The following is a 144,179-nucleotide window of genomic DNA, read 5'->3' on the forward strand; positions in this document are numbered from 1 at the left end:
ACCTTAGCCATTGCTTCTAATCTTATGTTCATATAAGAACAAACCATATTGAGGTTAATTATCACTTAATGAGGGAAAAGGAAAGTTCATGTCTAGGCTCGATCTGTTAGCAGATCTCTTTATGAAGGCATGCATTCTCCTCGTTTTCAAGACCTGGCATCCAAACTCATGTCTGAATCCCCCATTTTTTTGAGGGCGTGCTAACCTCATCTCTAACCAGGGAAGAATCTTCAACACTAACTAAATATGAAGAGAGAACAAGAGCGGGGAAATGGCAAGAATATACCAGAAGATTTGATAGTCGTTGGTTCTAGAAAACCATTAAATCAAACTAACCATTAAAAGTATTTAGTACTCACCATGAGGTCAATACACGATAAGTTCAAACCATTCGACTTAGAGAATTTACGCAAAACATAGTTGTATTGCATATCCCCAGCTGCAGCCTACAATGGTGGACCACTTCATTGATGAGGACAGAGTCAACATACTTGGGAGCTTAAGTCATTTCAATCTCAAAGATACTTTCAACATAAACTTTAGTTGTCGGTTGCCCAAAGCAACGTTAAAACTTCAAAATGGCATTGAAGAGGTCCAATTTTACTGCTTTTATCAAATATATAGGCTCCTTACTTCTCTTTTCAATATTATATACGCTCTTTTTTCTTAAATAAATTTCTGCCATCTTTGAATAAAAAAAAAAAAAATACGGCTAGTAGTGGTTAAAGAATGGATAACCCATTAAATAAAAAATTGTGATTAAGGTTGAAAAATTGCCGAGTCTTTTATGCTTCGTTTGTTAAAAATCAATTGACCGGTTCACTGACTCCTATCTATAAATAGACATATCCCCATATGCTATGCTTCCCACCCCTCACCAAAGCAAGAATACACAGAGTACTCTACTAGAATCTCAAATATGAAGAAAGTTGTTTCTTACCTTGTAACTGTGGCCCTTTTGGCTTTGGCATCCTCCCTTGCTTCTGCCTATGACCCTAGTCCTTTGCAAGACTTTTGTGTTGCAATTAACAACACCAATTCTGCTGGTAGGTACATAATCTGGTTATCGTTAGCAGTAGTAGTATTGTTATCACTTTCTTTTGAAATCATTATAAGTTCTACACATTGACGAAATTATGCTCGCCGGTTATATCATCTCTATCACATTTTTTTCCCCTACATGACATGTTGTCAATTGCTACAGAATTATCTAATTTGTGACAATAACAAACTTTTCTTTGTGCAGTTTTTGTGAATGGGAAATTTTGCAAGGACCCAACACTTGTCACAGCCAATGATTTTTTCTTCTCTGGACTCAATATTCCTGGAAACACAGCTACAAATAAAGTCGGATCAAGTGTCAATCTTGTGAACGTTGATAAATAACCAGGTCTCAACACTCTAGGCATATCTTTGGCTCGCCTTGACTTTGCACCATATGGTTTGAATCCACCTCACACTCACCCCCGCGGAACTGAGCTTTTGGTTGTCATAGAGGGTACTCTCTTAGTTGGATTTGTCACATCCAATCCAAACAAACTCTTCACCAAAGTTCTAAACAAGGGAGACGTCTTTGTATTCCCTATTGGTCTCATTCACTTCCAATTCAACATAGGGCAGACCAATGCCGTTGCCTTTGCTGGTCTTAGCAGTCAGAATCCTGGGTTGATCACCATAGCAAACGCAGTCTTTGGATCTAATCCTCCAATCAATCCTGATGTTCTTGCCAAGGCCTTCCAGTTGGACAAGAATGTTGTTGAATATCTTCAGAAACAATTCTAGTCAAACCACAATTAGGAAAAATATTTGTAATAGTAATGATGAACCATTACATAGCAGAGTTTGATTAAAATTTGCCTTGTTTCCCAACCTGTATTGCCATTAAAATATTTATTATCAAATAAAATTGTCTTATGATTTTTTCCTCTGTGTCATGGTGTCATTGCAAATGCAGAGAAATTAGTGTACGACTAAATCTTGATTACACCTTTGATCCACAATGATTGAAATTACAAGAACTTATATATGTAGAAACACAGTCCTAAATGTAACATTTAAGCAACATTTTCGATGTTGAAATAGTAAGAGTATTGAATTTCTACAACACTTGGTCTATAAATTCATACTGAAGAAAAATGGAAAAAGTTATACTAGGGAAAGAAGTTAACAAATGAAATATTAAAACATTTAAATACGATTATTTTGGGAAATTACACAACAAGGCCAGAGTTTACGTCTTGTTTCGAATAAGGTCTCAAAGTTTTTAATTTTGTCAATTAAAGTCCTAAACTTATAAAACATTTTGTCAATTAATTTTCTATTTTACTTTAATCAATTTCGATTTTCTAACAATCATTAATTTTTTCACTTACAATGAAACTCTCTCTTTAAACAAAGAGTTTTCTCTCTACACACTCTGTTGAATGACAGCCATATTGATTTATAAGCAAGCCTTACATTAGGTGAACAGAGAGTTTAATCCATGGTTTTCTCTTTTTATTTTTTTTCATTGATATTGCCCAGAACAACATTAAAAATATAATGTAGGCTGAAATGGGCCTTAAATTGAAACAATTTCATAACTTTGGATCTTTAATCTGTCACATTAAAGACTTGAGACCTAATCTAAAACATGGTATACATTGTGGGCTTTTTATGTAATTTTCCCCCTTATTATTTTGTACTAGTTGTATGTGGGAATATAAAACTATTTTGTAACGTGGTATAATATATGATTTATTCTCCAAAACGTATTGAAGATATTATTTCTAAAATTATTTTTCATCTCTCCATCTCTACAAATATATCATTCTATTATTTTGAGTTTTTTTTTTTTTTTTGAAAAACTTAGGTGCATTTGATTGATATTATTCCATTATTATTTCAAGTAGTTTATATTATTTAAATTTTTGTATAGTGTGTTATAGTTAATTTTTTTCTACAACTAAAATTCTTAAGTTCCAAAATTAATTATTTGAATTTCTCATTCTCTTAAGAAAATTATCATGATAACTACACTTTATCACAAATTTATGATTGAAATTACTCAAATAATTTATAGACACATTCAAATACATAATCATGTAGATTTTATTTTGATATAAAACTCAAATTTTCACTTCTAAAAAATCTAAAAATTAACTCAAATCAAAACTATAAGAGGGATAGAGAGAGCATGCGATAAATAACTCAAAACACACCACCAAAGTGTATCATCCAAAAGTAGGGACCAAAAAAAAAACAAAACAAAAAAATTCATCAATCTAAAGTAGAGTTGCAAGAAATAATAAGAGAGAGAGAGAATAATCACCTATTTTTTGGAAGAGAGTGTGAGACAAATAACAAAATTATATATAAAAAAAATGAGTAGAAGAACAATCCAAAGAAAATGTATAGTTGTATACATCAAATTATCCAAGTCATGTTATGTAATAGAATGACATTAAATGATTTAATAATTTCATAGGATAACATATAACAAAAAAAGAAAAAAAAATAGAATATAAGCAAATCATTTCAACCTAAAGTAGAGTTAAACATAAAAATTCATCAATCTAAATTAAAAATCCACCAAAAGAAAGAATATATATATATATATATATATATAGAGAGAGAGAGAGAGAGAGAGAGAGAGAGAGAGAGAGAGAGAGAGTATTCACCTTTTTGTGTGAGCAAAATATGGATTGAATGGAAGAGAAAATAACAAACTTTTATAGTAAAAAAAAATGGGAGAAGAATAGTCAAAATAAAAGGAAGATGAAGGGGTGGAGAAATTGTAAGGTTAAAGTATAGAGTAGTAGGGGGATAAAAATGTAAAAGCAAGTAAATGTTGGAGAAGGTGTAATTGTTAAATAGGAAATTAATCAGGAGAAAAATTATTAAAAAGGTGGGAGAAAATATTGAAAATTGGTTAATAATGTGACACTGATAATGTCTATATTATTGAAACTTAAATTTTAAGATAATCTTTGCAATATTTACTATTTTTATTTCATTTTTAGAGCTCTTGTCTCTAATTTCTAATGCTTAATTTTTAGCCTAAAACTAAAGAGTTTGGCCCAAAAAAATTTGTCGAAAAAAAAAATCAACCCAAAACAAAAAAAGCAACCCACAAAAAGAATACATTTAAGGCACAATTAGTCCAAAATGGACCAAATAAGACCAAATTGGACCAAAGTGAATCAAATGCATAGATGTGGACTGAATTGGACGAAGTGGGCTGAATGGACCTAAGTGGACGAAATGTGACCGTATTGAACTGAAGTCTACCAAATGGACGGAAAGGACTGAAGTGGATTGAATTGGACAGAAGTGAACCACATAGACTGAACTAGACTGAAGTGGACAGAATAGGACCGAATAAACCCAAATAGACGGAATGGACCGATAAGATAGAATTGGATCGAATGGTTGGAATAAGACCGAATGGACCTAAGTAGATGGAATGGACCGAAGTGAACCGAATAAGACTGAATTGTACTGATAAGACCGAGTTGGATCGAATGGACCGAATAAGTTTGAATTGGACTAAATAGAGCGAAATGGACCAATTTACCAAATAAGATCAAATTGGACCAAGTGAATGGACCAAAGTTGAATAAAATGGACGAAATAAAACTGAATTGGACCGAATTGACTAAATTGACCAAAGTGGACCCAATTGACTGAATGAATCAAAGTAGAGTAGTAACAATAAATACTATGTTTTAACTTTTAGATATTATATATAAATATAGATTTGTAAGGCTTCTATGTAGTACAATTTGTATTATTGTTAATGTGAAACCAATCGATCATGTCACTTTGCAAAATTTTTAGTTAAAAAATGATATAATTTAAAACTTTAAACGTTCTTTTTACATTAAAAATTTTAAATGAAAACATTCATAAAATGCATTATTTAAAAGATATTATTATTTGATTAAAGAAGAATGTTCCTTGTGTCATGTATAAATTAACTCTAAACCATAATGTTTCTATATTGAATCTGCAGAAGCCACGATCATCTTGGGAATCGTAACATATTGAATGTTGTCATTAGCATCCATCATCCTTACAATGGTAACAGGCTACATTTCCTTCCACTAATGCTGCAAAAATTTCTCTATTATTTTTCTTCTTCTTCTTTTTTCCTCTCTCTCTCTGGACAGTACGCTGCATCATTTTGATAATCTCGTAAATTATTTATTATACACAAAGTTTTGATCTGTTTTAGACTCAATAGCCTAATCAGGCTCAATAACAAGAATCGAATCTGACAATACAAAACTGGTTTAACTTTGAGCTTGTATTTGAAATCTCAGCCAGAAATACAAAATTAGACGTAAAAAAAAGTGTATATAGCTTACCGCAGTATTGTCCCACACTGCCTCCAGAAGAGGAAAACCAAGACGAGTTGGGCATTAAATGATGCAATTATATTTATTTTTCTAATACCTGTAGACTAGGCAACTCTACAATTTATAACCTAACTAAACATGCAAGACATGTTAGTAGTTCTATTGTGTGGATGAAGTTTATTTCTTCACAACTTACAGATGTACTTTTAGCTGATTTTGGCTGATTTCTTTTTTATGAAATTTCATGATGTTTCTTCTAAAAAAAAATAAAATAAAATAACAATGCAATGGTCTGGAATTTTTTTGTCAATTTGACTTGTACCGTACTGGGTTTAACCCAAACATGACCAACCAATTTGTTTGCCAAGTCTACCTTTTAAGCCAAAATTGTAGGACCATTTCAAGTTCAATTTTGACAAAATGTCAATATGGATGATTTATATATGGATCAATCAGAAAAGGTTTGAAGACACGATTTAGCTCACTAATGGGAAAAGCCAAGGAATTTTCAAGTGGAAGGATCACATATTCACATTCATTGCATCTCCTTTCAAAAGGGCTTTTTTTTAAATATATCACATTAAGTGGAGATGATGTTATTAAAAAGGCTTTTTTTAAATATACCATAATTAGTTGACTAATTTGAATATATCAAAAATATTATATATATACCTTCATTCCATGGAAATAAATGTAACATGTTTCATTAAGTTTAAATTATTATATAAGTTTAGAATTATAGCTTTTTTTTTTCCAAGTATAAGTATAATAATAATATTATTGAAACTTGAATTTTAAGGTAATTCTTTGAATATTTATTATTTTTATTGCATTTTTAGGGCCCCTGTCTCTAATTTCTAATTCCTTTTTTTTTTTGTGGTATTTTTTAGGTCAAAACTAAAGAGTTTGGCCTAAAAAATTTTGTAAAAAAAAAAAATTTAGCCAAAAACTGAAAATGCAACCTAAAAAAAGAAAAAATTTAAGACTCAATTAATCCAAAATGGACTAAATGGACAGAGCGGACTGAATCAACCAAAGTGGATTGAAATAGATTGAAGGGGACCAAATAAGACTAAATTGGATTGAAGTGAACCAATTGGACAAAGGTGGACGGAATTGGATCAAGTGGACTGAATAGACCAAAGTGTACCGAATAAAAATGAAGTGGACGGAAATCAACCGAACCGACTGAGGTAGACTGTATTCGTCTGAATAAGACCAAAGTGAACTGAATTGGACCAATTCGACTGAGTGCAACAAATTGGACTGAATAAGACCAATTTGGACCGAAGTGAACTGAATGAACTGATGTGGACTGAATAAAAATGAAGTGGACCGAATTCAACTGAACGAACTAAGGTGGACCGAATTGGTCCGAATAAGGCTGAAATGAACCGAATTGGACCAATTGAGTGGAGCGAATAATACCAATTTGGATCGAAGTGAATTGAATGGATTGATGTGGATCGAATAGTCGGAATAAGAATGAATGGACTGAATAAGACCTTATTGGACTGAAGTGAACCGAATTGAACTGAAGTGGACTGAATAAGACCGAAGTAGACCGAATATACCAAAGTAAACTAAATGGACGGAATAAGATTGAATTGCATCAAATACACAGAATAAGACCGAATGGACAAGGTAAGACTGAAGTGGACCGAATAATCGCTAGTGGACCAAAGTAGATGGAATGGACTGAATTGGACCAAAAAGGGTTGCTTTGGCTTCAACTATAAGAGGATCCTAAATATCAAAAAAGTCAAGACTTCTCCCCTATGATTTTGCTTTGTCATCACTAACACTGATGGTTGCAATGAAATTAATTTTAACAAAAAGGAGTAGAGGTGGGTTCCAACAACTGTCTACAAAATCCCAAGATGTTAGATAATCATTATATATTTTGTTTATTTGTCTAAGTAAGAACAAAGGATGGACAACTGCCATTTCTGATTGTCTTATATAGAATGTTGTTCCTTTTCATTCATATTATACCACAACAATATGTAAAGTTTCTTGCGTCTTCTTTTGAGAAATTCAACTTTTCTTGTGATTCTATCACAAGGCTCATCCATCAATGATAGAATCAAAAATCTGGAAGGCCAAGGTGAATTGATCCAAGTAGTTTTTGTTACTGGTGATCGTCAAATCACTTAATAATATTGAACTTTCAATCTTTCACTTGTTAAAGAAGAATGTTCCTGTGTCGTGTATAAACTCTAAACCATGTTTTTATATTGAATCTGCAGAAGACACAATCATCTTGAAAATTGTAACACATTGAATGTTGTTTTTTTTTTTTTTTTTGATACAAGATAGAATTCTACTATAACCTAATCTAAGTGTATATGTGTATGAAGCTCTCTCTTGGAGACTTGAACCTCGGCCCTTGCCCCCCACACCCCACAAGCACTTATACTTGTGGAGTGACCATCGCACCAAGGGTGTGCGATGGTCACATTGAATGTTGTTATAAGCATCCATCATCCTTGCAATGATAGCAGGCTAAATTAATGCAGCAAAAAAACCATCTATTCTTTTTTCTTTTTTTTTTTCTGGACAACCACTTACGGTGCATCATTTTGATAAACTCGTAAATTGTATATAATACACAAAGTTTTGATCTGTTTAAGACTTGTTGAAATGGGTTGAATTTTAATGTCGGTGGATTAACATTACAAGTAAGCATTAAATGCTATCTTGTATGAATTGTCAAAGAAAACGGCATGGAACAACACCGACTTGAACTATATTCATGCATAGCCGAAATGTATGATTCTATAGGGAATAAATGGATGCATGCCTATGTTAGAAAGTATGGCTTGATCAACAAAGTCAAAGATATGCAATTCAGTATGTAAGCTTGTGTGAAGAAATACTACACTCATGCATTAAATGATGCAGGGATTGCTTGGCCACTATTGTTGACTTCCTTAACAATAGAAGTCTCTCGTGTGCTAAAACTGTTGGTATTTTGGCTGAACTTTGGCTATAAATAGAGGTGGAGCAAATGAGAGCAATACGGGTGTGTGAGCAAGAGATTGTTCCTACGTGAGATAGAGAGGTAGAAAAGAACTTCTTCTGTGTGTGTGAAGTTGACATGTTAAAAGCTTTGTTGCGCAGAGAGTTTGACATGGAAGACTTGGGTACTGCTAAGAAAATTTTGGGTATGGAGATTCACAGGGATAGGGAGTCAAGAAAGCTGTGGATATCTCAGAAGAACTTTATCAGAAAAGTTCTTCACACAAGCTTACACGCTGAATTGCATATCTTTGACTTTATTGATCAAGCCATACTTTCTAACATAGGCATGCATCCATTTATTGCCTATAGAGTCATACATTTCCGCTATGCATGAATATAGTTCAAGTTGGTGTTGTTTCTTGCTGTATCATTTGACAATTCATACAAGATAGCATTTAATGCTTACTTGCAATGTTAATCCACTGACATTAAAATTCAAGCCATTCCAACAAATCTCCACCTTGGCTTGAATTGTATCAAGCTTCACAAACTAAACTCTTCAATCGCCTCCACCTTAGCCCTTACGGGCTATCACAAGCCACAAACATTTATCAAGTCCAAGCAATGCTTGAACTTGCTTGTAGGTACCGGCTTCGTCAACATATCAGCTGCATTCTCTGAAGTGTCAATTTTCTTAAGAATAATTTCTCCTGTAGCAATCAACTCCCTTATCTTATGGAATCTCACATCAATATGCTTTGTCCTAGAATGATAAACCAGATGCTTTGCCAAGTAAATGGTACTTTGACTGTCACAATGCAATTGAACTCTTCCTTGGTTCAAACCAAGCTCTTTGACTAGCCCTTTCAACCACAGTGCTTCCTTTGTAGCTTCAGCTACCGTCATGTACTCAGCTTCTGTAGTAAACATGGCTAGTAGGGATTGTAGTGTAGATCTCCAACAAACAGGCCCTTTGGACAGTGTAAACACATAACCTGTTGTAGACCTTCTGTCATCTATACTGCCTGCATAGTCTGAAACCACATATCCTACCACTGAATTATCACCATGTTGCCTTGCAAACAGAATCCCATATCTTGCGGTTCCATTCAGGTATATGAATATCCACTTCACTGCATTCCAGTGCTCTCTACCTAGGTTTGCCATGTACTTATTGACAATACTTACTTCATGAGCCAAATCTAGGTTGGTGCAAACCATCGCGTACATTAAACATCCAACTGCACTTGCATATGGAACCTTTGACATGTCTTCAATTTCTTTTTCATTCTTCGGGCACTGACTACCAGATAATTTGAAGTGATTCGCCAATGGGGTGCTTATAGGATTAGCATCTTGCATGTTGAATTTTTCAAGAACTTTTCTGATATAGTTCTTCTGAGATCTCCATAGCTTTCTTGACTCCCTATCCCTGCGAATCTCCATACCCAAAATTTTCTTAGCAGTACCCAAGTCTTTCATGTCAAACTCTTTGCGCAACAAAGCTTTTAACTTGTCAACCTCACACGTGCTCTTTGCAGCAATTAACATGTCGTCAACATACAATAACAAGAAAACATAAGAACTGTCATCAAGCACCTTAACATATACGCAGCAATCATACTCACAATGGGTATAACCAATCTGAATCATATAGGAATCAAACCTCTTGTACCATTGTCTAGGAGATTGTTTAAGCCCATAGAGTGACTTTTTCAATCTTCTCCGTACCAGGTTTCTTGAACCCCTCTGGTTGTTCCATGAAGATTTCTTCCTCCAAATTCCCATGAAGGAATGCCGTCTTCACATCCAATTGTTCTAATTCCAGATCTTGATGTGCTACCAAGGCTAGCACTACCCTAATAAAAGTATGCATGACCACAGGTGAGAAAACCTCATCGTAGTCAATCCCATGTCTTTGTGAATATCCCTTTACTACCAATCTTGCTTCGAATCGTTCTCCTTCCTATTTAGATACTGCTTCCTTCTTTCTGAACACCCACTTGCAACCTATCGGTTTCTTTCCCTTTGGAAGTTCTGACAATTCCCAAGTCTTGTTCTTATTTAAGGACTCCATCTCCTCCACCATAGCTTCCATCCACTTGTCCCTTTCAGAGCTATCAATTGCTTCCTGAAAAGTGGAAGGATCCCCGCTACTGATTACTAAGCAATAAGAAGCAAGATCCTCGAAACCATACCTAACTGGTGGTCTTATGTTGCATTTAGGCCGTTCTAATATCATGTTGTGATCTTCTTGATCACTATTGTGAGGTTCCTTCTCTAGTTGAGATTCCATTTCATCTAGCTCTACCTACACCACTGATCTATTGCTGTCACTATTGCTTCCCTTTTCTTGAGAAAATTGACACTTCAGAGAATGCAGCTGATATGTTGACGAAGCTGGTACCTACAAGCAAGTTCAAGCACTGCTTGGACTTGATCAGTGTTTGTGGCTTGTGATAGCCCGAAAGGGCTAAGGTGGAGGCGATTGAAGATTTTAGTTTGTGAAGCTTGATACAATTCAAGCCAAGGTGGAGATTTGTTGAAATGGCTTGAATTTTAATGTCGGCGGATTTACATTACAAGTAAGCATTAAATGCTATCTTGTATGAATTGTCAAAGAAAATGGCATGGAACAACACCGACTTGCACTATATTCATGCATAGCCGAAATGTATGATTCTATAGGCAATAAATGGATGCATGCCTATGTTAGAAAGTATGGCTTGATCAACAAAGTCAAAGATATGCAATTCAGCATGTAAGCTTGTGTGAAGAAATACTACACTCATGCATTAAATGATGCAGGGATTGCTTGGCCACTATTGTTGACTTCCTTAACAATAGAAGTCTCTCGTGTGCTAAAATTGTTGGTATTTCGGCTGAACTTTGGCTATAAATAGAGGTGGAGCAAATGAGAGCAATACGGGGGTGTGAGCAAGAGATAGTTCCTGCGTGAGACAAAGAGATAGAAAATAACTTCTTCTGTGTGTGTGCACCAAAGTTAGGAAGTGAGGGTGTCTTGCAATTTGTCTAAATACAATAGGGTTTTCTCTATTTATTTGTGAGAGAACTAAGGGTATATTTGGGGTTTGGGTTTGTGTGAAAGTGTCTTCAAGCTATTGTTGTAATCTCCACGGTTATAGTGAAAATTTATTCTGTTGCCTCCCGTGGACGTAGGCATATTGCCGAACCACGTGAATTCCTTGTGTCATATTTTCTTTTCTCTCTTCTTTAACCTTGTTTTAACAGTTTATTTCACCCAATTCCCACAAAAAGACTTAATAGGCTTATCAGGTTCAATCGCAAGAATCGTATCTGTTAATACAAAACTGGTTTAACTTTGAGCTTTGCATTTGACATCTCAGCGAGAAAATACAAAATCAGATGTGAAAAAGAAGTGATACGTTACCGCAATATTTGTCCCACACTGCCTCCAGATGAAGAGAACCTTTACGAGTTGGACAATAAAAGATGGCATGTGTGATTGGAATACTCATACCTTTCTCGGCCTTTTGGCTAAGATCAAGTGTAGTATCTGTTCTTATCAGTTTAATATCTGATATGTGGGTCATCGGCCCACACGATATTAAATTTATTTCTTGAGGGGGAGAGCCCACCACAGTAGCTTGCTACTGGGGCTCTTAAGCGTCGCCCATGCGTTGCACTATAGCTCGGGCCTGGCGCACCCCACCAAATTCTAGTTCAAACATTGATCAACCATTACATTGGAAGTCCCAGAATCCCTACTCTTCTATTTACTTAAACAATTTCATTTTTAAAGACGATAATTGTTTTTTAACCCAACAATTATTGACTTATTTTGATGCTTGGAAATAAGTCATTGCTTATTCACTTGTGTTGAAATTTGCGTTATTGACTTACGGTTTCATAACCATTCTTATTCATACAAAGATGATGGCATGGTTAATATCATTGCCATCGCCCACTTTAGAATCTATATAGGTGAAGATCGGTATTAGAAGGAGAGAGTTGGCATGTTAAATGGCTGCTTTTTTTTTTTGTCAATACGTCTGAAAAAGTATCTAAAAATCTCAAATTTAGATATTTGTACTCTGTCAAAGTAAGAAAACATGACATACATGTTTGGATTAGATTCCTTTTTGAGAGAGTTGAAAAAACACTCTTGTTGAAATGTTCTATACATCTGCCCTATCTCAAGGCTTTTATTCTTTTTTCTCTTTTTGGAGGGTTAATATTTCTCAGAATAAAGAGTGCAAATCAAACCCATGTTCGAATTGAAATTGAGACACTACTGCAAATTCTGCCCCTCTAAATTTGATAAATTCATATCTGAAGGAGGTTTACAATAAGTTCTTTCAAAATTGTCTATTTATCCCTTTGTTAGAGGTGGTTCAAAAATGTGTGAGATCGAGTAAATAGCTTTATAAATATGCATAAGATGTATGTGTGTGTATATATTTGTCTCTCTTTTAATGGAATTATTGAATTAATGATTATTGAATTATAAACTTAAGGATTTACGTATAAAAGACAGAGTAAGAGTGTACAAATAACAATCCAATGGTCCAAATTTTTTTTGACACGTACTCAATTTGACTTGTACCATACTGGGTTAAACCAAAACATGACCAACCGATTTATTTGCCAAGTCTACTGTTTAAGCCAAAATTGTAAGACCTTTTCAAGTTCATTTTTGACAAAATTTCAATATATATGATTTATGGACCAATCAGAAAAGGTTTTAAGACACAATTTTGCTCTAGCAATAATGTGCGCAATAAACATATCGTTTCAAAGTTTGTGTATTTATATTCTTAAAGCCTCTGATATTTCTACAAAAATGAGTTTTGCTTTGGCTTCAGCTATAAGAGGATCCTAAACATCAATAAACTCAGTCTAAACAAAGATGAGTACTTCTCCTTTATTATTTTTGCCAACTGCTACTATAGGCTTTGTCCTCACTAATGGTTGCATTGAAGTCAACTATAAAAAAAATAATAATAATAAAAAAAAAAAAAAGGGTACGGGTGGGTTCCAATAACTACTTCTTTCGGCCTTTGAACCCACAAAATCTCAAGTAGGCCCGACAATTTCTCCCTTCCTTGCCTTGACCCATCCCACCCCGTGAGAGTTTTTTCCTGCCCTGCAAAGGTGGCAGAGCAGGAACAGAGCAAGATTTTTTTTTCCTACACATTCGGGCGGGGTGGGGATGGGTTTAGGCTTTTTAGCCCAGCCCCGCTCTATTAGTATTAAAAACTTAGTTTGTATTACTAAGTATTTAAATGCATGAATATTAAGATTTTATTTTTATTTTTTGTGATATTATCTTGTTAAACACTATGGATAATATTATTCAGCCCTTATTAAAAATTATTTTGATAATTTAATTGTAATTTAATATATATATTTATATTAATGAAACAAGTTTTTTAAAAAATTTAATAGCTATGTAGCAAGGTGTGACATATTAATACAAAGTAAAGTTTTGCAACGCGGGGCAGGGGTTTGTGAAGCCCCAAGGGGTGGGGATGGGGCAAGGAAATTTTCCCCGCTGTGTAGGACAGGGCGAGGATGGGGTAAGACAAAACCATGCAAGGCGGGGGTGGAGACCTCATCCTTCGGCCTCATCCCACCCCATTGTCATCCCTAATTTGAAGATGTTATATGATTTTATATATTTTGTTTATTTGTAGAAAAATAAAGGATCAACTATTTCCCTTTCTAAATGCTTTAAGAATGTTTTTCATTTTCATCCATGCTAGTTGCAAACCTACACAAACTATGAGAAAATGTAATATAATTATTTGATAAGAATATAATGTAAAATTTGTAGGTTAAATAGTGCATGTGTTATTTAAAAGTATATTCTATTTTTATAAGTTCTATGTAATGGAACATATAATGTATTTTGCGTTCAACAACAATACATAGTGGTATATATATAAATGAAGATGATGTTATTAAAAAGGCTTGTTAAATATTCCATAATCAGTTGACTAACTTGAATAAATCAAGAATATTAAAAAAAAATGTACACCCTCATTCCAACATGTAACATGTTACATTAAGTCTAAATTGTTATATAGTTTATAATTGTAGCATTTTTTTCCAAATAAAAGTATAATGCCTATATTATTGAAACTTGAATTTTAAGATAATCTTTGAAATATTTATTACTTTTATTTCGTTTTATGGACCCTATCTCTAATTTCTAATGCCTAATTTTTAGCCCAAAACTAAAGAGTTTGGCCCCAAAAAATTTGTGGAAAAAAATCAACCCAAAACTAAAAAATCAACCTACAAAAAGAATACATTTAAGACACAATTAGTCCAAAATGGACCGAATAAGACCAAATTGGACCAAAGTAAACTAAATGAACAGATGTGGACCGAATTAGACCAAGTAGACTGAATCGACCTAAGCGGACCAAACATGACCATATTGAACTGAATAATACCAAAGTGGACCGAAGTCTACCAAATGGACCAAAAAGACTGAAGTGGATCGAATGGGACTGAAGTGAACCAATAGACCGAATTGGACTGAAGTGGACAGAATGTGACCAAATACACCTAAGCAGACGGAATGGACTAAATGGACCAATAAGACAGAGTTGGATCGAATGGTCGGAATAAGACCGAATGGACCTAAGTAAATGGAACGGACCAAAGTGGACTGAATAAGACTGAATTGGACCAATAAGACCGAATTGGATTGAATGGACTGAGTAAGATCGAATTGGACTAAATGGACCGAAATAGACCAATTTACCAAATAAGATCAAAGTGGACCAAATGAATGGACCGAAATTGAATAAAATGGACTGAACAAAACTGAATTGGCCGGAGAAAAGTGAAACTAATAGACTGAATTGGACTGAATTGACTGAATTAACCAAAGTGGACCGAACGGACTAAAGTAGACCCAATTGACTGAATGAACCAAAGTAGAGTAGCAACAATATATACTATGCTTCAACTTTTAGATATTATATAAATATAGATTTGTAAGACTTATATGTAGTAAAATTGGTATTGTTGTTAATGTGAAACTAATCGATTATGTCACTCTATAAAAATTTTAGTTAAAAAATGATATAGTTTAAAACTTTAAATGGTCTTTTTACTTTAAAAATTTTAAATGAAAACATTCATAAAATGCTTTATTTAAAAGATATTATTATTTGATTAAAGAAGAGTGTACCTTGTGTCATGTATAAATTAACTCTAAACCATAATGTTTCTATATTAAGGGTCTGTTTGGTAATGTTATTCTAGTAACGTTTATATTTTTTGAAAATGTGTGTGAGTAAAAAAGTGTAAAAATACATGTAATGTTATTTAAAAACTGAAAACTATTGATTAAGTTGTGATACCAAATGCGTCCTGAACCTGCAGAAGCCACAGTCATCTTGGGAATCGTTGCATATTGAAAGTTGACATTAGCATCCATCATCCTTACAATGGTAACAGGCTACATTTCCTGCCACTAATTCTGCAAAAATTTCTCTATTATTATTATTTTTTTCCTCTCTCTCTCTCTGGACAGTACGCTGCATCATTTTGATGATCTCGTAAATTATTTATTATACACAAATTTTTGATCTGTTTTAGACTCAATAGCCTAATCAGGCTCAATGACAAGAATCGAATCTGTTAATACAAAACTGGTTTAACTTTGAGCTTGTATTTGAAATCTCAGCCAGAAATAAAAAAAATTAGATGTAAAAAAGAAGCGTATATAGGTTACCGCAGTATTGTCCCACACTGCCTCCAGAAGAAGAAAACCAAGATGAGTTGGGCATTAAAAGATGGTATGTGTGACAGAAACACTCATACCTTTCTCGGCCTTTTGGCTAAGATCAAGTGTAGTATCTGTTCTTATCAGTTTAATATCTGATATGTGGGTCATCGGCCCACACGATATTAAATTTATTTCTTGAGGGGAAGAGCCCACCACAGTAGCTTGCTACTGGGGCTCTTAAGCGTCGCCCAGGCGTTGCACTATAGCTCGGGCCTGGCGCACCCCACCCAATTCTAGTTCAAAAGCTTCACATGTTTGCTTTGTGTGGATGGCCAAAATTTTCTGTAGCCATTAATCTCTCTGCATGTTAATGACAGCCACATCAAAAGTTTAGAATGAAGGTAGAGCTGATTTTGATTCTAGAATGCTGATTGATAAGTGCTCAAGTATTTGAAACTTAATTTATTGTTGACCGTTTGATGTGTTTTGCGTCCAACTATGTCAAATGATCCATGTAGAGTGCATCTGCGTCCTTCGAGTCTTTATGAAAGTAAATGCAATTATTCCAATAGCATCCGAGTTGTCTGAAATGCTATACAAGTTATTGAACAGTTACCTGAAGTGTAAGCCAATAATTGTACTCACCATGTAAAGCCTGGTTGTATGCATTATTGTACAAGAAGAGTCATCAGAGCCTTTCCTAGTAATTAAGAAAGGGGAAGAGTGTGAAGTGAAAGAGCAAACGTTGACGGTCTCTTGCCTGGTTGCCTTTATCATGTTGAATCAATTAAAATTGTGTTTTCGCATGACTCCCTAGTTCCTGTTGCTTCATTTGACTTGAGGTACAACACTAGTCTCATAGTGCAGTAGTACACGAATAGGTGTCTCAATAATGCATGGATGTGTTCTGTTGGGTGCACTGCACCTTTAAGTCCAGCCCACTTGTAATAGACATGCTGATTTAATGAGCTTGTCTTTAATGTTTCTTATCTTTTCTTCATCATGTACAAAAGTCAGCATGAGTTATTGGAGTTTGTTGGCTTAGGCGTGTTGGACACGCTGAGCAGAGCTGAAGAAAAGAAATTGGTTGAAGCAAAGTCAAGATAAGTTGGCTTGCCTTTATTGTGAATCGATGTGAAGAATGTGAAAGGGAGAAAAGAGGGAAAAGATAAAGAAATAAAAGGAGAGGCCATTCGGCCATTTGAAGAGGTGAAGTCCCATAGTGTGAGGACTGGTGCAGTCTTGAAGGACTGCGTGAGTCATAGCAAGTAAAAGAGACAAGAAAAATAGAGAGTAAGAGAAAATTGTGAGAAATACACCATGAGGAAGAGAGCAGTGAGTGAAAAGAGAAAGAAATTTTTTTTTTTTTTTTTTTTTCAAGTTGTATCTCTAAGTGTTGTAATCTTTATTTAATATAGTGAAATTATTCGGAATTTGTCCCTTGGTTTTTCCCTTCAAGGAGAAAGGGTTTTCACGTAAATCTTTACGTTCTTGTATGGTTATGCTTCCGCTGTGTTTGCTGAAATTTATTCACAGTTATATGGAATTTTTCCCAACATGTTCAACTTTTTTAATTCAAGCATCTATATCTTTTTACGAAGTATGGTATGACTAGCACCTTACTGATTACAAGAATCCACCAAGCTTCAGGCGTGCATATCTCATCCTTCGATTTAGTTAATGAGGTTGTGATGTTCTTATTTATGTAATGATGGCAAAGAGATGTCATCTACTAGTAAAAAAAAAGTCATACAATACATCAAAATATTTTCTTATGGTCATGTTTTCTAGTAAATTTTTAGATTTTTTGACTTGATCTATAGTTGGCGTGTAGTTGATTGGTACTAGAGTAACCCAAACCGGAACTCGTCATTGTATGGGATGATCCGATCTAGCTCATTTCAGATCATGTAGTCGTGGACCGTCAAGAGCAGATCCATGGAGAGAGAGAGAGAGAGAGAGAGAGAGAGAGAGGTGAGATTAGTGAGTAGTATTGAAAATGGATGCAAGTATTAGAAGGAGAGAGATGTCATGTTAAACGACTGTCGTTTTTTAAAAATGGCTAAACTAAGTAGGTGTTTGGTTTTTTTTATGGTACTTGACTTCATAGAAATCAATTACCATGTAATTTTTTTAATTAATTTTTTGTTATATTTTTCAAATTTTTTAAGGAGTACTTCTGTGAATTTGGTTTGAAAAAGCATCTCATTTCTATCATTATTATGGAAGCACATCTCTTAATTTTCGGTGTTTTTTTTTAATTATTTTTTTCAGAAGATTAGTTTTAGGAATCCTATAGTCCTGTTATTTTGGAATCACATCACTTAGTCTTAAGAACACCATTATTTAAAAGTATTTTCTATGTTATAAGTTTTATGTAATGAAACATATAATGTCTTTTGCGTTAAACAGCAGTACATAGTAAAATATATATGAAAACATAGTTTAATTAAAATATTGAAATTACATAATTTAATCCCTTTGCTTACACTCCAACAACAACTCTCAATCCTTCGATGACCGCTCCATCGAGGTCACCATCACCGCTGTGAAATCGACGATATCATGTTCAAGTAATTGGGTGTTGTTTTATTCAAAGAAATTTGGGGGAAATGGCTCGGACACTATAATAGAGAAATTTAGGGGCAAATTGGGGAATTTTGGGGGGTTTAGGTTAACGACATCATTTAATTGTACCGAATTGGAGGAGGAGACTTTGCCGGTGAGATAATCAAGCAAGAGTTTCCGGTTGGGTAAAGTGACGCGATGATTCCCTGTGTGCGAGCCTTTTGTATGTACTCGATGTGCTTAAGGTGGTGGTTGTTGGTCCTTTGGCCTTTGGAGTCTTTTTTTTTTATTAACGTTTTTTTCTAAAATTAAGAAATATATATATAAATAAAATAAAAGTTAACGCCATAAACTATAAACACACTAACGGATGACTTAATAGGGAAGAAATAAAACTTATAGGACTGAAATGACAAAACTTAAACTTATAGGACTAAAATGAAAAATAATGAAACTTAAAGAGTGAGTTTTGCATTTTACTATTTTTTTTATGAACGTAATTTAATCGATACGTTTTTTTTAATGAACGTAATTTAATCTATACTCTTATTTTTATTAACGTAATTGAATCTATACTCATAATTAAGTCTAAGCTCTTTTGATTAAATGGTATCTCTAACTACTTAATTGAACTCTTTGTATACTCTCCCCTACAGCAGACAGCTAGACACCCTCTATCACGGTTGGTTCAAGCACAAACTCTATAACACTTCTTCTTCTTCTTCTTTTATAATAACTAGTAAATTACCCATGCGATGCACGGATAATGTTATAATGTTTTATGTAAGATGATTTTAAAAATGTTGTACATGTATTATAGCATAATTGTTATAGAACTTTATTAATAATGAGTTTATCATAAAAAGCAATAATTATAAATTGCATACATATATTTGTTATAATTATTGAATTGAAATAATGAGAAATAAAAAATAAATTTAAAATATAAAAAAAAACACTCCTATTTCAACGTCAATGTTTAATCAAATCCTATTAAAGTTCAAAATTAAAACTAAAATTCTAATGAGTGCAGTTAGTGCCAAATTTGCCAAGTTTAGATTTGAAAACACTGTTATTTTTTGTAAGTATCCCAAGCTAATATCAACATGGCCATTTGCAATATGCAGTAATTTGAAAGTCACAAACCACAATGGTTAAAAAGTAATTACAACATATAAATTTGGATGATCCCTTAAAACTTTCAAATCTTCAATCCTTCATCATGCATAGAAAACTTCATTAATTTTGCATGCCTTAAAATTATAAATTATTATTAATTAAAAAAGAAAAGTTCCGTCTAGTTGAAAACATTAAAAATAACATTCCAAAGGAAACGACGAGGTAAAATAAAACAAGGAATACTCCAATTCTGATGATACATTTATGATTTTGGCAAATGTGCAAACTGTGGAGAGAGAGCCATTGGATATGATTGGATCCTTTGCAGACCGGCGACAACGTGGCGTGGGTGACAATGGTGGAGATTTGGGCTATCTGGTGGCGGTGGTAGGTGGTTTAGGATTTCAATTTGGCTAAATGGTGGGTTTTGGGTTTTTAGTTTCTGCTGTGAAATTTTTTTAGTTTGGCTCAAGGGATGATGGTGAAGTTGTAGATTTGTTTGGCGATGGTAATGAAGATATGGTGGTGATGTTGCAGAGTGAAGAGGAGAGGCAAGAGAGATGAAAAAAATTATAGAAATTGTTGAGATTTTTGTTAAGACTCAGGGCTGGAAGTATGGTAAAGCCTAAAATGTAACTTGGATAATTGCAAGGGGTAGGCAAATGAAGGGTTAGATGCAGGGATGAATTAATGGTATATTGGAAAGTTTAAACGTTAGAGGAGTGAGCAGTAATAACAGATGAGGTGTAAAAACTTGAAACAAAAAAAAAAAAAAAAAACAAAAAAAAAAAAAAACCAACGGAGACAACATTAAAAACATTAAAAGAAAATATATAGAATGCCACGTAGCAGGACAGTAAAAAGAAGTTACAATGATTTTCATAAGGTTTTGTCTACTTTTAAAATGTAGTTTATTTTATAGTGAATTAATTTTGGTCTAATGGGTCTAATTGTCAAGAATAGCTCATATTTTATCTAATAGTAAAAAGAAGTTACTATGATCAATTGGGTAACAATAAAAAAAAAACTTAATAAAAAGAGATAAAAAATGCTAAATTTATATAACAGTAAAAATAAGTTACTATGATCTATTGGGTAATGGTTAAAAAACTTAATGAAAAAAGGTTAAATACAATATTAGAGTGCCACATAGCAGGACAGTAAAAAGAAGTTACTATGATCTATTGGGTAATAATGAAAAAAACGTAATAAAAAGAGGTAAAAAATGCTAAATTTATATAATAGTAAAAATAAGTTACTATGATTTATTAGGTAATGATTAAAAAAAACTTAATAAAAAAAGATTAAAAAAGTAAAGCGCCACTTGGCAGAACCTCATGCTCTCTTGCATGAGGTCTCTGCTTTTATATATATATTGATGATTCTACATCAATTTTAAACTATTTTTTTATTATAATAATTTTTAGGTCAATTTTAAAGTCATTTAAGATGCCAATTTGATTAAAGAATCAAAGTTTACCCAGCATCACAAATCAGAGTAAAATGCTCCTAATTTTAGATGTTTCCATCGCTATTTGCATGACATAAGAGAATACATCACAAATAGAAGAAAATGCCAATTTTTCTACGATTGTTAGGGAAGACTCGAAGACAAAATGGCTCATGACTTGGGGTTCACACAAACAAACAAGTTACCTTGTCCTTCTCTTGCCTAATCTTATTCTTTTATTATTTTCATATTATCTTTTTGGTTACTCTTTGATCCAATCTTTAACTTCATTATTCTTACTTTCTGGAAAAATTAAACCCCAGTATAAGCCTACCTATAAGTTCCAATTTTACTATAACTGGCCAGAATCAGAAATCGAAAGCCTACTTGTTGCTATAAGTGATCAGAATCTGTTAGTTTTGCTTCTTCTTCTTCTTCTTCTTCTTCCTCTTCTTCCTGTTCTTCATCACCATTATGGATAGTGAAAAGTGCCAGCTTCACTTGTTTTTCTTACCATTCCTGGCTTCAGGACACCTGATCCCAGCCATAGACATGGCCAAGCAATTTGCTTTGCGTGGTTTGAAAATAAGCATAATCACCACTCCTCTGAATGCCTCCTTGTACTCCAAAACCATTGAAAAAAGCAAAACCATGGGGTTAGATATGAATGTTCTAGTCATCGATTTCCCTTGTGTTGAGGTTGGATTGCCCATAGGATGTGAGAGCTACCAATTGGCTACTTCACTTGATCTTCGGACGAAATTCTATCAGGCTACTACCATGCTAGAGCAACCACTCGAGAAACTTATTCAAGAATATGCTCCTGATTGCCTTGTGGCCAGCACTTTGTTTGCTTGGACCACTGGTGTTGCTAAAAAGTTTGGCATACCAAGGCTTATTTTGCATTCAATGAGTTTTTTCTCTACGTGTACCTCTGAATGTCTGAGACTATACGAACCTCACAAAAAAGTTTCATCAGATACAGAACCATTTATCATCCCCAACTTCCCTGATGAGATCAAGTTGACAAGAAAGCAACTGCCAGATTTTTTTACACAAAATGTTCAAACATATGCAACGAAGATGTTTGAACAAATACTAGAAGCAGAGCTGACGAGTTTTGGGGCTGTTTTCAATAGCTTCTATGCGCTTGAACCAGCTTATGCAAACTTTTACAAGAAGGTGCTTGGACGGAAGGCTTGGCAGATAGGCCCGGTTTCACTATGCAACCAGGACACTGAAGATAAAGCACAAAGGGGAAAGGAAGCCTCCATTGATTTCCACGAATGTTTTGAATGGCTTAATTCGAAGAAACCTGATTCAGTTGTTTATGTATGTTTTGGAAGTATGGCAAACTTCAGTGATTCCCAGCTAAAGGAAATAGCAATAGGTCTTGAGGCTTCTGAGCAGCAATTCATTTGGGTGGTGAGGAAAGAAAAGAATGATGGAGGAAAAGAAGAATGGCTGCCTGATGGGTTTGAGCAAAGAGTGAAAGGGAAGGGTCTAATTATAAGAGGTTGGGCACCCCAGATGATGATTCTTGATCATGAAGCTGTTGGAGGATTTGTGACTCATTGTGGTTGGAATTCTACCTTGGAAGGAGTTTCTGCTGGGCTTCCAATGGTTACATGGCCAGTTTCCGCTGAGCAATTCTTCAATGAAAAGTTTGTAACCCAAATATTGAGAATTGGAGTTGCTGCGGGTGCTCAACAATGGGCCAGATTTGTGGGAGATAGCATCAAGAGCGAAGCCATAGAGAAGGCAGTGACTAGAATAATGGTTGGGGCAGAAGCAGAGGAAATAAGAAGCAGAGCTAGAGAGCTTGGGAAAAATGCAAAGAAGGCTGTTGAAGAAGGTGGATCATCTTACTCTGATTTGAATTCTTTAATCGAAGAACTGAGGTCACATGGAATTGCTGGTGCAGCAAGCAAAAACTAGTTGATTTTTTTTTTTTTTTTGGGGTGTATTTTTTCCGGTTTATGTCTTTGAACTTTGAAGCATCTATAGATGCAAGACATGTTAGAGGTTCTATTGTGTGGATGGAGTCTATTTCTTTACAGATGTACTTTTAGCCAATTTCAGCTGATTTCTTTTTTATGAAAGTTCATGATGTTTCTTCTCAAAAAAATAACAATCCAATTGTTTGGAATTTTTTTGACACATACTCAATTTAAAGTGTCGCCCATGCGTTGCACTATAGCTCGGGCCTGGCGCACCCCACCCATATCTAGTTCAAAGCTTCACATGTTTGTTTTATGTGGATAACCCAAATTTTCTGTATGTTTTCTTAGCCATTAAACTTTTTGTATGTTAATGACAGCCGCATCAATAGTGTAGAATGAAGGTAGAGCTGATTTTGACTCTGGATGCTGATTGATAAGTGCTCAGGTAATTGAAATTTAATGCTATGTCAAATGATCCATGGAGAGTGTATCTGCATCCATCGAGTCTTTATGAAAGTAAATGCATTCCAATAGCATCCGAGTTGTTTGAAATGTGAGACAAGTTATTGAACAGTTATCTTAAGTGTAAGCAAATTATTGTACTCACCATGTGAAGTCTGGTTGTAAGCATTGTTGTACAAGAAGACTCATCAGAGCCTTTCCTAGTAATTATGAAAGGGGAAGGGTGTGAAGTGAAAGAGCAAACGTTGACAATCTCTTGCCTAGTTGCCTTTATTATGTTGAATCAATAAAGTTTTGTGTTTTCGTATTAATACAAGTCTCATAGTGCAATAATAAATAAATAGGTGTCCCAATAATGCGTGGATATATACAACTTTTATAATTCGTGGGCGTTTATATCTTTTTACGAAGTATGGTATGGCTAGCACCTTGCTGATTACAAGAATCCACCAAGCTTTAGGCACATATTTCATCTGCTAGTAAAGAAAAGTCATACGATACATCAAAGATATTTTCTTATGGTCATGTCTTCTAGTAAATCTTTAGATTTTTTTACTTGATCTATAGTTGGCGTGTAGTTGATTGGTACTAGAGTAACCCGAGCTGGAACTCGTAGTTGTAGCGGACGATCCGATCCAGCTCGTTTCAGATCATGTAGTCGTGGACCGCCAAGAGTGGATCCATGGAGAGAGAGAGAGAGGGAGGTGAGGTTAGTGAGTAGTATTGAAAATGAATGCTAGTATTAGAAGGAGGGATGGCATGTTAAATGACTGTCGTTTTTTTAAAATGACTAAACAAAGTAGGGGGCTTTTTTTTTTTTTTTGAATGGTACTTGACTTATAAAAGTCAATTACCATGTAAATTTTTTTAATTAATTTTTGGTTATATTTTTCAAATTTTTTAAGGAGCACTTCTGTGAATTTGGTTTTAAAAAACATCTCATTCTTATCATTATTATGGAAACACATCTCTTAATTTTAGTTTTTTTATTAAGATTAGTTTTAGGAATCCTATAGTCCTATTATTTTGGAATCACATCACTTAGAATACGTTTGGATCCAGCGTTTTAGCTACGTCCACGTTTTTTTTTTTTTTTTTTTCAACGCGTGTTTGTTACTGTTCATTGGCCATGAACAGTGATTTTAGGCCAATGAACAATAACTTTTTGAATGAACAGTGTTTTTTACCCCTTTAAAAATTATTTTGCTACAGTGTTTTCAGTTTTCAGTTTTCAGCAATAAGTTCTATCCAAACGGACCCTTAGTATTAAGAATACCACTATGTACGATTTATGGACCAATAAGTGTTTTTTACCCCTTTAAAAATTATTTTGCTACAGTGTTTTCAGTTTTCAGCAATAAGTTCTATCCAAACAGACCCTTAGTATTAAGAATACCACTATGTACGATTTATGGACCAATAAGAAAAGGCTTTAAGACACAATTTAGCTCACCAATGGGGAAAGCCAAGGAAATTTCAAGTGGAAGGATCACATTCATAGCTTCTCCTTTCAAAGTATGGGTCCGTTTGGATAGAACTTATTGCTGAAAACTGAAAACTGAAAACTGAAAACACTGTAGCAAAATAATTTTAAAATGTGTGAATAGTACCGCGGGACCCATTTTTAATGAAAAAGTAGCTGAAAAGTGAAATTTGTGGGTCCGTGAACAGTGCACGGATGCACTGTTCACGGAAGATTGGTCAACATCTGCGGCTTGGAAAAAAAAAAAAAAAAAAAAAAAAAACTTGAAACGCAAAACGCAGCCTTGAATCCAAACACATTCTATGAGTACTTAAATTACTTAATTTATAATATTATTTTATATAAATAGGGATGATGTTAGGTAAAAGACTTTATAAATATACCATAATCAGTTGACTAATTTATACATAATACATATCAAGAATATTAAAAAAAAAAATTGCACCACCCATTTCATGGAACACATGTAAAATGTTATATTAAATTTAAATTATTATATAAACTCAGAATTGTAGCATTTTTTTTCTTTCCAAATATAAGTATGTCTATATCATTAAAACTTGAATTTGAAGGTAATCTTTGAAATATTTATTATTTTTATTGCATTTTTATGGTTTATATTTTTAATTTCTAATGACTTTTTTGTATTTTTTTATTTCTAAACTAAAGAGTTTGGCCCAAAAAAAAATATTCAGCCCAACACTAAAAATGAATTCTACAAAGAATAAATTTTCGGCCCAATTAGTCCAAAATGAATCGAATAAGACTGAATTTAACTGAAGCGAACCAAATGGACAGTTGTTGACAGAATTAGACCAAGTGGACTAAATTGATTGAGACCGAATAAGACTAAAGTGGACCAAGTGGACTGAATAGATCAAAAGAGATTGAAATTGACCAAAGTAAACGATATGGACCTAATTGGACTGAATAAGACTGAAGTGGACTGAAGTATAAGGAATGAACCTAAGTGGACCAAATGGACTGAATAAGACCGAATGGACCAAAGTATCTGAATGGACTGAATGAGCCAAAGTGGACCAAATAGACGAATAAGACCTAATTGTATAGAATAGACCGAATAAGACCAAGGTGGACCGAAGGGGGCCAAAATAGGCAGAATAAATCCGAATTCGATTGAATTGAACCAAAGTGGATCAAATAAAACCGAATATACTAAATGGACCGAATGGACTAAAGTGGACCCAATTGACTGAATGGATCAAAGTTTTACACTAATGTGGCTCAAAAGTAATATAACAACAATAAATGTTGCACTTCAACTTTTAAATATTATATAGATATATAGATATAGATTTGTAAGACTTATATGTAGTAAATTTTGTACTATTATTGATGCGAAACTAATCAATTATGCCACTTAGTAAAAATTTTAGTTAGAATTAAAAAATGAAATTGTTTAAATGTTCTTTTTACTTTTAAAATCTTAAATCAAAACATTCGCATTATCTAAACCATATTTCTATATTGTGAATCTGCAGTTGCCACAATCATCTTGGTAATTGTAACACATTGAATGTTGTCATTAGCATCCATCATCCTTGCAATGGTAACAAGCTACATTTCCTGCCACTTAATGCTGCAAAAAATCATCTATTATTCTTTTTCTTTTTCTTTTTTTCTCTGGACAGCCACTTACGGAGCATCATTTTGATAATCTCGTAAATTACTTATTATACCCAAAGTTTCGATCTGTTTTAGACTTAATAGCCTAATCAGGCTTAATCACAAGAATCGAATCTATTAATACAAAACTGGTTAAACTTTGAGCTTGTATTTGACATCTCAGCCAGAAATACAAAATGAGATAAAAAAGAAGTGTACCTAGGTTACCGCAGTATTGTCCCACACTGCCTCCAGAAAAGGAGAAGCAGGACGAGTTGGACAATAAAAGATGTCATGTGTGACAGAAACACTCATACCTTTCTCGGCCTTTTGGCTAAGATCAAGTGTAGTATCTGTTCTTATCAGTTTAATATCTGATATGTGGGTCAACGGCCCACACGATATTAAATTTATTTCTTGAGGGGAAGAGCCTACCACAGTAGCTTGCTACTGGGGCTCTCAAGCGTCGCCCACGCTTTGCACTACTGCAGGGGCCTGGCGCACCCCACCCAATTCTAGTACAAAGCTTCACATGTTTGCTTAATTTATTTGGATGATCCAAATCTTCGTATGTTTTTCTAAGCCATTAAGATTTCTCCATGTTTTCTAAGCCGTTAAGCTGCAGTCAGTTGCTTTTTGTATGTTAGTCACAGCTGAATTAAAAGTGTAGAATAAAGGTAGAGCTGATTTTGACTCTGGTATCTTTGTGTGTTAATGCTGATTGATTAGTGCTCAAGTATTTGAAATTTAATTTGTTGTTAACCGTCTGACATGTGCAGCATCCAACCATGTCAAATGATCCATGAACAGTTACGTGAAGTGTCAGCCAATTAATTCACTCACCATGTGAAGTCTGGTTGTAACGGGTAGCTTTATTGTACTAGTTTGTGCGTGCAAGAAGACTAATCAGAGCCTTTCCTAGTATTATAAAAGAGGCAGAGTGTTTGCTCAAAAAAAAAAAAGAAAAAAAAAAGAGGAAGAGTGTGGAGTGAAAGAGCAAACGTTGACAGTCTCTGGCCTAGTTGCCTTTATCATGTTGAATTAATAAAATTTGTGTTTTGGTATAACTCCCTAGTTCTTGTTGCTTCATTTAACTTGAGGTACAATACAGGTCTCATAGTACAATAGTACATGAATAGGTGTCCCCATAACGCATGGATATGTACTTTTTTAATCCGAGCGTCTATATCTTTTTACAAAGTATGGTATGGCTAGCACCTTACTGATTACAAGAATCCAGCAAGCTTCAAGCGTGCATGTCTCATCCTTCCATTTAGTTAATGAGGTTGTGATATTCTTTTTTCTGTAATGATGGCAAAGAGATGTCATCTGCTAGTAAAGAAAAGTTATACAATACATTAAGATATTTTCTTATGGTCACGTCTTCTAGTAAATCTGTAGATTTTTTACTTGATCTATAGTTAGCGTGTAGCTGGTTGGTACTAGAGTAACCCGAACCGTAACTCATCGTTGTATAGGACGATCCAATCCAGCTCATTTCGAATTGTGTAGTTCGTTAGTCGCAGACCGCCGAGAGTGGATCCATGTTGAGAGAGAGAGAGAAAGAGAGGTGAGATTAGTGAGTAGTATTGAAAGGGGATGCTAGTATTAGAAGAAGAGAGATGGCATGTTGAGAGAGAGAGAGAGAGGTGAGATTAGTGAGTAGTATTGAAAGTGGATGCTAGTATTAGAAGGAGAGAGATGGCAAGTTAAACAACTGTCTTTTTTTCAAAATGACTAAACCAAGTAGGTGTTTGTTTTTTTTTAATGGTACTCGACTTGACAGAAGTCAATTACCATGTAATTTTTTAAATTAATTTTTGGTTATATCTTTGCAAATTTTTAAGGAGCACTTCTTTGAATTTGGTTTGAAAAAACGTCTCATTCCTATCATTATTATAGAAGCACATCTCTTAATTTTAGTTGTTTTTTTTTTTTAGAAGATTAGTTTTTGGAATCCTATAGTCCTATTATTTTGGATTCACATCACTTAGGGTCTGTTTGGATACAGCTGAAAACTGAAAATACTGTAACAAAATAATTTTAAAATGTGTAAATAATGTCAAGAGTCCCATTTTTAATTTTTAAAAAAAAAAGCTGAAAAGTGCGTGTACTGTTCATAAACAGTGCATGAACAGTACCGCACAGTAATGAACAATGTCTCTTGTCCCTCTTTGAAATTTGCGCGCAGGGGAAAAAATAAGAAGAAGCTGGAAACGTTGAACACGAAACGCGTTTAGCTATCCAAACCGCACCTTAGTCTTAAGAACACCGTTATTAAAATGTATTTTCTATTTTATAAGTATTATGTAATGGAACATATAATGTATTTTGCATTCAACAACAATACATGGTAAAATATATATGAAAAATATAATTTAATTAAAATATTTAAATTTCATGATTATAATATTTTTTTGTATAAATGGAGATGGTGTTATTAAAAGGTTTTAAATATACCATAATCAGTTGACAAATTTTAGTATATCAAGAATTTTTTTTTTAAAAAAAATGTACACCCTCATTCCATGGAACACACGTAACATGTTACATTAAGTTTAAATTATTAAATAAGTTTAGAATTGTAGCATTATTTTTCTCTTTCCAAATATAAGCATAATACTTACATTATTGAAACTTGAATTTTAAGGGCTTCTATCTCGAATTTCTAAGGTCTATTTTATTCGTATTTTTTAGCCCAAAACTACAGAGTTTGGCCCCAAAAATTGTGAAAAAAGAAATTTCAGCCCAAAACTAAAAATGCAGCCTATAAAAAGAATAAATTTGAGGCCCAATTAGTCCAAAATGAACTAAATGGATAGAAGTGGACTAAATGAACCGAAGTGGATCAAAATAGACTAAAGGGAACTGACTAAGACCAAATTGGACTGAAGTGAACCAAATGGACATATGTGGATTGATGGACCGAATTGGACCGAATAAGAGCTAGTTGACCAAACATACTAAGAGTCTGTTTGGATACCGCCTATTTTGCTGAAAATTGAAAACTTATTACTGAAAGTACTGTAGCAAAATAATTTATAAGCTAGCTGATTTTTCGGGCTAAAAGTATTGTAGCTTCAGCTGGATAGTAACGTGAACAGTACAAAATAATTCATTTGCATTTTTCATCTTTTTTTGGGGTTTTTGAATAGTAACATGAGACCTAGGTAATTTTTAGCCAAACAAGCAAAACGTGGACGCAAAACGCTATCTAAACACTCATTGAAATGGACCAAATTGGGCCAAGTGAACTGAATGGACCGTAGGTGACTGAATTAAACCAAGTTGGACCGAAGTGAACTGAATGGACTGATGTGAATTGAATTGGACCAAGTAGAGTGAATGGATCACATTGGACTGAATAAGACTGGAGTGAACCGAGTTGGACCAAATATACCAAAGTAGACGGAATGGACAGAAGTGGACTAAATGGACGAATAAGACTGAATTGGATCGAAATGGATGGAATAAGACCGAACGGACTGAGTAAAACCGAATTGGACCGAAGTAGACTGAATTGGACCAAGAAGGGTTGCTTTGGATTCAGCTATAAGAGGATCCTAACATCAATAAAGTCAGGACTTCTCCCATAGTCCCTTATGATTTTGCTTTGTCATCATTGATGGTTGTATTGAAGTTCACTTTAACAAAAAGTAGTAGAGGTGGGTTCCAACAACTGCCTACAAAATCCCAAGATGTTAGATAATCATTATATATTTTGTTTATTTGTCTAAGTAAGAACAAAGGATGGACTACTTCCCTTTCTGATTGTCTTATATAGAATGGTGTTCCTTTCATTCATATTTATACCACATTCATATTTATACCACAACAAACTGATACGAATAATGTAAAGTTTCTTGCATCTCCTTTTGAGAACTTCAACTTTTCTTGTGATTCTATCATTAGGCTCATCCGTCAATGATGGAGTCAAACTGCATATCAAAAAAGGCCAAGGTGAATTGACCCAATTAGTTTTTGTTACTGGTGAACTTTAAATCCTTCACTTATTAAAGTAGAACGTTCCTGTTTCATGTCTAAACTCTAAAACAATGTTTCTACATTGAATCTGCAGAAGCCACAATCATCTTTGGGAATTGTAACACGTTGAATTTTGTCATTAGCAATCATCATCCTTGCAACGGTAACAGGCTACATTTCCTGCCACAAATACTGAAAAAAAAAAAAATCCTCTCTTCTTTTTCTTCTTCTTCTTCTTTTTTTCTCTGGACAGCCACTTACGCTGCATCATTTTGATAATCTCGTAAATTATTTATTATACACAGGGTTTCGATAAGGCTTTGAGTCAAAGCCTTATCAGGTTCAATCACAAGAATCGTTATCTGTTTATACAAAACTGTTTAAACTTTGAGCTTGTATTTAACATCTTATCCAGAAATACAAATTCAGAGGTAAAAAATAAGTGATAGATTACCACGGTACTTGTCCCACACTGCCTCCAGAAGAGGAGAACCTGTACGAGTTGGACAATAAAAGATGGCATGTGTGATTGAAAAGCTCATACCTTTCTCGGCCTTTTGGCTAAGATCAAGTGTAGTATCTGTTCTTATCAGTTTAATATCTGATATGTGGGTCATCGGCTCACACGATATTAAATTTATTTCTTGAGGGGAAGAGCCAACCACAGTAGCTTGCTACTGGGGCTCTTAAGCGTCGCCCATGCGTTGCACTATAGCTCGGGCCTGGCGCACCCCACCCAATTCTAGTCTAATAGTTTGAATTTGATCGAAGCAGCCCAAGTTTGTTGTACTAGGCTGAGCTGTCTCTTCGTGCGATATTACAATCGTAGAAACTATATTTTGATGCACTGAAAAAGGTCTCCAACATAACGTTTTGAACATCTGACCCTTCTAGTTTAGTGGCATATTCTACTATCTTTATTTTTATTAGGAGAACTAAAGTTTGAATCCTCTTGATAATAAAGGCCTTTGCTTTGATGTAAAAATACTTGCTGAAAGAACAAAACAAAGAACCTGGATTCCAAGGGACTGAGCTATTACATTTATTGCATTTGCATTGAACAAATATGCAAGTTGCTCTCAAAGTCTCATCCCACATTTGTGAAAGAGAAATAGGGCAAATGAAGCTTATTTATTAATGGAAAAATTGGATAGATACTAGATTTTTTTTTATTTAATTTATAATTTTTGAGGGATAGAGACAGAGTCCACCACACCACCGGCGCTCCCAAGTGTCGCCCTAGCTTTGCAGTACAGCAAGGCTGTAAGCCTGCAAGGGCCTGGCGCACCCCCACCAAATCGAGCCTAAGTTTTTCTAATGATGCAGTTGAAGAACTCAATTCGTTCATATTCTAATTATAATAATGAAATAATTTTAATATATTGCCTTTTGAGCAATAGTATATAACTAAATCTAAATCGAAGTGATTGTATGGACTTAGTCGATCAACCAGTTGTACTTGTTAACAGGCTCTTCATTGCTGGAGAAGGCAGTATTGAATAATTGAGGGTGGATGTACTTACCAGTGCCAGTATTTTTTGTACCAAAGATAATGCCACCATTATGAAAATTTTAACAAAAAAGTAGCCCCATTTGTTAGAAAGAGGAGAAAGAAAGTCGCAGTTGCAAGAATTGACCAAAGTCTAAGTCGTGAATAATGCAAGTCATTTGAGGGGAAAAAAATGTTACAAAGATGTTAGGTTGGTTGTCTCTCTTGGGCTAGATACCTCCTACTCACAGATGTTGTAGTTTGGTTGCTATATGTTTCATCTAACTCATGTAACAGTAAACAAGTCAATAAAATGTTAGCATCCTGCCTTTGCCACCAAATGCAATAGTTCTTCGCCTGCAAATAATAGCATAAGCTAAGACATCTTCCTGGTTCAATGCTATATAGGAAGTGCAATAATCCACTGGGGGATAGAAAAGATGATAGGTTACCACTTACCAGCAGTGTGTTATAGGTAGGACAGAACCATTTTACGAGTAAATAAATTGGATTCCAAGAAGGAACAAGATTATTAGCCAATTATGGCAACAAAATAACGCAAAGATGTGAGATACACAGATGTGCTTCCAATTTTGCTGGTTTCAAATGCTGAGTCCCACCTCGTGTAAAAGAGAGGAGGAATAAACAAAGCTGAGGTATAATAGGGAAAATCAGAAAATGTGCAAAGCATACCTTTCTCTGCCTTTTGGCTAAGATCAAGTGTAGGATCCGTTAATATCAGTTTAATATCTGATATATTGGCCATCAGTTCACACAATATTAAGGATTTGTTTGGATACCGCTTATTTTATTTATTGCTAAAAACGCACATTAATATTAAGGATTTGTTTGGATACCGCTTATTTTATTTATTGCTAAAAACGCACATTAAATTTATTTCTTGAGGGTGAGAGTCTACCACAGTAGCTTGCTACTGGAGCTCTCAAGCATCGCCCATGCGTTGCACTACTGCATGGGCTTGGCGCACCCCACCAAAACTAGCCCAAAGTTTCACAAGTTTGCTGCACGGGCCTAATCGTTATTAATAAGAAGCTCATAACCTCAAAGTAATCGCAAATAATCCATAATTTCAAGAGAAATTGTTCACGCTTATGCAATTAAACAAGGATCCGCCAAGCTTCAGATATTCCTATCGGTATATATTGTCCATGTCATTATCATTTTTCTTTTTAATTTTTCTATAATTTTTTTTAACACTTACTTATTTTTTTTAATATTTATACTTTCTCTATCCCTTACCTATTCATTTCCTCACTACCTTCTACCTTACCTTTTCATTTCGCCCCTACTCTCTGCCTTAATATCACTCTTCATATTTCCCTTCATCTTCCTTTTTTTGTCCTTTCTTATTTACACATCTTACTATAAATTTGTCACTCTCTCTTCCATTATTTACATTCTTTTCCCTCACAAAAAAGGTTTTTTTTTTTCTCTCTCTCTCTCTCTCAATTTTTTGGTGGATTTTTTTATTTTTCTTGCATCTTTGCTTTAGTTTGATAAATTGTTATGTTCTTTAGAACTTTAGATTAAGCTGATGTGATTTAAGTTTTTTTCTCTCTTTAATTGTTAATTTTATTACATGTGTTTTTCTTTAAATTCTTAGTTTGGGTTGCTTTGAATTCATTGATTTAGTTGTTCTATATATGTTATTTTTGTACAACATGACATTTGTTTTATGAAATTCCTTTTAGACTTGATACGTTATCTTTTCATTTGATTTTTTTTTTCTCTCCTCATGTGTAGTGATTGACTTCTAACAAAAACTATTCTATTTATATATTTAGAAATCTATTTCTTCTTAATTCCAATAGTTTAAATTTTGTATGGCGCATAAGGAACAAATGAGTCTATAATGCATTCATGTTCTCCTCATATTGTGATAAATCTAAGAAGTTGAATAGTATCATTGTTTAATTTACCACTACTACATATTTTTTCCTAAAAGCTACATTTCATCGATCGTAACACCAAATGGATATTTCAAAGTTCATTTGCATGATTACATTTTTGTGTAGTGAGTTGAAACATTGTCGGGTAATGATATACATTATATTGTATGTGTAGCCTCTTGACTTGCAAAGAGTAAGTATTGATTTATGCTAAGTTTTTGTTATTGGTATTCTTTAGAGCTATAATGATTGATAGGTCTAATGAGGCTCCATTAATTTATGTGAGGCTTCAATCTCACCCAAATGACAAGCAATAAAACAAGACGATTCATGTTCAATTTTAGGTTTATTCGTTAAAAAAAATGCTTAGCTTTCTGGTAACCACCAATTCGTTTTGTTAACTCAACATCATAAAGTAACTTTAATTTAGTTATATGAATAGGGTTTATTATTTTTCATGTTGCAATATATATATATATATATATATATATATATATATATATATATATATATTGTGGGGTTTTAAGCTTCGACCGAGAGCATGAGGCTTTGGCCGAGATCGTGAGTAGTCCGAGTCCGAGGAGCAATATCTCCTCGGATAAGCTAAACACAGATCAGATATAGATCCTAATGATCAAAGCGACCTTCCTAGAAGTTCCAATGATAGAGACGAGCATCATGAACATACAAGAGGGATAAGGACTCAAAAATGTCTAAGGGAAAGCTGCTACACCGCATTGAATGCCCTGCAGCTAACTTTCTGACCGCATTTATGTGGAAAAGACCCATGAACAATGCTACCTTGGCAACCACAACTCACAGAAGGCCAGAAATGGTGTCTGATGGGACAAACACTCAAGTGGTGGCTCAAAGGATCAACAAGTGTAGGATTAAGATCATCCAAAAGGAATTATATAATGGAAGAGACCCTTCATGAAAAGGGGAAGAAAAAAGGAGAAGAGAAAGCACTGTACCAATCTCAACAACTCATGTAACCATTGTCATCCAATATATATTATAACAGAGCTCCTCGGACTGTGCCGAGAACAAACTTTTTCGCACAAACCGAATTCAATTCTTGTTGGCTCATCATCCAAAACCATATTAACTGTTATCCATGCACTAAAGCCTAGCTCTTTGACCCACTCTCTACAAATTTATTGTACTAGATTCACTGGGCCAAGATCCCTTATATTTTGGGCTTGGTCTAAAAATCGTGTCCCTACATATACATATATATATATATATATATATATATATATATATATATATATATATATATTATGTTTTAATTAAATACTAATAAATAAAAACTTCCTTATAAAATCATACTCATTTTTTATAATATTTACACTTTCTTCAATATTTCTTATTCCTTTCACATTTTAGTCTCCCCACTACCCTCTACCTTAATATCTTTTTTGATAACCCCCTCTACCTTAATATCACTCTTCATCTTTCTCTTCATTTATTTTCTTTCTTCTTATTATTATCCTCTTATTATAAATTTTTCATTATCTTTTCTATTCTATATTTCTATGCATGATTTTCCCTCACAAAAAAGGTTATTTCTCTTTCTCAAATTTTTGGTGGATTTTTTATTTTTCTTGCATATCTGCTTTAGGTTATTAATTTTTTGTATTTTTAAGAACTCTACTTTGAGTTGATGCAATTTAGTTTTGTGTTTTAAGTTTTTTTTTTCTTTTTTTTTTTTCTCTGATTGTTAAATGTTATCCTATTGCATTATAAAGAATATAATATTATTCTATTATACAGCATGATTTGGATAATTTTATCATATAAGAATTTTGCATAAGTTACATAGACAATAGTGTGTGGGGCAAAATGATCCTGGTGGGAACGTGGGCCTTTTGGGCCTTGTTAAGGAAGGCCGACCTGACCCTGGGGTTAGAGATTGTTGGTGCTATGGGTCGGCCTATACGCCGAGGATCCGAGGAGCCAGCCGAGGATGGTTTTCCCCTCGGACTGATATCAAAGAACCTGAGACTTCATGGTAAAGGTTAAGGAATGACACGGTCAAGACCGATGGTTAAAGGGAGAGAACCCTTGAATGTCCTAGAAGCGCCGATGTTGGAAGAATATCAAAGGTAAAGGCTGCTACCTCCACATTAAAGACCCTGCACCTACCACCCTGGCCGCATTAATGAGGAAGTGACACTTAAACAATGGAAGGGAAACTTCTAGTTACTGTTCAAAGGCACTAAGAAAAGAAATATCTAGGCTAAGGGAGGAATTGGGGGCAACACGTGGATAAAGTATTAAAAAGAGGAGTATTTAAGGAGGGACCTAGGACAGAAACGGGACGGAACTTTTTGTAACCTAAAAAGAAAAAGAAAAAGAGAGAGAGATAATATAAGAATGCTCTCGGCTTACGTCCGAGGAGGCCTATTCACATTACTCCTTTTTTTGTTTCCAAGTACTTGCAATCTTTAGTTTGTCATTTCATCCTCATACACTTCTAACACAGGTTTCAAGCCCACACTCTACAAATTCATATTGTTTAAGGCTCATTGGGCTCCGAGCCCATAACTGCTTCGGGTCCGTGCTATTGTGCACTTACAATTGGCGCCATCTCGTGGGAATCTAGTCTAGAAGTAGTAGGGATATTATGGCGGTGCTTAGGCTCTCATCATGCGAGAGTCACAAGGATCACAACCGGAAGATCATTTCGAACGTCTTGAACAACGTAGGGATCGTGAGGGAAGCGTCCATACGGAATATCCGGGCTAGCCATACTCGTGGAGGGTAGCACTACCCACGATAAGGGTTCTAAATCCATGCGAGAAAGAAATCAATCGTTTAAAGAGGAAGTTACGCCGTGCTAAACGTAAGGTTTCCCCGTCCTCGTCTAGGATTCTTCCTCAAAGAAGGATAGGAGAGTTGGCCACGATTGAGGTCATATTCCCCCACCGAGCAACATCCTCTCGGGTGAGGAGAAATGACCAGCCAATCCGCGTACGTAAGAAGCTTCGTTCTAGGGGCTTAGGCAACGATACCATGAGTGGGGCGTTGCACCAACTCTCTAAGTCTCCGTTTTCACGGAGGATCGAAGGGGAGGCTTCGCGAGGTTCACCTGGCCCCACCTTTACCATCTATAATGGCCGGACGATCCGTGGAACACGTGAGTCACTTCAACCAAAGGATGGCGGTGCACTCTCATAACGAGACTTTGATGTGTAAAGTCTTCCCCTCCGGCTGGGACTGTGGCTATGAGATGGTTTAACGGTCTCAAATCGGGGTCCGTAGGCTCGTTTGGGGAACTAACTAGGGCATTTGCTTCGCGGTTCATTACTTGTAGCGAGCAGTCCCTCGGCCATTGGACTCGTTGCTATCCATGGTCATGAAGGAAGGGGAGACACTAAAAGCATACTCCGACGGATGCCGGGAGATGTTTAATGAAATAGACGGCGACTTTGATGAGGTGGCGCTTAATACCTTTAAGGTGGGCCTCCCTACCGATCACGACCTACGAAAGTCTTTGACGAAAAGCCCGTCCGCGGCGTACGCCGTCTTATGGATCGTATTGATGAATATAAAAGGGTAGAGGAAGATCGAGCGGGGAAAAGGAAAGGAGAAGGTTATCCCGCAGGGAGAGAAGGGATTTCGTCGGACGGATACCACAACAACAAGCCAAGGAGGGATTACTTCGGACAATCCGGCTTGCGGTACCCCAGCCGTAAATGCGTGTTCCGAGAACCGGTGCATCGCTTATTAGAAAAGTTCGTAAAGAGCCCTTCTTCGAGATGGCCCGGCAAAATGGCGGAGTGACCCCTGCGAGAAGAAATCAAAACCTTTTCTCGTCGGTACCATCGGGATGTGGGCCACACTACCGAGAAATGTCGGACTCGTGGAACCATTTAGAACAGCTCGTCGGTGAGGGAAAGTTAAAGCGAAACGCACTTGTGTCGGCCAGGCCGGAGTCGGTCAAGTTGGTTCAAACAACCAGAGGAATAGTTCATCTCGGCCAGCATTGGGGACAATTAATGTTATCTTCGCGTACACACAGGTAGGACCGGCTCAGGGTCCTACTAGGGTTATGGCGGTCTCCCATTCGCAGTCGAGGATGCGGGTAGCGGTGTCGAAGAGATTAAAGAGCACTTTACCTGTCTTGGGTTTCTCCGAGGAGGATAAAGTAGGGACTATCCAGCCCCATGACGATGCTCTTGTGGTTACCCTCAGGATAGGGAATTATGATGTGAGAAGGGTGATGATAGATCAAGGCAGCGGTGTAGATATTATGTACCCTGATCTATTCAAAGGGCTGAGGTTGGAGTTGGAAGATTTAACTCCTTATGACTCCCCACTTATAAGCTTTGAGGGAAGGGCCGTTGTGCCCAAGGGGCAGATCCGTTTACCCGTTCAATCCGGCTCAGAAACGGTTGACGTAGATTTCATTGTGGTTGACGCGTATTCTCCATATACAGCCATCCTCGCCAGGCCATGGCTGCACGCTTTGGGAGATGTCTCTTCTACCTTACATGTTAAAGTAAAATTCCCCTCGGGGGAGCATGTTGAGGAAATCCTCGGCAACCAGGTAGTTGCTAGGCAATGCATATCGGCTGCGGTGCTTCGTCAGCCAGAAATTGGGTCATCAACCTTGCCCATCCGGAGTCATAGCAATTAACGGCTCGGAGGCACCCGGAGCGATGATAGAAGATGAAGCCGTTTGTGAGGAGTTAGAGAAGTTTGTAATAGCCGATGATCCGGAGAGGTTCTTTCAAGTTGGCATACGATTGCCACACCAAGAGAAGATGGAGTTGTTGAAATTTCTGAAGGATAATCTAGATGTCTTTGCATGGGACCCCTATGAGGCTCCGTGTGTAGATCCGAACTTTATTTGTCATCATTTAAACGTCAATCCGGCCATTGTTCCGAGGAGGCAGCCACCTCGGCGATCTTCCCGAGAACATTCGGGGGTCAGAAGGAAGAGGTTCTTAAACTCAAAAGGGCGGGGGCTATCAAAGAAGTTTTCTACCCCGAATGGTTGGCTCATACTTGTTGTCGTTAAGAAGAAGAACGGCAAGTGGAGAGTATGTGTAGACTTTACCGATCCGAACAAGGCCTGTCCTAAAGATTCATTCCCAATGCCACGGATTGATCAATCGGTAGATGCTACTTGTCGGACATCCTCGGATGAGTTTTTTGGATGCCTTCCGGGGTTACCACCAAATTCCCTTGGCGTTAGAAGATCGGGGAGAAGATCGCTTTCATTACACCAACCGGGAACTATCATTATAAGGTCATGCCATTCGGGTTAAAAAATGCGGGGGCTACTTACCAAAGAATGATGACCTGAATGTTTGAGCAGCAACTGGGGAAAAACATAGAAGTATACGTGGATGATATGGTGTTGAAGAGTAAGACGGTACCTTCGCACATGACAGATTTGGCCGACACCTTCCGGATGCCGAGGAAGTATAAGTTGCCTTTAACGCCGCCAAGTGTTCTTTTGGCGTGGGATCCGGAAAGTTCCTAGGATATATGATCACTCATAGGGGCATAGAGGTGAACCCGGTGCGGAGTTAAGGCTATTCAGAATGTGCAGCCGCCTCGGAACCCAAAGGAGATTCAGAAATTGACCGGAATGATTGCAGCGTTGAATAGATTTATTTCTCGGGCAGCTGACCGGTGCCGTCCTTTCTTTCAGTTGTTGAACAAGTGGAAAGGATTTCAATGGATCGAGGATTGTGAGTCGGCTTTCCAACCGCCTTAAGCAATATCTTTCTCGACCACCCATTTTATCTCGCCCGAGGTGGACGAGGTTTTATTCGCTTATCTCGGCCGTGGCTATTCATGCGGTGAGTCTAGTTCTTATAAGGAATGAAAATGGAGTGCGAGAGGCCGATCTACTATGTTAGTAAGTCCTTGAATGAGGCCGAGGTGCGCTATACCGCCCTTGGAAAAGCGCTTTCGGCGGTAGTCCACGCCACGCGTAAACTCCCTCACTATTTCCGGTCTCATACCGTGGTTGTTTTGACCCGGATTGCCTGCGTCGTGTTGCGCGATGCGATTATTCTCGGCGAGTGGCAAAGTGGGGAACCATTTTGGGAGCCTTTGATGTTAAATACAAGCCTCGCACCTCGGTGAAAGGTCGTCCCCGCTGATTTGGTGGCGTAGTTTGTCGAACCATTGTTAGAAGAAACTTCAAAGGAAGCACACATGGGTGAAAAATCAGTTGGTGTGATCACAGCCGTATCGTCCTCGGCTTGGAAAGTTTATGTGGATGGGGCTGCTAATCATAAAGGGTCTGGCGTTGGACTTGTTCTAATGTCCCCTGAAGGAATTGTCTTTGAAAAATCTTTGAGATTGGCCTTCTCAGCTACTAATAATGAGGCCGAGTATGAAGCGGTCTTGGTAGGCATGCAAATGGTACGTAAGATGGGTGGCAAGGAAATCCATTTGTTCTCGGACTCTCAGTTAGTAGTCGGCCAAGTCATAGGTACCATGGAAGCTAGAGATTCCAGAATGCAGGAATATTTGGCCCAGGTCAAGCGTCAGCAGGCTGAATTCGACTCCTTTGCCTTAGCTCATGTCTCTAGGAGTGAAAATACTCATGCAGATTCCTTGGCTACGTTGGCAACATCCTCGGCACAAGGTCTACCAAGGGTTATTCTCGTTGAGGATTTGGTAGAACCTTCTCTTATAGCTGCTAACGCACTTCGCGTCCATCTAATAAGGCCTGGTCCTAGTTGGATGGATTCGATCATATCTTTTCTCAAAAATGACATCCTTCCCGAAGACAAAGTTGAAGCAGAAAAGGTACGTCGAAAGGCGCCGCGTTTCTGGTTGTCCGAGGACCAGAAGCTATACAAACGATCCTTTTCGGGACCGTATTTGTTGTGTGTACACACGAATCAACAGGAATCATTACCGGAGGAATTGCATGAAGGAATTTGTGGGAGTCACGGGGGAAGGTCCTTAGCTCTGCGAGCCCTTACTCGGGGTTATTGGTGGCCCAATATGCGGAGGGAGGCTCGGGACTATGCCGAAAGTGTGATCAATGTCGGAGGTTCGTCCCTAATATCCACCAACCTGGAGGTTCTTAACCTTCTGTCTAGCCCTTGGCCTTTCGCACAACGTGGGGCCTGGGACATTGTCGGGCCATTTCCGAGAGCTGTTGGCAACAAAAGATGGTTGCTCGTGGGAACAGACTATTTCACTAAATGGGTTGAAGCTGAGCCATTAGCCAATATCCGAGATGTTGATTCCAAGAAATTTATATGGAAAAATATTGTTACTAGATTTGGTATACCGCACACACTTGTCTCAGACAATGGCGTTCAATTTGACAGCAACGCCTTTAGGCAATATTGTGGTGACATGGGTATCACAAATAGATATTATAACCAAGATTATCCAAGAGGGAATGGGCAGTCCGAGGCCGTTAACAAGGTCATAGTCAATGGGCTCAAGAAGAGGTTGGATGATGCGAAAGGCAGATGGGTAGAAGAGCTCCCTCATGTTCTGTGGACATATCGGACCACACCGCGCAGGTCCACTGGAGAAACACCATTTTCTATGACTTATGGAGCCGAGACGGTGATACCACTAGAATCTGGTTTTCCTACTCTAAAGACAAATTCTTTTAGCCCCGAGAATAACTAGGGACTTTTGGAGAAAGATCTTGATTTACTTGAGGAACGGCGTGAGGCAGCTATGGTCCAATTGGCTTATTATCAGCAGAAGCTAAAACGAGGATATGATGCCCACGTGAAGCTAAGGCCACTTGCACCTGGTGATCTTGTATTAAGGAAAGTTGTAGGCACTTCTAAGAACCCAGCATGGGGTAAACTAGGGCCTAACTGGGAAGGCCCCTATCGCATTGTTTCAATAGCAGGCATAGGGTCGTATAGGCTAGCTGACCTAGATGAACGAGTTGTACCACGTCCATGGAATGTAAATAATCTTAGAAGGTATTATTATTAATCAAATAAGCTTTTGTCAATTAATATTTCAAAGTTATGGCTAGCTCTCATATTTGAAGTTACAATTATTAAGAATCAAACAGAAACTTGGTTAAGTAAGGTACCCTCGGACCACAAACCTTGTGGAAATTGATGTCTTGTCATTTGTTAAACGTAACCTTAGTTATGCCGGGTCTTCGGACCTCCTACTTCGGGAAAATTAACATTTGAAGTTACAATTTTTAAGAATCAAACGAAACTTGGTTAAGTGCGGTACCTCGGACCACAAACCTTGTGGAAATTGATGTCTTGTCATTTGTTAAACGTAACCTTAGTTATGGGTCTTCGGACCTCCTACTTTGGGAAAATTAACATTTGAAGTTACAATTTTTAAGAATCAAACAGAAACTTGGTTAAGTGCAGTCCTCGGACCACAAACCTTGTGGAAATTGATGTCTTGTAATTTGTTTTTACTAACGTTTGTTTTTCCGGGTATTAGGACCTCCTACTTTGGGAAAATTAACATTTGAAGTTACTATTCTTAAGAATCAAACGAAACTTGGTTAAGTGCAGTCCTCGGACCACAAACCTTGTGGAAATTGATGTCTTGTCATTTGTTAAACGGAACCTTAGTTATGCGGGTCTTCGGACCTCTACTTTGGGAAAATTAACATTTGAAGTTACAATTTTTAAGAATCAAACGAAACTTGGTTAAGTGCGGTCCTCGGACCACAAACCTTGTGGAAATTGATGTCTTGTCATTTGTTAAACGGAACCTTAGTTATGCCGGGTCTTCGGACCTCCTACTTTGGAAAAATTAACATTTGAAGTTACAATTTTTAAGAATCAAACAGAAACTTGGTTAAGTGCAGTCCTCGGACCACAAACCTTGTGGAAATTGATGTCTTGTCATTTGTTAAACAGAACCTTAGTTATGCCGGGTCTTCGGACCTCCTACTTTGGAAAAATTAACATTTGGAGTTACAATTTTTAAGAATCAAACAGAAACTTGGTTAAGTGCAGTCCTCGGACCACAAACCTTGAGGAAATTGATGTCTTTTCATTTGTTAAACAGAACCTTAGTTATGCCGGGTCTTCGGACCTCCTACTTTGGGAAAATTAACATTTGAAGTTACTGTTTTAAAGAATCAAACAGAAACTTGGTTAAGTGTAGTCCTCGGACCACAAACCTTGTGGAATTTGATGTCTTATCATTTACAGTTACAATTTTGAAGAATTAAACGAAAGATTGTTTAAGATTTATCTTCGGACTATGACTTTGATTAAACTTAACTTCTGATTGTGTTTGGATGTTAATACCTTACTGTTTATTAACTTGGATCTTAAGTTTTATATCTTTAAGTATTGAGTAAATTTGTGTAAGGAATGGTCCTCGGATCTTACATCCTACTAGAAACAGTATTGTGCACTATATGGGCTTAACCGTTATATGAAGTCCCCTTTCCTTTTTTAATCAAGGCATTGTTCAAACGTATTAACTATGTCACCTTGTATTAAATCTTTAGTAATATACGCATGATAATGTGGAAGTTATGATTGTGCAATCCTTGGAGTTAGATTTTTATACTCTGAGAAACTTTTGATATGACTTAATGGGAAACTTTTGTAATAAGTACAAAAAAGAGTAAAATAGAAACAGAGACAATCCAAGTGAAAGGTAAACGAAATCGTTCTTCATTAATCAATTGAGTATGCATTACATATAATTCCAAAAAAAAAAAAAAAGGAAAAAGAGAAGCCCTAAGCTAAGTCCTAAGCTGTTGGAGGAGGATCTTGCTGAGAGGTACTAGTGCCCTCGGTCTTTCTCAACTCCAGCTCAAAAGGAGTCATAATCTGCTTTCCTTTATCCACTGTCGTTGTTGAAAGGACGATGGGTTCCACTGTTTGGCTCAAGTCCTTCTCTGCATCCACTCCTCCTTCCTTCTCTTTATTGGAACCAGAAGGTTACGTAGGATCAGAGTTTGCGTGGGACCATCGGAGGTAGAGGCGGGGAAGAGTTGTCTCGTGGGTAGGAGTAGCGACGGGAGCCTCTTCAATCTCGTATTTCTAGGGAAGCCAACGTTCTCGGACTTCCTCAAATCCGAAGATTGAGGAACTCCCGCTACGTTTAAAGCTTCCCCCATACTTTTTGACGAGTATTCGCGGCATAAAGCCGCAAACTCCTCCGTCATTGCTCCTCAGAAGGGCTACCCCTTCATCAAAACTTGCACTGCTTGCGCTTGAAGAGAGAGAGTTGGAAGGAACCGGCTTCTTCCTTCATCGGCCGCCAAGCTCGCTTCTTGATCCGAGCACTCCTTTTGAGCTTGGGAGAGCTCTTCATCTCTTGCATGAAGGAGCTTGCGTTGTCCTTCTATCTGGGTCTTCATGGTCTTCAAGTTTGACTCAACCCCATTCTTCTCTCTCCTCAGCTCTGCTACCTCCGAGGTCAGCTTCTCGTTCTCGGCAAAGGCTGTACCCAAGGTTTTCTCAGTCTCCACCCTAATTTCGAGCTCAGTTCTGGCTATTTTCCGAGTGTCTTCAATAAACTTTTCAGCTGCAAAGACCTCCTGAATAGCCTGTAACAAAGTATGATGGAGTTAGGAGTACCAAAAACAAACTTACTTACGAATGTTGTTAAAAGGAGAAACACTTACCAGCGCTAAGTCTCTTTTTAGGGAGAGGAATAGTTGTGGCTGGCCCATTTTCTCCAAGGTCTCTATGTCCTTGGGCAGCAGAAGAGGACGTTCCAAGACCTCGGCCAGGTGGTGGGCATGGCCTTGTTGAACCGCCCTTATACTGGGTGGCCGGCAGAGATGGGAGCGCCGTCCCGCCTTAGATCGGGGGACCAGGTGGTCGGTGCTCGGCGCACCATGGCCTCATCCCTGATTTCCCCGAGTTCAACTGAACGGGCTCTACCCTTGCCCTTGTCCAGCTTCTGCTGCTGGGCCGGTGGGAGTTGTTGGCGTGGTTTCTTGGGGTCTTTAGTAATCGTCCCCTCATTATCCCCCTTTCTCTTCTTCTTGGGGTCCTCGGTGGCCGGCAATTTTGACTCAACTAGAGGAGGAGGAGGAGGTAAAGCCGGGGAACTTGGGACGTTCCCGCTTTCTTCTTCTCCGCAACCTTAGCAGCCTTACTAGTGAGAAGACCCTCCATTCGTCCCATGTCTTCTTCAAATTCGTTCTCGGGAAGGGCAACTACAAGCCCTGCAATTCCAGAAGCCTCGGTGGTTTCTTCTTCCTCGTCGGAAAGTACCACAAACCTGGTTCCCGCGAGGTCTCTCGGTGTCTTCGAGATGGAATTGATCTATCTCGTCGTCGAGTGTGTGTGAAGAAGACACTGCTCTTCCGAATGACGCTTGTTTGTGAGTGCACGGCAAGGGGGACTGCTATCGCCCGGTTGTACGGAATGGTGTTAGGAGCGTCGGTAGGTCACGGTCGTCCAAAAATGGGGCCGAGCTACGTTTATCCTCTTTCGTCTTCGGTCGCACGCAACAATGGCGTCCTCTATCTCCGGAAGTCTTTGGAAAGGGGGTGTACCCTAGAATAAGATGAGCGGCTCGGAGTTGCGAGGTCTTCACTAACGAACACCTCGGAGCGAAGTACCCGGTTTTAGATCCGCGACGTTACGGTTGACTTAGACGAGGACGCACGTGTTGCTTATCTCGCAAAAAAGACATCAAACAAACAAACTTGGTCGATTTATATAGAAGTTTAATAAATTTAAGCAAGTGTGAATACGCATTTCTGTGTGTATGTGTTAAGAGAAGTTGAGTTGTGGGGAGATTAATCCTACGGCGTCGCACCTGGATCCCCCCACTCAACTGGGCAGTGGAAGCCGTCGTGCCAGTTCCCGGACACGATCAAGTAGTCGTCCTTCATGCCTTTGTTTGATTTGGGCAGACAGGAGATTAGTCTAACGGTGCTAGACCGAGATTTAATGTAATAACCTACCTTAGAAAGTTTATGGGACTCATATAGGAACACGACATCGTGCCATGTGAGATTTAAACCCATCTGCTCGTTTAGAGCATCTACACTACCTAGAACTCTAAAAACGTTTGGGAGGCATTGATCGGGACACAACCGATGGTTGCGGAGGTACTCCCTAGTTACAGGTTTCATTGGTCTGGTCATCCCACCCTCTATAAAGGCTATCATAGGAATGACAACCTCTCCCTCTGTCCTAGAACAGGCCACGGCTGTTGCCGGGCAGTATTTTAACCCTACATCACTGGGAATACGGTATTTGGCTCTAAAGCCTTCCATCCCAGCGGCGGTATCAACTAGACACTTGAATTTTCCCATTACAGAAGGACGATAGACTAGACTTTAGAAGAGAGAGTGTTTGTAGTGATAGCCGAGGACAAATATCGAGGAGAAAAGGTTAAGAATAGGAGCAAGAACTTACAAGGTTGAAGGTGTGCAAATCTCCACGGTTTTCTGCAAAGTAAGGTATGATGGCTGATGTCTTGATGGGATTACCCCCTGAGGAATTAAATGAAGGCGCGGGTTCCCGAAGCGTCACGACGTGCGAAAAGGCGGCCTCGAAATTATGTCTGTCCCGCCTAAAATTTCGTGGAGTAAGGAGAACCGTTGGATGCCCATCTCACCGTTGAACGTGGCGAGAGAAAGAGTAACTTACGGTAATAAATGCGCGCGTTTTTGAAAATAAAACCGCCAAGTTGTCATTTTCCGGGACGCGAAACGATTTCCACACGTGCTATCACTTATAAAGTGTGTAGAAGGGATCCTCGTCGTATCAAAACCCTATTTTTCTCCTCGGATGTCGAAAATTAGAGTTTTCGAGGGGCTGTGGTGGGGCAAAAGGATCCCTGGTGGGAACGTGGGCCTTTTGGGCCTTGTTAAGGAAGGCCGACCCGACCTCAGGGTTAGAGATTGTTGGTGCTATGGGTCGGCCTATACGCCGAGGATCCGAGGAGCCGCCGAGGATGGTTTTCCTCTGATCGATATCAAAGAACTCCGAGACTTCATGGTAAAGGTTAGGGAATGACACGGTCAAGACCGATGGTTAAAGGAGAGAACCCTTGAATGTCCTAGAAGCGCCGATGTTGGAAGAATATCAAAGGTAAAGGCTGCTACCTCCACATTAAAGACTTCGCACCTACCACCACGGCCGCATTAATGAGGAAGTGACACTTAAACAGTGGAAGGGAAACTTCTAGTTACTGTTCAAAGGCACTAAGAAAAGAAATATCTAGGCTAAGGGAGGAATTGGGGGCAACACGTGGATAAAGTATTAAAAAGAGGAGTATTTAAGGAGGGACCTAGGACAGAAACGGGACGGAACTTTTTGTAACCTAAAAAGAAAAAGAAAAAGAGAGAGAGATATAATATAAGAACAGCTCTCGGCTTACGTCCGAGGAGGCCTATTCACATTACTCCTTTTTTTGTTTCCAAGTACTTGCAATCTTTAGTTTGTCATTTCATCCTCATACACTTCTAACCTGGGTTTCAAGCCCACACTCTACAAATTCATATTGTTTAAGGCTCATTGGGCCTGAGCCCATAACTGTTCTTGGGTCCAGGTGCTATTGTGCACTTACAAATAGTATAATAATAATAATAATAATAATAATAATAATAATAATAATAATATTTATGAGATAACTCTAAGAAAATTATCACACGCAATGCGTGGGTCTGCGACTAGTTCATCTAATGATAGAGAAGATTTCATTTCTCCATATGGTTAATGAGGTTATAATATTCTTATTGATCTAATGATGGAGAAGAGATAAGACTAGCTATCATCAATCTAACATAAGACTTTTATATCATCTACTAGCAAATCTTCAGCTTTTCTGACTTGATGTGCAATTGGCGTGTAGTTGATTGATATTTGAGTAACAAACAACCTTTTGCCACCTATTACAATAATTTTTTTTTGAAGGTTGATTCCTATATTTCTTTTGTTCTATCAAAAAAATAAATTAGATTTGTGCCCAATAATTTGTTATATCAACATAAGCTAATTCATATGAATTAACTATTCCATTTTCAGCAAATTCTTCTTCCTTTGTTGCCTTTAAGAACCAAATTTGACTTCTTCCTTTATGGCTGGAAGAATTTTCACCTCTTTTTCCCCCATCATGCTAAACTTGTGGCCATGTCTTCAATTGATTTGTTGGTAAAGCTTGAAAAATCAATTGGTTAATGATTCCCCATTTTTTATTTTCAATAGGGAAAAAGTTTTGTTGCATAAGGGGTAATGTGGTAGCAAAAAGAAAGCAATATGTGCCAAGGGTCATGTGCAATGCTTATGATCAAGTGAACCCTTAAACACTTGTCACTTTCTTTTTGCTATCACATAAACCATTTATGCAATAATTGCCGCATACAAGTATATAGCAAAACCTTTTCATTTTCAATATACCATTCTTCCTTATTAATAGTAGCTATTCATTTCAATAATCCTACATGAAGATTGATATATTTGTGCCTTCAAAGCAAGAGGGAATAAACATTTTTCTTTCTCAATAACACGATTCTATTGTGTTATTCAGAATCTAGATTTAAATTTTCATTTTCTATAAGATAAAAATATTGACAATTTTTTTTTTAGGATTATCTTTTTTGGGTACTCAAATACCAATCAACTACACGTCCAACTATAAAATCAAGTCAAAAAAGTTGAAGATTTGCTAGAAGACATGACCACAAGAAAAACTCTTGATGTGTCATATGGCTTATTTTTATTAGCAAAGGACATAGAAGTCCTACGTTAGATTGATGATGATAACCAAAGCCTTATCTCTTTGTGTTTGTGTTACTGATATCAGAGCCTACTACCCATCTAAATAATAAAAATATAAATCTACTATATTTGAGTATGCAAATAAGTGAGATGCAGTCTATCTACTATCTCTAAGACTCTAAGAGTTTGTATTACATTTTAAGTAAAATATATTTTATCACCAAATGCAATGGTTCTTCGCCTGCAAATAATAGCATATGCCAAGACATTTTCCTGGTTCAGTGCATAATAGTGATGCATTGATAAACGTGCTTCCTCTCTTACTGGATTCAAATGCCGAGTCCCACATCGTGTAAGAGAGAGGACAGATACACAGAGCTGAGAAATAAAAGTGAAAATCATATGCTGGGCAATGCATACCTTTCTCGGCCTTTTGGCTAAGATCAAGTGTAGTATCTGTTCTTATCAGTTTAATATCTGATATGTGGGTCATCGGCCCACACGATATTAAATTTATTTCTTGAGGGGAAGAGCCCACCACAGTAGCTTGCTACTGGGGCTCTTAAGCGTCGCCCATGCGTTGCACTATAGCTCGGGCCTGGCGCACCCCACCCAATTCTAGTCTAAAAGTTTGAATTTGATCGAAGCAGCACAAGTTTGTTGTACCAGGCTGAGCTGTCTCTTCGTGCGATATTCTGTGTGGGTTTGATATCCATTAATTTCTAGTTTGTTTGGTGTAATTAATGTGGTTTTGAAACGTGATCATAATAAATTTATTAATTATTTAATATATATATATATAAATATTAAATTAGAAAAAAATATAAAAATTAATTAAAATATTTCAATTAAAACTATAAATTCATATTTTAATTATGTTTAATATACCATCTCAATCCATATTTTAACTATGTCTAATATACCGTCTCAAGCCCAAATATAAAATATCTATCCAATAATAATAATAACTATTTTTTATAAAAAGAAAATTAAAAGCATCAATTTGTACGGGAGTAGACAAAAGGATGATATGATCATGTGGGGCAAGGCTTTGTAAGAAACAAAGTCTAGAATTGTCTTCCCGATTTCCATTTTCCAATGCCCGCGTGAGTAGCTCACAACTCTAAAAAAGCACTACAAACAAAGTGGATGAAATTAAAGGAAGAAAAAAAAAAAAAGCAGATGAAGGAAGAGAGAAGAAATTTTTGAGTTATTTTTTGCAGTATTTGAAATTTTTTGACAAATTTTTTGTAAGTCATTGCACGTTCAAGCAATGACTTTTTCATCAAATTATAACACAAATTGAAGTCATACAAGTGTAAATCATGTAATAGTATAGTTTCTTAATCAACTTAAAATTTTATAAAATTATTTTAGTCTACCTCACAAAAAGGTAAGTTTTCATGCATAGCTCAGGTTAGCGACTAGTTAATATGGTTTTAAAACTCGAATCATTTAATGATCATAATTAATTTATTAATTATTTTAAATATATATAAAAATATTAAATTAGTAAAAAATAGAAAAATTAACTAAAATAATCCAATTAAAACTATAAATTCATATTTTAACTATGTCTAATATATCCATCTCAAGCCTAAATACGAAATATCTATCCAATAATAATAATAACAATTTTTTTACAAAAAGAAAATTAAAAGCATCAATTTGTACAAGCACAAGTGGACAAAAGAGGATGATATGATGTATCATCATATCATGTGTGGCTCAAGGCTTTGTAAGAAACAAAGTCTCAGAATTCTCTTCCCAATTTCCATTTTCCAATGCCCATGTGACTAGCTCACAACCCTAAGAAAGCACTACAAACAAAAGTGAATGAAATTAAAGGAAGAGCTTTAAATAAACTTCCACGTCAAGTAGGGACCTTGAATTTCCAATCTTGATGTTCTTCTTCCCTTCAAGACAATGTTGTTTTAACGTTTTCCCCTTGGATGCACCATCATTCAGAATCACAAGATGGTTGTGTGAGATTTGTTTTTGGTCTCCCTTGCAATGATAGAGTTTGACAATGACGTCCCACATCATGAAGGTAGGAAAAGAGCTCAAAGCAGTCTTACTATAACAAAGAGCACATTTCAGGAGTAAACGCATGCCTTTCTCGGCCTTTTGGCTAAGATCAAGCGTAGTCTCTGTTCTTATCAGTTTAAGTCCATACAGACTCCAAAACAGTAACTTTTTTAATAAATGCTTTTACATATTATTTACTGAATTAATAATGGCGACCTCCATCATGTCTTACAAACGTGTTGATTGGATTCATATGCAGAAGTAGAACAAGCCATGGTCTAGGATCAAAGTATTGGGGCAAAGGCATTTACATCGGCAGTGAAAAATGAAAAAATGGTAATTTCTAGTGTGTTTGAAGAAATATATGGAGAGATTTGAAGGCATTAGAGCATCCACATTGAATGTGGGATATGCCAAATGCAAGGCTCATTTCCCATTTAGTCTCATTTAGGCCCAGCAGTGAGTGTGGTAAACTATAACAATTGTAAAAAAAAAAAACAATTGAGCTACAGTGCGGTTCTAAATGTAGAATCGCATTGTAGCTCAAATGGTATAAGTTTTAGTCTATTTTATTCATTCTTTTCTCTCTCCTTCTCTCTCCGTCTTCCAGCTCTTCTCTCCCTTGTGCTTGTGCTTGTACTTGGTCTGCCCTCTCTCGATCGGTGTGGTGGGTTCTAGATCGGCGGTGGTGGGTCTCCGCGTTTTTCCTTCTCCGGCAACTCTCTCTCTCTCTTTCATTTTTCCTTCTCCACATGGTGGGTTTCTATATCGGTGAGATCGGCGGTGGTGGGTCTCCACTTTTTCCTTCTCCAGCAACTCTCTCTCTCTCTCTCTATCTCTCTCTCTCTCTCTCTCTCATTTCTCCTTCTCCGCGTGGGTCAACAAAATCAACTTCCTTCAAGCTTCCCAACGGCGAATCCGCTTTGTTCAAGCTTCAACAAAATCGAGCTACCCAGCAGCGAATTGAGCAATCCAGTTTTCATAAATTTTTGTTGTGTTTGTGGGTGAAGATTGTGTGGCTTCGCAGTGGTTAGCGATGGAGATCGCGGTGGGTTAGTGTTGGGTCAGGTGGGTTGGGTAGGTCTAGTGGTGCAGCAGCGTGGGTTTGCTGGTAATGGCTCCAATGGGTTGCTGTGTTTGACCGTGGGTTGCTGTGTTTTTTTTTTTTTCTTGTGGTGTTGATGGTCGGAGAGGGTGGTGTTATGGTCTGGGTTTTTTTTTTTTTTTGGTGTTGACGGTAGATTATGGGTTGCCGGTGGTGGAGGTGGTGTCAGGTGTCTGTAGTGCAGTGGTGGTGGTGTTGTGTTTATTGTAAATGAGGGTTATTGTGTTATATATTATTTTATTGTGTAGAAATATTATTTTAATGAGTAGGACATGAAAATAAAAGTATGAGTATGATAGGAAAATAAAAGTATGAGTGTTGGAAGTAGTGTAGAATTGTATTGTATAATTGATAAAGTGGCTTTTTGGATGGTAAAATAGGATATGTGGACATTGGGACAAAAATTGGTACGGTAGACCCACTAATATGTGAGATGAGAGAGAACCATAATGGTTGCTTGCTACAAGGTCAGCCCTCACCAAATTAAAAAAGAAGCTACTATTTTGGAGACTTGGAGTAGGTATTTGGAATTAACTACTAGAGTCAAGATAACAAGTATGTACTAAATGTACCACAGTCACGCCTCAGCAGTCATACTAGTCTTGTTTGTTTATAATGAAAATTTGATTTTGGAATTTTGAAGGTTAGATAGGATAATGAAATTCAAACAAGAACCAGGAAGAACGTTAGATAGGATGGCTTTAAATTAACCATCAACAAATTTATTCATCTGTTTTTAAAACTTGATTTTCCTGTTGGTGTTGCTGATTGAAGCTCTGTGATTGATGCGACATGCTTTATTTTTAGCTTCAAAGAGGGGAGTGAAGGTAAAGCTGACTTTGACTCTGGTTAATATCTTTTGTGCGTTCATGCTGATTGATCAGTGCTCAAATAGTTGCAATTTAATTTATTGTGGGAATATACTTGACCATATGATGTGTGTAGCTCTAGCATCCCCACTCAACATATAGATGGAATCATCACCACATTGAAAATTTAAAGATGTCAAATGATCCAATATTTTCCATGTAGAGTGTGTCTGTGTCCTTTGGAGTCTTGTGAAAGTAAAAAGTCCTACAAATCAAACACTTGAAGTTAGTAGGACATCTATGTTATGTTTGGATTGTAATAATTATGATCCTTCTAATTTAAAAACTGACTTTTTAAGCATAATAAATAGCTTGGACGATGACTCATTAGACGAACTCTAACCAATTGTAAAGATATCCCTACTTTGTCACTAAAGGGCAAAGCTTGGGTCTAGTGCACTGGACCCAACACAATATGAACACGTGGTAAATTTTAATCATGTATCCGCATCATATTGGATTTAGTGCACTATCTGTGTCCGTCACTAAAAGCATCTGAGTTGTGTGAAGTGTCTGTCAATTATAGCACTAGCCATTATTGTAATGAGTAGAATTATTGTACTAGTTTGTATGCACAAGAAGATCTTCAGAGCCTTTGCTAGAATTATAAAAGGGTACAAGTATGAAGTGAACAAGCAGAACATATGCAGTTTGTTTCCTTTGTTATGTTAAACATGTTTGAATCAATAAATTTTGTGTGTTTTGGTTCCCTAGTTTTTCTTGCTCCTTTTAACTTGTAGTTCTATTGCTTGATCCTTTTAAGTTATAACCAGTTCTTTTCTATATATTTATTCTCTCTTTTTTTCCCCCTAAATATTTAGCAATCACTTTAGTGTTTGGTGTTAGCTACAGGCCCAAGATATTAGAGAGATTAATAAGATGGAAATCAAACTACGCCCCTACCAATTATCTGATGTGGATGACTTCATGGAATGGGCATGCGATGATCAAATCATTCGCACGAGCAAACTAAGGTACTACACTTCAAGAGAAGATGCACTTGATTATCTTAAGGAAGTTGCCATTCCTCACCCATGGTACCGGGCCATATGCTTGGAGGGCCGTCCAATTGGATTCATATGTGTCAAACCAGGGTCTAACTATGAGATATGTAGAGGGCAAATCAGCTATGCTCTTGGATCAAAGTATTGGAACAAAGGTATAACCACAGTCGCAGTGAAATTGGTTATTTCTAGTGTGTTTGAAGAATTTCCACATATGGAGAGATTGGAAGGCTTTGTTAATGTGGAAATTAAGGCCTCACAAAGGGTTTTGGAAAAGGTAGGGTTTCAAAAGGAAGGTGTACTTAGGAAATATGTTATTGTCCATGGGAAGACTATTGATGTTATTATGTATAGCTTTTTAAAAACTGATCAAACTAATTGAAGAATTGTGTGAAAATCCTTCACGACTCTTGGAGCGAAACTCGTGGCCTTAGGCCATGATTGAAGTTGCTATTTAGGCAAATTCCTTTGTTTAGGTCCTAAAATTTGTGTTTTTACCATTTTTAATTCTTTTTTTAATTTCCATTGTAACTTTTAAATTAAAGTTAGAATAATGTCTTGTCTATTTTGGGACATCTCCCAGAAATATTAGTATTTAGTTTTGCAATTATCTCATTTTGCCACCTAATTTTGTGTTTAATGCAAATTAGGATTTTTGGTTTGTTTTCTTAGCTACCCCAGGGTTTATTTTACTATTTAAACACATTGTAGTATACAAGGCAATTCAAACTTTTGTCTCTTTATTTTCTGGTAACCTTCAAACTAATCTCTTCTTGTGTATTCAAAGGACCCTGTGGATTCAAGTTTATTTTCTTGAAGTAAACATGCTCTACTTCTTGTGGCTTCTGTCCGAATTAATAGGTAACCTCATGCAGCTATAATAGCTGCCTTAGTTGATTACTTTACCATGGCAAGAAGTTTTGGTGACAACCAACGCGTAAAATGAGTAAATGACTCTACATGCTGATGTCTTTGGTGCAAGTTTTGAGACCATATTCACTAATCGTGGTTATTTTTAAGGGATTATGCATCCCTAAGAAAATAGTCTAAACCAGTATAGTCGATACCGTACTGATACTAGCCGATATGTACCGTATCGGTACATATATCGGTCTCGAAACACTAACGTTTCGTACCTGTTTAAATACCGGCCAATTTTGGGCAATACCGGCCAGTACCGAGCATACTGGCCGGTATAGAAAAAAACTTTTTTTTTATTTTTAAATTTTTGTAAAGGCAGAATGATAACTTACTTACATTAACTTATTAGTATTATTTGTTTTCTTGGTATGCAATGAACAATTAAGCTTTTTATTTTTTATATTGTGTTTTTTTTTTCTTCTTTTAATTGATACTAAAGTCTAAATCCGTGAATAATTTGTTCTGAATTGAGATAATGTTTTATGGTAAATTTTTATATTTATTATTATACACACACACACACACACACACACATATATATATATATAAAATTACGGTACACTGAGATCGACCGGTACCGAAATATATCGTTCCACTAGTCAAACCGGTACAGCCTCCGATACGAGATTAACTCCCTTGGTCTAAACCCTCCACATTAATGAAAAAAATGCTTCCCATTGTGTGCACAAGTATCAATCTATCAATGTGATTTGAAGAAAAAAAAACGTATTTGCTGTTATAGAAAAATGTGGAGGTTGAAAGTTGAAACAAAAGTAAAATAGGATTCTTCACATGAAACACATGAGATTCAGAGCAAGAAAAAAAAATGAGAGTGGAATAGATTGTTTTGGCAATAGAGTATTTTCACATCGAAACTTATGTGTGATAATTTATTCATTTTAGACAGCTTTGGGCTATTTGAAAACCCACATATTCTTAACATTTAATTTGTTTTAGTTCCTAAGGCTTAGAATTTAACCTTGTCACTTGAAATTAGTAGGACATCTATGTTATATTTGGAATGTACTAATTCTGATCCATAAAACTTAAAATTTGACTTTTGTATCATAATAAACAACTTTTTTTGTTGAGGAATATCATAATAAACAACTTCGAAGATGACTCAATAGATGAATTCTAACTAATGGTAGAGAGATTCATACTTTGTCACTGAAGGGCAAAACTTGGGTCCAGTGCACTGAATCTAAAACAATACGGACACATGCCAAATTTTAGATACATCATTTGTATCATATGGGTCTGATGCTCTAATGCACTAGATGCAAGTTGTGTCTATCACTAAAAAGAGTTGTGTGAAGTGTCAGCCAATTATAGTACAAGTCATGTGATGTGTGGTTGTAATGGGTAACATTATTGTACTAGTTTGTGCATACAAGAAGATCTTCAAAGCCTTTGAGTATCATAAAAGAATATGAGTATGAAGTGAAAGAGCAGAACATAGGCCCTCTTTTTCCTTAATTATGTTAAACATGTGAAGCTATAATTTTTGTGTTTTTGTTCCCAAATTCATGTGGCTCCTCTTAACTTGTAGTTCTAATTCTTGGTCTTCAAAAGTTATAACCTGTTCTTTTCTTTCTAAATATTTAGCAATCATTTTAGTGTTTCGATGTTAGCTACAAGAACAATGCATAAAGATTAATATAATCAGATGGAAATCAAACTACGCCCCTATCATTTTTCTGATGTGGATGAATTCATGGAATTGGCATGCAATGATCAAGTCATTCGCACGAGCAGACTAAGGTACTACATTTCAAGAGAAGATGCACTTGATTCTCTAAAGAAGTTGCAATTCCTCACTCATGGTACAGAGCCATATGGGTAGAGGAGGTATTATGGTCACTCCTAATATGGGTAGAAGGTATTGTTTACTTTTATTTATATTTTATAATTTCGTTGTAAAGGCCTTAGAGGGAGGAATAAATTAAACCTTGAATGTTTCGGTTGGAAATAACAGAAAGTATTAGTTAAATTACAAAACTTTTATAATTTTGTTTATACTACCTCCATTGGTTGGATATCTACAACTTTTATACGTACAATAATTCATGGGCATCTATATCATTTTACAGAGTATGATATGGTTGGCACCTCGCTATTAATTATTCCATTTTTAGCAAATTATTCTTCCTTTGTTGTCTTTAAGAACCAAATTTGATATGGCTGAAAGAATTTTTACCTCTTTTTCTCCATCATGCTAAACTTGTGGCCATGTCTTCAATTGATTTGTTGGTAAAGCTTGAAAAATCAATTGGTTAATAATTCCCCATTCTTAATCTTCAATGGCTATTGACTTCAATAAACCTTCGTGAAGATTGATATATTTGTGGCTTCAAAGCAAGAGGAATTTTGCTTTCTCAAATAATACGATTCTTTTGTGTTTTTCAAAATCTAGATTTAAAATTTCATTTTCTAGAAGATAAAAAATATTGACAAATTTTTTTATGGTACTCAAATACCAATCAACTACATGCATATATATATATATATATATATATATATATATATATATATATATATATTTAAAAACTGAAGCGTAGCATTTATTGTTGCTACACTCTTGTTGAGCCACATCAGCAGTCACACCATCTACCTATTTCTCATTTCTCTCCACTACTTCCAATCATAACTTCACTTTTACCTTTTCATCTCTCCATTACTCTCAACCTTATTGTCACTCTTTATCTATCTCTTCCTCTTCATTTTATTTTGACTCTTCTTATCCCCATTCTATTATTATAAATAAAACATTCTCTATCCCATTTTATACATATTTTCTCACATGAAAAATGTTATTACTCTCTCTCTCTCTCTCTCATGTTTTATTTTTGTGTGAATTTTTTATTTTTTGTATCTCTACTTTAGATTGATGTATTTATGTGTTCTTTAGAATTTTACTTTGGGTAGCAGTTTTGTGTTTTTAAGTTATTATCTTTTTTTTTTCTTTTTTATAATCGTTAAATGTTATTTTATTGCATACAAATATAGTTTACAAGAATATAATGTTATTCTATTATATATCATGGCTTAGATAATTTGGTATTTGACTTATGAATATATTTTTTATCTTATGTTTCTTTTCTCATTTTATTTTCTATTTTTCTCCAGAAAAGGTGATTACTCTCTCTCTCTCTCTCTCTCTCTCTCTCTCTCTCTCTCTCTCTCTCTCTATATATATATATATATATATTCTTTTTTGCAACTTTACTTTAGGTTGATAAATAATTGTATTTTTTATATAATACTATTTTGGGTTAATACGATTTGGTAGTGTGTTTGATTTTTTAAGTTTTTCGTCACAAGTCTTCTCTCTCCCTCTTTTAGCTTTTGTTTGTTTGTTTTTTTTTTTTTTTTTTGACATAATTCTTAGTTATTTTGGAAGTGAGATTTTGAATTTATATCAAAATATAATGTTGGCTATGCATTTGAATGTGTCTATGAACTATTAAAATTAAACCGTCCAAGATGAATATGTATAGACAATATTTTTATTTTTATTTTTCATTGATTTATTATTTAGTAATGACATCAAAATTAAAGTAAATGAATATATAAAATTAAAATTTCCTAAGATGAATTTGTAAAGTCAATATATTTATATATTTAATATTTTCAAAAAATTAAAAGTAAAAAAATAAATACTAAAAAGAATAATGATGTGGCCAATGATGTGACAAATGAGAAGGCTCAATAAGAGTGTTATAACAAAAATGCGATATGAAGATCCAATTAAAGACAATTAAATCTTAATAAAAGTAGATCATATTCTCTTTATGTTATACTGATTATTTTCTTTCATTTCTATATGTGAAGTATTCAATTTTAGACATTAAATTTTTCTACTTTTTCCCTACATATTATTTTAAATATTAAATTTATAATATGGTATAGTCACTTAGGAATGTCTAAGAAATATGCAATTCCAATTTCATGTATCTATATTAGTAAACAAAACTCAATCAATAGTTTGAAGTTACTCCTACGATAAGAAAAATTATAAATAAAAAAATATCTTTTTAAGAGAATGAAAATTTTGAATAATATATATTTGAAACTCAAAATATTTAGTTGTACATGGTAAAAAAAATTAGGAAAATATAACGCACGATAACATAATTTATCAAAACATGGACTGCCTAAAAATGAATAATATCAATCATATAAATCCAAATAATAAAATGATGATATTTTTTTGAGATAAATAAATGAAAAATAATTTTAGAAATTGTTTAAGTTTTTGGGAGAACAAATTATTTTCCACAAAATTTAGAAAACAAATTATATATTATACCATAACTAAAATATAATTATCTATTCCCACGCATCGCGTGAGTCTGCGACTAGTGTCTAACTAAAAATCGAGTAAAAAAAGTGAAGATTTGACATGACCACAGGAAAAACTCTTGATGTGTTGTATGACTTATTTTTAATGGCAAATGAAATAGAAGTTTTATCTCTTTGTCATCTTTTGACAAAAAAGAATATTACAACCTCATCAACCAAATGGAGGAATGAGATTTGCGCATGTGAAACTTGGTGGACCATTGTAACAGCAAGGTGCTAGCCAAATCATGCTATGTGAAAAAATACAAATGCCCATGAATTATTGGGACGCCTATATATATATATATTCTTTCGTTAAAAGGAGTGTAATTCTTTTGTAAGAAACCAATGAATGCAAGAAGCAGTCTTCTTCCATATTTCCATGTCTCTAACTGTGTTTTTTTTATTTTTTGGAGAAAGTTTCAACCTATGGCGTCCACTCCTGATAATAGCTCTTTATTATCAGACCAAGACACCAATCAGTTTTTGGTATAGGCGGGGATTGAACCTTAGATCTCTTATACAACTATCAGAGACTTTACCAACTGAGCTAACTAGTGCTCACTTTATCTTTGTGTTTGTGTTACTGATATCAGAGCCTACTACCCATCTAAATAATAAAAATCTAAATCTACTATATTTAAGTATGTAAATAAGTGAGATGCAGTCTATTATCTACTATCTCTAAGAGTTTGTAAGGTAGTTTGTATTACATTTTAAGTAAAATATATTTTATCACCAAAATGCAATGGCTCTTCGCCTGCAAATAATAGCATATATATGCTAAGACATTTTCCTGGTTAGGTGCATAAGAGAGATACATTGAATAGATGTGCTTCCACTCTTGCTGGTTTCAAATGCCGAGTCCCACATTGTGTAAGAGAGAGGAGGGATAAACAGAGCTGTAGTATCTGTTCTTATCAGTTTAATATCTGATATGTGGGTCATTGGCCCTAACGATATTAAATATATTTCTTGAGGGGGAGAGCCCACCACAGTAGCTTGCTGCTGCTGCTGGGGCTCTCAAGCGTCGCCCATGCGTTGCACTATTGCACGGGCCTGGCGCACACCACCCAATTCTAGTCTAAAAGTTTGAATTTGATTGAAGCGTCACAAGTTTGTTTTCTTCTGTGCGGGCTTGATGTCCTTTAAGTTCTAGTTTGTTTGGTCTAATTATAATTTATTTCTGATAGTCAATATAAAAAATGCAACCAAGTTTCACGCTCCAGATTTTTAATTACTACTTTGAAGGGTATGCTCACAATTCTAGAACGTCAAAGTATTGGTGTTTGATCTATTATTCACAATAAACTATACATATCTAGATAAAAGACTTATCTAAGACATGATGAACAATAAACTATATTAGATATAAGACTTATCTAAAACTTGATGTTCATGGCTTAAGTTAATTTAAAAGAGAGTTAAGAACTTATAACTCAACCAACTTTTTTTTTATTTTTTTTATTGGATACATCATGGGTTTTGATTATTCTTATATAGAAAGAAAAACAATTACTTAACTCAACTGACTTTTTTTTTTTTTTTAATGTTTTTATTGGAAGCATCTAGGGTTCAATCAATCAATCAATCAATATCATCAATCAATATATACATATATAAAAGCAAAGACCTCATGCGAGAGAGCATGAGGTTTTGCCATGTGGCGCACTCTATGAAAAGAATTGAGATACCCTTAAGCCATTTTAGAGATAAGAATGAATTTAAAAGTGGAAACTCTTTATTTCTTTTGGTTCAATGTTTCAAGACTAATTTTTGTTACATTTTGTATTCAATGTTTTAAGACTACTATTTATTTCATTTGGTTCAATGTTTCAAGACCTTCCATATCTCATACACACAAAAAAACTCTTTGCATTTCCATTCATCCTTTTCACTTTTGCTCTTTTATATATACATGTCCATAACCTTTCATATCATCCTATTTCAAATACACTTAGACAAAAAATGATGTCATTTAACTTCGACCTTTCAATGATACCTATATAACTCCAATGTTGCAGTATCATTTGATTGTAACCTATATGAGTAGGCTATGATCAAGAAATGGAGCTTGCGTTTTTTATTCAGTGACTGTAGCTTACAATTTTGATGTTGAGTCAGACATTGTAGATTTTGTGAAGGTTATGATTCACTTGAAGTCTTTGAGTGTTTGAGATTTTGGTTTGAGAAAGTTATAAATGTATTTTATTTTAGAACTAAAGAAAAAGAAAAAGAAACCTTCTAATTGATTATTTATGAAGTCAGCTTTTTTATTTTTTATTTTGTGTTAGAGTTCATAATTTGTAGGTTTCTTTGTATGTAGCCATAGTGGTAAAAACAAAAATCCATGGTAACTTAAAAGTATTTTTCACTTTTTTTTTAAAGGATACAGAAGCCCAACTAAAGTCAATTGAATTTTGATAAATGAATGTGTTTTTAGCAAATTTCTCTTTGTTTAATCACGTTCTCTTTATGTTGATACTTACAAATGATTTTCTTAATTCCATTAAGATTATTAATTGGGTGTTTATGGTCAAGGTCTCCATATTTGATTGTGAGAATAGAGTGATTGAGAAAGTGTTTGGTAGGTTGCTTAAATTTATGTAGTTTTAGGATATTAAAGTATTTTATATTTTAAATTCTTATATGTAGATTTCAAAATCATTTAATCAGTTTGAAAAACAAAATCTACTTTTAACAGTAAATATTATAATCTTACAATGTTATACAATTTTTTAAAATAAATTATGAATTAAAAAAATTATATTGTTAAAGTACTTAACAATATTGTGGGCAAATATAAATATTATACAACAAAATAAGTATTAATATTATATGTAGATTTTAATATACATAAAAATGATTTCAAATGAAATTGTAAAGTAGCCCGCGCATCGTGTGAGATATCATCTAGTTATTCTTAAATAGAAGAAAAAATGAAATTGTAAAGTAGTTCGCGTATCGTGCGGGATATCATCTAGTTATTCCTAAATAGAAGAAAAAAGTTACTTAACAAATGCTTGGTGGTCCTTATGGTCACAATTAGGTAGGGTAGTCACGGTTTTCACCACTCGTTTTCTTTTTTTAAGCTAGAAAACAAAGTAATACATATTTTTTATATGGTGATGCTTATGACTAAGAGCATCCACAGCAGTGGAGCTAAAATTTTAGCAATTTAGCTCCACAAAAAGTTACTTTATCTATTTTACCTACTCATTTTACAAAACATGCTGTAGCAGTGGATCTATTTTAGTTTTCAACACAATAAAATAATATAAACATCACAATAAAATAATATATCTACTACAATAAAATAATATATCCCACTACCAAAAAAAATATTCACAGCACCAACCACAACCACCTCTACCATCAGCCACAGCCACAGCCACAGCCACAACCACAACCACACCCACCACCATCACCACCACCACCACCAGTCCACAGCAGCAGAAGAAAGAAAGAAAAAAAAAAAACGAAATCTCTAATCTTTTTCTTCAACCCAGACCAAACAAAATCACCAATCACAAACAAAATAAAAAATCACCAATCACAGAGTTGGGCTTCGGTGAGGACAATGTCGGCGTGGGTCTGATCGGCGGAAGAGATGTGGGTCTGAGGCAGATGGGTCTGATCAGCGTCTGGTGAGCATTGAGATGGAGGACTGGGCGGAGGCAGCTTGGGGCTTAGGTCGGCTTGGGTCAGTGACGTTGAGGCCGGCGGCTTGGGGCTTGGGTCGGCTTTGGCCAGTGACGTTGAGGCCGGCGGAGGCGTGGGTCAGAGACTTTGAGACAGAGAGGTGGGAGGGACTGAGAGAGAGAGAGGCACGGAGTGACTGAGAGAGAGAGAGAGGGGCACCATTTTTATTATTTTAGTCAGGCCGGGAATAAAATATTATTTTTTTTGTTTAGCTCTTATGAACAGTGCACATCTATCTATAGATGTGCACTGTAGCAATCAGCTAAAAAAAATAGCTTTAGCTCCACTGCTGGAGCATACTTTTTGGGGTTGGAGGAGCAAAAAAATACCAATATACCAATATAGCACCATTGCTGTGAGTGCTCTAACTCAGTTGACTGCCTTTTCAAATCAAATAGCCTAGATTCCCATAATTTATTTTTCTGATAGAGCTTTTATAATTGTATAATTAATATTAAATAGAAATTCCACTTCAGGTAGGGACCTTGAATTTCCAATCTTGATGTTCTTCTTCTCTTCAAGACAACGTTGTTTTAACGTTTTCCCCTTGGATGCACCATCATTCAGAATCACAAGTTGGTTGTGTGAGATTTGTTTTTCGTTTTCCTTGCAATGATAGATAGATAGATATTTAGTGAAATATGATTCTTTTTTTCTTCTTCTGTACGTGTATCACAGATGAGCAGTGGATTGGGATCCATAATAAGAGGTACACTATTATGTCAAAGTATTCCATTAGTTCTTCTTTTCTTCTTCTTCTCTTTTTTTTTTTGTTTGGGGGGGGGGGGGGGTGTGGTTTGGTGTGATGGAGGAGGTCAGCAAAGCAATGAAAGTATAATCACTATATTTTAATTTTTGAGTTAACAAGAAGAACAATTGTCTAGTGTTGGTTTGATATGATTTATTTTTATTGGTTTATTTTACTTAAACTATAAGCTGAATAAAAATACAACTTTATCAAGAAGAGAAGAAATATAGCAATTTTAAAAGTAGAACATTCTAGAGTTTTGATTCTGACACATTAACTATTTTATATCTTTTTACACCACTTTTATGTGTTAAAATTTGAACATCTTAAATGTGGACATTCCTCTATCAATTGTAGATGCCTGTATGAAATAGTGGATGTAAACTAGTATGAGCATATTTTTCTTCTATTTCAGAGTTAAAAAAGAGTTCAATTAAACTACCAACTATAGCAGTTGCTAATTTCTAAAAAGCATTTTGTAACTTTTTCTACATCAGTTTTGTAGGTTGGGAACAGTCAGAGCTTTGATACATCTTTAAGAAAGCCAAGGTTAGCATATCCATTGAGCTATTAAACTAGTATTTCCTGTTTGTTGAATGAACAAACTAGGTTTTTTAATAATAAGGTCAAAAGTTATAAGAATCCTATGGTAGGTATTGCAAACTTTAGAAATCACATATTACTTCCATTTCTCAACAAACAGCACCACCTATTGTTCCCACCATTTGACATGTCAAAGGAGATGGAGACTAATCTTTCAAAGCTTCTCAGAGGGTCTTAGACAAAGCTGGCTTCCTCAAGGAATGTGTGTTGAGGAAGTATAGCCTTAATAAAGGTGAGACTAGGGATATGGTCATGTACAGTCTTTTATCTACTGATTTTATGCCTTGAACTGTCCCTTCTCCAACCCTCAGCTTGATTTTTAATGTGTTTATTTGATATGTTTGTTTGTTATTTTGTTTTGTTACCATATCTTATACCAACAAAGACAGAGTATGCCTTCATACAGAATGAAATGGTAAAAATGAATATATGTGGTCAACCTGACGAATTTGTTGAGGATTTATATACCCAACCCCTGTTCTTGTTGTTACCGATATCATATGTCATATTTACCAAAGGTAAATTAAGAATTGATCATAAGTACATTATGTATTTTTCCAGTCAATCTTTTTCAGCTGACCAAGAATTGCGAGTTACGTCTTGGAATGAATGTCCAACTATCTGCTACTAGGGCCAGATTCTCAATAATGAATACCATAATTGACCATGTCTAATAGTCCATGGCCATGGGGCCTGTGACGTTCTTGGCTTTTACAAAAGATCCACCGTATGCCACATATATATGCCTGATGAATCTAATTGAACCTAGAACTATTTCAAACTAGTTTCAATGGATTCCTCACGACTGTCCCTACGTCCATTCAAGCTCTCTGATGTTGATGACTTCCTGAAATGGGCTAGTGATGATAGAGTAACGCGGTATCTTAGATAGGACTCCATCACCTCTGGGGAAGAAGCATTGACATATCTTGAGAAGGTTGCCATACCCCATCCTTGGCGTCGATTCATATGTTTGGATGATCGTTCAATTGGCTACGTTTCAATTAGGCCAGAGTCCCACGATGACAGATGCAGAGCACACATTAGTTATGCTGTGGGCATGGATTACTGGGGGCAAGGGATAGTCACCACTGCATTGAAGATAGCCGTCTCTAAGGTGTTCAAAGAGTTCCCAGATTTGGTGAGAATTGAGGCAATGGTAGAGGTAGAAAATAAGGGGTCTCAAAAGGTGTTAGAAAAGGCTGGATTTCTTAAAGAAGGGTTGTTAAGAAAGTACGGATTTTGTAAAGGAGAGATCAGAGACATGTTTATCTATAGCTTCTTAGTAACAGATAGTTTGTTGTGAGTGATATTAATTATAAGCTGCGCCTATAGTCTTACAATCTTCTTCTTTCAATTCTTGTTTTCCCATGTCTTTGAGTTATGAACCATTAGAGCTAGATTTTAGAAGTATGGTAAGGTTAGACCTTTCATTTATACGGAACATGCAAATGCTAGAAGTTGATTACATTTCCCAGCTGGAAATTGATTATATATTTATATCTCCTACTTGTCACAACATCCATTATCTCTGCATTCGTTGTGAGCTACATCTGTGCCTCCAATGCTACTTATCACTTATATCAATTTTTTTTGGGTAAAATAAGTCACGTCATTTGAGCAATATAGTCAGGTCCCCACTATTTGTCTTTCAATTAGAGCTTTAATTCAACGGGTCAGAAGCCAGGAAATTCATCTCCAACACAAAATCAGTGTTCAAACTTCAGCTCAATACCAACATGAAATCCATGATAGTCTGATAGGCCTGTGAAGTTTACGATTGAAGCTAGATAAATTGTAATAGAAACATATAAAAAAAAAATTAGATTTAAACAAAACAAAAAATCCAATATGCGGAGAAGCTGTTCCAGATGTGCGCTCATTAAAGGCAGAAATTTTTGTATTGCAAACGTTATCATCTACATCACTATGGTGTTTGTTGGCATCTACTTTGTTTTCTGTGAACTGTTTAAAGCAGATATGTTTGTATTCCTATACCAACCACATATAATATAAGCATAATATGAGTTTGACATTCACGTCCCACATCATGAAAGCAGGAAAAGAGCTCAAAGCAGTCTTACTATAAAAAAAGAGCACATTTTAGGAGTAAACTCATACCTTTCTCGGCCTTTTGGCTAAGATCAAGTGTAGTATCTGTTCTTATCAGTTTAATATCTGATATGTGGGTCATCGGCCCACACGATATTAAATTTATTTCTTGAGGGGGAGAGTCCACCACAGTAGCTTGCTACTGGGGCTCTCGAGCGTCGCCCAAGCGTTGCACTATAGCTTGGGCCTGGCGCACCCCACCCAAATCTAGACCAAGTTTTGGAAGTCCATACAGTCTCCAAAACAATAGCTTTTTTAATAAATTCTTTTATATGTTATTTACTGAATTAATTATGGCGACTCCATATTGAAATTTCATGTTTTACAAACACGTGATTGGATTCATATGCATTGAACAAGCTATAGTCTAGTATCTAAGTATTGGGGCAAAGGCATACACCATTTCCAGTGTGTTTGAAAAGATAAATGGAGAGATTGGAAGGCATTATTAATGTGGACATTAATGCCTCAGAAAGGCTTATAGAAAAGGCTGGGCTTCAAAAGGAAGGTTTCTATAGGTAATATGAAGGAAGACTATTGATGTTACAATCTTCTTAAAAACTGACAAAATAATCATTTAAATGTTTTGTTTTGTTGTAAATTTATTTTTGTTATAGAATCTGTTGTTACTAAGGTTGTTATATCAGTTTCTGTTAATGCAGTGAAGACAAACAAGTTCAGCAGGCTTGACTAGGTCTATAATTCATTCTGTTCCAGTGTAATGTTGGATTTCCTACTAGAGCTTTGCTTTCATTTTTCATGGATAAAAATTTATTCACAGGTTGGGCTTCATCTTAGCCAAACAGAACATTCAAATACAATACATACACAGGTTGGGACAAAAATTGGTACAGTGAATATAAATAGTGAGACTCACTATTATGTGAGATGAGAGAGAACCATTACAGTTGCTTGCTACAAGGTCAGCCCTCACCAAATAAAAAAAGAAGCTACTCTTCTGGAGACTTGGAGTAGGTATTTGGAATTAACTACTAGAGTCTAGATACCAAGTATGCACCACAACCATGCCTCCTCAGTCATGCTAGTCATGTTTGTTTATAATGAAAATTTGATTTTGGAATTTTGAAGGTTAGATAGGATAATGAAATTCAAACAAGAACGAGGAAGAATGTCAGATAGGATGGCTTTAAACTAGTCATCAACAAGTTTATTTATTAGTCCTTAAAACTTGATTTTCCTGTTTGTAGGACATCTATGTTATGTTTGGATTGTACTAATTCTGATCCTTCTAATTTAAAAACTGACTTTTGAAGCATAATAAACAGCTTGGAAGATGACTCATTAGAATCAAACCAATTGTAAAGAAATTCCTACTTCATCACTAAAGGGCAAAGCTTGAGTCTGGTGCACTAAACCCAACACAATATGAACGCGTGGTAAATTTTAATCATGCATCCGCATCATATTGGATTTAGTGCACTATCTGTGTCCGTCACTAAAAGCATTTGTGTTGTGTGAAGTGTCTGCCAATTATTGCCCTAGCCATGTGAAGTGTCATTGTAATGAGTAGAATTATTGTACTAGTTTGTATGCACAAGAAAATCTTCAGAGCCTTTGCTAGAATTATAAAAGGGTACAAGTATGAAGTGAACAAGCAGAACATATGCAATCTGTTTCCTTTGTTATGTTAAACATGTTTGAATCAATAAATTTTGTGTGTTTTGGTTCCCTAGTTTTTCTTGCTCCTTTTAACTTGTAGTTCTATTGCTTGATCCTTTTAAGTTATAACCTGTTCTTTTCTATATATTTATTCTCTCTTTTTTTCCCCTAAATATTGAGCAATCACTTTAGTGTTTGGTGTTAGCTACAGGCCCAAGATATTAGAGAGATTGATAAGATGGAAATCAAACTACGCCCCTACCAATTATCTGATGTGGATGACTTCATGGAATGGGCATGCGATGATCAAGTCATTCGCACGAGCAGACTAAGGTACTACACTTCAAGAGAAGATGCACTTGATTATATTAAGGAAGTTGCCATTCCTCACCCATGGTACCGGGCCATATGCTTGGAGGACCGTCCAATTGGATTCATATGTGTCAAACCAGGGTCTGACTATGAGATATGTAGAGGGCAAATCAGCTATGCTCTTGGATCAAAGTATTGGAACAAAGGTATAACCACAGTCGCAGTGAAATTGGTTATTTCTAGTGTGTTTGAAGAATTTCCACATATGGAGAGATTGGAAGGCTTTGTTAACGTGGAAATTAAGGCCTCACAAAGGGTTTTGGAAAAGGTAGGGTTTCAAAAGGAAGGTGTACTTAGGAAATATGTTGTTGTCCATGGGAAGACTATTGATGTTATTATGTATAGCTTTTTAAAAACTGATCAAACTAGTTGAAGAATTGCATGAAAATCCTTCGCAACACTTGGAGCGAAACTCGTGGCCTTAGGCCATGATTGAAGCCGCTATTTAGTCAAATTCCTTTGTTTAGGTCCTAAAATTTGTGTTTTTACCATTTTTAATACTTTTTTTAATTTCCATTGTAACTTTTAAATTAATGCTAGAATAATTTCTTATCTATTTTGGGACATCTCCCAGAAATATTAGTATTTAGTTTTGCAATTATCTCATTTTGCCACCTAATTTTGTGTTTAATGCAAATTAGGATTTTTGGTTTGTTTTCTTAGCTACCCGAAGGTTTATTTTACTATTTAAACACATTGTAGCATACAAGGCAATTCAAACTTTTGTCTCTTTATTTTCTGGTAAACTTCAGACTAACCTCTTCTTATGTATTCAAAGAACCCCATGAATTCAAGTTTATTTTCTTGAAATAAACATGCTCTACTTCTTCTTGTGGCTTCCGTCTGAAATAATAGGTAACCTCATGCTGCTGTAATAGCTGCCTTAGTTGATTACTTTACCATGTCAAGAAGTTTTGGTGACAACCAACGCGTAAAATGAGTAAATGACTCTTCATGCTGATGTCTTTGGTGCAAGTTATGAGACCATATACACTAATTGTGGTTATTTTTAAGGGATTATACACCCCTAAGAAAATAGTCTAAACCCCCCACATTAACGGAAAAAAAAAATGCTTCCTGTTAAGGACATATTTTATGTAGTTGGCTAATCCTTTGACAAAACGCACTTTACTTGTATTTGGGTAGATCTAGGATGTGTCTAATACTCAAAGAACATGTCATTCAAGTTTAGTATTAAAGCCATGAAGATTGGACCAAGAAACAAGTGAAGAAAATGTGTTTACTAAAGTTGGACACCTGTTGGATACCTGCAGACAGCTGTTCGATAGCTGCTCGACAGATAGCTATCTATCGAGGTTTAATGAGGCTCGACAGATGCTATCTATCGAGGTATCTATCGAGGATACGGAAATCAGAATTTTCAGATCTGATTTTTGGGCCAAGCTTTTGTATTTGTGTAGGGTTTCTTTTCTCACAACCCTAGACATATATAAGGCTTATTGTAGAGGCCGTTACATAAGAGACTACAAGGAGAACATATGCAAAAGGTGACCGAAACCTTATTTTCTCTAAAAAAAGCTACTGCGTCTTTGCGCCTTAGGGTTTTGTAACCAAGTGCTTCTTGATCTTCATTGTTGATAAAGTGAAAACTTTGCAGCCAATATTCTTCTTTCTCAAGTTGGTGAGTGAGTCACGTATTGGGATTTGTGCAAAGGAATGAGTCACGTACTAAAATCCGTGCATCAAAGAGTGGCGTTCATATATTGAAGAGTTCAAAGGTGCTGAAGCGGTAGAAGGTTTCTGCTGTGAGTTCATCTACGGGGATTGTAGAGTCTAGGGACAAAGGTTTTGTACTAAATCTGAAACTTCTCTTTACTATAATGGATTGTTTTTCGAGAAGGTTTCCCCCCAAGTTTTTTACTATGAAACTGGTTGGTTTCATTGGTTTTCTTGGGTCATCATATCTTGTCTTATTTATTTTTCCACTGCACTTAGTTTTGACATGATATTGATGTTTATTTGTTTTAACAATGTTTTAACAAATTTTATGCATAATAAATCTAATTAACAACTTGCATTTAAAACTTGTTAATTCTATCAACCGGAGTCTAAATTTCCCAACACTTCCCATTGTGTGCACAAGTATCGATCTATCCATGTGATTTGAAGAAAGATAAACGTATTTGCTGTTATAGAAAAATGTCAAGGTTGAAAGTTGAAACAAAAATAAAATAGGAGTCTTCACATAAAACACATGAGATTCAGAGCAAGAAAAAAATGAGAGTGGAATAGATTGTTTTGGCAACAGAGGGTATTTTCACAACGAAACTTATGTGTGATAATTTATTCATTTTAGAAAGCTTTGGGCAATTTGAAAACCCACACATTCTTAACATTTAATTTGTTTTAGTTCCTAAGGCTTAGAATTTAACCTTATCACCTGAAATTAGTAGGACATCTATGTTATATTTGGAATGTATTAATTTTGTTCCATAAAACTTAAAATTTGATTTTTGTATCATAATAAACAACTTTTTTTTTGTTGAGGAATATCATAATAAAAAACTTCAAAGATGAGTCAATAGATGAATTCTAACTAATGGTAGAGAGATTCCTACTTTGTCACTAAAAGGCAAAGCTTGGGTCTAATGCACTAAATCTAAAACGATACGGACACATGCCAAATTTTAAACACAACATTTGTATCATATGGGTCTAATGCTCTAGTGCACTAGATGCAAGTTGTGTCTATCACTAAAAGGAGTTGTGTGAAGTGTCAGCCAATTATAGTACAAGTCATGTGATGTGTGGTTGTAATGGGTAATATTATTGTACTAGTTTGTGCATACAAGAAGATCTTCAAAGCCTTTGAGTATCATAAAAGAATATGAGTATGAAGTGAAAGAGCAAAACATAGGCCCTCTTTTTCCTTAATTATGTTAAACATGTTTGAAGCTATAATTTTTGTGTTTTTGTTCCCAAATTCATGTAGCTCCTCTTAACTTGTAGTTCTAATTCTTGGTCTTCAAAAGTTATAACCTGTTCTTTTCTTCCTAAATATTTAGCAATCATTTTAGTGTTTCGGTGTTAGCTACAAGAACAATGCATAAAGATTAAGGCTCCGTTTAGGAGTTCATAAGATAATGGAATGGAATGATCATAAGGGAATGGAAAGGAATGAAATGGAATAGTATGTATTTAAGTAAGAGAAAGGAATGGAATGGAATTAAGTAACCTTGATTGAACGTTTTAAAATAAAGGAATGGAAAGGAATGAAAATAAATGAAATGTAAGTAATCTTGTTTGGAAGCAACATGGAGGGAATGGAATGGAATCATTTTATGACAATATTACTATTAAATCCCTATTTGAAAATAAAGGGTTGAATATATAGGGGTATTTTGGGAATTTTAGTAAAAAATTCATTAAATTTAATTTCATTCCCTTCAATTCCCAATTTCGGGGGAAATGAAAATTTGAGGTTTTAAGGGAATAGAGAGGAATGAGTGTTCCTTCTTACTCATTCTATTCCCTCTCACTTAAACTCCCAAACAAGGGAATATGTTTTCCATTCCCTCTATTGAAACTCCCAAACAAGGGAAGGGAAGAATATTCTAAAATTATTCTTTTCATTCATTTCCATTCCATTCCATTCTCTCCTTCCAAACAAGGCCTAATATAATCAGATGGAAATTAAACTACGCCCCTATCATTTTTCTGATGTGGATGAATTCATGGAATTGGCATGCAATGATCAAGTCATTCGCACGAGCAAACTAAGGTACTACATTTCAAGAGAAGATGCACTTGATTCTCTTAAGGAAGTTGCAATTCCTCACTCATGGTACAAAGCCATATGGGTAGAGGAGGTATTATGGTCACTCCCAATATGAGTAGAGGAGGTATTGTTTACTTTTATTTATATTTTATAATTTCGTAGTAAAGGCCTTAGAGGGAGGAATAAATTAAACCTTAAATGTTTCGGTTGGAAATAACAGAAAGTATTAATTACAAAACTTTTATAATTTTGTTTATACTACCTCCATTGGTTGGATATCTACAACTTTTATACGTACGATAATTCATGGGCATCTATATCATTTTACAGAGTATGATATGGTTGGCAACTTGCTATTAATTATTCCATTTTTAGCAAATTATTCTTCCTTTTGTTGTCTTTAAGAACCAAATTTGATAGGGCTAGAAGAATTTTTACCTCTTTTTCTCCATCATGCTAAACTTGTGGCCATGTCTTCAATTGATTTGTTGGTAAAGCTTGAAAAATGAATTGGTTAATAATTCCCCATTCTTAATCTTCAATGGCTATTGACTTCAATAATCCTTCGTGAAGATTGATATATTTGTGGCTTCAAAGCAAAAGGGATTCTGCTTTCTCAAATAATACGATTCTTTTGTATTTTTCAAAATCTAGATTTAAAATTTCATTTTCTAGAAGATAAAAAATATTGACAAAATTTTTTTTTATGGTACTCAAATACCAATCAACTACATGCGTATATTATATATCTAAAAGCTGAAGTGTAGCATTTATTGTTATTACGCTCTTGTTGAGCCACATCATCTACCTATTTCTCATTTATCTCCACTACTTCCAACCATAACTTCTCTTTTACCTTTTCATCTCTCCACTATTCTCAACCTTAATGTCACTCTTTATCTATCTATTCCTCTTCCTTTTATTTTGACTCTTCTTATCCTCATTCTATTATTATAAATATGATATTCTCTATCCCATTTTATACATATTTTCTCACATGAAAAAGGTTATTACTCTCTCTCTCTCTCTCTCTCTCTCTCTCTCTCTCTCATGTTTTATTTTTGTGTGAATTTTTTTTTTTTGTATCTTTACTTTAGATTGATGTATTTATGTGTTTTTTAGAATTTTACTTTGGGTTGCAATTTAGTTTTGTGATTTTAAGTTATTATCTTTTTTTCTTTTCTATAATCGTTAAATGTTATTTTATTGCATATAAATATAGTTTACAAGAATATAATTTTATTCTATTTTATATCATGGCTTAGATAATTTGGTATTTGACTTATGAATATATTTTTTATCTGGTGTTTCTTTTCTCATTTTATTTTCTTTTTTTCTCCCGAAATGGTGATTACTCTCTCTCTCTCTCTCTCTCTCTCTCTCTCTCTCTCTCTCTCTCTCTCTCTCTCTCTATATATATATATATATATATATATAATCTTTTTTGAAACTTTACTTTAGGTTGATAAATAATTGTATTTTTTATATAATACTATTTTGGGTCAATACGATTTGGTAGTGTGTTTGATTTTTTAAGTTTTCCATCACAAGTCTTCTCTCTCCCTCTTTTAGCCTTTGTTTGTTTTTTTTTTTTGGGACATAATTCTTAGTTATTTTGGAAGTGAGATTTTGAATTTATATCAAAATATAGTGTTGGCTATGTATTTGAATGTGTCTATGAACTATTAAAATTAAACCGCCCAAGATGAATATGTATAAACAATATTTTTATTTTTCATTGATTTATTATTTAGTAATGACATCAAAATTAAAGTAAATGATATGTAAAATTAAAATTTCCTAAGATGAATTTGTAAAGTCAATATATTTATATATTTAATATTTTCAAAAAAATAAAAGTAAAAAAATAAATACTAAAACGAATAATGATGTGGCCAATGATGTGACAAATGAGAAGGCTCAATAGGAGTGTTGTAACAAAAATGCAATATGAAGATCCAGTTAAAGACAATTAAATCTTTATAAATAAAAGAGTATAAAATAAAAAAATAAAAAAAATTAGATCACGTTCTTTTTATGTTATACTGATTATTTTCTTTCATTTCGATATGTGAAGTATTCAATTTTAGACATAAAGTCTACTTTTTCCCTAAATATTATTTTAAATATTAAATTTATAATATCGTATAGTCACTTAGGAATGTCAAAAAAAATATGCAGTTCCAATTTCATGTATCTATATTAGTAAACAAAACTCTATCAATAGTTTGAAGTTACTCCTACGATAAGAAAAATTATAAATAAAAAAATATATCTTTTTAAGAGAATGAAAATTTTGAATAATATATATTTGAAACTCAAAATATTTAGTTTTACATGGAAAACAAATTAGGAAAATTTAATGCACGATAACATAATTTATCAAAATATGGACTGCCTAAAAATGAATAATATCAATTGTAAGTGCACAATTGCACCTGGACCCAAGAATAGTTATGGGCTCAGACCCAATGAGCCTTAAACAATAAGAATTTGTAGAGTGTGGGCTTGAAACCCAGGTTAGAAGTGTATGAGGATGAAATGACAAACTAAAGATTCCAAGTACTTAGAGACAAAAAGGAGTAATGTAAATAGACCTCCTCGGACGTAAGCCGAAAGCTGTTCTTATATTATATCTCTCTCTTTTTCCTTCTTCTTTTTAGGTTACAAAAAGTTCCGTCCGAAGTTCTTCCCGGTCCCTCCTTAAATACTCCTCTTTTTAATACTTTATCCACGTGTTGCCCCCCAATTCCTCCCTTAGCCTAGATATTTCTTTTCTTAGTGCCTTTGAACAAGTAACTAGAAGTTTCCCTTCCTTGTTTAAGTGTCACTTCCTCATTAATGCGGCCGGGGTGGTAGGTGCAGGGTCTTTAATGTGGAGGTAGCACCTTTACCTTTGATATTCTTCCAACATCGGCGCTTCTAGGACATTCAAGGGTTCTCTCCCTTTAACCGTTGGTCTTGACCGTATCATTCCCTAATCTTTACCATGAAGTCTGGTTCTTTGATGTCAGGTCAGGGAAAACCATCCTCCCGGATCCTAGGATCCTCGGCGTATAGGCCGACCCATAGCACCAACAATCTCTAACCCAGGGTCGAGGTCGGCCTTCTTTAACAAGGCCCAAAAGGCCCACATTCCCACCGGATCCTTTTGCCCCACACAATAGCCCTCGAAAACTCTAATTTTCGACATCCGAGGAGAAAAATAGGGTTTTGATCCGACGAGAACCTCGCTCTACACACTTTATAAGTGACGACACGTGTGGAAATCGTTTCGCGTCCCAGAAGATGACACTTGGCGGTTTCATTTTCGAAAACGCGCGCATTTATTCCGTGTAAGTTACTCTTTGTCTCCCACGCTCAACGGTGAGATGGGCATCCAACGGTTCTCCTCACTCCACGAAATTTTAGGCGGGACGGACATAATTTCGAGGCCGCCTTTTCACACGTCGTGACGCTTCGGGAACTGCGCCTTCATTTAAGTCATCGTGGATCAATCCCATCAAAACAACAACAATCATTCTTCACCAACGAAAAACGTGGAAACCCGTACCTTCAACCTTGTAAGTTCTTGCTCTCTAGTCTTGACCTTTTCTCCTCGGACACAGTCCTCGGCTACCAATACAATCACTCTCCCTTTTAAAGTTTAGTCTATCGTCTCTCTGTAATGGGAAGATTCAAGTGTCTAGTTGATACCGCCAAGCTGGGATGGAAGGCTTTGAGCCAAATACCATATTCCCGGCGACGTAGGGTTAGAATGCGCCGGCCGCGCCGTGGGCCGGTTCTAGGAAAGAGGGAGAGGTTATCATTCCTATGATAGCCTTCATAGAGGGTGGGGATGACCCTACCAATGAAACCCGTAATGAGGGAGTATCTTCGCAACCACCGGATTGTTGTGCCCCGACCAATGCCTTCCAAATGTTTTTAGAGTTTTAGGTAGTGTAGATGCTCTAAACGAGCAGTGAGTTTAAACCTCACATGACACGATGTCGTGTTCCTATACGAGTCCCACAAACTCTCTAAGGTAGGCTATTATATGAAATCTCGGTCTAGCACCGTTAGGCTAATCTCCCGTGCCCAAATCAAACAAAGGCATGAAGGACGACTACGATCGTGTCCGGGAACCGGCACGACGGCCTCCACTTTGCCCGGTTCGGTGGGGGGATCAGGGTGCGACACCATAGGATTAATCTCCCCACAACACAACTTCTCCTAACACACACACGTAAATGCGTATTTGTATTTACTTAAATTCGTTAAATATTTGTGTGAATACGACCGAGTTTGTTTGTTTGATGTCTTTTTTGCAGATAAGCAACATGTGCGTCCTCGTCTAAGTCACCGTAACGTTGCCGATCTAAACCGAGTACTTCGCTCCGAGGTATTCGTTAGTACCTACAACTCCGGTGCTGCTCATCTCATTCTAGGATACACCCCCCTTTCCAAAGACTTTCAGGAGATAGAGGACGCCATTATTGCCGGCGACCGAAGACGGAAGAGGATAAACGTAGCTCGGCCCCATTTTTTGGACGACCGTGACCTCCCCGGGACGCTCCCGACACTATTTTGTACAACCGGCCGATAGCACGGTCCCCTCGCCATACACTCACAAACAACCGTCGTTCCGAGGAGGTGTCTTCTTCACACACTCTTGACGACGAGATAGACCAATTCCATCTTGAAGACAGAGAGACCTCGCGGAAACCGGTTCGTGGTACTTTCCGACGAGGAGGAAGAAGCCACCGAGGCCTCCGGAATCGCAGTGGTTTGTAGTTGCCCTTCCCGAGGACGAATCCGTAGAAGGCATGGGACGAATGGAGGGTCTTCTCACTAACAGGGCTGCCAAAGTTACAGAGAAGAAGAAAACGGGGACGTCCCAAGTTCCCCCAGCCTTACCTCCTCCTCCTCCTCTAGCTGAGCCAAAACTGCCAGCCGAGGATCCCAAGAAGAAGAGGAAGGGGGATGATGAGGGGACGATTACTAAGACCCCAAGAAACCACGCCAACAACTCCCACCGGCCCAGCGGCGAAGCGGGCCGGACAAAGGCAAGGGTAGAGCCCGTTCATGAACTGGGGAAATCAGTGATGAGGCCGTAGTGCACGGAGCACCGGCCACTTGGTCCCCCGATCTAGGGCCGGACGGCGCTCCTATCTCTCCTGTCAGTCCGGTATAAGGGCGATTCAACAAGGCCACGCCCACCACGGCCGAGGTCCTAGAACGCCCTCTTCGCTGCCCAAGGACATGGAGACCTTGGAAAAGATGGGCCGACCACAACTATTCCTCTCTCTAAAAGAGACTTAGCATCGGTAAGTGTTTCTCCTTTAACAATATTTATAAGTAAATTAGTTTTTTGTTATTCCTAACTCCATCATGCTTTTTTACGAGTGCTATTCAGAGGTCTTTGTAGCTGAAAAGTTTATTGAAGACGCTCGGAAAGTAGCCGAGGGAAACTCGAAATTAGGGTGGAGACCGAGAAGTCCTTGGGTACAGGCCCTTGCGAGAACGAAAAGCCTCTGAGGTAGTAGCTGAGGAGAGAGAAAAATGGGGTCGAGTCAAACTTGAAGACAATGAAGACCCGGATAGAAGGACAGCGCAAGCTCCTTCATGCAAGAGATGAAGAGCTCTCCCAAGCTCAAAAGGAGTGCTCGGATACGAAGAAGCGATTGGCGCCCGATGAAAGAAGAAGCCAGCTTCCTTCCAACTCTCTCTTCAAGCTGCGAAGCGAGCAAGTTTTGATGAAGGGGTAGCCACCCGAGGAGCAGCTGACAGAGGAGTTCGCGGCATTATTCCGCGAATACAGTAAAAAAGTATGGGGGGAACCTTTAAACGTTGCAGGAGTTCCCCGGTCCTTCGGATTCGAGGAAGTCCGAGAACGTTTGGCTTCCCCTAGAAATACGGAGACGAAGAGGGCTCCTGCGCTACTCCTACCCACGAGACAACTCTTCCTGTCCTACCTCCGATGGTCCCACGGCAAATTCGATCCTACGAGCAACCTTCGGTTCCAATAAAGAAAAGGAAGGAGGGGTGGATGCGAGAGAGGACTTGAACCGGATAGTGGAACCCAACGTCCTTCCACCAAAGACGGCGGATAAAGGAAAGCAGGGTTATGACTCCTTTTGAGCTGGAGTTGAGAAAGACCGAGGGCACTAGTACCTCTGGCAAGATCCTCCTCCAACAGCACTAGGACTTAGCTTAGGGCTTCTTTTTTTTCATTTTTTTTTTTGTTTTTGAATTATATATTGTAATGTATATTCACATTGATAAAATAAGAACAATTTCGTTTGCTTTTCACTTGGATTGTGTCCGCTTTTTTCTTTATTCTTTATGTACTTATTACAAAAGTTTTCCCATTAAGTCATATCAGAAGTTTCTCAGAGCATAAAAATCTAACTCCAAGGATTGCATAGTCATAACTTTCACATAATCATGCGTATATTATTAAAGATTTAATACAAGGTGACATGGTTAATTCATTTGAATAATACCTCGATTAAAAAAAAAGAGGACTTCATATAACAATTAAGCCCTTATAATGCATAACACTCGTTTTTAGTAGGTTGTAAGATCCGAGTTAATAAACAAGAAGGTATTAACATCCAGGCATAATCGAAGTTAAGTTTAATCAAAGTCATAGGCCGAAGATTAATCTTAAGCAATCTTTCGTTTAATTCTTCAAAATTGTAAGCGTAAATGGTAAGACATTAATTTCCTCAAGGTTTGTGGTCCGAGGACTACACTTAACCAAGTTTCGTTTGGTTCTTAAAAATTGTAATTTCAAATGTTAATTTTCCCAAAGTAGGAGGTCCGAAGACCGGCATAACTAAGGTTCTGTTTAACAAATGACAAGACATCAATTTCCACAAGGTTTGTGGTCCGAGGACTACACTTAACCAAGCTTCTGTTTGATTCTTAAAAATTGTAATTTCAAATGTTAATTTTCCCAAAGTAGGAGGTCCGAAGACCGGCATAACTAAGGTTAAGGTTCTGTTTAACAAATGACAAGACATCAATTTCCACAAGGTTTGTGTTCCGAGGACCACACTTAACAACTAAACTCTGTGATTCTAAAAAATTGTAACTTCAAATGTTAATTTTCCCAAAGTAGGTGGTCCGAAGACCCGCATAACTAAGGTTCGTTTTAACAAATGACAAGACATCAATTTCCACAAGGTTTGTGGTCAGAGGACTACAATTAACCAAGTTTCGTTTGATTCTCAAAAATTGTAACTTCAAATGTTAATTTTCCCCCAGTTGGAGGTCCGCATACCCGGCATAACTAAGGTTAATTTTAACAAATGTAAACACAACAATTTCCACAAGGTTTGTGGTCCGAGGACTACACTTAACCAAGTTTGTTTGATTCTCAAAAATTGTAACTTCAAATGTTAATTTTCCCAAAGTAGGAGGTCCGAAGACCCGGCATAACTAAGGTTCTGTTTAACAAATTACAAGACATCAATTTCCACAAGGTTTGTGGTCTGAGGACTACACTTAACCAAGTTTCGTTTTGATTCTCAAAAATTGTAACTTCAAATGTTAATTTTCCCAAAGTAGGAGGTCAGAAGACCCGCATAACTAAGGTTACGTTTAACAAATGACAAGACGTCAATTTCCACAAGGTTTGTGGTCCGAGGACTACACTTAACCAAGTTTCTGTTTGATTCTTAAAATTGTAACTTCAAATGTTAATTTTCCCAAAGTAGGAGGTCCGAGGACCCGGCATAACTTAGGTTCTGTTTTAACAAATGACAAAACATCAATTTCCACAAGGTTTGTGGTCCGAGGACTGCACTTAACCAAGTTTCTGTTTGATTCTTAAAAATTGTAACTTCAAATGTTAATTTTCCCAAAGTAGGAGGTCCGTAGACCCGGCATAACTAAGGTTTGTTTAACAAATGACAAGACATCAATTTCCACAAGGTTTGTGGTCCGAGGACTACACTTAACCAAGTTTCTGTTTGATTCTTAATAATTGTAACTCCAAATATAAGAGCTAGCCATAACTTTAAAATATTAATTGACAAAAGCTTATTTGATTAATAATAATACCTTCTAAGGTTATTTACATTCCATGGACGTGGTACAACTCGTTCATCTAGGTCAGCTAGCCTATACGACCCTATGCCTGCTATTGAAACAATGCGATAGGGGGCCTTCCAGTTAGGTCCTAGTTTACCCCATGCTGGGTTCTTAGAAGTGCCTACAACTTTCCTTAATACAAGATCACCGAAGTGTGCAAGTGGCCTTAGCTTCACGTGGGCATCATATCCTCGTTTTAGCTTTTGCTGATAATAAGCCAATTGGACCATAGCTGCCTCACGCCGTTCCTCAAGTAAATCAAGATCTTTCTCCAAAAGTCCCTGGTTATTCTCGGGGCTAAAAGAACTTGTCTTTAGAGTAGGAAAACCAGATTCTAGTGGTATCACCGCCTCGGCTCCATAAGTCATAGAAAATGGTGTCTCTCCCGGTGGACTGCGTGGTGTGGTCCGATATGTCCACAGAACATGAGGGAGCTCTTCTACCCATCCGCCTTTCGCATCATCCAACCTCTTCTTGAGCCCATTGACTATGACTTTGTTAACGGCCTCGGCCTTCACATTCCCTCGAGGATAAGCTGGGGTAGAATATCTATTTATGATACCCATGTCACCACAATATTGCCTAAAGGCGTTGCTGTCAAATTGAACGCCGTTGTCTGAGACAAGAGTGTGCGGTATACCAAATCTAGTAACAATGTTTTTCCATATAAATTTCTTGGAATCAACATCTCGGATATTGGCTAATGGCTCAGCTTCAACCCATTTAGTGAAATAGTCTGTTCCCACGAGCAACCATCTTTTGTTGCCAGCAGCTCTCGGAAATGGCCCGACAATGTCCAGGCCCCATTGTGCGAAAGGCCAAGGGCTAGACAGAGGGTTAAGAACCCCTCAGGGTTGGTGGATATTAGGAGCGAACCTCGACATTGATCACACTTTCTCGGCATAGTCACGAGCCTCCCTCCGCATATTGGGCCACCAATAACCCTGAGTAAGGGCTCTATGAGCTAAGGACCTTCCCCCAGTGTGACTCCCACAAACTCCTTCATGCAATTCCTCCAAGAATGATTCTGATTCGAGGGCGTACACACGACAAATACGGTCACGAAAAGGATCGTTTGTATAGCTTCGGTCCTGACAACCGAAACGCGGCGCCTTTCGACGTACCTTTTCTGCTTCAACTTTGTCTTCGGGAAGGATGTCATTTTTGAGAAAAGATATGATCGAATCCATCCAACTAGGACCAGGCCTTATTAGATGGACGCGAGGTGCGTTAGCGGCTATATAAGAGAAGGTTCTACCAAATCCTCAACGAGAATAACCCTTGGTAGACCTTGAGCCGAGGATGTTGCCAACGTAGCCAAAGAATCTGCATGAGTATTTCCACTCCTAGAGACATGAACTACGGCAAAGGAGTCGAATTCGGCCTGCCGACGCTTGACCTGGGCCAAATATTCTGCATTACGGAATCTCTAGCCTCCATGGTCCCCATGACTTGGCCGACCACTAATTGAGAGTCCGAGAACACATGGATTTCCTTGCCACCCATCTTATGTACCATTCGCATGCCTACCAAGGCGCTTTCATACTCGGCCTCATTATTAGTAGCCGAGAAAGCCAATCTCAAAGATTTTTCAAAGACAATTCCTTCGGGGACATTAGAACAAGTCCAACGCCGGACCCTTTATGATTAGCAGCCCATCCACATAAACTTTCCAAGCCGAGGGCGATACGGCCGTGATCACACCACGATTTTTCACCCATGTGCGCTACCTTTGAAGTTTCTTCTAACAATGGCTCGGCACAAACTCGCCACCAAATCGAGCGAGGACCCGACCTTTCACCGAGGTGCGAGGCTTGTACTTAACATCAAAGGCTCCCAAAATGGTTCCCCATTTTGCCCACTGCCGTAATAATCGGCACTACGCAACACGGCCAAATTTAAGCGGCAACTGGGTCAAAACAACCACGGGTATGAGATTGGAAATAATGAGGAAGTTTGCGCGTGGCGTGGACTACGGCGAAGTGCTTTCCAAGGGCAAATAGCGCACCTCGGCTTCATTCAAGGACTTACTAACATAGTAGATCGGCCTCTCGCACTCCATCTTCATTCCTTATAAGGACTAGACTCACCGCATGAATAGCCACGGCAAGATAAGCGAATAAAACCTCGTCCACCTCGGGCGAGATAAAATGGGTGGCCGAGATAGATATTGCTTAAGCCGTTGGAAAGCCGACTCACAATCCTCGGTCCACCGAAACCCTTTCCACTTGTTCAACAACCGAAAGAAAGGACGCACGGTCGGTCACCGACCGAGAAATAAATACTGTTCAACGCAGCAATCATTCCGTCCAATTTCTAATCTCCTTTGGGTTCCGAGGCGGCTGCAAATTTTGAATAGCCCTAACCTGCCTGGGTTCACCTCTATGCCCCTATGAGTGATCATATATCCTAAGAACTTTCCGAGATCCCACTCCAAAAGAACACTTGGAGGCGTTAAGGCGCAACTTATACTTCCTCGGCATTTGGAAGGTGTCGGCCAAATCTGATGTGCGAAGGTACCGTCTTACTCTTTACCACCATGTCATCCACGTATACTTCTATGGTTTTCCCCAATTCTTGTTCAAACATTCGGGTCATCATTCTTTGATAAGTAGCCCCAAAGCATTTTTAACCCAAATGGCATGACTTTATAATGATAGTTCCCCGTTGGAGTAATGAAAGCGGTCTTTTCCCGATCCTCTAATGCCAAGGGGATTTGGTGGTAACCACGAAAGGCGTCCAGGGAAACTCATCCGAGGATGTCCGACAACTAGCATCTACCCGGTTGATCAATCCGTGGCATTGGGAATGAATCTTTAGGACAGGCCTTGTTCGGATCGAAGAAGTCTACACATACTCTCCACTTGCCGTTCTTCTTCTTAACGACAACGGTATGAGCCAACCATTCGGGGTAGAAAACTTCTTTGATAGCCCCCGCCCTTTCGAGTTTAAGAACCTCTTCCTTCACAGCCTCAGAGAATGTTCTCGGGAAGATCGCCGAGGTGGCTGCCTCCTCGGAACAATGGCCGGATTGACGTTTAGATGATGACAAATAAAGTTCGGATCCACACCTGGAGCCTCATAGGGTCCCATGCAAAGACATCTAGATTATCCTTCGAAATTTCAACAACTCCATCTTTTCTTGGTGTGGCAATCGTATGCCAACTTGAAAGAACCTCTCTGGATCGTCGGTTATTACAAACTTCTCTAACTCCTCGCAAACAGGCCTCGTCTTCTGTCATCGCTCCAGGTGCCTCCGGAGCGTTAATTGCTATGACTCCCGGATGGGCAAGGTTGATAACTCGACTTCGACGGCGACGAAGTACTGCAGCGAGAGATTGCTCGGCCACTACCCTCGATTGCCGAGGATTTCCTCAACATGTTCCCCCGAGGGGAATTTAACCTTAACGTGCAAGGTAGAGGAAACGGCTCCCGTGGCGTGCGGCCATGGCACAGCGAGGATGGCTGTATATGGAGAGTACGCGTCAACCACAATGAAATCTACTTCAACCGTTGCTGTCCGATTGAACGGGTAAACGGACCGTCCTTTTGGCACAACGGCTCTCCCTTCAAAGCTAATAAGAGGTGAGTCATAAGGAGTTAAATCTTCCAACTCCAACCTTAACCCCTTAAATAGATCGGGGTACATGATATCGCACCGCGCACGATCTATCATTACCCTCTTCACGTCATAATTACCTATTCTGAGGGTAACCACAAGAGCATCGTCATGGGGCTGGATAGTCCCTACTTTATCCTCCTCGGAGAAACCCAAGACAGGTAAAGTGCTCTTTAATCTCTTCGGCCTGCTACCCACATCCTCGGCTCCGAATGGGAAACCGCCATAACCCTAGTAGGACCCGAGCCTGTCCTACCGGAGTGGGCCGAAGATAACATTAATCGTCCCCAATGCTTGGCCGAGATGAACTATTCCGCTGGTTGTTTGAACCAACTTGTGACTTGCCCGGTGGCCGACACAAGTCTGCTTGCTTTCCCTCACCGACGAGCGCTCTAGATGGTTCCACGGTTCGACAGTTCTCGGTAGTGTGGCCCACATCCCGATGGTGCGACGGAAAAGGTTTTGATTTCTTCTTAGGGTCACCGCCATTTTGCCGGCCACCCTCAAGAAGAAGGGCTCTTTACGAACTTTTTCTAATAGCGATGCACTTGGTTCTCGGAACACAGTATTACAGCCGCTGGTCCGCCGAGCCGGATTGTCCGAAGTAATCCCTCCTCGGCTTGTTGTTGTGATATCTGTCCGACCCGAAATCCCTTCTCCCGCGGGATAACCTTCTCCTTTCCTTTCCCCGTTGTCGGTCTTCCTCTACCCTTTTATATTCATCAATACGATCCATAAGACGACGTACGCCGCGGACGGGCTTTTTCGTCAAAGACTTTCTTAGGTCGTGATCAGTAGGGAGGCCTACCTTAAAGGTATTTAGCGCCACCTCATCAAAGTCGCCGTCTATTTCATTAAACATCTCCCAATATCTGTCGGAGTATGCTTTCAGTGTCTCCCCTTCCTTCATGACCATGGATAGCAATGAGTCCAGTGGCCGAGGGACTCTGCTCCAAGTAATGAACCGAGAAGCAAACGCCCTAGTTAGTTCCCCAAACGAGCCTACGGAACCCACGCCGAGACCGTTGAACCATCTCATAGCCACAGGGTCCCAGGCTGGGAGGGAAGACTTTACACATCAAAGTCTCGTTATGAGAGTGCACTGCCATCCTTTGGTTGAAGTGACTCACGTGCTCCACGGATCGTGTCCGGCCATTATAGATGGTAAACGTGGGCAGGTGAACCTCCCGGGGAGCCGCCCCCTCTCAAGCCCCCGGGACAACGGAGATTTAGCGAGTGGGGGCCACGCCCTCCTCATGGGCTCGGTGCCGAAACCCCGAGGACGAAGCTTCTGACGTCCGCGGATTGGTCGGTCGTTCTCCTCACCGCAGGATGTTGCACGCAGTGGGGGAATATGACCTCAACCGTAGCCATGTCCCCCATCCTTCTCCGAGGAAGAACTAGATGAGGACGGGGAAACCTTACGTTTAGCACGGCGTAACTTCCTCTTCAAACGATTGATTTCCTTCGCATGGATTTAGAGCCCTCATCGTGGTAGTGCTACCTCCACTGAGTAGTATGGCTAGCCCCCGGATATTCTCGTATGGACGCTTCCCTCACGATCCCTACGTTGTTCAAGACGTTCGAAATGATCTTCAGTTGTGACCCTTGTGACTCCGCATGATGAGAGCCTAAGCTCGCCATAATATCCCTACTACTTCTAGACTAGATTCCCACGGCGTCAATTGTAAGTGCACAATTGCACCTGGACCCAAGAATAGTTATGGGCTCACCCAAATGAGCCTTAAACAATAAGAATTTGTAGAGTGTGGGCTTGAAAACCCAGGTTAGAAGTGTATGAGGATGAAATGACAAACTAAAGATTCCAAGTACTTAGAGACAAAAAGGAGTAATGTAAATAGACCTCCTCGGACGTAAGCCGAAAAGTTTGTTCTTATATTATATCTCTCTCTTTTTCCTTCTTCTTTTTAGGTTACAAAAGTTCCGTCCGAGTTTATTCCCGGTCCCTCCTTAAATACTCCTCTTTTTAATACTTTATCCACGTGTTGCCCCCCAATTCCTCCCTTAGCCTAGATATTTCTTTTCTTAGTGCCTTTGAACAAGAATGAAGTTTCCCTTCCACTTTGTTTAAGTGTCACTTCCTCATTAATGCGGCAGGTGGTAGAGTGCAGGGTCTTTAATGTGGAGGTAGCAGCCTTTACCTTTGATATTCTTCCAACATCGGCGCTTCTAGGACATTCAAGGGTTCTCTCCCTTTAACCGTTGGTCTTGACCGTATCATTCCCTAATCTTTACCATGAAGTCTCAGGTTCTTTGATGTCAGTCCGAGGGGAAAACCATCCTCGGCTGGATCCTAGGATCCTCGGCGTATAGGCCGACCCATAGCACCAACAATCTCTAACCCCAGGGTCAGGTCGGCCTTCTTTAACAAGGCCCAAAAGGCCCACATTCCCACCAGGATCCTTTTGCCCCACACATCAATCATATAAATCCAAATAATAAAATGACGAAATTTTTTTGAGATATATAAATGAAAAATAATTTTAGAAATTGTTTAAGTTTTTGGGAGAACAAATTATTTTCCACAAAATTTAGAAAACAAATTATATATTATACCATAAGTAAAATATAATTATTTATTTCCACGCATCGCGTGAGTCTGCGACTAGTGTCTAACTAAAAATCGAGTAAAAAAAGTGAAGATTTGACATGACCACAGGAAAAACTGGATGTGTCGTATGACTTATTTTTAATGGCAAATGAAATAGAAGTTTTATCTCTTTGTCATCTTTAGACAAAAAAGAATATTACAACCTCATCAACCAAATGGAGGAATGAGATTTGCACATGTGAAACTTGGTGGACCATTGTAACAGTAAGGTGTTACCCAAATCATACCATGTGAAAAAATACAGATGCCAATGAATTATTGGGACACCTATATATATATATATATATATATATATATATATATATATACTTTTGTAAGTGCACAATTTGTACCCGGACCCAAAAACAAGTGATGGACTCAGGCCCAAAGAGCTTTATACAATGAAATTTGTAGAGTATGGGTTTGAAACATAAATTTCGGATGTTGGAAAGTTAATCAACAGGCTAGAATGTCACTGTTCATGCAAGTAATAGATGGACAATTTATACAGTATTTCCTTTTCTAAGTAAAGATTACAATTCTTAGTTTTTTTAGCCAAGAAGAAGATCCCCCTCCTCTTTCCTTTCTCGTCTTCTTATATACTTCTTCTTCTTCCCTATTTCATCCACATGTCACACAAATCTTCCTCTTAGATACTTGTCCCATCTACCACATTCTTAAAGTTTTCAAATAATAGCAGGAAGGCTAAATTCTACTGTTCAGAGGTCATTTCTCCATTAATGCGGCCAGGGAGGTAGATGCAGGGCCTTTAATGTGGTGGTAGCAGCTTTTTCCTCAGATATTTCTCACACGTTCCTACTTCTAAAGGGTGCTTGGATCATACTTTTACCCACCAGTTCTTCTAGAATTCTACCTCTAAGTCGTTTAGCAAGTCCCAAGGCCCTTGCTGGGCCTGTTCGAGGAGATACTTCTCCTCAAACAACTTCTCGGACCACTATAGTGCGGACTGACCTATGGGCCTAGAGACCCTGATCAAACAGACTTGTACCAACCAATCAGGCCCAAAACCCAAACGTTTATTCAAACACTTTTACCCCCCACAACTTTCGTTCCATTTCTCCTCCTATAAAAGGAGTGTAATTCTTTTGTAAGATACCAATGAATGCAAGAAGCAGTCTTCTTCCATATTTCCATGTCTTTATCTTTGTGTTTGTGTTACTGATATCTAAACCTACTACCCATCTAAATAATAAAAATCTAAATCTACTATTTTTGAGTATGTAAATAAGTGAGATGCAATCTATCTACTATCTCTAAGAGTTTGTAAGGTAGTTTGTATTACATTTTAAGTAAAATATATTTTATCACCAAATGCAATGGTTCTTCGACTGCAAATAATAGCAAAAGCTAAGACATTTTCCTGGTTCAGTGCATAATAGAGATGCATTGATAGACGTGCTTCCTCTCTTGCTGGTTTCAAATGCTGAGTCCCACATCGTGTAAGAGAGAGGACAGATACACAGAGCTGAGTAATAAAAGGGAAAATCAGAAGATGAGCAAAGCATACCTTTCTCGGCCTTTTGGCTAAGATCAAGTGTAGTATCTGTTCTTATCAGTTTAATATCTGATATGTGGGTCATCGGCCCACACGATATTAAATTTATTTCTTGAGGGGAAGAGCCCACCACAGTAGCTTGCTACTGGGGCTCTTAAGCGTTGCCCATGCGTTGCACTATAGCTCGGGCCTGGCGCACCCCACCCAATTCTAGTCTTAAAGTTTGAATTTGATCGAAGCAGCACAAGTTTGTTTTCTTCTGTGTGTGAGTTTGGTGTAATTATAATTTATTTCTGATAGTCAATATAAAATGCAGCAAGTTTCACTCCCTAGATTTTTAGTTACTATTTTGAAGGGTATGCTCACAATTCTAGAACGTCAAGTATTGGTGTTGATCTATGAGCCACAATAAACTATACATAAGACTAGTCTGCGACATGATGAAAAAAGTTACTTAACAAATGCTCGGTGGTCCTTACGGTCACAATTAGGTAGGGTAGTCACGGTTTTCACCACTCGTTTTCTTTTTATAAGCTAGAAAACAAAGTAATACATAAGTTCTTTTATGGTGATGTTTATGACTAACTCAGTTGACTGCTTTTTCAAATCAAATAGCCTAGATTCCCATAATTTATTTTTCTGATAAGAGCTTTTATAATTGTATAATTAATATTAAATAGAACTTCCACGTCAGGTAGGGACCATGAATTTCCAATCTTGATGTTCTTCTTCCCTTCAAGACAAAGTTGTTTTAACGTTTTCCCCTTGGGTGCACCATCATTCAGAATCACAAGTTGGTTGTGTGAGATTTGTTTTTCGTTTTCCTTGCAATGATAGATAGATATTTAGTGAAATATGGTTCTTTTTTTTCTTCTTTACGTGTATCACAGATGAGCAGTGGATTGGGATCCATAACAAGAGGTACACTATTATGTCAAGGTATTCCATTAGTTCTTTTCTTCTTTTTTTTTGGGGGGGGGGGGGGGAGAATGTGGGAAGGTGTGATGGAGAAGGTCAGCAAAGCAAGAAGAACAATTATCTAGTGTTGGTTTGATATGATTTATTTTTATCGGTTTATTTTACTCAAACTATAAGCTGAATAAAAATACAACTATATCAAAAAGAGAAAGAAAGATAGCGATTTTAAAAGCCGTACATTTTAGAGTTTTGATTCTCACACATCAACTATTTTATATATGTTTTTTTACACCACTTTTATGTGTTAAAATGTGAACATTTTAAATGTGGAGATTCCAACATCAATTGTAGATGCCTATATGAAATAGTGGATGTAAACTAGTGTGAGAATATTTTTCTTTCTATTTCAGAGTTAAAAAAGAGTTAAATTAAACCACCAACTATAGCAGTTGCTAATTTTTAAAAAGCATTCTGTAACTTTTTCTACATTAATTGTGTAGGTTGAGACAGTCAGAGCTTTGATACATCTTTAAGAAAGCCAAGGTCAGCATATCCATTGAGCTATTAAACTAGTTTTTCCGGTTTGTTGCATGAATAAACTAGGTTTTTTCATAATAAGGTCAAAAGTTATAAGAATCCTGTGGTTTGTATTGCAAACTTTAGAAATCACATATTACTTCCATTTCTCAACAAACAGCACCACCTATTGTTCCCACCATTTGACATGTCAAAGGAGATGGAGATTAATCTTTCAAAGATCACACTTCGTCCATACAAAATTTCAGATGTTGATGACTTCTTAATGTATGGTGGCAATGAAAAAGTGACGCGCTTCACAAGGTGGAACACCTTCACCTCCAAGCAAGACGTAGTTTCTTACATCAATGACTATTGCATTCCACACCCTTATTGCAGATCCATATGCATAGACAACCGTTCAGTTGGTTTTGTTATCATAATGCCACGTTCCGGTGATGACCGGTGTAGGGCAGATGTTGGATATGCCTTAGCTGCTGAGTACTGGGGGCATGGTATAACAACTAGAGCAGTGAAGATGGCTATTAGTGAAGGGCTAAAAGAATTCCCAGATGTGGTTAGGTTTCAAGGTTTGGTTGAGTTAGAGAACAAGGCTTCTCAGAAGGTCTTAGACAAAGCTGGCTTCCTCAAGGAATGTGTGTTGAGGAAGTATAGCTTTAATAAAGGTGAGACTAGGGACATGGTAATGTACAGTCTTTTATCTTCTGATTTTATGCCTTGAACTGTACCTTCTCCAACCCTCAGCTTGATTTTTAATGTGTTTATTAGATATGTTTGTTTGTTATTTTGTTATGTTACCATATCTTATACTTATACCAACAAAGACAGAGTATGCCTTCATACAGAATTAAATGGTAAATATGAATGTATATGGTCAACCTGACGAATATGTTGAGGATTTATATACCCAACCCTTGTTCTTCTTATTACCAATATCTTATGTCATATTTTCCAAAGGTAAATTAAGAATTGATCATAAGTACATGATGTATTTTTCCAGTCAATCTTTTTCAGCTTATCAAGAATTGCAAGTTGCGTCTTGGAATGAATGTCCAACTGTCTGCTACTAGGGCCAGATTCTCAATAATGAATACCATAATTGACCATGTCTAATAGTCCATGGCCATGAGGCCAGTGACGTTCTTGGCTTTTACAAAAAATCCACCGTATGCCACATATATATGCCTGATGAATCTAATTGAACCTAGAACTATTTCAAACTAGTTTCAATGGATTCCTCGCGACTTTCCCTACGTCCATTCAAGCTCTCTGATGTTGATGACTTCCTGAAATGGGCTAGTGATGATAGAGTAACACGGTATCTTAGATGGGACTCCATCACCTCTAGGGAAGAAGCATTGACATATCTTGAGAAGGTTGCCATACCCCATCCCTGGCGTCGGTCCATATGTTTGGATGATCGTTCAATTGGCTACGTTTCAATTAGGCCAGAATCCCACGATGACAGATGCAGAGCATACATTAGTTATGCTGTGGGCACAGATTACTGGGGGCAAGGGATAGTCACCACTGCATTGAAGATAGCCGTCTCTAAGGTGTTCAAAGAGTTCCCAGATTTGGTGAGGATAGAGGCAATGGTAGAGGTAGAAAATAAGGGGTCTCAAAAGGTGTTAGAAAAGGTTGGATTTCTTAAAGAAGGGTTATTAAGAAAGTACGGATTTTGTAAAGGAGAGATCAGAGACATGTTTATCTATAGCTTCTTAGTAACAGATAGTTTGTTGTGATATTAATTACAAGCTGTGCCTTTAGTCTTACAATCTTCTTCTTTCAATTCTTGTTTTCCCATTTCTTTGAGTTATGAACTATTGGAGCTAGATTTTAAAAGTTTGTCAAGGTTAGGCCCTTGATCTCCACTGAAACTGCAAAAGCTAGAAGTTGATTACATTTCCCAGCTGGAAATTGATTATATCTCCTACTTGTCACAACATCCATTATCTCTGCATTCATTGTGTGCTACATCTGTGCCTCTAATGCTACTTATCACTTATATCATTTCATCAATATAAGTCAGGTCCCCACTCTGTTGTCTTTCAATTAGAGCTTGAATTTGAAGGCAGAAATTTTTGTATTTCAAACAGTATCATCTACATCACTATGGTGTTTGTTGGCATCTACTTTGTTTTGTGTGAACTGTTTAAAGCAGATATGTTTGTATTTCTATGCCAGCCATGTATAATATAAGCATAATTAAGAGTTTGAAAATCACGTCCCACATCATGAAAGCAGGAAAGAGCTCAAAGCTGTCTTACTATAAAAAAGAGCACATTTTAGGAGTATACTCATACCTTTCTCGGCCTTTTGGCTAAGATCAAGTGTAGTATCTGTTCTTATCAGTTTAATATCTGATATGTGGGTCATCAGCCCACACGATATTAAATTTATTTCTTGAGGGGAAGAGTCCGCCACAGTAGCTTGCTACTGGGGCTCTTAAGCGTTGCCCATGCGTTGCACTAGAGCTCAGGCCTGGCGCACCCCACCCAAATCTATACCAAGTTTTATAACTCCATAGTCTCCACATCAATTAATAATTAATATTTTTATATATTATTTACTGAATTAATAATGGTGACCACCATATAGATTGTGTGGATTGAATAAAGAAAGGTTTCTATAGGAAATATGAGGGAAGAACTATTGATATTTCAACGTACAGCTTCTTAAAAACTGACAAAATAATCATTTAAACGTTTTGTTTTGTTGAAAATTTGTTTTTGTTATAAAATCTGTTGTTACTAAGGTTGTTATATCAGTTTCTGTTAATGAGTGAAAACAAACAAGCTCAGCAGGCTTGACTAGTTATATGGTTCATTCTGTTCCAATGTGATGTTGGATTTCATACCAGAGCTTTGCTTTCCTTTTCCAGGATAAAAATTTAATCACAAGTTGGGACACAAATTGGTACAGTGAATTTAATTAGTGAGGCTCTCTATTATGAAAGGAGAGAGGGCAGCCATCACCAATAAAAAAAGAAGCTACTCTTTTGGAGTAGGTATTTGGAATAAACTACTAGAGTCTAGATACCAAGTACGCACCACAATCATGCCTCTGCAGTCATACTAGTCATGTTTGTTTATAATAAAATTTTGATTTTGGAATTTTGAAGGTTAGATAGGATAATGAAATTCAAACAAGAACCAGGAAGAACGTCAGATAGGATGGCTTTAAATTAGTCATCAATAAGTTTATTTATCAGTCCTTGATTTTCCTGTTGGTGTTGCTGACTGAAGCTCTGTGATTGATGCGACATGCTTTATTTTTAGCCTCAAAGAGTGTTGAATGCAGGAAAAGCTGATTTTGACTCTGGTTAATATCTTGTGTGTGTTCATGCTGATTGATCAGTGCACAAATAATTGCAATTTAATTTATTGTCGGAATTTACTTGACCATATGATGTGTGTTGCTCTAGCATCCCCACTCAACATATAGATGGAATCATCACCACATCGAAAATTTAAAGATGTCAAATGATTCAATATTTTCCATGAAGTGTATCTGTGTCCTTTGGAGTCTTGTAAAAGTAAAGTCCTACAAATCAAACACCTGAAATTAGTAGGACATCTATGTTATGTTTGGATTGTACTAATTCTGTTCCTTCTAATTTAAAAACTGACTTTTTAAGCATAATAAACAGCTTGGAAGATGACTCATTAGACAAACTCTAACCAATTGTAAAGATATTCCTACTTTGTCATTAAAGGGCAAAGCTTGGGTCTAGTACACTGGACCCAACTCAATATGAAAACGTGGTAAAATTTAATCATGTATCTGCATCATATTGGACTTAATGCACTATCCGTGTCCGTAACTAAAAGCATTTGAGTTGTGTGAAGTGTCTGCCAGTTATTGCACTAGCCATGTGAAGTGCCATTGTAATGAGTAGAATTATTGTACTAGTTTGTGCGCACAGGAAGATCTTCAGAGCGTTTGCTAGAATTATAAAAGGGTACGAGTATGAAGTGAATGAGCAGAACCTATGCAGTCTTTTTCCTTTGTTATGTTAAACATGTTTGAATCAATGAATTTTGTGTGTTTTGGCTCCCTAGTTCTTGTTGCTCCTTTTAACTTGTAGTTCTATTGCTTGATCCTTGTAACTTAAAAACTGTTCTTTTCTATATATTTATTCTCTCTCTTTTCCCCCCTAAATATTTAGCAATCATTTTAGTGTTTGGCGTTAGCTACAAGCCCAAGATTTTAGAGAGATTAACAAGATGGAAATCAAACTATACCCCTATCAATTATCTGATGTGGATGACTTCATGGAATGGGCATGTGATGATCAAGCCATTTACACGAGCAGACTAAGGAACTACACTTCAAGAGAAGATGCACTTGATTATCTTAAGGAAGTTGCAATTCCTCACACATGGTACAGGGCCATATGTTTGGAGGACCGTCCAATTGGATTCATGTGTCAAACCAGGGTCGGACTATCATATATGTAGAGGGCAAATCAGCTATGCTCTTGGATCAAAGTATTGGAACAAAGGTATAACCACAGTGGCAGTGAAATTGGTTATTTCTAGTGTGTTTGAAGAGTTTCCGGATATGGAGGGATTGGAAGGCTTTGTTAATGTGGAAATTAAGGCCTCACAAAGGGTTTTTGAAAAGGCTGGGTTTCAAAAGGAAGGAGTACTTTGGAAATATGTCATTGTCCATGGGAAGACTATTGATGTTATTATGTATAGCTTTTTAAAAACTGATCAAACTAATTGAAGGGATTCTTTTCTTTTTATTCTCATCTCACTCTCTCTTTCTTATGGGTTGCCGATTTGTATTTTGCTTTTCATCTATTGTTAAGGTTGGCCTATCAGTTTCTGTTAATGAGTTGAACGTGGACAAGTTTAACAGGCTTGAAAAGTTCTACAACACAGTTCTGTTCTAGTGTGATGTTGGATTTCCTATTCCATACCATTGTGGAGTTCACTCACTTGAAAGAAATCATGCGTATATTGAATGTATGAACTAGTTATACAGCGACAAAAATTGGTATTATGTCACCATCTGTTTAGCAAATCAGCAATTTTTGTCTGTAAACAGTGCCATTCTTGCCAATTTCCTTTCCCCCTTTTTAGAGTTCTGTGCCTTATTAGCCAAGAAATATAATAGATATAATGATTTGGTTAGGTTAAAATGATGTAGAAGGTTGCTAGTGTGATTAGGAGACATAAGGCAAAGACCAAGCACAACAGTACTGAAAATAAATTCAATAGAAACTCAATACCTTGCAACTCCATAATAACCTTTGATCTTAAATCAAGTGCTTGGTATATGTTCTTTGTCATCGCCTCCTAATGAAGTAAAAAGATATGTATTTATCTTTAGGATAGAAGGTTTACATGATATATTGTTAATTTATTGAGTGGATCCGGATCCTTTGCAATTGCTTGCATATGATGTGTATTTTATATGGTCTATTGCATGGCATTGAATTCTATGGTAGGGAATAACATTTTCTATACAGAGAATCATGCATTTTCTAATAAATCAATTGTTGTGGATATAAATTTTGTAATCTCAAGAATATTCTACATGACAAGATTCACAGCATGCATTTGAATTAGATGCTTTAAGATTCATAAGATCACATACAAATTATAACAACAGCAACTCTGAACAAATACTCAGCTCTGGGGATCAGTAGAAAGAAGACTAAACATCACCAGGTCTATAGTTTTCCCCTTCACAGTCATATACTTCCTTAGAACACCTTCCCTCTGGAACCCAGCCTTTTCTAACACCCTCTGGGATGACACATTTTCAACAAGAACTAGAGCTTGAAGTCTCTCTAAGTTTGGCCACTCACTAAATATAGTATTAGCCACCAGCTTAACTGCTTTAGTTGCAATTCCTTTGCCCCAGTACTTGTAGCCCAAAGCATAGCCAAGTTCACCTCTGCACTCATCATTGCCTATATTTCTGGTCACTGAAATGGCACCAATGGGCTGGCCATTAAGGCAAATTGCCCTGAACCATGGGTGAGGAATAACCTTATTTTTGATAAAGTCTAGTGCATCTGCTTTGCTAGTGTAAGCATCCCATGTGCAAAAACGAGCCACTTTATCATCTGTAGCCCACACCATGAAAGCATCTATGTCAGAAAGATCCAATGGCCGAAGAGTGATCTCAGTGAATTCATTTCCACCTACTTCCATTGTTACTACTTGATAATGATTGTGTTTTAGCAATGGTTTGTATGAATTTGAGCCTTGTTGAAAGAAATGAGGTACAAAGGAAGGACTCACTTGGAAAGTGGAAAAGGGTATTGGCCTTTTATGTACTTAGAGAATGAGTGAATGAGGCACACGCAGTTCTCTGGAAACAAAGGATATGCAAATCAAGACCTTAATTCCCTAAGGGTCAATTCTACATTATTACTTGCACTGGTGAGCAAATAGTGGTTTGTACTACAAGATAGGTGATGTAGAACCGACAACATAATCTTTCATTGAGTAAAGAGAGCATCAGAATAATGTATTGTCTATTTTTAATACTTTTTTAAATGCTTTTTTTATTTCCATTATGACTTTTAAATTAAAGTTTAGAATAATGTATTGTCTATTTTGGGACGTCTCCTAGAAATATTAGTATTTAGCATGTTTTTTAGCTGCCCTAGGGTTTCCTTTACTACTTAAACACATTGTAGCCTACAAGACAATTCAGACTTTTGTTCCTTTATTTTCTGGTAGACTCTAGACTATCTCTCTTTGTGGATTGGAAGAGCAGTTATTTTCTTGAAGTAAACACGTTTGGCTTCTTGTGGCTTTTGCTCAATTCAATAGATAACCTCATGCTGCAATTATAGCCGCCTTAGTTGATTACTTTACCATGTCAAGAAGTTTTGGTGACAACCAAAGCATAATATGAGTAACTGACCCTAGATGCTGATCTGTCTTTGGTACAAGGTATGAGACCAGATACACTAGTCGTGGTTATTTTTAAGGGATTATACACACCCAAAGAAAATAGTCTAAACCACTCACATTAACCAGAACAATGCTTCCCATTTTGTGCGCAAGTATGGATATATCCTTGTGATGTGAAGAAAAATAAACGTCTTTGCTGTTATAAAAAAAAAATGTCGTGGTTGAAAGCTGAAACAAAAATAAAATAGGATTCTTCACATAGAACACATAAGATTCAAAGCAAGAAAAAATGAGAGACGGAATAGATTGTTTTGGCAACAGAGACCATTTTCACAATGAAATTTATGAGTGGTAATTTATGCAATTTGAAAACCCACACATTCTTAACATTTAATTTTTTTTAGTTCCTGAAGTTTAGAATTTAACCTTATCACCCGAAATCAATAGGGCATCTATGTCATATTTTGTGACGCTCCAAAAATCATAAGCAATAAAGTTCTATTTAATTTGAAAAATCCATAAAAATATTAAATAAAAGAATCCAACAACCTAAAAATTTCATCTCAAATGTCAGAGCTCTAATCCACCAAAAATTAAAATATCCTCAAAAAATTCTACAATACAATGTTTAATATCATAAAAATAAAAATAAAATCTTCAGTCCCACAAAATAATTTGTAACTGCTGACTTCCAGGAATCTCTACTCCAATAATCTATCTAATGTATCTGTAAGGGGAAATAAAGGGGAGTGAGATAATTCAATAAGTGGAATTCACTAACATTGGGGTGTGGGAACAACCTTTAAAAAATAATTCTTACAAACAATTCATTACTCATACCTCATCAATATTTTATCATTAAACATTTCATATAAAAGAAATAATAATCTTTATATAGTGAGCCATTATAGTGTGTATATATATATATATATATATCGATACCATCACAAACACAATTTTCTAGGTTTTACTCGTGGTCAACGTTTACACCCCATTGACAGGGTTGTGCTATCCCATTTTCTAGGACTGGAACCTCCTTTTCATTCCCTTTCTTAAGGATGGTTCCTTTGGAACCTAAAAGTGCACTCCCTTGCTAAGGAGTTTCATTTTTGGATCCTCAATAGTATACTACCTTGCTAAGGAGCTACCAAATGTGCACCGTCTCCTTTTCTGGGACCGTCCCTTGCTAAAGACTAGCTGCAGTATAATTGTTCATTGCTAAAGACTAACACAATACTAAGCTTTTTAATCACTACTTGCCATAGGTTTTCAAAACATATTCAAGACGCTCACATATATAATCTATTCATAATTCTCAAAATATAAATATATATTCACACATACAAGTTGAAATAAATTTAGGTTGTCCCACATGTTTTTCATAAAATGAATATTCAACGTGCATATCAAGCATTTATAAAGTATCAATTTATATATAATATCAACATATTTATTTGATATAGAATAGTTTAATAATCAAACACTGTTTTGGGAAAACTCCCAAAATTAGCAAATACCACTTACCTCTTAGTTGCAAAAATAAAGGAAATCAACTTCCCTTGAATCACAACAAATCTATAGAATTAGAACCTACCAACACCAAAAATAAGTTCATCAATACACAATTTCCCACTTAAAAATCTATTTTCACACTTAAACGGTTTTATCCTAGACAAAATTGTTATATCCAAAATCATCTATTTATTCACTTAACTATCCAATTTAATATTGGAAGCCACATATAGCCTTAATTTATCCATCTAGTTGCTTAGCATTTCCACTTGATGCTGCTAGTTATTGGCTCTAATATTATATATATACATCAAGTGGGATATCTATTGACCCTAACATTATATATATATATATATATATTCAATCTAACATGGCTCCCACGTACAAGCCTTAATTCATTCATCTAGTTGCCTATTCCCCCATTAAAACTGCTGGACAAATTTTAGAAAACAATAAAAGGGTGATAGTTGATTTGGTTAACCATGGAGGCTATGTGTAAAAACATATTAACACAAGCACCCTTATCCCTTTAACATAGTCACAAAGTCCAAGCCTATTACTCCATTTGTTCAATTTCAAAGTCTATGGTGACCATACGGCTATATATATACAATTCCTACTACAATAATCATCATGGTCTGCTAGAGAAGCCAAAACTCCATTTTAAAAGCTTTAAATCTTCATAGTAAAAAATTATTATACATATATCTATTCAATCAAATATAGGAAGCCATATAGAAGCCTTAACTATCAGTCTAGTAGCCTATAATTCCCATGATGCCGTTGGACTTGTTTTAGCTTATAACAAAAAGGTGATGGTTGATTCAGTCAACAATGGAGGCTGCACCCTTTTCTATTAGTATAGAGATAGTCTAGATTCATAACAATTTCTACCTATGACTATTCCAACTTCTTAAATCTAGAGCATTAGAAAATCATACCTGTAGACTCCAACTCAACACCACAGTGAAGAAAGCAGAGTTCAATAGTCGGCTAAAGAAAAAGGAAATAAACGTGTGACCAAAGAGGAAGAAAGCTAGGGTTTTATTTATTTAATTTGTTTTTAAAGCTTAACAAGGCCCATATATATATATAATTATGTCACCTCACTTGAGCTTCATATTCCAAAGTATATGTCTCACTTTTAATATCTTAGGCCCAAATCAATTTAATTGTAAGCCTCTTTTATAATTTAAGTATAATAATTAAATTGGTATAAAAAAATACGGGGTGTTACATATTTGGCTATTTGAAAACCCACAAATTCTTAACATTTAATTCTTGACTTTTGTATCATAATAAACAATTTGGAAGATGACTCAATAGCTGAATTCTAATTAATAGTAGAGAGATTCCTAGTTTGTCACTAAAGGGCAAAGCTTGGGTCAAGTGCATTGAATTCAAAACAATACGGACACGTGCCAAATTTTAGACATGGTGCTTGCATCATATGGGTCTAGTGCTCTAGTGCACTTGACGCAAGTTGTGTCTATCACTAAAAAGAGTTGTGTGAAGTGTTGGCCAATTATAGTACAAGCCATGTGACGTGTGGTTGTAACGGATAACATTATTGTACTAGTTTGTGCATACAAGAAGATCTTCAGAGCCTTTGCTAATTGCTAGTATCATAAAAGGATACAGGTATGAAGTGAAAGAGCAGAACATGGGCTCTCTCTTTCCTTAATTATGTTAAACTTGTTTGAATTAAAGCTATAATTTTTGTGTTTTGGTTCCCTAATTCATGTAGCTCCTTTTAACTTGTAGTTCTAATTCTTGGTCTTCATAAGTTATAACCTGTTTTTTTCTTCCTAAATATTTAGCAATCATTTTAGTGGTTCGGAGTTAGCTACAAGAACAATGCATATAGATTAATATAATCAGATAGAAATCAACCAATGCCCCTATCAATTTTCTGATGTGGATGAATTTATGGAATTGGCATGCGATGATCAAGTCATTTGCACTAGCAGACTAAGGTACTACACTTCAAGAAAAGATGCACTTGATTATTTAAGGAAATTTCAATTCCTCACTCATGCTACAGAGCCATATGTTTGGAGGACCATCCAATTGGATTCATGTGTCAAACCAGGGTCTGACTATGAGATTGTAGAGGGCAAATCAGCTATGGTCTTGGAGCAAAGTATTGGAACAAAGGTATAACCACAGTGGCAGTGAAATTGGTTATTTCTAGTGTGTTTGAAGAGTTTCCGGATATGGAAAGATTGGAAGGCTTTGTTAATGTGGATATTAAGGCCTCACAAAGGGTTTTGGAAAAGGCTGGGTTTGAAAAGGAATGTCTACTTAGGTAATATGTCATTGTCCATGGGAAGACGATTGATGTCATTATGTATAGCTTTTTAAAAAACTGACCAAGTAATTAATTGAAGGGGTTCTTTTCTTTTAATTCTCATCTCTCTCTCTCTCTCTCTCTCTTGGGTGTTGCCAATTGGTTTATTGATATTTGATCTATTGTTAATAAGGTTGGCCTATCAGTTTCTGTCAATGAGTTGAAGTCACTCACTGGAACGAGATCATGCGTATATTCAATGTATGAACTAATTATGCAGCAACAAAAAGTGGTATTATGTCACCATCTGTTTAGCAAATCAGTATTTTTTTCTTTTCCCCGTAAACTATGCCATTCTTGTCGATTTCCTTTCCCCCTTTTTAGAGTTCAGTGCCTTATTAACTAATATAAATAGATATAATAGGTATAATGATTTGGTTAGGTAAAAATGATGCAGAAAGTTGCGAGTGTGATTAGGAGCCATTAGGCAAAGACCAAGCACAACAGTACTGAAAGTTGCAGTTGCTTGTATATGATATGTGTATATTATATGGTCTATTGCATGGCACTGAATTCTGTGGTAGGGAATAACATTTTCTATACAAAATCGTGCATTTTCTTACAAATTAATTGTTGTGGATATAAAATTTGTAATCCCAAGAATATTCTACATGACAAGAAACAACATTCATAGCATGCATTTGAATTAGATTTTTTAATAATGTCTTCTGCTACTGGGTGCCTTAAGATTCATAAAATCACATACAAATTAAAACAACAGTAACTGTGAACACATACTCAGCCCTGGGGATCAGCAAAAATAAGACTAGACATCACCATGTCTCTAGTCTTCCCCTTCAAAACCATATACTTCCTTAGAATACCTTCCCTCTGGAACCCAGCCTTTTCTAACACCCTCTGGGACCCCACATTTTCAACAAGAACTAGAGCTTGAAGTCTCTCCAAGTGTGGCTACTCACTAAATATAGTATTAGCCACTAGCTTAACTGCTTTAGGTGCAATTCCTTTGCCCCAGTACTTGTAGCCCAAAGCATAGCCAAGTTCACCTCTGCACTCATCATTGGGGCAGAGGTATAACCCTCAATGGTTGTGAAAATGGTTATTTCTAGTGTGTTTGAAGAGTTTCTAGGTATGGAAAGATTGGAAAGCTTTGTTAATGTGGATATTAGGGCCTCACAAAGGGTTTTGGAGAAAGTTGGGTTTCAAAAGGAAGGTGAACTTAGGAAATATGTCATTGTAATTGGGAAGACTATTGATGTTATTTTGTGTTGCAAATTTGGGTTGCAAATTTGTTTTTCAATTTAGTTCTTTTATTTGATCTATTGAAAAAGAGGATACATATATTCAACATATGAAATAATTATTGTACATGCGACGACAATAACTACTGGTATCATGACATGAGCAAATCTGTTTTTCTTTTTCTTTTTCTTTTTTGTCAGTAAATCAGCAAACTTAAATTAAGCCATTCTTGTCAATTTCTGTTTCCCTTTTTAGAGTTATGTGCCCCATGTATATAGATATATAATTGGTATAATGATTTAGTTAGGTACAAATGAGGCAGAAAGTTAATTGTGTGATTAGGATTCTATCCCACCTTGGAAAAGCTGGCCATAAGGAGCCAAAGACAAGGCCCAATACAAGATAAACTCAGTTCCTTTGCACTCCATAATATAAGTAATTACCCTTCTTAGTCTTTTTGATCTGACTTCAAGTGTGTGGTATATGTTCTTTCTCATCATGGATATTTGGCACCTAATAATAGTAAAATAATATGTATGTTAGTTAAGAAGATTTACATGATGTTAAATTTTTAAGGGGAGGGTCCATTGCAGTTGCTTTGCACTACTGGAAAGACTTGCAGCAGGGACCGAATCTTTGAGACCCCATTACCATTACATATTGTCATTTTGTGGGTTTCAAGTTTCAACTGTCATTCATGCCTGAGAGGCATATTATATGTGCATTTTATATGGTATATGTATTCTGTACTTCAACCAGTACAAATTTTATATTCTAGATGGCCTGGCACTGAACAAATTTCCTGTGTTCGATTAATCTGCTGCTATCTTATGGAAAGATTGCAGTAGGAATAACATTTTTTAAGAAAACAAATATTATATGTTATGGATATAAAGTTTTATAATCTCAAGAATGTTCTATATGACAAGAGAGAACATTCAAAGCATTTGAATAGAATATTAATCAATGTTTCCTGCTAGTGGGTGGCTTAAGATTCACAAATCACATCCAAATTAAAACAAAAACAAAAACTTTGAACAAATAGTCAGCTCTTGGGATCAGAAGAAAGAAGACTAAACATCACCAGGTCTCTAGTTCTCCCCTTCAAAAGCATATACTTCCTTAGAACACCTTCCCTCTGGAACCCAGCCTTCTCTAGCACCCTTTGGGAGCCCGGATTTTCCACATCAACTATAGCTTCAAGCCTTTCCAAGTGTGGCCATTCAGCAAATATAGTATTAGCCACCTGCTTAACTGCTTTAGTTGCAATCCCTCTGCCCCAGTACTTGGAGCCCAAAACATAGCCAAGTTCACCTCTACACCTATCATTGCCTGAATTTTTGGTCACTGAAATGGCACCAATGGGCTGGCCATTAAGGCAAATTGCCCTGAACCATGGGTGAGGAATAACTTTGGCATTGATAAAGTTGATTGCATCTTCTTTGTTAGTGTAAGGTTCCCATGAGCAAAAGCGAGTCACTTTTTCATCTGTAGCCCACACCATGAAATCATCTATGTCAGAAAGCTCCAATGGCCGAAGAGTGATCTCACCTGTGAATTCATTTCCACCTCCTTCCATTGGTGCTTCTTGATGATAATGATTATGTAGCAGGGGTTTGTATGAATTTTGAGCCTAGCTGACAGGACTATGTAAAAAAGCAGGTACAAAGGAAAGAGTAAAGACTCACTTGGAAAGTGTCAAGGGTGTTGGCCTTTTATACAAGAGAATCCACAAGAAGTTGCCTGGAAGCAGAGGTTATTCAAGTCAATCCACTAAACCAATTCTGCATTACTTGGAGTGACGACCAAGTTGTGGTTTGTATTCACTAGAAAGTTAACCTGATGCTGCTTGCTATAATAGCCGTCTTTGTTGACTACTTTCCATAACAAGAAGTTCAGGTGACAACAACGCATATTAATGCATTTCAGAGAAATTACAAATGGTATGTTGTCTATATCCCACTAGTGTGAATCCTCATCGATTAGGTCTAACCCAATTGACAATGAGAGGATTCGCACTTGACCATCTTATGAGACCATTGTCTCGTTGCATCTAGTCTCACATACATGTGATTCACACTCTAGGGGGTTTGCACTTGGAGTGGTGAGCAAGTTGTAGTTTATTTAATTGCAAATACATATATAATGCTTCTCATGGCGACCTTATTGACTACTATATCAAAGTCACTTCTTGTTCTTTTCGGGCCATTCACAATCAATGACATGGAGACCGTGAATTTGCATGATGTTATGCTCTTTTCCTTTGAAAATAAATAACAACCTTCGTGTTTTTCAACAAGACTCATGTGACCATACTGTCTTTAGAGTTGCAAATATGAGACATTATATACTTCTTGGTATCTAACAGCAAGTACTAAATTTCGACCAGCCCATGTTATTTGAAGAAAGTGTACAGCTCTGAGTGATCGAGAAAAATTATGGTAATTTTATAGAGTTAAAGCACTGGATATATACAGGTCACAAATCACAATAAGCACACTGCTGATTACACCGTGATAAGTTCAATGAGTAGCAAATTAGTAGTCTAGTTGGAATGTTTTGATAGGACACAATTATCTAAAATGATAATTTAATTATGGCCAAAAGTTTTGTAGCTTAATTGGCATCTTCTAGTATTTCAAACAAAATCGTATAAGGTTCAAATCTCCTCTCTCCTATTATATCTCTCAATGATTAATTGATTATATTGTGATGGAGTAGAAGTGTGCACATGCGATATGTGCGGTTATAACAAAATAGCAAATGATTGAAGGAAAGAAACTTTAGTATATTTTCCTAGCAATGAGAAAATCAATAAATCAATGAAAGCATAAAGGGTAGGGTTCACAATTTCTGTTTACCTTTGATTGAATGGTATCAAAGCATTCCTTTCAATGCTCTAAAAATTCCAGATCTCATATGGTAGTGGAACAATCAAAAAGAAGTGAGAAAGAAAAGATAACTCAGGAAAAATACAGTATGTTTTCATTCTTCTTGGTCTGGTTGTAGTAGCATATTAAAATTAGAAGAAGAAGAAGGGAAAAAACAAAAAAGTCATTTTTCTTAGTGATATGTTTACACACCTACAAAGTAGGTTTTACTGCCTCTTGGGTTGTTAGTTGTTACTATAAATTAGGGTGTGAGAGTTGACTCGGTAAGCATACAAAGCTTTTTTATTTTCTTTTAGTTCTTTAACCGTATTATTTGACTTTCTATTGGTTGGTCTATCTTATGATGATAATTAGGGAGGTTAGAAATATGAGACCAAGTGAGGAATCCCCATTCTATAGCAGCGTAGATAATACTCGAATTGAGCTAACTAATGGCAGCAATATAAGCATTCCTTATTTGAATATTACAGGTCATTCTATTACCTCACTACTTGAAAATTGATGGGATAAAAGACATTCCCTTCGGGTTTTTTTCCCCTCTCAGAAAGAAGTGCTTACAAATTGAAATAAATTTCTAGAGTCTAACAAAGCATATGCTAGATCTATTATACTATGCCTATAGCTGTCACTCATGTACCTGGAGTCCCTACTTTAGGCAATATGCTCCGCCAAAGTAAGAATCTTGACATGCTTTTTCTTCCTTAGCTCATGAGGGACGGGCCCAAAAACTCTTGTCCCAATTGGTTGCCCTTGCTTGTCAACAAGCACCACAGCATTGTCATCAAACTTAACCTCACTGCCATCACAGCGGCCACGTTGCATGGCAGCACGCACAACCACACCATATACAACCTTTCCTTTCTTGACTTTTCCATTTGGATGGGCTTCCTTGACTGATGCAACTATTGTGTCTCCCAATCTTGCACCTTTCTTCCCCTTTAAAGCTTGTATGCACATCACCTTTTTTGCCCCCGAGTTGTCCACAACTTTGAGAACGGTCCTCATCTGAATGAAAGTCCTTTGTTGCTGTAAAATTGCAAGAACATACTGAGGTAAAATCCAGAGGAGATAAAAACAGTGGACCTTTATATATTGATTAAGCAAAATGGATTAAACATTGCTTAAAATAATATGCATTGTTTTACAACAAGGTATCAGATTATCAGGGTTTCTTTTGATCTTTCAAATAAAATGTAGGCACTAGGCAATATTTAGGACATCCTTATAGCCTTTTAAAGGGCTAAAACAATTCTTCCTTTCAAAGCAAAGTAAGATGCTATTGGTCTCTAGACAAGTAAAATGTATAACCAACCTACTACCTTACAAGAGGAAGGGAGAAAGCAGACATCTAGATATGGACTAACATTATTTGGCTACCACTTGGGGCAGATGTAATGAGAACCAAACTTAATATAGGCTTGATCAGAAATATATTTTCAACCCCCCTCAAATACCACCTTGAATTCAGAAAATCCAGGCAGGTTTCCTGTTCTGACTCTGGATGTGAATATATCTACCCAGACTCCCAGAGGAATAAACTTGTCTGGCCTACTGAGAATCAAAAGGTTCAATTCATGTATCTCATATATTTTGACAGAATATTTTCAAAAGATATCACAGGTAAAAATAAATTAAGCAAACTGACAGAAACCAGATAATTATGCCTCTTCTACTATAACCATGCCCAGGTAGGATTGCCACTGCTAGTCACCCCCCTTACCCTTTTTCAGTCTGCTAAAAAAAAGCATAATCATGACTCTTCGTCATAATTAGCCCATCAAAAGCTGCTCTTCGGTCCATCTCATTTTGCCTATATTATGCACAGTACTGTTCAAGATTACAAAGAAATTACTTCCATTTATCAACCATCCAAACAATACAAGATCTCAAAGAATACTGCATGAGAACCAAAAGAAAATTTTCTATAATTATAACTATAAAAGTAATATTTAAGTAAATAAAAAATAAAAACTACAACAGTGGAGGAAAACACTGACCTGAAATAAGGGATTGCCGCATGTTATCTCATGTGATGTGCTAAGTAAACCAGAAAAGTTGTTGCCGAGGCCCCCTAGCAATTGACGGCCCACTGGTAGTTTTTTCCCCCAATGCATTGAATAAGATGCAGTGAGCCAACCAGATAAAAAATTCAGAGTCCAAAAACAATAAATTTTTCTTCATAGGATGAAATGCAGTTTCCACATATTCCAAGACATGCATCACACAAATATGGATTGTGCAAACATAGCATAGACAGGAAAGAAAGAACAAGGCAAGAAACTTAATTAATCCAAACTTGGCATGGTTCACATCCAATCAGCCAATTTACATCAGATACTAAGCAAGGAGAAACCATTCAATTCCCCCCACCAAAAAGAGAGCAGCCCTCCAATGGGGACCACAAATCCACACCAAGTGAACCAATAGTTATTCACCACATAATTAGAAAATCAAGTCAGCAGCATGTCATCCCTTAAAGAAAAGTGTGTCCATGCAAAACCCAAAACTTCTATTATAACAAATGCTCATTGGCATACTTGTTGTGTACGTGTGGTGACTTCAACATGCATGCTCTTAAGCGAAAAACTGGACTTGTTTTATAACCAGAACTTCTGCACATAATAGAGACAGGCATCCTTTTAATCAATCAGTTAGAAACTTTTAAAATCAACTATTTCTTCTGCACCTCATTTTGAATTATCATGAAATCCTAGATAAGTGAACCATTTGTGTAGAAAGCATGATAGGTTATAGCCAAATCAGCTATCTACAAGACATGGTAGTCTATGTGATTAAACCTTCATGAACTCTTTTGTCCCAATAGCGTATAGTTACAAGCTCCAGATCAATTCTTCAAAACCATTCATGTACTAATACAAATAGGCTTTCTAGATTCACACCACAGGACTTTCAACATCCATGGACTATCATTACAACATATGATTATAGAGTACTCCCAAAGAAGCATAGAATTATTAATAGACCTGATGGTATTCGAAATCCAGATTTAACAAGCATACATATCAATTTCTCCCATGTATGCAAACATGAGCAATGCACAAAACTGACTGGTAGGATGTGGGTTATGGTCTGATGTTTTGTGTATACTTCATTCCTCACATTTGCTTTCTTTAAATTTCCTTATTTTTGTGGTAGGGATAAAAAAATTACTAATGGAGGTCATTAAGTTCTTGGATTACGCACTGCAAGAAACATATTAAGAACCAAGACTCTTGTACTCACAAAGGTGACTTTCTAACTCTATATGAGAGCAACTAGGAAGTATTAGTAGTTAATGAAGTCTTGCTGAAGGTTATAATAGTAACTTAGATATCTACCTCTAATTCTCACCAACTTCAAAGTTGCTTGGACACTCCTTCCATTGAAGCAAATTCAATTAAGCACCATTGGTTTCAAACGCATACAGTTGAATCCCATGAATGAAATTTAGCTTTGCCTAAATTACGAAATCTATTCAGCCCAATCTTGAATGAGGCAAACCAATCACGAGTAAGACTCAACTTTCTTATTGGTGGTGAGTAATATAAAGAATGCAAGCGCAAGGACTAGAACCTAAGCTAATTTGTTGAAGATTTACTTAACCTTGTTTTGAGCCTCAGTACTCGCATTCTCAATCTTACTACAAAGTTCAACAACATCAAGATTCAACACTCATTTGATTTCCCAGATCAAGCTCATTTACACACTAAACTCATATCTAAAAAAATGTATCATCCTAATGCATTACCACCCAAACAATCGTAGATTTCACATAAATAATATTTCAACAAGAAGTTATTAGTACTTCTTCCCATACATTAAATCAAGAACTAGTACCAGGAAATGGAACCGCATAACAACCTGTGAACAAGCATTTCAATCAATGCACTCACATATCATACCATATCAATAAAACCCATATGAACTGCATGACTAAAATCTACATTTAAACAAACCAAAGCATCAAAAGGCACAATATAAGAAACTTATGGGCCAAAAATTGAATCTTTAAGTATCAATCACATACCTTTAGACCATTTCGAAGCAAACCCAGAAGCCATCTTTGTACTTATCTATTATTCCCTGTGAATATGAGATTATAATACCATCAAAAGCATTCAATTAAATGATTGCCCATTGAACAAAAAAAAAAAAGTGACAGATTAACAATGACCCAAGTGACCAAACAACCGTAAGAACAAATCCAAAAGAGAATAAGGAGATGGGACAAGCACCTCAAGTAGATCGAATCTCAACCAAGCACTGACCCTTTTGCCACTGAGGTTTTGGGGTTGCGAAGAGAGGAGGGTTTTAGTGAACAGGTGAACTGAAGATAGAAAAGAAGATTTTGTGCTGTAAGTCGTTGAGCTAGTGGGCATGCGTGAGTTACAACATACAAGTCACAAGTCGTTTAGCCCAAAAAATAAATGGCCACTGTTATAAAACATTACCATCAGCTATTCTATAAATATGTCATTTTAACGCATCAAAAAGACTATCTATTATTTTAACCAATCTCTTTTGTCTCCTTTTCACTAATCTCTCTCTCTCTTTGAAACTCACTAGTCACCGCCACCAAATAAATAAAACCTGATCACCACCATCACCTCAAACCCACTACCCACTTTCACCAACAACCAATCACAATATGTATAAAACTCTCCAATGACCACCATGGGAGGAAATAAAAAACCTTAAAAACACGTATGAAACTCACCACCACCGGAGGAAAAAAATTTAGCTGATCTCCTCCTCCATGCCGGTCTCCACTAGTTGATCTCCTCCTACAGCGAGGGTCGATCTCAATAAGAGATGAAAGAGGCGATGGGTTTGGCTTTATGGGTTTGGCCGGTGATGGGTTTGACTTTGTGGGTTTTGCTGCTGATTTTGATTAATGTGATCCGTGAGGTTTTCTGGTGATTGGGTTTGCTGGGATCGATGGGTTTTTCTGGTGATTGGGTTTGGTAGATTTTGTGGTTAAAGATGGTGCTTGTTGGTTTTCGCCGGTGATTTCATGTGTTTTAAATGCCATAATAATTAGAATAAAAAGTATAATCTCAAATTTGAGAACATGCTATTCACAAATTGTAAAATTTATATATATATATATATATATATATATATTTTTGCATTCAAAAAAATTTTTTTTTTTTTCTTCAGGCTAGGCTGCTTTCTTTTAAAGAAAGAATAAAAATTGAATGGAGTTGTAAAAAAAAAAATGAATAAAAATATTAAAGAAATAACATTTAAATGAAATTGTAAAAAAATAAAATGTTTGATGTTTGGTATATTGTAAAATGGGGTATTAAAATTATAAAAATAGTGTTTTGAAATTGTAAATGCTAAAATTTTTACAATTGTTGATGAGAATGCTCAATGTATCTGTAAGCTTAATTTTGTGAGATTTAAAACATCTGATGATAGTGAGTTTTTGATATTTGGTGTGTCAAATGCCAAATATTTGACATTTGGCAACTTATGAGTTATTGGACTATTTTAGAAAAGTTTTAATACTATTTTTATGAAAAATATAAAAATTTGTAAAAAAAAAAAATTAGTTGCTTTTTTTCTTTCCCCATAAAATTTTTTAAAATTTTTTTATAAAATATTGTTAGGGCATTCATTAGCTTTTTCTTATAATAAATAATCATTACAGTTATTTAAAAATAGTAATAATAATTCTACTATACCACAAGTCATTTAGACAAAAACTGTACTGAAAATAATACAATGGAAAATTTATACTCACTTCAATTGATTCGAAATATAAAAAATGAAAAAAGAATTGTCTCTTTTTGAGTTATTCAATTAAGCATTCTTGGTAAATCGATAAATAAAGAGCTGGTCAGTCTATAACAATAAGGTAACTTTAAAGCCAAAATAGGGGATTGCATGGATTATGTGTGTTTTTTGCTCCGACCAGCTTATTTTTGCTACTATTTATTGGCTCACTACTTTTTTTAATACTATTTATGGGTTTCACTGTACTATTTAAGCAAACTTTTACCTTTATTTATGGTACTTTCAGCAAAAGTTTTCAGTTTTATCAAAATAAACAAATCCCAAACAAACCCTCTATATTGGAAAATCCTAAAGCTGCAAACTATTTTACAAACGTTGTTATAAATTATTGATGAGGTAAATGGTTATTGATAAAGACAAAAATGATATTAGTAGTGGGCTCAAATAAAAATCAATAAGAATTTACCACATCAATAGTATGTAAAAATGTTCTAAAATAGTTTATGACGGCAACATTACTCAAACAAAAATAATTGTGAGTACTAATAATAGTTAGCCATCTATGAAGGGATACAAATTGTGGATGTGGTTAGGCTTCAAGCTTTGATTGAGTTAGAGAACAGGGCTGCATATATACAAATTGTGGATGTGGTTAGGCTTTAAGCTTTGGTTGAGTTAGAGAACAAGGCCTGCATATAGGGTCTTGGACAATATGGATTCCTCAAGATTGATATCTTGACTATTGAGGAAGCAATATCACTAGAAATTAGTAAAAATAAAATTAGGTAGATATGGTCTTGTCTAGTTGTCTTGCATTCTTCTTTTTTAGTTTTTTTAGTGAGGTCCTGTACGATCTTTGAAATTCTCCCTATATATTGGAAAATCCTAAAGCTGCAAACTATTTTACAAACATTGTTATAAATTATTGATGAGGTAAATGGTTATTGATAAGTAAAAAAATGATATTAGCAGTGGGCTCAAATAAAAATCAGTAAGAATTTACCACATTAATAGTATAGAAAAATGTTCTAAAATAGTTTACGACGGTAACATTATTTAAACAAAAATAACTTTGAGTACTGATAATAGCTAGCCATCTATGAAGGGATACAAATTATGGATGTGGTTAGGCTTCAAGCTTTGATTGAGTTAGAGAACATGGCTGCATATATACAAATTGTGGATGTGGTTAGGCTTTAAGCTTTGGTTGAGTTAGAGAACAAGGCCTGCATATAGGGTCTTGGACAATATAGATTCCTCAAGATTGATATCTTGACTATTGAGGAAGCAATATCACTAGAAATTAGTAAAAATAAAATTAGGTAGATATGGTCTTGTCTAGTTGTCTTGCATTCTTCTTTTTTAGTGAGGTCCTGTACGATCTTTGAAATTCTCCCTCTTCCAACAATAGCAGCACCTATGCTTATAGATTATTCTTCCATAACTCAATATTGTATTTGGTACCTGTACTACAGTAATGAACAAAACTGGTTTGTTTTCCAATGTTGTATTATTGGAATTTGGAAAACGACTAATTGTAGCTTGGAATGATAATGGCCAATTTATCTTATACTAAGCAAGTCCAAAATAGCCAGCTCTTTAATGTTTGGACAGGGTTTTTAGTGTTTGAACATCATCATTGATCTGGTTCTTGGAATTGAAATTATTGAATGGCTGATAAACCACATTGTTGTCACATTTTCAGCCTTAACTTAAAAGCCAAATCATGTATTAAAAAGTTAAGGTAAGGTCCACATCCATATAATCCAATTTATATAGGCCTGCTTAATTATTCCAACTGAGCATGGGACCTATCTCTCTCGCACCATTGGAATTTATCTCATTATTAAACTACAAATTGTGGCCTATATCTGCGTCAGTGTGAATATGTCTAAACGGACAATAAATCATAGGTTAATTTTTGTTTTTATGCTAAAAGACAGTAATTTAATATGTCACAGGTGCTTTAGCAAAGCCAAAACAGGATCTTGTTAATTGTTAATATTGTTATGCATTTTGCTTGCCCTATGTCAGTTCAAACTTGGAACCTTTACTCTGGAAGTGTATGTGGGGTTTTGTGGGCACAGATCCAATTATATGGTTCAGACAGACTTTACTATTTGCACTAAGATGGGGGCAAGAAACAGGTTTCTAGAACTTAAGGGTGGAGGGTACCTGCTCTACTCTTTGGCCATGTTGCAAGCTTGTTTAACCAATATTCTGACATACATTAAGTTTGTAATGAGATGTTTTAGACAGTTTAGCTTAGGTTAAGAAATGTAAAACAATATGGTTATAGATTTTTTAGCTCAGCAAGCTGAAACTTAGGATAGTGTATAGGTGTTGTTAGAGGAATGCCCAAGCTTTTAATTTCCATTGTAAACAATAATGTAATTATGTAAATGCTCCTTGATAAATTTGAGGATCCAGTTAACGAGTACTGTAAGGAATAAAATAATGAAGCGTTTAATACAATTGTTTAAATCACTTTTCTATGTTTTTATAACTCATACGTGCACTTATTACTTTTTTCCTATCGATCACATAAATAGTATTCTCGATCTCAATATTTTAGTATATTTAGTGCAACCTTCATTGGTACTCGATACTTAAATATAATATTACTATAATCTTTTAAGCCCCACCTTTATCTAAACCAATAAGTAAATAGGAACATATTAAAATCAAGGAATCGAAATTATTTCCATCCTTATGCAGCAAAACAGGCCATGTCTTTATCTTGAAAAAACCATAACACTACCTAATATGTGACTTGGGGAGCTGTAAAGTCAGGTTGAGATTTGAGGACGTCAAAATCAGATTGCTAAAGGAAGTCCAATTGAATTGAAATTTGGTATCTGAGTTCTCTAATGCGGGACCGCTATTTGGTTCAATTCTAATTGAGATCCAAATATATATGCAAACATAGACCAAGAAAAAGAGTACCCCAGACACTTGTTTGTGCTCCATAAAGTGAAAGAAATTCACAATAAATCTTAATTTTACTAAGCTTTAAAAAAAAAAAATCTTAATTTTGTTGGGAAGAAAAAATAATATGTAGCTAGTTCAGTTTAGGAGTTCCTCTTTATTTTCATTTTTGTTTTGTATTTTTGGGTAAAAATTAATATTCAAATTTCAGATTGAGGGCATCTTGGATTTCCGCAGTTTCTTGGATTCCAAGGAAATCTGAAGGAGCAAAATGAATTTGTTTGTCAGCCAAATAAACTGATTTACTAAGTGAATTTTCCATTAGAGGGGTAAAACATATTAGGTCTTACATAAAATACAATTTGGATTAAATTTGTTGCACAAATTATTTTCCAAATTAAAATCCATGATTAGAAGTTACGATTTCAATTACTTTTAACGGGGTGTGTAAAATAATTTGTGTGTAATAAACACTCCTCATAAAAATTCATCTTGTGGCCATATGACTCACTTTCTTCTCCTTTACAACTGTTTTCTTTTTTATGCTATTACTTTCTTGAAGTTCTTCTAGCTACTTTTTAACAAAATCTGACATATATTTTGGTGATTTATAATTTAAAAAAAAAACGAAAAAAAAAAACCACTATTTAAAAGCTTAAGATCCATTAGAATTATTCATATATTTTTTTTTTAATCCATCAGAATTAAGTTTGTACCACCAAAAGCAGGACCGGGCCTATTTTGCCACATTTAATGGACAAAGGCAAGCACTCAACCACTTGCAAATATTCAATTGCTCATTGACAACAAACTTTGTCTGGATCTAAAAGGGCCTGATCTAGCTAAAATACCTTTCAGCTCCTAGTGAACTATGTGGGCCAAAACCCAATTAATACATGCCAGATAGGGAGCCCACACATAAGAGGATGTGTTCTGTGTTTTTTTTTTTTTTAATTTAATTTTTATAATTTAATAGTTGGAAAATGAAGATTTCAACCACGAATGTTTTTATTGAAAATACTAAAGTAACAACCAATTAAGTTACAAAATCTTTGACATAAAATGATATATTCTTAAAAGTACAATTGCCTCGGATTCAAGTTTGAGAGGATAGAAGTAATTGGGTTTGCAACATGTTCCAAAATTGTTTGGCAAAGATGCAGTCTCTTGGAAAGTGAAGATCTTTACACAACCAAAAAAAAAGTATGAAAAATTGATTTTGGTTGGAAAATTCAAATGTGTAGGTGCATTGAATTTAATTGATCATGAAAAAATAGCATTGTTTAATTTTTTATTAGTCAATATAATATAACCATGTGTTTGAATTTAATTGAGGAACTTAATATTCTACATACGAGGAGCTTAATGGCTTCTAACTTAATCCAATGCGAATAGAATGTTTGGAGCTGGTACAGTATTCCAACTAAATCGATTAAAATCTCAATCCATTCATATACAATACAATATAGGACACAATGATAAAAGCAATTCTTAAAAATTAAGGATAAAACACAGTGAAAATATGATAACTAATTAATAAAATATTTGGGTCAAGAATCAAGATCAAGTTACATTGTAACTTCTTGACACATTGAGAACACACATTCACAGTATCTGGATATGCCTATATCCTACATAAACATGCCAAAAGTTTTAAAGTATCTGTATGCTTCTCGGATTCTAAACAAAGATAAGGTGGTATAGCCTTTACAGTTAACACTATTTAGGGGTCATTAAATTCCTCTCTTCCAGCAAAGATTTTTTTTGGGTTCCTTGCACCCTTACTGATTTTGAGAGAGACAATTTTTTTTTTTTGGGGCTAAATGTTGAGCTTTGAGAGTGACTTTGGTAAACTAATTGAACATGAGAAAGGCACTGGACCTGGCTTCTCTTGCTGGTGTATACATTATCTGATTACAGGACATGGTCCCTAAAGTGCATGCCTGCAAAAACGTACAAGTGAAAGGCTAAGCCCTAAAAGTGAGGGACTAGGGTGGTGAGGGAACCCAACTAAAAGCCCACTAAAGCCAGTGGGTCCATCAGCACTTAAACCTATGAGACAAGGGACATCTGAAGAGGTCCCCCTTATAGTTATAGGGTCCTGTCTCCTGTGGTTTTTCATATGGCATTAAGAAACTTTAAGGTCCTATCTCCTGTGGTTTTTCATGTGGCATTAAGAAACAAGTGGATGCCATGCCCACCTACTCTTTTAACTAAATTTTGGTTTTAGTTGAAAGGTTGCGTCTATGCTATGAATGCAAACACAGACTGATTGATTAGAGATGACAAAAAACCAAATGTATTGAAGAAAACTCCATAATTGAATCATGGTACAGAGAGAGAGAGAGAGAGAGAGAGAGAGAGAGAGATTATGACAAAACATGTGTCATATATATCTTCTTTATCATTTTTTGAGGTGCATTATAGAGATTAGAAAAGGCTAGAATACACCCACTCATGAGAAATGGAAAGTCGGTGAAAATTATGGTGAGACTGATGTACTTTGAGAAGATCGATGGTGGTATTCTTTAAGTAAAAATATATTGAGGTTAAAGGTTCCGTTTCCTTACATAGTGTTTGATTTATTATTAGAGAAGAGAAAATAATAAAACATGTTTAACTATTTATTATTCTTCATTGTTTGGTTATAAGCGAAAAAAAAAGGGGGGACCAAAAGAATAACAGTTTAAACCTTTTCTTAATTTAAAGAAGGAAGTAGGTAACAAAAACTAGGAAAATTGGACTTTAAACCGTATAATTTATGAGGGTGTTTTAAATTAAATTCTATAGTTTCATAAGTTGCAAATTAAATCCAATTTTTTAGAAGATATTTCAAAGTAAATCATATAATTTTTTAAGTTACATATTAGAGATGACAACAAACCAATTGCATTGAAGAAAACTCCATAATTGAATCATAGTACAGAGAGAGAGAGAGAGAGAGAGAGAGAGATTATGACAAAAAATGTGTCATATGTATCTTCTTTTGCATTTCTTGAGGTGCATTATAGAGATTAGAAAAGGCCAGCATACACCCACTCATGAGAAATGGCAAGTTAGTGAAAATTAGAGTGAGACTGATGTGCTTTGAGAAGATCGCTTGTGATATACACTGAGTAAGAATTAAAGTTAGAGGTCCCATTTCCTTACATAGTGTTTGATTTATTATTAGAGAAGAGAAAATAATAAAACATGTTTATCTATTTATGACTTTTCATTGTTTGGTTATAAATGGGGAAAAAAAACCAAAAGAATAACAGCTTAAACATTTTCTTCAAAGAAGAAAGTAGGTAATAAAAACTAGTTAAAACGTATTTTAAACCTTATAATTTATGGGGAGTTTTAAATTAAATTCTATACTATCATAAGTTATAATTTTTTTTTTTTGAGAGATAATTACATCATAAGTTATAAATTAAATCCAATAGTTTAGAAGAGGTTTCAAATTAAATCATATAATTTTATAAGTTAAATATTAATCTCTAAACTTTGAAAAAGAAAATAAATAAATAAAATAGAGAATTTGATCATTGATGAGTGGATCTGGGAAAAATGTGGAAACTGAAATAGAAAAAATTTGCTTTTAAGTTCAAATTTAACTTAAATTTTGAATAACCTCATTCGAATACCCTTAGTTTGTTTATATTCATTTTCAATTAGAGTTTTTTTTTTCCCAATTAAAAATAGCTATGATTATAAAACTCTACTTCCAACTTCTAAAAGCTTGCTCCTTGAATAACACGATCACGTCAAGAGCCTTATAGTAAGTATTTTCTACTATTTTTATCGAAGACGTTTAAGATTTAAATTCTCTCTTCACTATCATAACTAGTTATAAAATTATTATTAAAAAAAAAATAGCGCGATCATATAGAAACAAAATTATAATTTATGCAGTTGGACCCGCATGACTTCTAAGATTTAGCAATTAGCAGTTGAAACTGGAAATTGTTAATAGGTTGTTTGGGTCATTTGGTTTGTGTCTACTCTTAATCTTATCATGTTCTTGCCATGGACCCTCCCTTGTCAATGACACACGCACATATATATCTGAATGAAGTGGATGCAGATAAGTGAACAAGTCAATGTGGACCCTTCAGGTACCGATCTATACCTTTGAATGATTACAAATTACAATATCAATATGCATCGGTTTTGAGCTTTGCATTTTACAGCTCCTCTCAAGGGATGGAAGGGACACCTAAATACGCAAAGACCTATTAGGAAAAGGAACATCTTCACGAGGAGACCCCATTTGTAATAATAACCCAACAAAGAGGGGATGTTCTTGTCAATCTGTTATCATGTTGTCATGAAAAATATATATACAATGACTCGAATAATAATAATAATAATAATAGTTTTTTTTTTAATGTAATTATTGATGAGGTATTTTATAATTAATGGATGAGAAAAACTGTGTATGTAATTGACCTATGTGAATCACAAATTTTAAGGAAGATATAAAAATAAATAAATAAATTTGTCCCTCACATTGTTCATGAATATATAATTTTTAACTAATAAAGCTTACACCATCAAACTCATGATGAGTAGGACAATTACATAAGAGCCACAACTCATAAAATGGAGGGGCCTAATCTGATCTAATCATATAAAAAACAAATTATTAGTTCTAATCTTTTCTTCCCTTAAGAGCCAAAACTCACTTATCAAAAAAAAAATCTAATTAAGGTTACATCATTGATTAAGTTTAAAGTCATACCACTTTCCTTTTTTTTCTTCGGAGAATGTAATACCACTCCATGTCTCGAACTAAGGTAAGCTTTCAGGTACACAAGTAACACAATGTTGTCATTAGAAAATTACTATTGTTTGAGATTTGTTGCTGTAAAACCATAGATTAGAATACAAAACCCTTTTTTTAAAACTAATATTCATACTAGTAGATTATGTTCCGAAGTCCAAAAAAAATTTAAATTGTAGAAAGACAAAAGCAACTTAAAATATTAAAATTCCTTGTAGAAAATAATCACAGAGGTAAATGGTGTTGTCTTCTAACAAGGGAGCATATAATATTCTGTTGCTTATATGTGGTAAATATTAATTAGTAATTATATTGTATGATCTAGAAGTTAGAAAATTCTATCAATAAAACCAAAACAAGCACTGTTTTTTATTATTATTATTTTTAATCTTGTGGAATATAAATTAAATAATTAAGTCCTGATAACCAGGCATGGTTTGACGTTACGTAAATTGGTTTATTAAAAAAATAGCAGATATGTTTTGCACGCTATCCACCAACTCCATTATATATATAGGATGAATAGTATATCACACTAGTTGTGTTTATTGTATTATACTATTATAGATTATATAATCCTTAAGAATTAGCTCAGTATTCTAGACTCTAGAGAGGTACACTACCAATCACATTATACAATATTACACATCGATTAGCTAATTTAGTCATTGTGTTTAATGCAAATCATATTATTCTCTAGTAGATTGAGGTTTGAACAAAACAAAGAGTCAAAGATAATCCTTGGTACTCATTTTGTTGCTACGTTAGTTTTCAGTGTTATTTCTATTTGGTGTTTTCTAGGTACGTATCATGTCATGGTCCTGTGAAACTGTTCAATTTAAGTGCCATTTTGAGGTACAAAACACTAGTTAATGGAATGCTATTGGCAATTGAACAATGTATTCTACTTTGAAATGCATATATTTTATTGGCCTGGAATGCATGTATTTTATTGGCAATTGAACAATGTATTCTACTTTGAAACAGTGTGATTCTAATTGAAATTATAAAATTTAGAGACATGATACCCTTTTGTTTCTTATGACCAGTAATTTTACAAAACTATGCATACAAAGAAATTGGGATAATGATGATTTTGACTTATACGTTGTTTTTCATAAAGTAAAATAAAAGAAGCAAGAAATCAAACCTCGCCCACTTATTCAATCCATGGTTGGACTTCAAATTATAAATCAATAAAAAAATATTTCAACTTCGATATGATACCATTTTCTGCCTTTTCTTTGTGATGTTTTATTTATTAAATTTAATTTACTTTCCTTTTAAATGGTGATTTATATCTTGACCTTTTTTTTTTTATGCTAACAAGTATCAAGAGCTTTTTGAATACTTGATTATTTCTCATTTTTGTCCCTACAACAAGTACTTGCATAGAATTCATAAAATAGAAAATAAAATAAAATTTACATAGAAGAATTCCTTAAGATTTAAGAGTGGCTCTAAAATGTTGAATAAATGTGTTGAATGTAGAACCTCATAGATTTTATACATGACGTTTTAAGAACCATTAAGCTAAGCAAGGTACTTTAAACTCAAATGGTTCAACCTTAAAAATTATTAATGAGACAAAATATGAACTATAAAGATGGTACGTGACATTTTGTCAAAATCCTTGTAATTCAATGGCATTGTTAGCATTTCTTATGTGAAGAATGGTGGCTTGAACACTCTCTTCATTTTTGTTACAACTGTGGATTTTTTAAAATAAAAAAGTGACAATTTATTTTTCATATAAAATTAACTCATATAATCTGTGGACTATTATATAATATAATATGGGGCCTAGAAGATCAAAGATACTATTTTCTGGATTGTTAGTCTAACCACATATCAAAAAATCCAATTACTAAATTAATTGGATTATATTCTAACAGTATTAAGATAATTACTAAATGGATATGTATCTTCCAAAACGTGGAGTAAAAGAAGTACACCAAAAATGCTTTGAACCATGTAAAAAGACTAAACCAAACTTGTATTATTGTATAAGATATGAATGGATATTTAAAGGCATTTTGCACGCTGGGCTGTCAAGGGCATGCATGCTAGGGAGGTTATTGGGGTAGATCAACATGCCCAAAGAAAGTTATAAGGGCAATCCAAAGTGAGCACGCAGCCAAGGCCACGATATGTTTGCGTACACACTGCCTAGGTCATGGTAGCCCCGCATGAACATGCAATCAAGACCATGGCGTGTCGCATGCCTGCTTGAACATGTCGCTAAGACCATGACATGCTCGCGTGTACGCTACCTTAACCATGGCAGCCGTCAAACTTTGTGAATTCTTCAATTTTTGAATCTTTGATTTTATTTGCATATTAATGATTTAATTGTGCATATGTACACTTTCTGAACTTGTTTATACAGATTTATGAGTAACCTATGTGAATAAAATGTTGTAAAAAATCAAATAAGAAGTTGAAAACTTTTTGTACAAAGTTAATGCTGCATGTATAATGCAAAATGTGAGGGGAAATAGTGATTGGTTGGAGTGCCTTAAACCCTGCAAATGGACAAACTTCTTAAATAAGCAATTAGTTTATTCAATAATGCAAATACAGTGGTTTTTAATCAAGGGATGCAAGTGACATCACAACTAGACAAAAATTAATTTCAACATAATTGAAATGTTGATCTTTCTTATATATTTTTAATTTCAACTCTTTGAGCCTGAATCTTCAACTTAAATTTTTGTTTTGTTTTCTTTTATACTTATCTCTACATTTTTATAATCAAGTTCTCCAACTTATATTCTTTTGACAAGATTTGCATATTATAGCACATACAGAGATTTTCTGCACTTATTTTTAAAGGAATACAGATTACAGAGTACACCCATGTAAATAAGCAGTAATTAAAATAATAATAAAAATCTTATAAGTATTATTTATTAGAACTAGAAATCTACTAATAATAATAATAATAATAATAATAATAATAATAATAGTAATAGTAATGTCAATTTTTCCATAATTAATTAATACTCATCATCATCCTTCTTACCACGTTATCATTATTTTTGTTGAAATTATTATTAGCCTTTCAAAATCAACCATAAAAATGGGAATCTATGAATAATTTATGAGGTAAAAATTTGTAATTAAAAAAAAAATGTCATTGTCAGAATTCTCTTAAATTAGCCTTTCAAAACCAACCATAAAAATGGGAATCTATGAATAATTTATGAGGTAAATATTTGTAATTAAAAAAAAATGTCATTGTCAGAATTCTTAAATTATTCTTTCGAAGACATTTATTACGTAATACTACTAAAAAGAACTTTCTTTTTTTGACTTATTATATTATACACTCATGTTTATGAGAAGAGTCATTGATTAGTCTGTGGCTTTTGAGTCAGACGAAGTTGATGACTAGTGATTATCCAAAAAAAAAAGTTGATGACTAGTGGTGCATTTGTAAATTCAATGGCAATCTAAGAGAGCCACGTGTAAGGATCTCTTTGGTTTTGGGTATAATTCGCGTGCAGAAGAAGAGGTTAAAAAGTTCAGTTCCCTTTAAAGGTTAAAAAGTGATAATAGGGATCTGCACATAAAAGAAATCTGTCCAACCGTAGGATGTGGGGTGAAAGATGGGCCCGGGTCCACATTAACCCTTTTCTTTTTCTCCTAAGGTAGACAATGGAAATGGCGAGGTCGAATCAAGGTTGTCCCACTTTCGGATTAGGACCCAAAAAAAGTGCATAAGGTAAGAGGCGGGACAAGTCGAGAACGTAACAAGTTGAAGGTATTTTGTCATTAACGATAACATGGTTTTGACATTAACAAGTGAGTGATTAAAGAAAAAGGAGATGGACAATCATGATAGAGTTGAAAGCTCCGTTTGGATAGCTGATCCACGTCCTTGCGTCTACGTTTTTGCCTTTTTTTTTTTTTGACCACCGCCTCTTGCATTATTCATGGGACATAAACAGTGCATTAAGACAAATGTACAGTACATTCAGCAGTGAACAGTAACCCAAAAATAATTTTTTTTATTAGTTTCAGTAATAAATTTTTAGTTTTCAGCAAAATAAGCGGTATCCAAACACACACGAAGTCTAAAAGAGAGAGAGAAAGCAAAAATCTAAAACTATATATAGTATATGTATAAAAAAAATTAACTTATACATATAAATTATATAAACATAAATATATATATATATATATACACACACACACACTGCACACATAATTAGGGGAGGGTAGAGAGATGAGACAGAATGAGTAAAATCTATCCTTGTCTCAGCACCTCTTTAAGACAAGAATTTTTGCCATAATTCTATTGTGATCACTTACAAGTTACTATTTACAAGTCTTTGCCACTTTATGTGAGAAAACCTTTCTATCGTTTTTTACTTTCTTTCTTTTAACGGCTTACCTAATTTATATCTATTTAACAAAAACAATATTCTCAATTAAAAATATTTAGAGTTAGTTTTGTATAACCCTTTTTTATGGATTTATTTTATTTGAATGATAAATTGAGTAAATGTATGATTATCCATAAGAAAAATGAAAAATGAGGATTTAAAAATTGTATATTAACAGATAAATTAAATAAATAAAAGTTCAAAAGGAAAAAATTAGGAAAGATAACGATAGGAAGGATGGTGATATACCTAAGTCCACACTTTAACCCTCGCAAATGAGAAGGGTAGATGGATCAACTTGAGTGGAACTGCGGACCATAGAACTACTTTAATATATTAATAATAAATGGTTATGTTTACATATATGTTTATGTTAAACATTATGTTTGCATTAAAAAGAGAATAAACAATAACAAAGTTCAAGTTTCTAGATTTATAATTGAAACCCAAAAACTTATACAGCTAGCCACCTAGTCTTCAATCCCTCCTAGTTCTCCTTGGTGGTATAAAGAATTGAAATTCATGCAAAACCTAACAACAAGATACAAATGAATCTACAGAGAGATAAAGAACAAGTGAAGAGGATATCAATTTTACCTCTAAGCAGTCAAGTTTATAAAGATAGTAAGTGTAAAGAAATTTTTGACAATGCTGCCACCATCACTTAGATACTCACAACATTTCAAATATGTCCAAAATTATTGAAATGAGTCCAGCGATGGAGTAAATAACAAATGATGGAAACAGCTTGGATGATCCTATTTTTGCATGATTGTGACTAACAAGGTGATAGGAACGACCAATCAGATAATTGTGTGATTTATTAGTTGTGATTAATAAGGTAATAGGTATGATGGTTTGATTATTTTGTAATTGAGCTTCTTTCTTTTAATACCTTTATGGTGACTCCGAGGACCAAGGAGCATATCAAGAAGTTTCTTTATATATATATTACACAAAACAACATTCACAATGTTAGTACCCACAATATGCTAATGAGATTGATAAAATTTTAAAATATATATATATATATATATATATATATATATATAAAATAAAAACAGCCATACCATCCTATCTTGGGGATTTTGAAAGACACATTTAAGGAAGAGTTATATGAACCCTTCTTAAGGGTTGGAATAAACATCTAGACAAATCATAAACTTGGAAGAGGCTGATTCATTGTCTTAACATAGTTCTTACTGTTGCCTACATAATTTTCATTTTTGAAAATATAATAGTGGTCAATGTATACTTATTCGTATTTTTTCCTTAATTTTTTCGTTGAAAATTTTCATTCATATGATTTTTTCTAAAAGAAAAATCATTGCGTGAACTATGGTTCATGCATAAAAGTTTCTATTATTCCTAGTGTTAAGTGCGTAGTATAGTTCAAAAGAATGTGTTTATATTCACTAAACATAATAGTCATTAATTACTTCTATTTTTTTAAGAAGGAATTAGTTCCTTATATCAATAACGCATGGTTATGTTTAAATATACTTTTATGTTAAAAAGTATGTTTTAAATTTAATAGAGGTTAAACAATTATAAATTTTAAGTTGTTGTCACCATCTCTTGGATATCTACGATACTCTTCTTTTAGGCTTAGTTCCCACCTCTAGTCGCATTCAAAAAGATTTTGGAATACAATTGAAGTCACCATATGATTCACTTTTGATCATTGTAATTATAAAAATGAATGATAGATAAAAATAGTCTCGCATAACAACCGAATAACAAAGACAACAACTGTAACATATATTGTTTTTTTAAGAACTGTAACATAAATCAATTTTATATATATATAAAGAGTATAATAGATTGTTTGTTCGAAGTATAATTAAGCAAATGCTGCTTCAAAAATTTGACTCTTTTCTATTTTATTAAAAAGACATTTGGGTGGTAATAACTCATCCTTTTGAACTTTTGTTCCAGGCCATGACCTTATGGCAAATAAGTAGTTACACAAGAGAGGGATTCTTGTGTTTTATCATTATCAAGTAGGATAGAAATTAAGGAAGGAAAAGAGAGGAAGGATGTTGATAGTCCACTTAAGTCCATTCTATTTTTGTATGAACAGGATGCAAGTTGCAAATAGATCATTGTCATGTCTCTAGTCCATACCGTTCGAAGGCATATGAACAATAGCGGGGAGGAAGATGAGGGCTTTGAAAAAGCAACTATGAGGCATCACAAAAGATTCCATTACCACTAGATTATCACTTAAAGTCTAGACTTAATGAATTAGTGAAAGTGTGAAACTTAATTGTGTAACTAGTCATTGAGAATCAATTGCTAACTCAGTATTAAACACAAACTTCAAATAAGTTCATTAGGGATTAAAGGCGTCTTCCTCCCAAGAGTTACATTTATATTGATCATATATATTTAGAATTTGAATTTAAACCTTATTTTAGATACAATTTTTAAGAAATTTTTTTAATATTTTAAAATAACATTATGCAAAATTATTTAATAATTAATTAAAGAATTAGTGATTTGACCATTGTACAATTAGGGAGTTAAGAAAACTTAATGGCATCTGTTGAGTTTCAATTTTCAAAGACTAATCTATATATATAATAATAGGTAAAATTGAGAGAAAATCCAATTAAATTTTAAATTAGAATTCAATTCGACTCTCATTTTGCGCCACGTATCCTATCTAATCTAAGTTTTTAAATTTTTGTGCAAAATGAGTGAATTCAATGTAAAAATTGGATTTTAATTAGAGTTTAATTTTGCGACATGTGTCCCATCTAATCTAAGTTTTTTTTTTTTTTTAAATTGTACCAAATGAGTTAATTTACTATAAAAAACGATGAGTCCAATATAAGTAAACCATAAAAAACATAATTTTTGAATGATTTTATATTTATGAGCCTTTTTTTTGTAGAACTAAAAACAATTCAAGTTTATAAGTCATATATATATATATATATATATATATATATATATATATATATATATATTAATAAGTAAAGCTAAGAGAAAATTCAATTAGATTTTAAATTGAAACTCAATTAGAATATAATTTTGCGCCACGTGTCCCATCTAATCAAAATTTTTAAAATTTTGAACCAAGTTAGTTAGTTTAGTGTAAAAATTAGTTTAGTGTATATTTTTTTGGATAGTTTTTAATTATTAATTTCAAGGTTTTTCTATTTAAATATGCATTGTTGATTAATTGAGCCTTAAAGTTTAATAAATATACACACACGCACTTTATAATACCTTAATTTCACACAATTTGTATTCATTAATTAACTTAAAAGTCAAATACTCATTTATTTTCATTATCTATTCTATTATCTAATTTTAAGTAAATTAATAAATAAAAACTGTCTATATATGAATTTTGATTAAACCGTGCACAGGCATAATGCTAGTATATAATAATGGATTCAGATCCTCTAGAGTTCTTAGGGTACTCTACCAGTAGAGTTCATTAAATCCTAACCACTCTTTAATGATTTAATGGTTTAGATTCTGCCATGTCAGCATTTCATTAATAATATTCTTAAAATAATAAAATAATGTTGTAAACAAAACAATTAAGATGATTGTTAATGAAATGCTGACATGGCAGAATCTAGACCATTAAATCATTAAAGAGCGGTTAGGATTTAATGAACTCTACTTGGTAGAGTACCCTAGGAACTCTAGAGGATCTGAATCCTATAATAATAGGTGAATCTGAGGGAGACTCAAATTAGGTGTCAAATGGAGTTCTAATTTTGTACCATATGTCTCAATAAATTTTTCTAAATTTAGGTGTCAAATGGGGAACACACCATAAATACAGGTTCAAATTTTCCCAAATCAAGAATGAGTGTTTAACAACTCTCTTTATCTCTTGGCTCTTCACGAATCTGTTTTTTCTTTTTTCACATTAATCTCAATCACTCTAAAACTCATTATCTTAGTTCTAAGGAGAATGTCTCTTAGTGTCTTTCAAAAATGAGCCTCTCACCTTCGCTAAATCTCATATTAGAGTTCTCTCTTTTTCTTTTTTCTTTTTTTTTCCCAGAAAAAAGAAGCAGAAGAAGGAAGATGAAGCCGACTTCAGTATCAAGAACGAAAAAAATTCTCCTTTGCCCATAAACAACACCTCCAATGGAGTTCCAAAGCTTCTTCTTCTCTTAGGTCTAGGATTTTTTATTCTTCTCTGTATCTTTCTAGAACCTTCCCTACTTCTTCTTCCACTCCTCCTGTGTTCAGTTACCGATCTCTCAACTTCTCCTCTGCGGTTCAATCTCTCCGCTGCTCCGCCTCCATGGAAGGTACACTCTTTATTGGCTCTTTTTCTATTGCTTAAGTTTTGTGTGGTTGCCAAGAACCAAATAATTTTCTTTTGTTTAAACGTTGTTTGGTTGTCGAGAAAATAGGATGAAATAAAAATGGAACTTTTATATATTTTTTATTTGGGTGATATTTATGCTTTCTTATTTTGGTTAAATTCCTGTTTGTTGCTTGGAAAATGGAGAAATGAAAATAGGATGAATACTTTTTAGTTGAATTGGTGATTTTTTTTTTTTTGGTGAAATTCTTGCAGGTGATCTCGTTTTGATAGTATTTTGTAAGAGTAACAACAGGTAAGAATTTTTTTCAAAGAAAAATCCCATTATAAAAAATAATTACCTGATTTTAGCTTCCTGCAGGATATTTCTTGGTTTAAAGAGCTTTTGACCTCTCCCCCCTCTCTTCATCTGATGCATTGATCAGATTTTGTGTTTGTGTAAAGGTTATATCATAGTAAAGGATTTTTTTGAGTTTCTTTTTAGTTATCTTGAATTTTGGCTATTTTACTATTTTTTTGGAGGTACTTGAGAAGGTTTGCGTTTTTTTTAGCAGACTGGCAAATATGTGTGTTTCTTGTAGGTTATACTCTTGATTATTTTGGCAGCCCCTCTTCGGTGTTGGAGTCGCACTTCATCTTCATCTATACAATTTTGATGCTCCAGTCTCAGTTTACGTGTACCACTTTTATTTCCAAGCTCTAATTTTAACAATTCTCTGTAATTGTAATTAATCATGGTTAATTACATTTTTGTGCATCACCTTCAATAAGTTATGTCTTCTTAATTATATGTTCTTTTGAGTACAAATTGAAAGAAAAAGGTATAACTTTTTTGGTTTTAGTGTTCCTTTGCTCTGGCAAAAACTTAATAGCATCTTATTTTTAAAAAGTGAGAAACCAGGCTAGACCTTAACACATGGTCTTAATCATTTCTAATCTTAATGTTTCTTTATCAAGCTAAGGGCAAATTATAAATACAAAATGGAAAAGCATACAGCCATAAATACAAGAGTACTTTTACAAGCACCTATGGGAGTCAATCATATTTGCATCTTGGCGCAAGTTTATTGACCTTGAGAACATGCATGTCTTAACCCAATTCCTTGAAGTTGACGCATTGAGTTGCAAGATTCTGAAGGAAAAATTTTGGTTTTGTATCTCATACAAAACACATAGCAGAAACAACAAACAAGGATCTATTTCATTCATGATTGTAACGTGCATTACGTAAATTTCAGAATTTAAGAACAAGATAGCGTACCTTGGTGTGGAAAAATTCAAAACAAAGATTAGAAGCACTTGGGAACACTTTTAATTTTCACTCAAATTCCACTTTACACCTAAGATGTGTGGTCTCTCAATCAGTTTTCAAAGGGAGAATGAAAGTGTGTCTCACACTCTCTCATACACCGTTTTTTATTTTTCACTAATAAAAAATTCTGTATTTTCTCCCTTTATAACTAACTGATTATCTAATTGGGCTGGCCTATTAGGCCTTTTCAATTGGGTTTTAGTGTGTGGCTTGGAGTGGGACCAATAAGACACTAGCTTCAATGGGCCTTGGACTTTTCCGTCAACTCTTGACAAGTCTAAAGTTACCATTAATTATATTTAATGCCACTATATAAATATAATTACACTCTAGGCTTTATTAATAAATTATATCCCAATACTTTATTATACATGCAACCCCTTCATAAAATATTCGTAGTAACAGAAAGTCATAAATGCAGACTGCCACTTTGTAAATTACTACATCTTATCCTTGAGTACCCGGTTTAATCATTTAAAGTTATTCATTATATATTTATGAAATTCAATTTCATAAATATATACTTTAGTAATTTCTTAGTAAAGTGGTTAGGCTTAACTCTCTGTATAACTGAACCCATTAAACTTATCTCAAGGGAATATTTTATATCTCCATCAAGAGACTATGAATTCCATCTTGAGAATATATGTTCCATCAACACTAAATATGGCTGCCCAACATACTGAGGTTTTGACCGTCACTTTAGATCTCAATCCTGATATATCAAAGCAACTTACACCTCATGATCAGGTCCATTATTCTCTCAGGATTAAGAGTTCATGCAAATAAAAGTCGTGAGATTTATTATTCATTTGACAGTCCTTAGGAGAATAATAAATCTCACAGCGGTCCTGTTCAATATGTCTTAACTCTTAAAATATATCAATATATCAACTAGAAGTCTCCACTTCCATGATCAAGACAAATCATCTTAGTTGATACGTTATAGTCTTCGCAGATGAAATGCCCAATTTCATCATTGACTACGAACTATAAATTCTGAGTTTACAAAGAACTTGTGATTTACATCTTCTGTGACTTTTCACATAAATCACATACAATGCATCTCATGAACTATATGATAATGTCCCATATTCATATTACCATTATTTTAGATAATAATAAAATAACTTTATCAATCACAATATTAAGTCGTACATCATGTCATACATAATATCATACAATAGGATTTAAGGGTACTAATTCTAACAAATTCATCCATAATCTATTATCTTAGAAGCTTTATATCAGTCGTGCAGTTACTATCCATTTTCCTGGCCCATGATTCATAGGCAAAATTGGCTGGTCAGTTACTAGACATTGTTGGTTAAAACGTTGAAATTCATTAGTTTTATACATTTTTGCAATGTGAGAAATGGCATGGAATTGGAACAAGAAATTAAGGAAGTCAATGTTACAATCTATTCAGGCAGAGTGTAATAAATGAGTGAATATGATTTCTTTGTCAAGAGTATCTTTGTTAGTGTTACTAGTATATAAAATTCATACTTGAGTTTTTTTTATAAGTCATACTTGAGTAATTTAATCATCCTAATAAGCTACAAAGTTAGGATGTGATTTATTTGTTTGTATTTTTGGCCTATAAAAGAATATTCGATGCTTTGATGTTAGAGTACCAAAAATAAAATTTGGTTTAACTATTAAATTTTGGTAATTTTTATGAATTTCCACACTATGAGAAAGGATGTGAATTCCAAACAAGAATTCTCTATTTCAAATTCCGTTAGAGTACTTGAATTTTTAATATTGTTGTCAACTGTAATGTTTCACAGTACTAGGTTGGTGTACTCCACATAATCAGTTTTTGTAATACAAGATTCACATGCATACTATTTTGTAAATTTGCAGAGATGCAAGCAGAGTTGTCTAGAAGAGAGAAAGCAGCCAATATTATGAGTTGTCTAGAAGAGAGAAAGCAGCCAATATTATGCCTTATCTAGATATTGATATCTTCATGAAGGTAAGAAAGAAATTTTTTTGAATGACTTATTCTCTACCTCAGTAAATGATAAATAGTCTAGCTCAAATTGTGTTTTTATCAAAGCCTATGCTCAAAGTAAGATTTAATATATAGACTCACTTTTTCTGGTCTAAAGAAGTCACAATCGTTGCGGTTGACAAGTTATGTGGTTTTATTTTGACTTCTACTATTTTAAGGGAGAATTAACTAAAGGCCAAGAGGCAAGCTAGCAACATTATAGATTATTTTCTAAAGGCAACATTAGCATGGAGTGTCAAAGTTCCATAACAGTTTTGCCCAATTTTTTATTGAGTTCACTTCATTACACGTATTGGGATTTGAAGTGTACACTGTTACCATGGTTGGAGATCAAATGTTAAAGGGGCATCTCAACCTCAAGAGGACAAAGAAAGTGTGTTATAGCAGGTAAACTAGATTAAGAACACCAATTTACCTTAACTTTTGTTAATTGAAATAATTATGTCTTTGATAATTAGAAGAAAGAAGAGGTCTCTTGCTCAAAAAAAAAAAAAAAGTGAAAGTTGAGATGCTGGTTCGACTAGTAAAAGCACTATTTATGGATAAGATATCTATTGATTTGGATTGCTTGACAACTTTTCAAATAGTGAATTTGCTTAAATAATGTATTCACATTCTCCATTGAACTCCTATCATCTCACCTCCTTCAGTCAACAGTACAAGAGACTTTGAGCTTTTTGATTATATTATTCTCCCCTCTGATGGCCAGATTGTGAACCAAGGTCCTTGTAAACTCGAGCTTGATTTTTTGAATCCATGGGCTTTAAATGTCTTGCAAGGAAAAGTGTGGCTAACTTCTTTCAAGAAGCAGGTGTAGATATAGGTTTTTCTGTATAATATGTTCCAGTAAAAATGCTTGATCTCTGAAAGGTGAGCATCACATGGAGACTCTCATTAATCCATATGCATAATAAATTGTTTATAGGTGACATCACATAAAGACCAAACGCAATATTGGGCATGTCAAAATGAACCATACTGTTTTGTTGAATGTGTCAAGGCATTTCAATCATTCCATGTAGGAAGGAGTTTAATTAAATTTGAAAAATAATTAAGGTCATAAATTAGTACACGTACATTGCTTAGATTGGCATTTGCTTTTGATTTGTGTTTTTTTTATTTTTTATAAAAATGTGGTTTTTGATGTATTTGTCTTTGGTGTTTAATGATGGTATAGGAATGCAGTGATTCTTAAGTCAGTGACTCGGGTGAATGAATTGAGGAAATTGGGTATGCGCCTCTTTTTGAGAAAGTAGAGATTCATTTCTTGGTGGTTTTTGTTATTGTAATGTATTTTCACCATTTTGTATGGAACGAATGATTCTTGTGGATGTTAAATATGCATTTGTTAGGTTGCATTTAGATTGGAGGATTTAAAAGTAAACAAGGGTTTTAAGAATAGTTGTTTGAATAGTTGTTAGGTGATTTTGTCCAGCTAAAAACACTTGCAATATTATGAATTTGAAATGATATCTAAAGGCTAATCATTTTATGTAATATGATTATTAGATTTCTTTTGTTCTCAAAAGTGTTTGAAATAGAAAATTTTTTAGATCCAAACATGCTATAAATCTCAGTTTGGCAACTATCCCTAATAAAGGATATAATAGTAATGGATATCGTTTTGCATTTTCCTTTCCACCTTTCTGAATAGCAAACAAACTCAAACAATTAGTTAATTATTTTTCTCCATGCAAAAATATTGTGTTATTAACTCATAGTTTCATCTACATGTGGTTAAAATGAAAGTCACCATTCATTGAGATTTATTTTTGCTTTTGTTAAATGTGAAATATGTTTTTAAACTTTTGTGCATGTACCTTGGCAACATGATTTTACTCTTATAATATGGTCTTTTTTTTTTCTTTTTGTTAAATTGAAAAATATTTTTTAAATCTTGTGCATGTACCTTTGCAACACGATAGTTTACTATCTGTGGGGAATTCCAATTTCAATTGAATAAGTGATGGATTTTTTTGCAGCGTTCAGTGTTGTGTTGTTTTAGGCCCTTCAAAGAATTGAATTTTTGTATAGTTTTAGTTTTGAAAGTGTATCTCACAATTTAGAGTTGGTTTTTGTTGTACAAATCCATTTTTTTCCTTTGGTGTCTAGATTTGCTACCATCTCTAGCCTGGTGTGCAGCTTTGTGTATGTGCAATTTTGTATTTTCTCTTTTCGGTGTTTTATATTGTTTTGAACTGATTGTATATGATTCTTGAGTGATAAATCAACTAATTCATCAAAAGAATGAATTAAAGGTTTAAGGTATCTAATTCAGCTTAATGTTTGGTTGCTAAGAAGGATAGTTGGGTTGCTATAATTTAATAAGTAACGTGGACATTAACTCTCTCTCTCTCTCTCTCTCTCTCTCTCTCTCATGTCCTGTATGTTTAATAACCCAAGCTAATATCAATAATACCACTACTATTGACCATTCTTGTGCGTAATCAAATGCTCAATCAACCTTGAAATGTTTAAGTTGGTTAATAGGTTTTTTTAATTCTCTTTTTTTTTTTTCATTGTAGCACGACTCAAATAATAAAATGCAATATTTTTTTTTTCATTTTTTTTTAATCTAATACCATCCTCCCAGTGATAAACCAATATATATTGTACGATACGGGATCCTCGAGCCTTTTGGGCCTTCGACCCTGACCCTATGGTACAGTCCCTAGCCCAACCCTTTGTACGGGGTAAGGCCCCAGGCCCACAAATCCGTGGGCCCGAGCCTCATGCCATGATGCTTAGCCCAAGGCACATTGGGCCTATGATCTCGATCAACTGCATCTTAAATGGAAACGCGATTGCTCGGGGGTACACGTCTTGGCTATTTGGTAGGGCCTTGGGGAATATCGCTACCGAATAGCCTATAGGAAGTGGGAACCAGTTCCAATGCCACTACTACCACTCCCAACGAAACATCCACTTCAAAATAATAAAATTGGACCCCCATCTACATTTATAATCAAGAATAGTCATGACATTCCCACTAACCTTACATTAAATAAGAGACTAGGATGAGAAGTGAGGGGATTGGAAACCCTAGAGAGAGAACGGATAGAAAAAGAGCAACAAAACTAAGAGAGAAAAGGAAGCAACTTTGTGAGAGAAGGGATTGCAAAAACAGGAGAATATTTGGGTCACCGAGCACAGGACCACCCATAGTAGGAAATCCTAAGCCCACAATACAAATAGATTGTGAGCCCAAGTAGAGATTGAGCCCAATAACCATATTTTGGGTAGGCATAATTAGCGCCCACCGTGGGGCCCTCCTACAAAGTTGTGGTTCTGCCAAGACGTGAACGGGAAAATGTCTGGAGGTCAATCAGGGAGTTATGATGAGAATAGCTCAGCGAGGTCTTCTCAGGGATCCACTTGGAGGGAAAGAAGGCAAAAGGGATGCGAAGATAGGGAGTATGAGGAAGAAGGGCAGTCTGGCCTCAGAGAAGGGTTGTTTCAAACGCACTGAACAATGTTCGGTGCTTCAGAGCGTAATCGTTTCGATAGAAGGGATAAAGAGCTTGAGCGTAGGGATGAGGAACTTGAACATCTACGTGGGTTAGTGAGGGATTTGGAGTTCGAAGTGAGAGGTAGGAGCCGGAGAAGGGACCATGAGGAGCGAGGAGAAGGGTCGAAAAGTGTGGAAGGTCGCCATGGGGTCAGGTCCCACCAGTCCGAATCTTATCGACACAAGGTCGCTCACGGGAGTATGCAGACTGGGACTCGATTTGCTTGAAGGAGCGACAACCCCGAAACGCCGCCATGGATGTTATAGGTTGCACATTATGCCGAGCTGCCTGATCACCATTTTCAAGGGACATTGAACGAGCCCCTATGCCGAGCAAATTTATACGGCTACCGTTCAATTCTTACGATAGGAAGACGAATCCAGTGAAACATGTAAGTCATTACATTCAAATGATGTCTTTACACACTCATAATGATGCACTGATGTCCTTTGAGTCTTGGTCTCACTACTTTAAGGTGGTTCAATGGGTTAAGGAAAGGCTCAATTCATAATTTTTCTAAGTTGATTCAAGAGTTTGGTGTCTGGTTCATGACATGCAGCTGAGTTTCGCAACCTGTAGATGCATTACTATTGATGAAAATCGGGGCAGGGAAAACCCTCTGTAGCTATGCTAACCGATATTAGGAGCTGTATATCGAAATTGGCAGAGGCAATGAGAAAATCGCAGTGAGTACCTTTTGGTTGGGGTCGCCCGAGGATTCTAAACTATAAGACTCGTTGACATGGAGGCCACCCGAGGATATGAGACAGCTGATGAGGCGCATTGAAGAGTACAAGAGGTTGAAGGATGACCAGTAGCAGAACAAAGGCAAAGATCGGATCGTGAGCCAGCCTCGACAGGGGGGTTTTCAATCAAGGCCCCAAAGGGATTTGAGGATTTGGGAGCCGGGCACACAAGTTGGGGAGGTAAACGTGACGTTCAAAGAGTCAGTGCATAGAATTATGGATCGGATAAAAAATGAGCCATACTTTCAATGGCCGAATAAGATGGGAGGTAACCTATTAAGGAGAAACCAAAACCTATATTGTACTTACCGTAAAGACAAGGGGCATACTACCGAGCAATGCAAAGTGCTGAAAGACCATCTAGAGCAGCTGGTAAAAGCAAGTTACTTGAAAGAGTTTGTGGTAGACCCGAGGAATCAAGACGCTGGACAGGGAGCTTGGCCTAGGGGAAACCCTTTCCCACCCCTGTTGGGAGTGATAAAGGTCATTCATGCCGCTTTAAGGGGTACTGTGGTGTCCGGAAGGAGAGGGGTATTAACTGTGGTCCCAGCAAAAGGTTTCTAGGGAAAACAACCATTCGAGAAGAAGTTAAAACTCACTCAAAAGCCCATTGCCTTCAATGATGATGATCTAGAAGGAACGATCTAGCCACACAACGATACTCTAATGGTCACTGCCAGAATAAATGACTTCACGGTGAAAAGGGTATTAATAGATCAAGGGAGTGGTACAGAAGTGATGTATCCAGACTTATTCAGAGGGCTAGGGTTGAAAAATGAGGATCTCACTAAATACGACACACCCGTGGTGGGGTTCGATGGTTGGATGGTCCTAAAGGGGCAAATTTCACTTCCTGTGAACATGGAGGGCAAGGAGGTAACGGTGACGTTCATAGTGGTTGCCTCATTTTCGCCGTACACAACAATTCTTGAAAGGCCATGGATTCATGCAATGGGGGTAGTTCCATCCACCATACATGTGAAAGTCAAATTCTGAACTAAGCAGGGTATTACCATAGTAAGGGGAAGTCAGCAAATGGCCAGACAGTGCTTGGTGGTCGCTATTAATCAGGAAATCAAGCAGAAGGAGTCAGCTGAGGAAGTTCCATTATAGCAATTACAAGGGGCCTAGAAGGACAGGGGGGCATATGGTGCCAAGGAACTAATAAAGGTAAGGATACTGCCGGACTATGATAAATGTTTCCAGATATGAGCAAGTATGAAGGACAAGGATAGGGTGGGGATGCTGCTGTTCTTTGTACAGAATGTGGACGTGTTTGCTTAGAGCCCGAATGAGGTGCCTAGGGTGGACCCCGAGTTCATAGTTCACAAATTCAATGTGGACCCTTTGTACCCTCTCAAGAAGCAGAAGCCAAGGAAATCGGTTAAGGAGCACGTCGAAGCTATCAAGCAAGAGGTTAAGAAATTGAAGGAAGCCGGGGCTATAAAGGAGATATTTTTTCCAAAGCGGCTTGCGAATACCATGGTGGTAAAAAAAGAAGAATGGCGAATGGAGGGTTCGTGTTGATTTCACAGACTTGAATAGAACATGTCCAAAAGATTCATTTCTTATGCCGAAGATTGATCAGCTAGTAGATGCCACCTATGGACACACGAGGATGAGTTTTCTAGATGCTTTTTAGGGTTATCATCAGATCGCCCTAGTTGCCGAGGATTAGGAGAAGAAGACATTCATTTCCCCTGATGCTAACTACCATTATACCGTGATGCCATTTGGGTTAAAGAATGCTAGGGTCACATATTAACAGATGATTACGAGAATGTTCAGAGATAAGATTGGGCACAGTCGAGGTTTACATTGATGATATGGTGGTAAAAAGCAAACGGGAGAGGCCGCACATTAGTGACCTCAAAGAGGTGTTCAAAGTACTTCGACAATACAAGCTACGCCTCAATGCCGACAAGTGTGCTTTTCGAGTAGGGGCCGGCAAGTTCCTAGGGTATTTGATCACTATTCGAGGAATAGAAGTCAACCCCGATCAGATTGAAGCTGTAAAACGCCTCAAACCACCGAGTAATCCGAAGGAAGTCCAAGTACTGACCAGTATGTTAGTTGCTCTTAACCAGTTTATTTCCAAATTTTCCGATCAATGCCTTCCATTCCATCAACTTCTAAAAAAATGGAAGAGATTCCAATGGAATGAAAAGTGTGAAAAGGCTTTGTAGGGCTTCAACGAATATTTAACGCGGACCCCTATGTTGACAGCCCCAGAGCCTAGGGAGGACTTACACATGTATTTCTCGGTGTCTGAACTTGCTGTTCGTGCCATGCTGCTAAGAGATTAGGGTGTGTAGCAGCCTATATACTATATCAGCAAAACCTTGGTCGATGTCGAGACAAAGTATTTGCCTTTGGAGAAGTTAGTGCTGGCATTAATCCATGCCTTGAGGAAGTTACCCCATTACTTTCGGGCTCATACTATTTATGTATTAACCGAGTATCCTCTACAGTCGTTATTGAAAAGATCTGATTTCATGAGAAGAATAGCTAAGTAGAGAACTTGGCTAGGCTCTCTTGACATTAGGTACAGGCCTAGAAGCTCAGTGAAAAGTCAAGTCCTCGCCAATTTGGTTGCAGAGTTTTCCCCGAGGAGGGGGGAGATCATTTGCACTATAGAAGTAATCCCGTGGAAGGTATTTGTAAACGGTGCGTCCAACGCTTAGAAGCCAAGGCTGGGATAGTAGTCATCACCCCAGAAGGAATAAAATTGGAGCATTCCTTTAGGTTAGGCTTTAAGGCCTCTAATAACAAAGCTGAGTATGAGGCCTTGCTGGCTGAATTGAGAGTTGTATCAGATCTAGGTGCTAAAGAAGTAGAGGTCTACTCGGACTCTCGGATGGTGGTCAATCAGGTACAAGGAAGCTTTGAGGCCAAGGATCCCCGGATGATGAAGTACTTATGGTTAATAAGATAAACTATGTACCGCTTCCTAAATGTTAGAGTGGTTCAGGTAGCCAGGGGCAGAATCGACATGCTGACTCCTTGGCCACATTGGCATCATCATCAACCGAGGAAATTCCTCGATTAATAAAAGTAGAATTAGTAGCAAAACCGAACATCAATGCAGGGGTAGGTGTTTCACTGGTGACAACAGTTGAACCATGTTGGATGAATCTGATCATCGACTTTTTAGCCGAGTATCGATTGCCTACTGATGAGAAAGAAGCAGAAAAAGTACACCAGACAGCTACTCAGTATTGGTTGTCAGCTAATCGTAAGTTGTATTGAAGATCTTTTGATGAGCCCTACCTACAGTGTTTGCACCCCAACAAGATTGAAGAACTCCTTGCCGAGCTACATGAAGGAGTGTGCAACAGTCATGTGGGGGGATGTTCGTTAGCACACCGAGCAATGACTCAAGAATTTTGGTGGCCGCAAATACAAAGGGATGCTACCGAGCATACACGAAGATGTGAGAGGTGTCAGAAGTATGCCTCGTTGATCCACCAACCGGCAAGAAGCTTAAATCCCATTAGTAGCCCTTAGCACTTTGCACAATGGGGGCTAGATATCGTTGGTTCATTCCCTCGAGCTATAGGGAATCGAAGATTCGTTTTAGTAGCCGTAGATTATTTCACCAGGTGGGTGGAGGCAAAGGCATTGGCAAACATTCGAGATGTGGATGTTAAGAAGCTTGTATGAGATATATAGTGACAAGGTTCGAGGTACTAGAGTCCATACTGTTAGACAACAGGTTGCAGTTCAACAGCAGAGCTTTCCGCGAGTTTTGCGGGAGTTTCGGCATCACAAACCGTTATTCCACTCCGGCATATCTACAGAGCAATGGCCAAGCTGAGGATACCAATAAGGTGATTGTAAACAAGTTGAAGAGGAGATTAGAAGGTGTTAAGGGCAAGTGGGTAGAGGAGTTACCTAATGTTCTATAGGCATATCAAACAACTCCGAGGAGGTCCATGGGAGAAACTCCGTTCTCTTTAGCATACAGAGCAGAAGCAGTTATACCAGCAAAGATAAACTTGTGCAGTGCCCGGGTTTCAGAATTTGACCTCGACAAGAATTCGGGATTAATGCTGAAGCATCTGAACTTGTTGGAAGAGCGCCGAGAATCGGTGACTATACAGCTGGCATAATATCAACAAAAACTTGCCCGGAGATACAACAGGGATGTGAGGAAAAGGGAATGTGGAGCAGGAGATTTGGTACTTCGAAAGCGAGTAGGGAATATGTGAGATGTCAACGCAGGGAAGTTAGCGCTGACTTAGGAAGGACCCTATAGAGTCATTGCCATTGTGGGCGCAGGGGCGTATTATTTGGAAGATTTGGACAAAAGACCACTTCTCCGGCCATGGAATGCCCACAATCTGAAGAAATTTTACCACTGATTATCAGTACGCGGAGGCATCGATTTAGTATAATGTTGTATGTGCATATTATTAATTAATACGAAGGTGATGTTCATCCATGCAGGTGTATGTGTACCTATAATTCCATCGTTTGTTAATTCATTAGTCCCGGTCAACGAACGCGAGGGGAACTGAGGCTAATTATCATAAGGATAGAAACTTGTTCACAGTTCAATCTCCATCACCGGATAGGTGGAAACCTAATTTCAAATTTTATCTAAGGACGGAAACCTGTTCCCCGTTCAATGTCCATCACCGAACAGGTGAAACCTAATTTAAGATTTTATCAAAAAACAGAAACCTGTTTCTGGTTCGATTACCATTATCGGACAGGAGGAAACCTAATTTCAAATTTTATCTCTAAGTACAAAAACCTGCCCCCAGTTCGATCTTTATCACCAGATGAGATAAAACCTTGCAATCAACTATTATAAGAACAAAAACTGATCTCCTGGGTCAAGCCTTGATCATTGAGGAGGTAAGAAATTTACACTAAATTCTCCTAACGAAGGAAAACTCTGTCCTTAGTCCTCGGCTAGGCTCAATCATCAAACGTTCATCTTCATTCAGTCGGCATACATCAAATTTAGTTCTTATTATCAGAGAGTCAACTCCTAAAGTATAGACAACTTCTTCTAGACCGGTCCCGATCATTATGCAAGTAAAGATATAGCCTATCCTATTAGAAACAACTGAGTAGTTTTAATCACCGATTAGAGGAAAAGGAACAACTCAATAGCAATGAGGTAATCATTCACAAATCTTATTAAAACAAATGTTCGGTCACTATACCCGGATCAGATAAAGCAAACAAATAAAAATTAAACCAATGTTTTGTCACCACAACCCGGTGACAGTAGGAAAATAAGAGTCAAATCATTGTTTTGTCACCACAACCCAGTGACTTTAGGCAAACCGAACAAATAAAAGAGAAAAATAAACACGGATAAAAAATAAAGGCAAGCTAAGGGCATAACTATGCAACAGAAGGATTGGTGGGCGGGAGATGGACTGCATCATCGGCTTGCCGATTTGGAACGTCCTCAGTTGGTGAATGCTGGACTTGTGTGTCTTTAGCCTCATTAAGGTTGCTGGTGACCTTGAGATCAACGGTCTCCACATCGGTGTCAATCGCTTAGACCAGCTCCCTCATACTGGGGGTATTTTCTTCGTCAGCAACACCAGCTTAACTCTGAATGGAGGGAGTAGGAGCCAGGTATGGGTTCTGCTCTGGATTCCTCAATAGGGAATCTTCGAGCACTCTCATTGCTTGAAGGGCTGCTAGCCACCCCTCCCAAACCCATGAAACTAGGCTTGGTGGACAATAGGCTCCACGGAGTTCTCAGCATCTGCAAAGCCCTTATCATACCATTTATCCTCACAGGCTTCAAGGGCCACCTTTATATCAGCTATCGCGTTAGCTTAGGCTAGGTTTAGGCTGGCTGCCTCTGCCAATTTAAGCTCTACCTCCCCCAGCTTGTCCTCTGCCTCGACCAATTTTCACTCCGCCACCAATCGAGCTTTCTCCGAAGACCGAGCCTTCTCCTCGGCAGCCTCAACAGCTTTGCCCTTTTCCTTTGTAGTGGCAGCAGCGACGTCCTTCAGGGCCTTCTCCCGTTTGGCATCCTCGACGAGCTCCTTCAGCCTCTCATCGAGGATGTGGGTCAATTGCGCGGCCTAATATTGCAGTAGTGGTCAGTATGAAGGTGAAAAGAATACGCACACATTAAAATAAATGTGAAAGTGAGAGATAGAAAATTACCACTATGGTGTGTCACTGTAACCGCCTAGCAAGTGATTCCTTGGTTGTGTCTGAGAAGAATTGAACATCTTCGGGCAGTAAGAGGCCATGCACCAAGCTCTGGGCCACCTATCCCCTTTGACCTTGGGCCCAGGTCCTTAGGCTAGCGAACGTTGGCAGAGGCCCGTCGCTGAGTTTGAAGTGGGTTTCCAACTCACCTCGGGCCAAGACAAGGATGCCATGTCGATGCCAATTTGGGGAGTTGGTGGGAAATCACCCACCGGCTCCCAGATAGTGATCCCGCTCGATATTTGGGGAGGGGTCTTCTAAGGAGCACCACTTGGAACCCCGGTTGGTTGATCGGCAATGCGTTGCTTCTTTTTTGGCATGACCAGTAGGGGATGAGGAGGAGTCCAGTCCTTGCTTTGAGGCTGTTGAGGTCGAGTCGTAGGACGAGTGCCAGGCAAGAACCAGTCAACGTTCATTTTTCGCCTGGTCACCATATCTTCCTCTTAATTAGCCTCGGCTACTTCTAGCTCGGCTGCTCGAACTTGAGCTGCGGGCTCTTCAACAGGTACGTGGAATTTACGGCTTTGAGACACACGTTCAGTCGATTCATCCCTCACCGTTGCAAGATCCACTGTTGTAGTATATCTGGGGCCAAGGTCCCAAGCTTCACCAACTATTAAGGAGGGCAGAAGAAAATTGGCGTGCCGAACGTCGATGTATGACAGAAATGGGCTTTCCACCAACAAAGCTTGGCTGAATGACTACCAGGGTAGAGTACACAAGGTTGCAACCAAGTATTAGATGGGATGCTCGGAGCTATCCGTCCATGTGCACAAAAATCTCTGACCATAGTACAAAGTTGAGGTCCCTCACATGCACAACTCTAAGGTCCAATTTAAATCTTTACCCTTCTGCGATGAATTTTAAAAGGGCTGGTTAGTACCTACGTAAGTAAACTGAGCAAAAGTATCAAATTTTAAAACAAGTAAAAGTACTCGGTACCGACCAACATTACGCGGCGAAAGTGAACAGGGGAGCTCATAGGCAAGCCAATTGCCGCTCATCTGGACGAATTCTCCTGTCGAGTTTCTGTTGGAGTCGAGAAGGCATGATATAAGCCATACATGCATATCCCTAGTTTTTAAATAGTAATTGGTCTTAATGTTGCTGCACAAACTATACATAAAATTGATGTCGTGATGATTTAGTTGTAGACCAAATATTTGGTTCAATTTACTGACACAACTCACCACTCGGTAAAAATTGGGGGGGAGTTGGTCGGGATACAGGACATAGAACCTAAGGGTACCTACAATGACAGGGTCTATGGAAAACCTAACCCCACCCTCTAGTATAGCCATCAAGGGGAAAAACGCTACGTTTGGGTTAGAGCCCCTCTCGAGAGCAATATCACCCTCGTGACAATAAGCGATATCGCCCTCGTGACAATAGGAAATATCGACATCCCCAAGGACGCCATAGGCTTCTCTAAAGTTAGCCAAGGCAGCCCCCAATGCAAGAAGATGAGAATAACCCATTCCTAAACTATGGAGTGAGGAAAAACTGAAAGAATGGGGAAGACTAAAGAAAACTTACAAGGGGCTCTAGAAAACGATGATCTAGGCTGGAGAATATGTGCAATGGAGTGGATGCTCGGCAGAGAAGGAATTTGAGGAAGAGAGGATGTAAAAGTGATGGGAGAAATCAGAGGAAACTATTTATAAGGTCCAGAGGGGGTTAAGAGCAATTAATAAAAACAGAGGGCAGGAAAACTTTACGAATTCTTTTGGTAACTGCCACGCGCACTGCCTCGGTTCACGAACCAACAGGTTATGATGATTGCTGGATCTGACGGTCTGGCACAACGCGCCTTTTAAGAGAGCATTAATGAACGTCCTATCCATTCAGCGATTAACTATTAAACTTCCCGAAGAGTTTCTGGCTCCTGGCATCCTTGATTCGTTCTCGATAGCCGAACATGAATCAAGGGGAGGCTAATGTACGGTACGGGATCCTCGAGCCCTTTGGGCCTTCAACTCCGACCTTAGGTACGGTCCCTAGCCCAACCCCTTGTACGGGGTAAGGCCCCAGGCCCACAAAGCCGTGCGCCCGAGCCTCGTGCCATGATGCTTGGCCCAAGGCACATTAGGCCTGTGATCTCGGTCAACTGTGTCTTAGATGGGAACGTGATTGCTCGGGAGTACACGTCTTCACTGTTCGGTAGGGCCTTGGGGAACATTGCTACCGAACAGCCTGTAGGAGGTGGGAACCAATTCCAATGCCATTACTACCACTCCCAACGAAACATCCACTTTGAAACAATGGAATTGGACCCCCATCTTCACTTATAATCAGGAATAATCATGAAATTCTCACTAACCTTACACTTTAAATAAGAAACTAGGATGAGAAGTGAGGGGGTTGGAAAACCTGGAGAGAGAATGGATAGAAAAAGAGCGACAAAACTAAGAGAGAAAGGGGAGCAACTTTTTGAGAGAAGGGATTGCAAAAACAGGCGAATATTTGGGTCATCGAGCACAGGACCACCTATATTAGGAAATTCTAAGCCCACAACACAAATAGATTGTGAGCCCAAATAGAGATTGAGCCCAATAACCATATTTTGGGTACGTGTACACACACACACACATACCAATAGCATCACTTAAATAATAAAATGCAATATTTTTTTTTCATTGTTTTATCTAATTCTATCCTCCATATGATAACCCAAAAAAAATATACCAATAGCATCACTACAATTAACTATTCTCGTGCGGTAGCACGGGTTACATACTAATATATATAGTCAAAAACTTAGAGAAAAACTAATTATATTTTAATTGAATTCTCAATTTTGCATCACGTGTTCCATTTAATTTTTAATTTTATACCAATTGAATTACTGAGTGTAAAAATTGAAGTATTCGAATCCAATTAGATTTCAAATTGGATTTCAATTGGAGTCTAATTTTTCACCATGTGTCCATCTAAGTTTTTAATTTTTGTGGCAAGTGAATTATTGGGTGCAAAAACCAAAAAATTTAAAACTACTTAAATTCTAATTCATATTTATATATAATGAGAAATCATTACATATTTCAGAAATGTATGGTTTTAACTAATTAAATTTTAAATCATATTTATATATACTGAGAAACCATTACATATTTTAGAAATGTATGGTTTTAAAAAAGTGTAAACTAATACCATGTATAATTTATACATCTTCTAAGAAAAATGTATAATTTGAACTGTGTAATTATAATTTTTTTTAATTGTACTCGTATATATACATGAGGCTACACACTAGTTTAGCATAAATGGCATGGGATTTTGAAACTTTCCTTCAACAAGTGATGATGGCAAGAGTCGAGGTTCGAGTCTTTAAGAGGAAACTTCATACACATATACACTTAAATTAGGTTAGAGTAGAATTTCTATCTTGTATATAAAAAAAATGATAGCATTAATTTTCAACTAGTAATTAAAGACATTTTACTTATACATGACTTGTGAGTTCCATCATGAATTTGATTAGTGAAATTTATTATTATGTAAGAGATGCAGTACACATTTATGGTACTTCAGAAGTATTCTATAATTACCCGTTATCAATAAGGAAAGAGAAATGTTACATTCAAAACATTTTCACAACACTTTCACAACAAATGATTGGTGTAAAGTTGTTATTAGTTTGAATTTGAATCCATGACTTAAATTACTTTTTTGATCACTCATAACAACTATGACAACCTGTCACGTAAGATTTGTTGTGCAAATCTTGTGAATATAACATTTCTCATAAGGAAATGCATGGTTTGGATTGGAAGATGTCTTCATCTAAATTGACCTTGTCGAGTGGGGCGGACATATTTCTAACCCAATCCAATCGTATACATGAGTCAAATTGGCCTTAGCAAGTTGTGCTTAAACGATTAATGGGTTATAAAAATTGAATTTTCATAAACTATTTAAGCATTTTTTTGTCAATAATTATTATGATTCACTTAATATAACTAAATTATATTTCAAAATTTCAAATTCATCAACACTAATTCTCAAAATACCAAAATAAATCAAGCTCAAATTAAAATAAGAGTAATAAAATAAACTTATAAGTTAGGTCGGTTAAAAAAACTGTCGAATCCTACTCGACTAAAGTTGAGGCTACAAATAGTAGTGCCTTATTGTTTGGTAGTGCAATTTTTTTAAAGATCATGCTAATAAGTGCCATAAGAACAATGATTAATAATTCATTTTATGAAAGTTTTGACATAATTTTTATAAAAAATGGAAAAAACTGTCAAAATATTAGTTGCTTATTTTTCCC

General features: G+C 36.1%; 8 protein-coding genes, 8 non-coding genes and 7 pseudogenes across 18 annotated transcripts; 20 read left to right on the top strand and 3 right to left on the bottom strand.

Annotated features, from left to right (window-relative positions):
* The first annotated feature begins 875 nt into the window (after positions 1–875).
* On the top strand, positions 876–1,927 carry LOC142625746 (germin-like protein subfamily 1 member 7; annotated as a pseudogene).
* Positions 1,928–11,801: 9,874 nt separating this feature from the next.
* On the top strand, positions 11,802–11,997 carry LOC142626558 (U2 spliceosomal RNA). Its single transcript, XR_012842554.1, has one exon. It is a non-coding gene; the product is annotated as a U2 spliceosomal RNA (small nuclear RNA).
* Positions 11,998–16,123: 4,126 nt separating this feature from the next.
* Positions 16,124–16,319, top strand: LOC142626549 (U2 spliceosomal RNA). The gene has a single exon (XR_012842545.1). It is a non-coding gene; the product is annotated as a U2 spliceosomal RNA (small nuclear RNA).
* A 5,061-nt stretch (positions 16,320–21,380) lies between these two features.
* Positions 21,381–23,271, top strand: LOC142626248 (scopoletin glucosyltransferase-like). Its single transcript, XM_075800049.1, has one exon. The coding sequence runs from the start codon at positions 21,644–21,646 to the stop codon at positions 23,105–23,107; it is 1,464 nt and encodes a 487-aa protein (XP_075656164.1). The 5' UTR covers positions 21,381–21,643; the 3' UTR covers positions 23,108–23,271.
* Positions 23,272–26,996: 3,725 nt separating this feature from the next.
* On the top strand, positions 26,997–27,192 carry LOC142626566 (U2 spliceosomal RNA). The gene has a single exon (XR_012842561.1). It is a non-coding gene; the product is annotated as a U2 spliceosomal RNA (small nuclear RNA).
* Positions 27,193–31,207: 4,015 nt separating this feature from the next.
* Positions 31,208–31,403, top strand: LOC142626567 (U2 spliceosomal RNA). Its single transcript, XR_012842562.1, has one exon. It is a non-coding gene; the product is annotated as a U2 spliceosomal RNA (small nuclear RNA).
* Positions 31,404–32,845: 1,442 nt separating this feature from the next.
* LOC142626579 (U2 spliceosomal RNA) lies at positions 32,846–33,018 on the top strand (annotated as a pseudogene).
* Positions 33,019–49,121: 16,103 nt separating this feature from the next.
* Positions 49,122–49,317, top strand: LOC142626556 (U2 spliceosomal RNA). The gene has a single exon (XR_012842552.1). It is a non-coding gene; the product is annotated as a U2 spliceosomal RNA (small nuclear RNA).
* Positions 49,318–50,815: 1,498 nt separating this feature from the next.
* LOC142626580 (U2 spliceosomal RNA) lies at positions 50,816–50,987 on the top strand (annotated as a pseudogene).
* A 1,490-nt stretch (positions 50,988–52,477) lies between these two features.
* LOC142624211 (uncharacterized) lies at positions 52,478–54,321 on the top strand. 3 transcript variants are annotated; one of them, XM_075797749.1, is made up of 2 exons: positions 52,478–52,665; positions 53,554–54,321. In XM_075797749.1, the coding sequence occupies exons 1-2, from the start codon at positions 52,624–52,626 to the stop codon at positions 54,091–54,093; spliced, it is 582 nt and encodes a 193-aa protein (XP_075653864.1). In that variant the 5' UTR covers positions 52,478–52,623; the 3' UTR covers positions 54,094–54,321. The 3 variants fall into 3 exon arrangements, with proteins under 3 accessions (XP_075653864.1, XP_075653865.1, XP_075653866.1); XM_075797750.1 differs by having other exon boundaries at positions 52,483–52,665; positions 53,560–54,321; XM_075797751.1 differs by having other exon boundaries at positions 52,539–52,665; positions 53,541–54,321.
* Positions 54,322–59,812: 5,491 nt separating this feature from the next.
* LOC142626578 (U2 spliceosomal RNA) lies at positions 59,813–60,049 on the top strand (annotated as a pseudogene).
* A 3,212-nt stretch (positions 60,050–63,261) lies between these two features.
* On the top strand, positions 63,262–66,347 carry LOC142624212 (uncharacterized; annotated as a pseudogene).
* On the top strand, positions 66,147–66,342 carry LOC142626574 (U2 spliceosomal RNA). Its single transcript, XR_012842569.1, has one exon. It is a non-coding gene; the product is annotated as a U2 spliceosomal RNA (small nuclear RNA).
* Positions 66,348–67,448: 1,101 nt separating the features above from the next.
* LOC142624213 (uncharacterized) lies at positions 67,449–68,734 on the top strand. Its single transcript, XM_075797752.1, has one exon. The coding sequence runs from the start codon at positions 68,000–68,002 to the stop codon at positions 68,504–68,506; it is 507 nt and encodes a 168-aa protein (XP_075653867.1). The 5' UTR covers positions 67,449–67,999; the 3' UTR covers positions 68,507–68,734.
* Positions 68,735–71,780: 3,046 nt separating this feature from the next.
* LOC142624214 (uncharacterized) lies at positions 71,781–89,936 on the top strand. The gene is made up of 3 exons (XM_075797753.1): positions 71,781–71,963; positions 74,428–74,434; positions 89,557–89,936. The coding sequence occupies exons 1-3, from the start codon at positions 71,781–71,783 to the stop codon at positions 89,871–89,873; spliced, it is 507 nt and encodes a 168-aa protein (XP_075653868.1). The 3' UTR covers positions 89,874–89,936.
* LOC142626559 (U2 spliceosomal RNA) lies at positions 87,706–87,901 on the top strand. Its single transcript, XR_012842555.1, has one exon. It is a non-coding gene; the product is annotated as a U2 spliceosomal RNA (small nuclear RNA).
* A 207-nt stretch (positions 89,937–90,143) lies between the features above and the next one.
* LOC142624216 (uncharacterized) lies at positions 90,144–91,204 on the top strand. The gene has a single exon (XM_075797755.1). The coding sequence runs from the start codon at positions 90,382–90,384 to the stop codon at positions 90,895–90,897; it is 516 nt and encodes a 171-aa protein (XP_075653870.1). The 5' UTR covers positions 90,144–90,381; the 3' UTR covers positions 90,898–91,204.
* A 250-nt stretch (positions 91,205–91,454) lies between these two features.
* On the top strand, positions 91,455–91,650 carry LOC142626575 (U2 spliceosomal RNA). Its single transcript, XR_012842570.1, has one exon. It is a non-coding gene; the product is annotated as a U2 spliceosomal RNA (small nuclear RNA).
* A 109-nt stretch (positions 91,651–91,759) lies between these two features.
* On the top strand, positions 91,760–95,408 carry LOC142624217 (uncharacterized; annotated as a pseudogene).
* Positions 92,555–95,584, bottom strand: LOC142624215 (uncharacterized). Its single transcript, XM_075797754.1, has 2 exons — positions 94,763–95,584; positions 92,555–92,698 (listed from the first exon to the last, which is right to left on the bottom strand). Exon 1 carries the CDS (start codon positions 95,323–95,325, stop codon positions 94,795–94,797), a length of 531 nt encoding a protein of 176 aa, XP_075653869.1. The 5' UTR covers positions 95,326–95,584; the 3' UTR covers positions 92,555–92,698; positions 94,763–94,794.
* Positions 95,585–98,982: 3,398 nt separating this feature from the next.
* On the top strand, positions 98,983–99,920 carry LOC142624281 (uncharacterized; annotated as a pseudogene).
* Positions 99,921–102,031: 2,111 nt separating this feature from the next.
* On the bottom strand, positions 102,032–103,287 carry LOC142623973 (uncharacterized). Its single transcript, XM_075797463.1, has one exon. It carries the CDS (start codon positions 102,678–102,680, stop codon positions 102,147–102,149), a length of 534 nt encoding a protein of 177 aa, XP_075653578.1. The 5' UTR covers positions 102,681–103,287; the 3' UTR covers positions 102,032–102,146.
* Positions 103,288–104,411: 1,124 nt separating this feature from the next.
* Positions 104,412–108,401, bottom strand: LOC142623292 (large ribosomal subunit protein uL14mz-like). Its single transcript, XM_075796685.1, has 4 exons — positions 108,228–108,401; positions 108,020–108,075; positions 105,990–106,081; positions 104,412–105,018 (listed from the first exon to the last, which is right to left on the bottom strand). Exons 2-4 carry the CDS (start codon positions 108,051–108,053, stop codon positions 104,644–104,646), a joined length of 501 nt encoding a protein of 166 aa, XP_075652800.1. The 5' UTR covers positions 108,054–108,075; positions 108,228–108,401; the 3' UTR covers positions 104,412–104,643.
* Positions 108,402–144,179: the final 35,778 nt, after the last annotated feature.

Source organism: Castanea sativa, chromosome 2 (assembly GCF_040712315.1).
Source record: "Castanea sativa cultivar Marrone di Chiusa Pesio chromosome 2, ASM4071231v1".
Classification (NCBI taxonomy): domain Eukaryota; kingdom Viridiplantae; phylum Streptophyta; class Magnoliopsida; order Fagales; family Fagaceae; genus Castanea; species Castanea sativa.

Excerpts from the sequence above, each read along its gene's own strand:
- LOC142626248 (XM_075800049.1), top strand. The coding sequence starts at position 21,644 with ATGGATAGTGAAAAGTGCCAGCTTCACTTGTTTTTCTTACCATTCCTG.
- LOC142624211 (XM_075797749.1), top strand. The coding sequence starts at position 52,624 with ATGCGACATGCTTTATTTTTAGCTTCAAAGAGGGGAGTGAAG. Across the intron at positions 52,666-53,553 it reads CTTCAAAGAGGGGAGTGAAG|CTACAGGCCCAAGATATTAG; the intron begins GTAAAGCTGACT and ends GTTTGGTGTTAG.
- LOC142624213 (XM_075797752.1), top strand. The coding sequence starts at position 68,000 with ATGGAAATCAAACTACGCCCCTACCAATTATCTGATGTGGATGACTTC.
- LOC142624214 (XM_075797753.1), top strand. The coding sequence starts at position 71,781 with ATGGAAATTAAACTACGCCCCTATCATTTTTCTGATGTGGATGAATTC.
- LOC142624216 (XM_075797755.1), top strand. The coding sequence starts at position 90,382 with ATGGATTCCTCGCGACTTTCCCTACGTCCATTCAAGCTCTCTGATGTT.
- LOC142624215 (XM_075797754.1), bottom strand. The coding sequence starts at position 95,325 with ATGGAAGTAGGTGGAAATGAATTCACTGAGATCACTCTTCGGCCATTG.
- LOC142623973 (XM_075797463.1), bottom strand. The coding sequence starts at position 102,680 with ATGGAAGGAGGTGGAAATGAATTCACAGGTGAGATCACTCTTCGGCCA.
- LOC142623292 (XM_075796685.1), bottom strand. The coding sequence starts at position 108,053 with ATGGCTTCTGGGTTTGCTTCGAAATGGTCTAAAG. Across the intron at positions 106,082-108,019 it reads TGCTTCGAAATGGTCTAAAG|TGGGCCGTCAATTGCTAGGG; the intron begins GTATGTGATTGA and ends AAAAACTACCAG. Across the intron at positions 105,019-105,989 it reads GCGGCAATCCCTTATTTCAG|CAACAAAGGACTTTCATTCA; the intron begins GTCAGTGTTTTC and ends GCAATTTTACAG.